At 40.4% G+C, this 121,013-nt stretch overlaps 2 protein-coding genes across 5 annotated transcripts; both read left to right on the forward strand.

Moving 5' to 3' along the window:
• The first annotated feature begins 8,270 nt into the window (after positions 1–8,270).
• On the forward strand, positions 8,271–67,815 carry HBS1L (HBS1 like translational GTPase). 3 transcript variants are annotated; one of them, XM_042479585.1, is made up of 18 exons: positions 8,271–8,461; positions 13,769–13,834; positions 14,520–14,654; positions 24,011–24,202; positions 24,835–25,359; positions 45,583–45,679; positions 51,455–51,711; positions 51,832–51,997; positions 52,951–53,068; positions 53,711–53,857; positions 54,757–54,831; positions 55,856–55,973; positions 56,090–56,158; positions 57,378–57,482; positions 58,357–58,447; positions 60,335–60,443; positions 60,876–60,976; positions 63,404–63,554. In XM_042479585.1, exons 1-18 carry the CDS (start codon positions 8,419–8,421, stop codon positions 63,552–63,554), a joined length of 2,565 nt encoding a protein of 854 aa, XP_042335519.1. In that variant the 5' UTR covers positions 8,271–8,418. The 3 variants fall into 3 exon arrangements, with proteins under 3 accessions (XP_042335519.1, XP_042335502.1, XP_042335511.1); XM_042479568.1 differs by lacking the exon at positions 24,835–25,359 and adding an exon at positions 67,161–67,815 and having other exon boundaries at positions 8,275–8,461; positions 45,571–45,679; positions 63,404–63,548; XM_042479577.1 differs by lacking the exon at positions 24,835–25,359 and having other exon boundaries at positions 8,275–8,461; positions 45,571–45,679.
• Positions 67,816–71,851: 4,036 nt separating this feature from the next.
• On the forward strand, positions 71,852–102,142 carry ALDH8A1 (aldehyde dehydrogenase 8 family member A1). Of its 2 annotated transcripts, none has more exons than XM_042479598.1 (7): positions 71,852–72,062; positions 85,024–85,171; positions 87,038–87,193; positions 90,362–90,511; positions 91,791–92,047; positions 95,247–95,408; positions 100,884–102,142. In XM_042479598.1, exons 1-7 carry the CDS (start codon positions 71,925–71,927, stop codon positions 101,337–101,339), a joined length of 1,467 nt encoding a protein of 488 aa, XP_042335532.1. In that variant the 5' UTR covers positions 71,852–71,924; the 3' UTR covers positions 101,340–102,142. The 2 variants fall into 2 exon arrangements, with proteins under 2 accessions (XP_042335532.1, XP_042335541.1); XM_042479607.1 differs by having other exon boundaries at positions 71,925–72,062; positions 85,028–85,171.
• Positions 102,143–121,013: the final 18,871 nt, after the last annotated feature.

The following is a 121,013-nucleotide window of genomic DNA, read 5'->3' on the forward strand; positions in this document are numbered from 1 at the left end:
CCTGCAGTTTCCCTTCATTTCCTCCTGCTCCTGGAACTTAAGATCCATTATTATTATTAGTATTATTATTATTATTATTATTATTAGTGTATGAGGCATTCTGGGGTGGCAGGAGGGGGATACAGGATGCAGAGATGGCATTAGCTTGCATTTTGGGTTGAAAATGGGGCCAAGGGCAGATCATAAACCTGCACTGACCCAATGCCCACAACACACCACACACCACACACACACAGGAGGTTTTAATTTGACAGAATCTGTGCATTCTGGCCCTGGCTCTTTAAAAAAAAGGAGGGGGGAAGCACTTTCCGATGCCCCAATGAGTGCAGCAAACTTCCTATTGATGATCGCGGAACTAAATTTGATTGACAGCCAGGCACCTTCATGTTAAAACCAATTTCTGCAAGAGGGAATTCGGGTTAAAATGCCCTGATTTGTAGTGGTCACTTGCTTCGGAGAGATTCGAGAGCCCCCCCCCCCCCGAATATGCCCAGTTCTCTCAAGGGCAAAAGTCCCAGTGGGAATGGGGTAGGACTAGAAATCCAGCTCCAACATTCCAGCATGCAATACACCTTTATATTCATTCCTGATATAAATCCACCATGCTGTCTTGCTCAAAATGTTGTGCAAAATGAAACAGTTCTGGCTGAAGGAAGACTGAAGGAAGACCTAAAACTGTGCCAGCTTTTGCCCAGAAGAACCCAGTGGTTCTCAAAGAGTGGGCCACAACCCCTGGGGAGCATGAGAGCTGTATTGTTGTTGTTGTTGTTATTATTATTATTATTTTATTTTCTTATATCATGCCTTTCACCCAATATGGGATTCAAGGTGGCAACAGTATAAAAACAATACAATTTAAAAACAATCTTTCCAAATTTTATGTGTAAAATTTACATGTACGTTGAGTTAAATATTGAATTTACTTAAATAAAACTGCTATAATTTGAACAATATTTCCTTATAAAACGTTAATATGATTGTACATGCTGTGCAAATGAAATATGCACACTAAATAAACAAATAGTTTTATTATATATATGTTGAGTTGGGGTAGGCAAAACATCCACATGTAGATGTAAAGGGGGCTCTCAAGGGTAAAAGTCTGAGTATCACTGTTATGCCATTCCAAGTAAAACAGCATTTCCGAAATTGACATTTTTTAAATGTTGTGGTGAATTTTTCATCCTTTGTGAGTAAAAAAGAATCCCAAATATTTTGACACAACAGAACAAAATACTGACGCCTTTTTCCTTGGCATCTGTCCTGAAGTGGGAGAAATCAAGAATTCCATCCCTACATGCAGTGACTATTGTAACTACAGCAGGGAAGCCAGTTGCATTGTTATGCATAATACATTCTGTAGAGATGATTTAGATAGAAGCCTGCTTAAATGAGATTTCCAGGAATCTTCACATTACCACATTCAGTTACAATCTTGGGACCTTAGCCTGAGCTACCTCAGATTGTTGCCTCACACTTTGGGAGTAATTGTAAAATAAAAACATGAAGGAAGAACAGTATTATCTACTCCAAGCACTTAGATAAGAGAAGCACTTCTTTGGTTTTGACATACTGCTTGGCCACAGAACTTAAAACGGCCAAGTCTACTAGCCACATATTAAGTATGGGGGTAAAAACTCACACACAATAACTGGTACAGAATGAAATGAGAGTGACTGTGACTATAGTAGATAACTTCTTTTTTTTTCTAAAAAGGAAATACACAAGCATTCCTGAAGCCTAGAGCATGGTGCAATTTATGGTGCAACCCTAGACATGGCTACTCGCAAATAAGCCCCACTGAAGGTGCATCTACACTGTAGAAATACAGTGGACCCTTGTTATACGCTGGGGTTTGGTTCCAAGATCCCCCGTGTATAACAAAATCTGTGTATGCCCAAATCCCCATTAAATTAATGGCATAGCAAATGGTGTCCCCTTATAAAAAAATGGAAAATCAGGTTTGATATTTGAAAATTATACTTTTTTTTTAATGTTTTCAAACTGGGGATGTTTGAATCCATGTAAAAAAAATCCATGTATAAGAAGGGCTGACTGTAATGTAGTTTAAAGAAAACTTGGCCACAGAACTTAAAATGGCTAAGTCCATTATATCACATATTAAGTCTGGGAAAAAATGCCACCTAATAGCTGGTGCAGAATGAATGTGTGTGTCTAGGCCTATAGTTGGCCCCTACATACGGTCAAAATAAAGCTGCTTTGGGTCACTTTTGAGTTATGTTGTTTAAATGACGCATGTGTCCTAAGAGCCCAGAAGCTGCGCTAAAGCTGTGTTTAGTCCTTAGGACTGGATCGTGGCTTTGGTGCGGCTCCGGATCTTAGGACGCATGCATCATTTAAACAGCCTACCTCCAAAGTGACCCAAAGCAGCTTTATTTTGGTCTGTCTGTATGATAACTTTTAACTTGCCATGGCTCCATCCTACAGCTCTGGGAGCTGTAATTTTCTGAGGCAGCAGCACACTTTGGAAGTGGTGGCTCAAGACCTTGCAAAACTACAGATCCCAAGATTTCAGAGGGTGGAGCGACGAGAGCACTTAAAGCGGCGTCAACTGCATTATTTAGAGTGCAGAGATGCTCTGGTTGAGTGAGATTTCTCTCAGGGTAAAGGTGTGTGGTCTGCAGAAACACTTAACAATATTAAAGACGTAGCAGGTGCCTCTCTCCTTTCCTTGTGAGGTGTTGAGAAAATGTCTCTGGGTCATATTGAAACTGGATACAGTCACACTTTTCGTGGTTGTATACAAGAGGGAATTTCAGCAGTTGCTGCTTCCTGACCAGCGACACCTGGGAGATTCACAACCGATAATGGTAGAGAGGTGACCGGAGTCCTCCTTTTCCAGGACACATCCTCCATTCAACCTTCTGTCCAGGAAGAATGCCAAAATGTCCTCCATTTGAAGCAAGACTACAGAAACATGATTTTTTAATGAGCGGTTTTAGCTCAGGGCGACCAGGTCCTCTTTTTTCCAAGACGTGTCCTCCATTTCAGCCTTGGCCCAGGAGGAACCCAGAAGGTGCATTTGAGCATGGTAAGAAGCACAAATTCATGTTTTTAGGTTTTATTTGGTCACGTCCCACATTGAGGTGCCTTGTCCTCCTTTGCGGTTATGACCCCAGTCACCCTGTGGCAGAGGTAATAATAATGTTGAGGGTCAGTGGGATGGTGGACTAAGACACTGGGAGACCTGGCTCAGCCATGAAAACCCACTGGGTGGCCCTGGGCAAGTCACACTCTCTCAGCCTCAGGGGAAGGCAAGGCCAAAAAACAAACCTCCTTGAAAAAACCTTGCCCAGAAAACCCTAGGATAGGTTCGCCTCAGGGTCGCCATGAGTCGTTAATGACTTGAAGGCACACAAAAAACGGCTGAGAAGCCACCTCCATTTTCCACTATGGCGACCCTAGGCACCTATCTGGACACTGCAGACTGCAGAAATAATCCAGTGTTCAGGGAATTCTGGGAACTGTAGTTTGTTGTGGCACCAGAGCTCTCTAACAGAGAAGGCTCAATGCCTCACAAATGTTCTCAAGCTGAATTGTTTCTGCAGTGTGTTCTTTGGCCCTGAGAAGACGAACCAAAGAAGAAGGGCTTTTGAGCACAAGGCGGCCGTCGCCCTCCTGGATGCTGATTGGCCGCCAATCCGTGACGACCCAGGGCCAGCACCAACAAACGAAGACCACGCCGGATGGACCGGGGCGGCAAGCGCCGCGGCTCCAAGCTGCCCTTAAAAACACACTGAAAGGGGAGGGGAGGAGTCGCGCATGCGCGCTCGTGGCCGACGCGGAAGGCCGAACGGCGCATGGCGGTTTGCTCGCGTGGGAGGAGAATGAGGTGTCACTAGGTAGGCCGAAAAACATGCGTCTCGTCCAATTGATTCAATGGGTCTACTTTAGTTGGAACTGACAGGTCACTGTCTCTCAGCCTCAGTGGAAGGCAATGGCAAACCTCCTCTGAAGAGAATGTAAGCAGGAGGAAAAGGGGCAGTTCAGTTCAGGTCAGAGGCAGGGCATGAACGGAGCTCGCATCAGGCACTCCCCCCCCCTTTTTTTTTTATATTGGCAAAAAATGTGCATGTTTTTCGCTTGAGGTAGATAGATAGATAGATAGATAGATAGATAGATAGATAGATAGATAGAATGTGGCTAGCTGCTTGTTCACTTTCCCTTTCATTTCCTCGCTTCCAGCAAAGAGGAAATGTTGCAAAGAGTACTTTGCAAAAAACTTTTTTTGCTTTGTGAATGAATGCTACAATTCAAATGTTACAATTGTTTCTCTTTCCAGTTTGGCAAATTGGTAAATTGATACATGCTTTTGCTACTGTCTCTAAGCAATTCAGGGGTAGCCAAAAGAATGCATGGCGTCGCATCCTTTTCTGACATTCCGAGGTGAGGAATTTATTATTACTATTATTATTATTACTAGTAGTAGTAGTAGTAGTAGTAGTAGTATATGAGGCATTCTGGGGTGGCAAGGAGGGGGGATACAGGATGCAGAGATGGCATTAGCTTGCATTTTGGGGTTGAAAATGGGGCCAAGGGCAGATCATAACCTGCACTGACCCAAATGCCCACAACACACACACACACACACACACACACACAGAGGAGGTTTTTAATTTGACAGAATCTGTACATTCTGGCACCTGGCTCTTTAAAAAAAAGGAGGGGGGAAGCACATTTCCGATGCCCCAATGAGTGCTGCAAACTTCACCCATGATGATCGCGGAACTAAATTTGATCGACAGCCAGGCACCTTCACGTTAAAACCAATTTCTGCAAGAGGGAATTTGGGTTAAAATGCCCCTGATTTGTAGTGAGCACTTGCTTATGGAGAGATTCGAGAGCCCCCCCCCCCGAATATGCCCCGTTCTCTCAAGGGCAAAAGTCCCAGTGGGAATGGGGTAGGACTAGAAATCCAGCTCCAACATTCCAGCATGCAATACACCTTTAATTATTCATTCCTGGTATAAAATCCACCCATTCCTGTGCTGTCTTGCTCAAAATGTTGTGCAAAATGAAACAGTTCTGGCTGAAGGAAGACCTAAAGGAAGACCTAAAACTGTGCAGCTTTTGCCCAGAAAGAACCCAGTGGTTCTCAAAGAGTGGGCCACAACCCCTGGGGAGCATGAGAGCTGTATTATTATTATTATTATTATTATTACTATTTTCTTTTATCACGCCTTTCCCCCAATATAGGGATTCAAGGTGGCAAACAAAGTATAAAACAATACAATTTAAAAACAATCTTTCCAAAAATTTTATGTGTAAAATTTACATGTACGTTGAGTTAAATATTGAATTTACTTAAATAAAACTGCTATAATTTGAACAATATTTCCTTATAAAACATTAAAATATGATTGTACGTGACTGTGCAAATGAAAATATGCACACTAAATAAACAAAATAGTTTTATTAATATAATATGTTGAGTGGGGGTAGGCAAAACATCCACATGTAGATGTAAAGGGGGCTCTCAAGGGTAAAAAGTCTGAGTACCACTGTTATGCCATTCCAAGTAAAACAGCATTTCCTGAAATTGCATTTTTTAAATGTTGTGGTGAATTTTCCATCCTTTGTGAGTAAAAAAGAATCCCAAATATTTTGACACAACAGAACAAAATACTGACGCCTTTTCCTTGGCATCTGTCCTGAAGTGGGAGAAATCAAAAATTTCCATCCCTACATGGCAGTGACTATTGTAACTACAGCAGGGAAGCCAGGTTGCATTTGTTATGCATAATACAATTCTGTAGAGATGATTTAGATAGAAGCCTGCTTAAATGAGATTTCCAGGTAATCTTCACATTACCACATTCAGTATACAATCTTGGGACCTTAGCCTGAGCTACCTCAGAATTGTTGCCTCACACTTTTGGGAGTAATTGTAAAATAAAAACATGAAGGAGGAACAGTATTATCTACTCCAAGCACTTAGATAAGAGAAGCACTTCTTTGGTTTTGACATACTGCTTGGCCACAGAACTTAAAACGGCCAAGTCTACTAGCCACATATTAAGTATGGGGTAAAAACTCACACACAATAACTGGTACAGAATGAAATGAGAGTGACTGTGACTATAGTAGATAACTTCTTTTTTTTTCTAAAAAGGAAATACACAAGCATTCCTGAAGCCTAGAGCATGGTGCAATTTATGGTGCAACCCTAGACATGGCTACTCGCAAATAAGCCCCACTGAAGGTGCATCTACACTGTAGAAATACAGTGGACCCTTGTTATACACTGGGGTTTGGTTCCAAGATCCCCCGTGTATAACAAAATCCATGTATGCTCAAGTCCCATTAAATATAATGACATAGCAAAATGGTGTCCCTTATAAAAAATGGAAAATCAAGGTTTGATATTTGAAAATTATACCTTTTTTGAATGTTTTCAAACTGGGGATGCTTGAATCCATGTATAAAAAAAATCCATGTATAAGAAGGGCTGACTGTAATGTAGTTTAAAGAAAACTTGGCCACAGAACTTAAAATGGCTAAGTCCATTATATCACATATTAAGTCTGGGAAAAAATGCCACCTAATAGCTGGTGCAGAATGAAATGTGTGTGTCTAGGCCTATAGTTGGCCCCATACATACAGGTCAAAATAAAGCTGCTTTGGGTCACTTTTGAGTTATGTTGTTTAAATGACGCATGTGTCCTAAGAGCCCAGAAGCTGCGCTAAAGCTGTGGTTTAGTCCTTAGGACTGGATCGTGGCTTTGGTGCGGCTTCCGGACTCTTAGGACGCATGCATCATTTAAACAGCCTACCTCCAAAGTGACCCAAAGCAGCTTTATTTTGGTCTGTCTGTATGATAACTTTTAACTGCCATGGCTCCATCCTACAGAATCCTGGGAGCTGTAATTTTCTGAGGCAGCAGCACACTTTGGAAGTGGTGGCTCAAGACCTTGCAAAACTACAGATCCCAAGATTTCAGAGGGTGGAGCGACGAGAGCACTTAAAGCGGCGTCAAACTGCATTATTTCTAGAGTGCAGAGATGCTCTTGGTTGAGTGAGAATTTCTCTCAGGGTAAAGGTGTGTAGGTCTGCAGAAACACTTAACAATATTAAAGACGTAGCAGGTGCCTCTCTCCTTTCCCTTGTGAGGTGTTGAGAAAATGTCTCTGGGTCATATTGAAACTGGATACAGTCACACTTTTCGTGGTTGTATACAAGAGGGAATTTCAGCAGTTGCTGCTTCCCTGACCAGCGACACCTGAGGAGATTCACAACCGATAATGGTAGAGAAGGTGACCGGAGGTCCTCCTTTTCCAGGACACATCCTCCATTCCAACCTTCTGTCCAGGAAGAATGCCAAAATGTCCTCCATTTGAAGCAAGACTACAGAACATGAATTTTTTAATGAGCGGTTTTAGCTCAGGGCGACCAGAGGTCCTCTTTTTTCCAAGACGCGTCCTCCATTCCAGCCTTTGGCCCAGGAGGAACCCAGAAGGTGCATTTGAGCATGAGTAAGAAGCACGAATTCATGTTTTTAGGTTTGATTTGGTCACGTCCCACATTTTGAGGTGCCTTGTCCTCCTTTGCGGTTATGACACCCAGTCACCCTGTGGCAGAGGTAATAATGGTAATGTGAGGGTCAGTGGGATGAGTGGACTAAGACATTGGGAGACCTGGCTCAGCCATGAAAACCCACTGGGTGGCCCTGGGCAAGTCACACTCTCTCAGCCTCAGGGGAAGGCAATGGCCAAAAAACAAACTCCCTTGAAAAAACCTTGCCCAGAAAACCCTAGGATAGGTTCGCCTCAGGGTCGCCATGAGTCGTTAATGACTTGAAGGCACACAAAAACGGCTGAGAAGCCACCTCCATTTTCCACTATGGCGACCCTAGGCACCTATCTGGACACTGCAGACTGCAGAAATAATCCAGTGTCAGGGAATTCTGGGAACTGTAGTTTGTTGTGGCACCAGAGCTCTCTAACAGAGAAGGCTCAATGCCTCACAAAGTGGTCTCAAGCTGAATTGTTTCTGCAGTGTGTTCTTTGGCCCTGAGAAGACGAACCAAAGAAGAAGGGCCTTTTGAGCACAAGGCGGCCGTCGCCCTCCTGGATGCTGATTGGCCGCCAATCCGTGACGTCACCCAGGGCCAGCACCAACAAACGAAGACCACGCCGGATTGGACCGGGGCGGCAAGCGCCGCGGCTCCAAGCTGCCCTTAAAAACACACTGAAAGTGGGAGGGGGAGGAGTCGCGCATGCGCGCTCGTGGCCGAACGAGGAAGAGCCGAACGGCGCATGCGCGGTTTGCCTCGCAGTGGGAGGAGAATGAGGTGTCACTAGGTAGGCCGAAAAACATGGCGTCTCGGGGACGCTCTGAGAAGCAACTCTTCGGGGCGTAAGAAGGCCCGGCCTCGTGCGTCGACCTCGGATCGTCATCATGGCCCGGCATAGGAACGTGCGTGGCTATAACTACGACGAAGGTATAGAGAGAGGGGGGGAGACAGAGAAAGGCTGCGTCCCTCTGCCCAGGCCCCTCTCCTCTCCCCTTCTGAAGGAGGAGGTCTCAGCAACAGCCTGGCAGCAGGGCCCCTTGGTGGGAGGGAGGGTCAGTGACGTCACTGGCACGCCTGGTGACGTCAGCAGTGCGGGGGAAGAACGAGGTTGGGTTGAGGGGAGGTGGGCGGGGCTCTCGAGGAAGAGAACCCCCTCAGAGCCCCTCCCCCCGGCCTTTGAGTGGCTCGCCTCAGAGGAGAGGAGAGGAGGGAGGGCCAGGCCAAGGGCATCCCAGGCCCTCCTTTCCCCAGGGCTCTCCTCCCTTTCAGCCTTCTGCCCAGGAGGAATAACAAAATGTCCTCCATTTGGAGCATGGCTGTGTGTGGTGTATCTTCAAGTTGTTTCAGACTTAGAGCAACCCTACAGTAACCCTATCATGGAGTTTTCTTGGCAAGATTGGTTGAGAGGAGGTTTGCCATCTCTGTTTCCCCTGAAGCTGAGAGTGTGTGACTCGCCCAAGGTTATCCAGTGGGTTTTCATGGCTGAGCAGGGAACTGAAGCTTAGTCTCCAGAGTCCTAGTCCAGCACTCAACACACTACACCATGCTGGCTCTCTTGATCATGACTAAGAAGCACGAATGTCAAGCTTTTATTTGGCCATGTTCTCCATTTTGCTTGAATGCCCTACGTTTTGTGTGCCTTGTCCTTTGCAGGTTAAGGCATCTGGTCACCCTGGTCCAGGTGGCTTTGGGATTTTGAACCCTACAGCTGGCTCTTGGCAGGGGTGCAGCTCTTTTAAAACTGAAGTGGTTCCCACACTTTGGTCTTCCAGAGGTTTCTGACCTCAGCTCCCAGAATTCCTGACCATTGGCCAAGCTGGCTAGGGCTTCTGGAAGCTGAAGTTTAAAATGTCTGGAAGACCAAAATTTGAGAACTACTGAACTACGCTGTAGAAATAATGCAGGCAGCATGGTGGAGTGATTTGAGTGTTGGACTATAGCTCTGGAGGAAGGCTATGGCAAACCCGCTTTGAAGAAAACCCCATGAACTTAGCGTTGCCATAAGTCAGAAATGACTTGAAGGCACACAACAACAACTATACTAAAAATAATGCCGTTTGATACTTTAAATACCATGGCTTTATCCTACAGAATCCTGGGATTTGTAGTTTGCTGAGGCACCTGCACTCTTTGGCCGATAAAGCCAAAGACCTTGTGAAACTACAAATCCCAAGATTCCATAGGATGGAGCTACACTACTCAGAGGACATTATGTTTATAGTGTAGATGCCATATGAAGAGTGCAAAGGTGACCTTAGGCAAGGCATAGTCTCTCAGCCTCAGAGGATGGCAATCCCCCCCCCCCCCCAAGAAACTTGCCAGGAAAACCCAGTACTGTAATAGGTTCACATTAGGGATGTCATAAGTTTAAAAAGACTTGAAGACCCACAACAACAGCAGAGATGCACCCTGGGGTGCTGAACTGTCTGATGATGGCTACTAAGACAAATAAAAACAACAACAACACAGCTCTGCTGTTGCTGCCACAAGGCAAAACTCTGGAAAGGAGGACAAGCAGAGGCTCTTAGCCAAACTAATGTGCCTCCATGACTAGAGATGGCATGCCTTTTTGTTGTTAGTGCTAGAATCGAAAAGGGTGTGGATGTTAGGTCAAGCCTGGCATCCCTGTAAACAGAGGCAGCTGGCTGAGTCATGTTGAAAGAAAGAGGAGGTATTAAAAGCCTGTCTGTAACTGGAGTGTATAAACCTAACAGCTCCAGATAATGTTTTAGGATTGTACATCAAGAGGTGATGTAAAAGCTTATCATTTTATTGGTGAGTGATGATTTGGTTCAAAGCTTATGAATTAAATGTTTCTGATAAAAGATATGGTTTTTAATAATGCTTACAAATATCGTTATGTTGCGCTTCCAGATCTGCGTTTAAAATATGGTATTCACATATCAGCTGGCTCACCGCTTCCACGGGTTTGCCTTCCGTGGACCTGGCTCCAGGTGGGGCTTCCTGCCCAAATATGAGCTGGCTTGACTTACCTGTAGCTACCTCCCCTATGATAACCTGTCCCTTTGGGCCATTGCTGCCTGTAGGCACAGGACCTGAGCTCATGTGGAAGGCAAGCCCCAATTGAAACAATGGAGTGCCACGGGAGCACACCTTATTGTACTGAATGGGATTTGAGCATATGCTCAATTCCCCTTAAATGGGCGGCTCCAGAATGAATCCCCCGTGTAAAGGGCGGGATGACTGTAGTTAGTTATCTGTTGTGCCTGCAGATGTTCTGCTTTAAAATACTGGAAGTAATTATTAAAAGTACTATAACTTCTCATTAATATGCTACTATATAAAAAGGTAGCATCATCTGATAGCTATGAGCAATGTTATCATTGGAAAACACTAAAAGCCAACAAGGATTTCTCAGAAAGAAGTCATGCCAGATTAATCCCTCTTTTTGGGGTGGGGGGATAATTACAAGCTTGGTAGATGAAGGGAAAGTGTGGACATAGCATATCTTGATTTCAGTAAGGCCTTTGACAAGGTCCGTCATATCTTTGCAAAAAAGATAGTAAAATGTGAGTTAGACAATGTAACTCTTAAATGGATTTGTAATTGGTTGACCCGCTGAACTCAAAGGGTGCTTAGCAATGGCTTCACTTCATCTTGGACAGAAGTGACCAGTGGGATATTACAGGGCTCTGTCCTGGGCCCAGCGCTATTCAACATCTTTATCAATGACTTGGATGATGGAATAGAGGGCATGCTTATCGAATTTGCCGGTGATACCAAATTAGGAGGGTTTGCTAATAGGGTTAGGCATTGATACCTAAATCATATTTTTCAAGCTACCATATAAGTAATAGTGAATGGAAGTTGCTAGTTACTCTTAGGCCTGAAACACTTTGGGAGAATGGCGTGCAAATGACACAAGCCCCCAGAGTGGCCAGAAGCCTCTCTGAGACTGCCGAAGGCGATCTGAATCCATCAGCAAAAGGAGCAGGTAAAAACTGCTGCTACCAGCAGCTCATTCGCTGTTGCAGCAGTTGCCAACTTTGAGAGTGGGCTGTTGCTGTGGTCCTGGGCCGATTGGGGCCCGATCGTGGCTGACGTGGCCAGAGGTTGCTCCTAGCCGCAGGTCTGCTTCACTCCTTAGACTCCAATTCTATACTTACTTAGAAATGTTCCCTTGACTTAGGATTCCTGACTAGACACATAGAGAATTGCACTTAGATTATATGAAACAAGTTATGACATCACAATCATTCCAAAAACTACTATTTGATCCCTTGCATTTATGATTATTATTTTTTAAATGTATGATTTTAAATCATGTGAGGACTGGCTTCTTAAAGAGTTGAAATTAGCAAATTGATATCCTTAAAACTCTCTATGATTCTATTTCAAAAAATTCTACAGCCAGTAAAAGAAGTAAAGTTGAGAGTAAGGCTGCAGAACTGTGAATCCTCAGAGAATGTCCCAGGAGAAGTAGGATTCTTCACAGTTGTCCCTTAGAAGGCAGAGACACAGATACGTTGGTCCATGGAAAGGGAGATCTTGCCTATAATTCTTCTCTCCCTGCCAAAACTTACATAGCAGTTCCTTTCTGGCAGGCTAAAAGGAGGCATGCTGGGAGAAGTTGTGTATTTGCAGGAGCTACCCCTCTCCTGGTGGTGAGGTATGTCTTCAGATTGGCTGATGAGTCCTGGAGGTAAATCAATTCCTCCCAATTGGTTTCAGTGGCCCCTTTCTTGCTTCTCTCCTCATACAGGTAGGACTTTGCATTTGTCAAAAGTTCCAGTGTTGGTACTCTGCAGAGGCAGATAGAATTGCCTTATTCATTATTTAAATATGAGCATCATTTTAATACTGGAACTTTAGCTCAGATTGTCCTCTTGAATTAGAATATGGTCTACTGTAAAGAATGGCCAGTACAGCATTATGAAGACAAAAATCTACACACAATCAAGTTTATATAGGAAGATTTTTCCAAGCCATGATCAAATAGTATACTTTGGTATCTAATGCTAGAGGAATGGAAATACAGTACTTCTTCCTGTCCTCCTCCTGCAGCCTTCTATGGTATAGCTCTCTTGAGTAACTATCTTAAGGTGCAGGTGGGGTATGATGAATTTGTGATTTTGCAGCCCTAACCTCCATGAATGTGCAGGGCCAAGTGTATTCCTTTAATCCTCTAAACCTAATGCTTACCACTCACACATAGATTTTCTTGCAAAAACACATTACTTCCAAATGTGTAGAAGCCATAGGATCCAGCAGTTGTACATCATCAATATCTGGCCTTATTTTGTAGAAACATTTGACCTTTGCTTGCCTTTGTCTAAAGTTGTGTTTAATTTTTGTATAATTTGGAAGTAATGTGTTTTTGCAAGGAAATCTATGTGTGAGTGGTGAGCATTAGGTTTAGAGGATTAAAGGAATACACTTGGCCCTGCACATTCACGGAAGTTAGGGGTGCAAAATCACGAATAACTCCCCTCTCCCCACCCCCCTGGAAGCCAGTTAAAGGGAAGGGTGGGCGGGAGAAGAGAAGCAGGTGTGCATGCTCCTCTTCTTCCCCCACCCTTCCACCCTTTTAAGTGGCTCCCCACCCCTTTCCTGGAAGGATGTCTGCCTGCCTTCCCAGGCATCCAGCCACCCAGGAAAAGGGCTGGGAAAGGGGATGGATTCATCCCTCCAAGTTCCTTTCCTGGGCAGATGGCTGCCTGCCTTGCCCAGGCACCCATCCGTCCAGGAAAGGGGAGGGGGTGGATGCGTTCCCTCACCTTTCCCGAGCAGTTCAGTACCTGGGGAAGGCAGCGATCTGATCAGGAAAGGGGCAGGGGTGGTGCATGCACCCTTCTTTTCCCCCAAGGGGAAAAACTCGGGAGGGAGGAGGAGGAGTGTGCGTGCATGGCGGCCTTGACCTCACAAATAATCAAAATTGTAAGTATCAAAGCTGCGAATGTGGAGGGCCAAGTGTAGTTGGAAGACACCTGATGTAGTTTCATCCTTGAGGAGGATGGAAGGCTGTGAAGTGGTGGGCCCTAAAGAAGTGATGAGTGAAAGAGTTCGTTGTTTTTAATGTTTCTTAAAGCATATTGTTTTAAACCAAAATATACCTAAGTACCCAGCTAGAAGAGCTTTTTAACCTTAGTGTATCTTATGCCTGGCTATAACAGTATTTTAAATAACACTGTTATATTACTTAATACCATAAGAGTGTGTTAAATAATTTAAAATTCCAGTTGTAAAAAGTTTAATTATGTTTTCCTTGTTTAGATTTTGAAGAAGATGATCTCTATGGACAGTCTGTAGAGGATGATTATTGCATTTCACCCTCAACAGGTTTGTCATATTTGACCATTATTGTTGTTTAGTATCCTATTTAACTCTGAGATGATGAATCTGGAAGCCTTCTACTTTGGTGCTATATAGATGTCTAGTGTAATAAACTGGCCTGTGTTAAAAAAAGTGTCAATGCAGTGTGGCATAGCAATGAGCAGGAGGAAGAATGGGGGCATGGTATAAAACCTTTTTCATGATGTGTTCTAATTCAGGCATAAATTCTAAAAGTAATTTGTTTAAGATTACTATTGGAATTCATGTCAAATTCCATCTTACTGCCTGAAGATCACTTCTATGCAGTTCATCAGCTTCTTTTTCCTAAGGAGTCATCTATTGAAAGTCTTTTTCTACAACTGTGGCCAGCTGTCTGTGCTTCATTTTTTTAAAAAAAAATCAAATTACATTTAATCCTAGTGAAAAACTCTAGAATTGGATCAGTTGTTTGCCCCTTGTATAATACCTAATTGTAATATGGATGGCAAAGTATAAGAAAAGCCAGATATGGGAATCAAAATTTCAGAACTGTCTTTTGTGAGTTGTTAGAATAACCTGCTGTGCTTCAGACTTTTAAAAATAATTATTTAGAACATTTTTGAATATGATTTATGTTTAAGAATATGAAGAGCATTTGGGAGTCGTAGGATAACTGAATACAAATGAATGTTATACTGTTGGTTTGTCATAGCTGCTCAGTTTATATATTCGAGACGGGATAATCCAGGAGGATATGCTGAGACGTTAGAAGAAGAAGAATATGGCTATGAAGATACAGAACATAGCAATTGTATTTCTAATCGCCCATTAACTGGAGTTGAAAAAGGTAACTACAGAAGCAGGATTCATTTAAAAATGTGTATGGAATGTATGTCTTATGTAATTTATTTTTTTAAATTAACATTTTATTAAGAGATTATACAAAAAACAGAACAATAAAAGATGGCTAAAACCCTACAGAATTTTACAATTATAAAATAAACATTCAAAGGTTTTAAAAGCATCACATATATATATAGTCCTATGCAATTTAAGTTGTTTGAAATAGATCGGACCATAGTGACCACTGGCAAGTTGGAGGGTGGACAATTATAAAATTTGTATTAACAAAATCAATAAAAGGAAGCCATTTTTCATAGAAGGGTTCTTGGTTTGGTTGATTTCATTTTATCTAATAACTTCTCCATTAGCCATTGGCCCCAGACTCTTTCCACCAGTTATCTAGGGACACAAGTCTTGTCATCCAAGATTTAGCCACTTCAAGTCAAGCCTCCATCAGAAGAAAAGTAATCAGCGTTTTGTGTCATACAAATTTATTGCCCTTGATGCAGATTGAAAGTAACAAAAGAGCTGGGCAGAAGTTGATTTTTTGTTTTGTAATTAAAACAATCTGTTTGAACACTTCATGCCAAAAGAAATTAATTTTGAGGCAGTTGATTCACATATAGTTATATGTCTATGGAACTGGGCATCCTCTCCAACATAAAGGGGACTTGGACTTTATCATCCGTGATCGTCTGATAGGAGTTATGTACCATTTGTGGACCAGCTTTAAAAAATTCTCTCTGGTCAGGGCTGATCTTGATTTCAATAAAGGAGATGACCAGATAGCAGCCTATTCAGATTCAGATATTAATACAGTGAGCCTGTGCCATAGGCGGGCTTGCTATAAGCAACCTCCAGCTTACGCGGAAGCTGCCAGGAGAATCAGCATATGGTGCGTGCGCATGGCCATGCAACATGCACAAGCCCCATTATATCTAATGGGGTTCAAGCATACACACTTTTTGCCTTATGCGGGGGGGGGGGGGGGAGGTTTCCGGAACAGATTCTCCGCATAAGGCAAGGGCAGACTATACAGTGGTACCTCGGGATACGAAATACCCAGGTTACGAAATTTTCGGGATACGAAAAAATCCCATAGGGAATTATTGTTCCGGGTTACGAATGTTTTTTCAGGTTACGAAAAAACTTTTGGTGCTTTTCGGCGCTATTTTACACGGAATCGCGGCTTTTCCCCATTAGCGCCTATGGCAATTCGGCTTACGAAGGCTTTTCGGGTTACGAAAGCGGCCGCGGAACGAATTAATTATGTAACCCGAGGCACCACGGTATTCAATTCACTTTCCCAGCTTACTGTATTTTGGTACTACTGGTGCCTTGATGTGTATCAATCAAGATATATTGGTATATACAAGAAACTGAACCCTTACCATTTCCAGAAGGATCACTGCATAGCATTTCGGAGGTGGTCATAGTTCTCAACATTTCCTCCTTTTGAAGTAAGCTAGAGGAGAATGTTATAATTTGATTGATACCATGAAATTAACAGTGGGTCTAGAATTGAGATCAAATCCTCAGTCGACCTGGGTTTACTATTTGTAAAAAGATCTTTAATTTGGTAAATTCCTCTTTCTTCCCAACCTTTATATTGCCAGATTTTATCTGGGAGGAAAAAGTTTGAATGGTATAAGAACGGACATACAAATAAATAAATAAATATAGGTGACAAGTCTGGAGAAACAATATATTTCCATTTATGCCAAACCTTAATGATGGTTTTGAATCATGGATTGCTTAAATCTCTAATCTCCTTTCCAGAAAGTTTCATTTGTAGAAATATGGCTTTGACTTGTAACCGATGCGGGTAACTTGCTATTAGAACAGTAGCATTAGAGGAATGGACACAGCTCAAATGAAAATATGTGTTAATGTTATCATATGAATAATTGGGGACTAGTCACAGCAGAGGTGAACAGATGGAGAGAGAGACTTGCTATTTTATTTATTTAAAGTATTTCTTTATTGCCTCCCAGCCTGCAAGAACTCCTGAGACAATGAACAAATTAAAACAAATTAAAACAATTCACAGGTAAAAACATTAAAAAAAACAAGTTAAAAGATTTTTTAAAAACTAAAAGTACTACTCCAAAAACAATCCTAGAATCCAGTGTTAAAACAGCAGTTTCAAACACTGAATGCCTTGCAGAACAGTACTAATTGGGCTGCCTGCCAGAAACTTGAAAGTGTCAGCCTAGCTTCCTTGTGTAGGAAGTTCCACAGCTGAGGTGGAGCTACAGAGAAATTTGTTACACCTACCAAATTAACTTCATGAGGTGTTGGGACACATAACTTGGCCTCCCCTGAAGATTTCAGATTTCTGGTAGGTTCATATGGGAAGAGATGGTCTTTCAGATATTCTGGCCCCAAGTCATTTAGGGCTTTGTAGGTCAACACCAGCACCTTGAATTGAGCTCAGAAGCAAATTGGAAGCCAGTTCAGTTCTTGCAAAACCAATGGTACATTGTCTCTAAAATGCACAGCTGACACCACTCTGTCTATTGTCTTTTGCACTTGCTGCAGCAGCTTCCGAACACTTTTCAAGAGCAGTCCCATGTAGAGTCCATTACATTAATCTAATGAGGAGATAAATAAGGCATGAATCCTTGTGTTCAGGATTTAGTTACTGTCTTCTCCAAGAAAGAGTGCAGCTCGCACACCAGCCAAAACTGGGCAGAGGCACTCCTGTTCTCCACAGTAATCTTGCTTTCCAGGAGAAGAGCTGAGTCCAAAGCACCCGAGCCTACAAACTTGATGTTTCAGATGGAGCGCCATCCCATCCAGAACAGACTGCCATCCTAATCCCAGATTGGTTTTCCTACTGACCAACAACACTTTTGTCTTGCCTGGATTAAACCTCAGTCTATTCACATTCAGTCCTTTACTGCTTCCAGACAACAACAACAACAACAATTTATTTATTTATTATTAATTACTTTAGCCCGCCTCTCCCTACGGATCGAGGCGGGTTACAAACGAAATAGTAAAAATATAAATACAGTAAATCATAAAATATTCAGTCCCCAACCCATCACCAACATAAAAAATCTCTGAAGATGCCAGCCACAGATGCTGGCGAAACGTCAGGAAGAAACTTTTCTGGAACATGGCCACATAGCCTGAAAACCCCCACAAAAAACTATAAAAAATAACACAGTCAGCCCTTCTTATATACTGATTTGTTATACACGGATTCAAGCATACGCGGTTTGAAAATGTTCCAAAAAAAGTATAAATTTCAATTATCAAACCTTGATTTTCCATTTTTTAAATAAGGGACACCATTTTGTTCAGCCATTATATTTAATGGGACTTGAGCATACACGGATTTTGTTATACACGGGGGATCTTGGAACCAAACACCAGCGTATAACAAGGGTCCACTGTATTTAGAAATTCAAGAAAAAACAATCAGATTACAAGTTCAAGTTAAAATTAATTTAAACAGTTAAAAGATAGGCAGATAGTAAAAACTATGGGCAGACGGGGTTATCTTTTATTTTGGGGGGCGGGGTCGGTCAGTCAGGGAAGGCCTGCCGGAAGAGATCTGTCTTGATGGTAATCTGATGGATCTCCTCCGGCAGGACATTCCACAGTTTTGGAGTGGCTGATGAAAAGGTCCTCTGGGAATCACCCTGGTTTTCTATGGCTGTAGTAGGTTCTGCCCAGAGGACCTGAGAGTGTGGGGGTTGATTTTATGGATGAAGGCACTTCTGCAAGTAAGCTGGACCCAAACCATGTAGGGCTTTAAAGGTAATAACCAACATCTTGTACCGCACCTGGAAGCTAATTGGCAGCCAGTGGAGAGATTTTAGGATAGATGTTATATGATCCGATCTGGATTTACCAGCGACCAACATGGATGCTGTATTTTGCACTAGTTGCAGCTTCTGAACTTGGCACAAGGGTAGCCCCATGTAAAGCGCATCACAGACAATGATGTAGTATTATTACAGCCTGCTTGATATCATTTGTAAAGAAGAGACAGATCTGGGTATCGTCATCATACTGATGACGCCCAACCCCAGCCTCTAGATGGCCTCTTCCAGGGGCTTCATGTAGATATTAAAAATGATATGGGACAGTATTGACCCCTGTGGCGCCCCACAGGCTATTGATCAAAAAGCTGAACAGGAGTCCCTCAGCATAATCCTCTAGAGATGTTCAACCAATAAAGAATGGAACCACTGCAAGGCAATATCCCCAAGCCCCATATCAGTCAAACGATCCAAAAGGATACCATGGTTGGTCGTAGCAAATACCACTGAAAGATCCAGGACGACCAACAGGGATGCACTCTGCTGTTCAACTCCCAGTGTAGGTCATCCACTAAGATGACCAAAGTGGTTTCTGTCCAGGCTGAACGCTGATTGGAATGGATCCAGGTAATCCATTTCATCCAGGAAAGCCTAGATTTGTGTTGCCACCACTTGCTCTAGAACAGTGGTCCCCAAACTTTTTCCAGCCACTACCCCATTTCCTCCTTGGCAACAAACCTAGCACCCCACCCCCACCCCCCATGTGTATTTCTTGATGTTAGGTCTACTGTTCTGCAAATTGACAACAGCCAATTTAGGTTGCTGATCTCTTCACACCCAATCATCTTGGGAGCAGCAACTGAGCAGCTGGCTGAGCAATGACTCAGAATCCTCTCACCTGTGCCAGCCTTGTGGCAAAGGGCGCCCTGGGCAAGAGGCTTTTTGGTTGCTCCTTGACTGAGTGATCTGTCGCTGTTCCCTTTGCACCCGATCACCCTGGGAACAGCGTATGAACAACTGGCAGACCAGCAACTGAGAAACCTCTCACCCATGCTGCCCTTCCAGTAAAGGCCAGCTCATGCAAGAGGTTTCTCGGTCACTGCTCAGCCAGGTGTTTGGTTGCTGCTCCCAAGGTAAACAGTTTCAAAGGGAGAAGCTTCTCTCTAGTAAGGAAGGATTCTCAAGCCTTCTTCATTGGTGTGAAGAGAGGCCTAGCTCGTGTGTGTGTGTGGGGGGGGGGGGGGGTTTACAGAGGCCACATATGGACTGGCATGAAAGGAAAGGGAGAGATTTTAATTACAGGATATTCTTCCCCATCCTTCCCCAGAGACATATCCTCCCCACAGAGCTTCCAGTGTCACCCTCCCCCCACCAACATTGCTTCTTCTATCTCCTCTCTCAGTTTGCCTGATGAAAGAAAGCAGGAGCAGCAGTGCAGCTCCAATCTGCCAACCAAGACTCAGCAAAGCTTAAGTAGGGTACCAAATTTGAAAGCTCTTTTTTTGCTGCCACTTCTTCCCTCCTACCACATCATCTAACTTGTTGGTTCAGTCAACTAGTCTGTCCAAAAATGATGCCATTCTGGATTATAGAAGCAATGCCTTGTGCCCAGCCTTGCAAATTTCCCAACCGCCACCACCACTACTAGTGAAAGTTGTGGCTAAGGAAGTGAGCTTGCATGTCAGGTGAAGGGTGGGAGACATCAGGCCACATAGTGCTCAGTGAGGCTATGTGCTGGTTTTAAGGGACTCTGAGAAGAGGTTTCATGCAACCCCCATCCCCACCACGGTACTAAAGGCTGCTAATTTCTCTTTCATACCAATACTCTGGCTGAAGGCCCCCTTGTCTCTCCCTTTCCCCTTCGCCGCCCCCTGGATCTTTCCACCACCACTCCTTTACGAATCACTGCTCTAGAATCTTACTTAGAAAGGTGAGATTAGTGATTGTCTAATAATTACTGGGGGAAGTGGCATCCAGGGAAGATTTTGTCAACAATGGTTTTACAATTACTTCTATTTGAGAAGTTGGAATATACTGTATATATTTGACTATAAGTCAACCTCATGTATAAGTCAAGGGCGAGTTTTGGGGCCAAAATTATGAATTTTGATATGATCCATGGATAAGTCGAGGATAAAATTTAGGGTATACAACAAAGCATCTAAAGGATGGAGCAAAACAAAACAATGTCAAAGAAGCTACATAATTTCAGCAGACATTACTCGTTGTGCTCACTCTTAAGGCTGGCTGGATGAGAGAGTTTGGTGTGTGTGTCAGTGCTTCCAGGACAGATTATTTATTTATTTAGGTATTTATATCCCGCCCTTCAGCCCTAATGGCTCTGAGGGCGGCTTACAATTATTATTTTTAATCAGACAGTTCCCTGCCCTCAGGCTTACAATCAAAAAGACACGAAACAAAAGGAGAAGGGAATGGTGGAGGGAAAGGGGATGAGGTCCAGTGGTTCTTCTCTCCCTCAGAGGCCTGGACCAAGGCAGATGGATTGGAGGGAGGGCTCTTCCTTCTTTCTTTTATATATACCCCTTTCATCAGGGGATGGCTCTTTCTTTTAAAAAGAGTTAAGATACAGCACTAAATTGATCCATAGATACGTCGACTCAGGTTTTTGGGTCAATTCTTTTACCTAAATTTCTAGACTTATACATGAGTATATGCAGTCATTCTTGTTCTAAGAAGCCACTTTGCCAGTCTTCCTTTGGCAGCTTTCATTAGCTAGACTGTACGTGCATCTAACAAGTGCTTGTCCTCACCTCTCCAAGAAACTTGTCCATATCATCATGTTGAACAAACTAGAATGCATCCATCAAAACTGGACGAGTATATACCTTAATTCCCTTCCCAGACCTATTCAACAGATCAACAAGGGCATCAATAGAATCACAAGCTCTAGGAGCTGGAAAATCCCCCAGAATACTCAGGAGTCCTTCTGAATCCATTAGTCTGGGGGTGGACTATTTTAATGGGTCCACTGTACCTGCGGAGGTTAGGAATCCCAGCAAATCTAATCCCTATCATGTACAGTGGACCCTTGTTATACACTGAGGTTTGGTTCCAAGATCCCCTGTGTATAACAAAATCCGTGTATGCTCAAGTCCCATTAAATATAATGACATAGCAAAATGGTGTCCCTTATAAAAAATGGAAAATCAAGGTTTGATATTTGAAATTTATACTTTTTTTGAACATTTTCAAACCGTGTATGCTTGAATCCATGTATAAAAAATCCGTGTATAAGAAGAGCCGACTGTACTGTCTGTCTATGACAACAGGGTTCATCATTCAGATCTGGAAGCTAATTGTATTGAGATAGAGGTCACAGAGATCAAGGGACTGATAAGTCCCTTTTTAGTTAGCCACATTAATATGGTTGCTAAAGGAGTTGTGATTTCAGTGGAATAAAAACACTAAAGCTGGTAAGTTTTTAGAAATACAAGTATAGGATGCCAGAGTCCCTAAAAGTGGGGGAAGCAGGCAAGCTTCTGCTTATGCATTAGGGCTTTCTCTCTTTTCTCATATGCAGTCCCCATCCTCCCTAAAAATCTGCTTTGGAGTTCTGCACAGTAAATTTTGATGAGGGTACAGGAAATTGTCTGTTTCCTGAGTCTGCTGTTGGAAACGGTTTTGTTTAGATTTCACCCACAGTCCTAGTACTCAAGAAGCTGTATACACAAGGCCCATACACAAATTCAGTTACTTTAACATTTGAGTGAGAAACAGGTGTGTGGTGCAGCCGCACCTTCCCCAGCAGCATGTGTGTTATGTAGCTTACTTCCAGCCATTTAGATACAGATACCTGGAACATAGGCTTATGCATGTACAGTTGTACACATGTTTTCTCCATGTAAGTTGGAGTCCTCATCTGGATCATATGGAGGCCTATGTGCATACAGAATGAAATAGGCTTCCATTCTACGGGTGTTTGTGCTACCCACACAGACACCTGGAGATGGGGCTGCCTCATGTGTATAACAGTCGAGGCAGGGCTACATGGTGTCATATTAGTGTAACTGGGTTTATAGATGTGAAAACAGTGCTAGAGTTAACATGCTGTTTCCAGACGTTTGTTCCTCCAGTAATGGCATGCCAGACAGATGTGAGCATGTTTGTGGGAAGGGAAATATCAAAGGGAAGTGATGCCTCTGGGAAGCAATACTTGCTCAGGATCCCAATCACTCACAAAGACTATATGGTAGAAGAATCAGAGCAGAATAAATCTGTAGTAACTGGTTCTGTAGTGTGTGCATTTGAAAATGAATACAGTGGTACCTCGGGATACGAAATACCCAGGTTACGAAATTTTCGGGATACGAAAAAATCCCATAGGGAATTATTGTTTCGGGTTACGAATGTTTTTTCGGGTTACGAAAAAACTTTTGGTGCTTTTTTCGGCTTTTTCGCACGGAATCGCGGCTTTTCCCCATTAGCGCCTATGGCAATTCGGCTTACGAAGGCTTTTCGGGTTACGAAAGCGGCCGCGTTACGAATTAATTTCGTAACCTGAGGCACCACTGTATGTAAGTTAAGCAAGAGTTAAAGAATGCCCTTTTTTGCATTTGTGTACAATCCCTCTGCATAGAATAGAATAAATAAAAAGACCCCGCCATAGCCTTGCCCAGTACCATGTTCAGTGTCTTCATTTGAAACAATGCATCATGCCTCTTTCTCAGAGGTGACTCTGAACTGATCTTGTTTTTAAACTTTTTCTCTTCAGATCTGCTCATATTTCACAGTGCTTTTGTACCATAGTTTCTTGGAGATGGTGATCTTTATATAAAAGCATTACATTTTAAGTTCCAGTAAACTATTTGCAATATTTAGAAAATCAAATTCTTGTAGTGAGCACACTTCTATTAACAATTCACTTAATGGTTGTAGTTGTAGTAATCATCTGCTAGGACTGGAGATCTGAAAAGATGCTGTTTATTGTACAAATTCACTTTAGTACAGTCGGCCCTTCTTATACATGGATTTTTTATACATGGATTTAAGCATACACGGTTTGAAAATGTTCCAAAAAAGTATAAATTTACCTTGATGTTCCATTTTTTATTAGGGACACCATTTTGCTATGTCATTATACTTAATGGGACTTGAGCATACACGGATTTTGTTATACACGGGGGATCTTGGAACCAAACCCCAGCGTATAACAAGGATCCACTGTATCTGTAAATGTTTTAAATGTACTATTAAGTGGTTCCATACTGACTTACCAAATTATGTTGAATTAGTTAATGCTGAATAAATGTGAAACTTTTTTGTTTCACATTTTTTGTAAATAAAGGTTAATAATAATAATAATAATAATAAGTTTTGACAGAATGCTGTTCATGTTGATAATAGCTATACTGGTAAATATTCATACTTTCACAAAAGTTTAAAAGCTGATATCGTTATAGTATTGCTTGGCAAAATAATAGTATAAATAGGCAGTGAAGAGGTAATATTCTTTCCTGAAAGAGAAATTAGAGAATCTCTTTTTAAATACTTAGAATACTTGCATGAATGTCCTTTCTCCAGTATAGTTACAGCTGGGTTTGTTTGTTTGTTTGTTTGTTTGAAGCTCAGCTTGAGTCATGCCTTGACCATATGAGAGAAGTGCTTGGAGAGTCTGTGGCAGAGAAGGTGATGGTGGATGCAGTGCTACAGAGTAAATTTGATGTACAGCAAGCTTTGGATTTTGTGCTTTCACAAGACAAACAGAATATGAAGACAAAAAATGAGGATACTGTGCTTACAGGAAAAGCAACAAAAGGTATATTTACATTTAATTTCCTTTGGTTTACTGTGTGCATATTTTCTTGTGGAGGTGGGGTGTATATAAACAATGGAGCATTTTTTTAAAAATCACCCTTTCTATCTATGAATCTGTTGAATAGATAAACAACTGTTCAATATATCTATCAAGCTATATATCCTCCGCTGATTGTATAGGATGCATGAGCTTCAGTTAAACTACCAGATACAACTGCTGCTTTCCACAATTATAATTGGCAGCAAATGATAGTCACCTTAGGGTTGTCATGTTAGAAATGACTTGAAGGCACATAAAAAAAACAACAAAATTATGTTAACTATGGTGAGCTAGATAAATGTAATTAAGGTAATCACAAGTGGGGGTTGAGTTATAAATTAGTCATTTCCAGTGTAGCTGAATTGATGAGGAAGCATGTACTGCAGAGTTATGGTAATTTAGCATAGTTATGAAACTGAACTAATGAGCCTATGATTTACTTCTATAAAATAGTTTTAATAGTTTGTTAATTAAATGCCTTTTCATGTTTTTTCTCTTGATTTTGCTGTTGCCTTTCCTGCCTTGACAAAATTGGAACTGCTTTTGCTATGGCCTTCCATTTATCTCGAAACTGCTGGCTTTTGTAAGGTAAGGCTTACTTTGCTCAGAAATATTTTCTGATGTTAACAACTTGACTAACATGGGGGAACACAATTCAGATTGTGCCAGCTCCTGCTTTGGTCCTGATGACCCCATAGTCGGTTCTGAATCTTTTTGTAACCCACGAGATCCAAGTGACGAAATTATCTTCAGACATAAATGTGTCAAAACACCTTCGGTCAAAAAGAAATTGTTAATGTCTTCTTGTAAGTCCTTGGGACAGCTTCCTCACCCATTGAGTGACAATAACACATATGATGAATCATTCAAGAAACAGGCATCACTCCCACTATCTGACAGTGGAACAGATTGGAAATCTTACAATGAATGTAGCTCATGCTTTAGTTCAGGGGTGAAATTACTGAAAGAAAATCCACCAGAAAAGGGTTCATGTAATCATTTGAAATGTGGAGGAGTTCATGACTTGAAGACCTTGCTGAGATTTAATGAAACAGGTGACTCACCAGATGCCCAAAACATTGATTTAATTGTTTTCCAGAAAAAATCTGATTATGATAGCAAAATCTGCTTTGATAATCCTCCTGGTTTAATAAGTGGTTTAGGGAATATGATGCTAGATAATAATATAAGTAACCTCACTGAAGAAACTGAATGTCTGGACATTATTCCTTCATTCCTTCAAAATAAGAGCTTTTTCCAGGGGCAGAAAATCAGCTCTGTGCAGCCTGATAGCTTAAAATTTTCATTGTCTGAAAGTCCATCACTGGCTGATCTCTTGCAGGAACACCAAGACAGTAATCCCAACAAAACCTTTACTTTGTCTGATCTTTGTAACCCATCATCTACAAACTTCACAGACATGGAATTAGGATATTCACCATTGTCCCAACTAGTCAGTCAATCTCAAGCTTCATCTGGAATGACAGAATTGTCAGGGTCTTTATCTTCCCTGACATTTTCCAGATCTTCTCCTGTTAAAGAGCTTGAGAGCCTATCACTTTCAGATTTAATTGCGAAGTCCATTGAAGTGGTTAAGCCTGAAACAAGCAACTCTTCTGAGCTTCATAGATCTAAAATAGTTCAACCAACAGTAGTGAATTCAGATATTGATCTAAGTGTTCTTATTAGAAAATCAGCATTAACATCAGAACCTACAGAAGTAAAATCAGGCACTCCGCTTCCAGAAACAGAAGCTTTATGTTCAACACATGGACAGCAAATTCATAGTGTTAAAGGTGGCAAGAAAAGCAAAAAGAGAATGAGATCACTTATGTTAGAAGGCACTGTTCCCAGGACAAAGGCCCTCTCTGCAAGACCTTCAGCCTTTGCTATAACTTTATGTCTTCATTATCCCTCAAAGAGATGTAAACGCCAAACTGTTACCCTCCATAAGGCTTTCTTATATAGCAGACAAATGCAAGAAGAAAAAATGAATGATGTTGGACCCTTATTAGCAATAACTCCATTTGACTTCAAATCACCATCTCCTGATGACATTGTGAAATCAGGCCAAAAGAAAGCCTTCACTAGATAACAGTGCAATGCACTAATAACCAATTTCGATCATTTTTTAACATTCAAAAATATTTTCTACATTGTGACTGTGGATTGCAGCTTGGAACAGATTTGTTACAAACAAAGATAATTATCAGTTTATATTAGTTAACTAATGTTGTAGTAAAGTTTTAAAGAGGTGCACTGAATTCCAGTTCTTTTATTGTTTTAGTCCCTAATTTGTAGATGTAAATACTGAATAATTCATCAGTTTTGGATTAATGTCTTTGATGGTGGATCTTTTGATTGACATGGAGAATATTTTTCCAGGAAGAGTGTGCTGGTTCTGTTGTAAAGATCAGTATTAATTTTTGGTTTCAAGCTTTAAAAATTACATTGAGGAACAATTTTTTTGAATATAATATTGCTGTGAATTACTTGTCCACAATGTAATATTTATATTTTAATTACTAATATATTTGTTTATTACGGTTGTCATAGCTGCCTTCTAAAGTGAGAAAGATTTTGTGTTTGTTTTAGCTGACATTTTCTTGGAAAATTTTCTTCATCAGTATGTTTTTCAGTGCATGTTAACACCCCACTCCAACAAAAAAATTTTTTGAAGCCAAACATGGTATACTATGCCATTTGTAAACCTGTGGTGGGACCATTAATACATATTCAGAAGCACAAGCTGTGAACCACTTCAAAATGATAGTTTCCTCCAAACATGTTGCTTATTCATGTTGGGTTATATTCAGTGTTGCAAGAGTGGAAGGCAATTTTATGAAATAGATGCTTCCTTTCTTCCCTGTGGCCCTTGTATCTCTGTAGAATCCTCTCCAGAAGTTTAGGTGAGCATTCCAGATATTATGGGCCAGATCTCATAATACTACAGCAGAATAGGGAAGTTGCTTTCAAAAAAGCATAGGGATCTTCCATGCCTCATTTAAGGTACCCAAATTCAGCATTTTCTACCTTTCATGGTAGGCCCAGAGACATAACTCACATTGTATGGTACATCTCCATGACCCTTTGGAGAGACTTCTAAGGGGGTGTTAAAGGGAAGATAATATTTTATATAAGCCTGTTTTTTTCAATACTGGATCCATTGTTTAGAATTACTTTTTATTCAGTCATGGTCACTTCAGGTTAAGCAGATCATGTATGCCTGTTCATATTTGTGTATGGCAGAGACCCACAGTTATTTCTGCCTTTCATATATATATATATATATATGTGTGTGTGTATTTTACATGTAATCAGAGCCATGTCTTTGTTGTGTGCACACAATTTAAAAAGTTAAAGTTAAACACAGTATTTTAAAAGTATTTGTAACATGTTTAATATGTGAACAGGTTAAAAAGAGTTCAGAGTAATATAAATACTGTTTCAATATTGTTTAAAACGGATCTTAGTTCTCTATAGAATTGTGGAGAAATGCAGTTAGGGAAAACAGTGCCTGATTTGGATTCCTCTCTAGTTTGACCATGTTTGAAAACATTCTGCCTCACTTTACCAAGCACAACCTTGCTTGCTGCTCAGCCACTTTCCATCTTCTAATAAACAAACAAACAAACCCAGTATCCTCAAACCATAGTTTCCCATTTTGTCCATAAAAAAAATCAGATTTTGTTTGTTTTCCCAATTGATAAAGGAGTGGATGGCTGCATGTATAAACAAAAGGCATGTTCATAACTTATTAAGCATGTACTGTATATAATCCTCTAAAACTCATTATGTTGTAGAAAACTTCTTTTGAGCGCCAGTGTGTTAAATCAAAATGTTGATAATATTTTTACATTTTCTTGATAGTTTCCACTTTCTGGTAATTTGTCATACATTTTTTTACAAAGAATTATGTGGCCATTTGTGAATTGTTACATTATCTATTCTCTTTTTAATATCGTCAGTGGGACTTATCCAGATCTGTCCATCTACCAGTAGAACAGACACCACTGGTGGAATGGATTTTCCCTTCAGCCTCACCCATTCCCCTGTGGAATACTGCAAGGCAAATTTGGGGATTTAAAGGGAAGGAGACACAAGGCAGATTCCATTTCATTGGCAGAAAACCATGAGTGGTGTTAACAATTCAGTCCTCATCTGATAAAATGCATTGCTTAGTTTTCTGTGAACATAAGCTTTATGCTAATTAAACAGGCAGCTATGGTTGATGATATATATGTACAGTGTATGTTCAGAAGAGATGTTTTAATACACTTTTTTAAAGCAGAAGAAAAAGAGATACCATGCCAAAATATTACTTATAGGTGGGTTTATTGTAAAAAAAACAAAACACAAAAACATTCCATTGCATTTGGGAGCAAATTATTTTCATTGTGATTTGACACTGATTGTCACAATTCAGAGAGCCTATTAAATATATATTTCTAAATAGTTTCTACATTTTTTTCTGATTATAACAAATCAATTTTACCATTTTCTCCTGTTCAGGGGATTATTTTCCCCTGTTAGTTTATAATTTCCTTGTAATGATCTCATGTAAGTATAGTTCCCCTACCCTCTCAAGGTTATAGCCTCATAGAAAACCTCTATGAATAAAGGAAAATATGTGGGATGATCTTGTTCTTAAATAGATTGCCTAATGCAGTGATGTGTGACAGACATGGTTTGGGCAGCTCTCCAGAGATAATTGTGATTAAGTATGTAGTAGACTACACCGTATCTTTAATCTATGGAATACCTTGTCAGTCCGATACTTAAATGGCCATTAAGTAATCTAAACACATTGTAAATAAAAATGGTGGTATGATGTAATTTTTAAAACATGGTGTAAGTGTATATATTTAGAATGCGAACAAAGTTTGACCAAAATTGAAAATATATTTTCTTAATTTTATGACTATTTTTGCTTGCTATAATTTTGGTAGTTGTTCAGATTTCAAAGATTTCTGATTGCTGTTAAATATTCTTCAGATACAAGGGACACAATCCATCTTCCAAGCACTGCTGCTTCCCTGGGAGGGGCTTGACCTATGACAGAGGTGGGAAACATAAGACTCTCCAGATATCCTTGGCTTGCAGTTCCCTCCCAGCCCTAGCCAGGATGAACAGTAAGGAGAGATGATGGGAGTAGCAGCCACACAATATCTGCAGGGCAACACATTTGCAGTATATGACAAAAGCTTAATGAATCCTTACTCTTCCTCCTAGTTGACTCGGGCATGTACAGATTCACTGTAGTACATTGACCATTAGTTAGCTGTGGAAAGTTGTCCCATCCCTACCTCATACTGACTCACTTGTCACCCTTTTCCCTAGCTGTACCTATAAATGAGTTTCAGCCCAGAAAGGTGGTAACTTGCAGGTCAGAGCACTGTAGATGGAAAAAAATAGTTGGTGTTTCTCTATGGATGGTGTGCACTGGTCTCTTACTGCAGATAATGACAAGCATGCTGCGGTTTATGCACACCAGAGTTGGGAGAGTGAGTTGCATCCTTGCAGAAATGGATTGTGTCTTTATATTTTCTTGATACCTGACTGATTTGAAGCCAGCCTGTTCTTTGCATGGCACAAACTGATGTGATAGGGTATACTTAAAAACTTCTCTAAACCATATTTGGGTGTCAGCTTTGGGTATGTTATATGTGCTGGTGAAAATACTCAGAATATTTTAAAATCTGGTTTGTACTAATATTTTCCATGATATATATTCATAATAAAATTGAAGATTTTTACACATGGCCCACACGGTCCTTTTTTGTGTCTTGCTCTGAAAATACATTTAGCTGCCTGATAGGACTTCCACTGATATATTGGTGATTCCAAAAACAGAATCATATACATTTAGTCCTAAAAGAATCTTCAAAATGAATTTTACTTTATCCTGAGCTTTTAATGGCGTATGTGTAGTTTTGTAATTTCAGCCTTAGTTATTCAGGTTTAGTCTGTTGGCAGACATAACTTTAAAAGAGATTATTGTCTGTCCCAGTTGGAAGTAGACCAATTTGTCAAGTTAAATTAAATATATTGGATTCTAATAACTGAAACGAAGTAACATTCCATTTTGTCAGAAGTATGTTTAAAATGTTGTATATTTTGATAAATAGGTTTTGTAGATCATTTTGAAGGGTGTGTTGGAACTGTATAATAGTTTGTATAGACGAAGTAATGCTTTTTTCTATCCATACATAAAGTGATATATTTTAAAAAAGAAAAAGTTGTTTAGAACTACTAAGGATTGATTCATCCATCACAAATTTCCTCATCTTCCTACAGCTTTATGGCACTGCCCTGCTCTGTTAGGATAAAATACAGGTAAAATAATTTATTGGGAGAAATTCTATTTCAGGGATGAAATCAACATTTCACTTCTAGTCTTATGGCTAAACTGAACATTGCACTAGTGGTTGCAGTGGGACTTTCCTTCCATTTCCACACTGCAGCTCTCTGTAACTGCTAAAAAATAAAACAACACAATAAAAACAGCCCAGGGATTTAATAGCTCTCCTGAGCCAGTATTGGTGGTGCGTGTAGTGATTTCAGTAGCAGTGAGTATATATAGGGGGAGAATACACCTTTTGGTTCCTCCTTATTCTGCCGATACACCAAAAGATATACACAGTTGGATCCTTCCCTTCGACACCCTTCTCACATTTCAAAGACATTTCTAAAATGCTGTGTTTTGCTACTAAAGCTGCAGTGGAATTGTCTTTTAAAAAATAGAATTCCATACCACATTAAAACAACTTCTCACTATTCTGTTCATGTTAAAAGCAGTTTAGGCATGTTAAATCTGTGAAATATTCTGTTGCTTGGACAGTACTATGTGGTCAGCATATGTGTTAATTTGCTTGTGCAAGGTGATCTTTTAAGTGATTTAATATTACAAATGCAGAGAAAAGAAGAGAAAATAGTGGAAGTATCCATGTGACTCTACACTTGTATGTCAGTATTGAGCGGTTTTCCTTCCTTTCTGTAGGACAGTGATATCTTCACTTCATTTTTCCTTTGGCCTGTCAACTTTTCCAACTTTCTTGATCATTTGCTTAGCATTGTTATAATCAACTTCACTTTTCATCAGTGCTTATTTGGGTTGCTATTGGTAAACTATATTGTTAACAGCATTTTTGAGCATTCATTTCAGACATTGGTCCTCATTAGAATACTTGATTGCCATACACTTAACATTGTTGAATGTTAAACTGCTGCATTAAATCTTAGGGAAAACTCAAAGGCAGTACAGTGGGCCCTTGGTATCTGCTGAGGTTTGGTCCCAAGACTCTTCATGGACACCAGAATCCATGGATACTCAAATCCCATTAGATAGAGTGGTGTAGTAAAATTGTGTCCCTTATATAAAATGTCAACAGGTTACCTTTCGGATTAAAAAAAATATGTATTTTTAAGCTGCGAATGGTTGAATCCGTGAATAAAACATCTGAATTCATATGCTCCTAAGCCATTTTGTCTTAAAGCACCTACTATTGGCCCTCCTGATATGAATAATAGAGAGACAAGTTGTGTTCTTGACACTGGTGCCAAGTGCCCTGTCTGACTCCATTTACTGCTTTGTTTTCATTAACATGGATATCTACAGGGGAGAAACTTGTACATGCATCTCCTCCTATTTCAGCTTCCTTGCTCAACTAGTAATGGCTGTGCAAAGGTGCCCCCCCCCTCCCTGCCCTGCTCAAATGCATATATCTGTAAGCCAGACCTAACACCAGTGTTGCTGCTAAGAATGTTTCTCCTCTCCTCATTATGTGTGTACATGCCCTTTCATGCAAGTGATGTGTGAATGGTGCTACTGTCTCATAATAGCCCTGACATGGTTTATGATATCATTGAGTCTACTATATTTCTCCATCTGGTAAGTTCTGCATATTTTGATCTTGGAACTGGACCACACTGAAATGATTGCAAAGTTGTATCTAGGAAAGGCATCCACAAAATCATAGAGCTAGAAGGGACCACAAGGTGATCCAGTCCAATTTCTAGCCAGTGTAGTAATCCAAAGCACTCCTGACAGATGGCTATCCAGTCACTGTTCAAAAGCCTCAAATGAAGGAGAGTCCACTGCTTTTCAAGCTAGTCTTCCACTGCTGAGCAGCTCTTACCATTAGGAAATTCTTTCTAATGTTTATGTGGAATCTACTTTGTTGGGGCAGATTCTGATCCCCAGTTGTAATCTAAACGATTGAGTGAATGGACACTGTCATGTAGGACCTACTCAGTAAACTTGGCAGCTGTGTATAGGGACAGTGGACTTGCTGCATGATGATGACCATCTATAAATAATAACAATAGTATAACAAATGTTACAGCAATGCTTAGAATACTTACCAGAAGATAATGTTTACATAGTGGCTGTAGTGTTTGTTTCATCTCTTGCAGGGCTTATCCTTTAAACTCAGGATATTGACTATGGAGGTTATCACACAGAATTTGGATGTGACTATCCCCAACAGGATAGACGTGCATTTAACTCTCAATGGTTCTTACTGCACTCTCCTGTGGTCAGGCTGTAGGCAGCCCATATGCAGCCCATACTTGTCCCGCAGCTTTTCAAGGATGGGATTTTCATGTTCTTGAAAAGCTACAGGATAAGCCCAGGTTGCATATGGGCTGTCTACAGCCTGACTACAGGAGAGTGCAGTAAGAGCCGCCATTGAGGGTTAAATGCGCATCTGTCCTGTCAGGGATAGTCAAGTCCAAGTCCTGTGTAATAATCGAAATATATCACAGTGCTGTTCATGTTAATATACATTATAAGTGGCTTATTGTAGACTGCAGTAATACAGAAAATGACATTGGGAGTAGAATTGTTTTTTGAGAATCTTTCTTTTCCTTTTTAAAAAGACAATTTCTAGCACTTATGGTCAGATAAATACACTTGAAAGTTTGTTTAAAATAACTGACAAAATCTTAGAAGCCAGAAGTGTGACTGAAATAGATTTCCAATAAGTGGCAGTTCTATGCCCTGTGTAGTCTGTGTAGTTCATTGTCCTGTATGACTAACAAAACTGTAATAAATTATGTAAATTATGTAAAATATTAAACATTGCAGATAATGAAAAATAAGAGTAATCATTTTGAATAACTGAAATAGGATGGAGAACTTGATATGCCAAGGTGTGGATCATTTGGTATTATTAGGTACATACAGCTCTAGTTAGCATGCCCAGTGGGTGTAATGGGTTTTAGACTTATAACAGAGTTGTTTTATTATAAGTGTGTTTCTGTTTACAGCACACTGCCTCACTGAAGGAATCATATAAATGAAAAATGATTCTTATTTTAAAAAGCTATAAATTCTAATGGTGTCTAAGAGAACTTCAGTAATTTTGGGTAGAGCAATAATAATATGCAGTGGTGAGCAGTACCTCTGGGTAAGGGTCTCTTGAGGAAAATTCGGTAGGAGTCACAGAATCTGTCATGATATAGCTATGTGTGGGCTTTAGAAAGGAAGTGGCTTATGTCAGAAGTAATGAGAAAATTTAAATGTTTTGAGATTGGCTTTGTGTACACCTACACTGGAAAAAATGACACTCCCAATACTTCCCCCCTAAGATGTGTTGTCTTAACAATCTTAAAGCGAGAACAGCGTACTTTTAAAGAATGCCACTTTTGTAAAAAAAAAAAAAAAAAGGCAGGGCAGATTGCTTTGATATGCATATTCACAGAAAATCAACAGTTGTGCTGCTGCAGTGTGTGGCTTAGTAATGGAATTATGCTTTATGTTTTCTTCTGCAGCTTCAGATTTTTCAAAAATTATTTTAAAAAACAAAATACCATTTTAAATTATCAGGATGACGAAGTTTTTTACGGGACAGTAGCAGATGTTCCTTTGCATTTTTGTCCCATCTCAGTGTGAGTAGGTCATAATATTCTGAAGCTGCAAAACAGAATAGCCTCCATTTTTTGATATAGGATTTTGTTATATGATTCTTGTAGAAGTTTGGAAGTGGTTGCAGTGGGTTTGCCATACGTGGACTCAAGGTCACATGGATGGCAAACCCCCATAGAATGAATGAGGTGCATACCCATGGCGCATACAAACAGGACTTGGGGTTCCACTTTTTTGCCTTACACAGAGGGGGGTGGAACAGATTTCCTGCATATGGCAAGGGCGGATTGCATTATTTTTTCTTCCCTCATGTTGGTAGGTTGTATGAGATTACTTTGTGTTAACCTCAGAGTTAACTGTGGGTGGGTAAGACATTGAGGGTGATCTCTGCAAGTCTAGTAAGTGGCTTTCCTTACTCAGCATGGAGCTCAACCTGACACCTTTAAATCCAGTATTATTGGAACTGCTGAATTTCATGCCTTGTACAGGGAGCAGAACCACAGTTCTCGGCATGAACTTTGTTGCTGATTAGCACTTAGTATGCATATTGTTAATTGTTACTGTATGTGCTTGCTTTTTTATTTGCTGCAGTCTTGTGAGTTGTAATACATACAGTGGGCTCTTGCTTTGTAGAGTCCGGACCCCCCTGCGTAAAGCAAAATTTGCATATGCTCGAGCCCCATTATATCCAATGGGGTTGCGCGTGCCGCGCAGCCACACACACCATTCACGAGCCCCATTGGATATAATGGGGCTTGTGCTCGCCGTGTGGCCCTGCACGCACACTGCGCATTCTCTGGTTTCTGAGGCAGCTTCAGTATATGCTGAAAGCCACCTACTGTATAAGGAGCCCACAAATGGCACAGGCTCACTGTACTTCATATCATTTGACAAAAGTCCTGGATTATCACTTTACTAATCTCTGAGAATACTTGATAGACTGTTATATTTCTGTTCTTAAATCCAGAAGGAAGATTAACTTTGAAAACTATCATATCTAACTTTTTTGGTAGAATTTTCTAAAATAAATATACAATGGACCCTTGTTATACGCTGGGGTTTGGTTCCAAGATCCCCCGTGGATAACAAAATCCGTGAATACTCAAGTCCCATTAAATACAATGACATAACATAATGGTGTCCCTTATAAAAATGGAAAATCAAGGTTTGATATTTGAAATTTATACTTTTTTTACCATTTTCAAACCGTGAATGCTTGAATCTGTGTATAAAAATCTGTGTATAAGAAGGGAGGACTGTAATATCAACAGTGGATATGAGAAAGTATTAAATTTCCTTTTATTTTCCAATGTAGAATTGGCCCTCAGTATCCGCGGGTTTGACATCCATGGATCCAAGCACCTGCTGATGGCAAACCTGCATTATCCCCAATGGCGGCAAGTACACAGGTCCATTCACCATTAGGGACTGCCCTGTTGTCTTGTGGTGGCACGTGCACTTGGTCATTCCACCATGAAGCTCCATTGTCCCCAATGGCTGCGTGGCCACATGCACGTGCTGCCACAGGACAATGGTGGCTGTCCCTAATTGTGGTGCAGATGCGTATATGCGCTGCCATTGGGGACAATGTGGGCTTGAGCATCCACGGATTTTGGTATCGGGTGGGTGTCCCGGAATGGATCCCCTGTGGATACAGAGGGCTGACTATAATTATATTTCTGCAAATAGCTTTTTCTAGAGATTTTTTGCAATACTTCCTATATTGAAAGATGTTTTACTGTATTGAGCTTTTCTTAGAGCTTTCCCTAGAGCTCAGAGTACCTTTGATCTTCTTGTTTACTATTAATTTGCTATATCGTCAATTTTACTATCAGGGAAGGTAGCTTTCCAGCCAGTTTAAAACTGGCTGTGGTTAAACCTATTCTTAAAAAGCCTTCCCTTGATCCCCTGGAGAAATTTAACTATCGGCCGGTATCTCTTCTTCCGTTTTTGGGCAAGGTGATCGAGAGGGCAGTTGCCAACCAACTTCAAGCAGTCTTGAATGACACCGATTATCTTGATCCATTTCAAACTGGCTTCAGGTCGGGATAGGGAGTCGAGACTGCCATGGTCGCCTTGGTCGATGATCTCCGTCTGTGTATCGACAGGGGAAGTGTGGCCCTGTTGGTGCTCTTGGGCCTCTTGGCGGTCTTTGATACCATCAAACATGGTATCCTTCTGGAACGCCTGAGAGGGTTAAGAATCGAGGGCACTGCTTTGCACTGGTTCTGGTCCTAATTCTCAGGTAGGTTCCAGAGGGTGTCGCTTGGGGACAGTTGTTTGGCCAAGAGGGAGCTCAAATCGGGCGTCCCTCAAGGTGCGATACTGTCTCCAATGCTGTTCAACATTTACATGAAGCTGCTGGGTGAGATCATCCAGAGACGTGGGGCGGGGTGTTATCAGTACGCTGATGACACCCAAATTTGCTTCTCCATGTCTCAGACTGTTTTGGTGACCAAGGATGGCATCTCCCATCTGAATGATTTCTGCAATTCACTCTACATGGGGCAACCCTCATGCCTCGTTCGGAAGCTGCAACTGGTCCAAAATATGGCAGCCAGATTGCTTACAGGGAGTTCGAAATTTGAACCTATTACACCTATCTTAAAATTCCTACACTGGCTGCCTATTAGCTTCCGGGCACAGTATAAGGTGTTGGTCATTACCTATAAAGTCCTACATGGCTTGGGTACAGCTTATCTGAGGGAACGCTTCCTCCCATACAATCCTTCCAGCACTCTCAGGTCCTCTGGGAAGAATCTCTTGCAGTCCAAGAAAATCAGACTGGTATTGACTTCCCAGAGGACGTTTTCTGTTGCCGCTCCAAAAGTCTGGAATGACCAGCCAGAAGCGATGCGCCATATAACATCTTTGGAGGCCTTTAAGAAGGCAATAAAAACGGATCTCTTCCAGCAGGCATTCCCAAATTGACTTCCTCGGAATGTTCACTCTCCAGTTGGGAATTATTGTTTTTAATGCTATTTTAAGGTGGGAGGGAGATAGGGAATTAGATTTTATATGTTTTGCTATGTTTTTACTTGTGGTTTGTTGTGTTCTATTTTTATTGTTCTTATGTTTGTTGTTACCTGCCTCGATCAAATACAGGGAGAGGCGGGATACAAATAAATATTATTATTATTGTTATTATTATTATTATTAATACCTCAACATTTATTTCCTTATGAATATTGAAAATGTTATGGATATAGAACTACAATAATTTTTGTATCAGATCAAATATATTCAGAATTTACACCAATTTTACTGATCAGCAATTTCAAAATTATTGCATGTACAGTATGTGTATTCTCTCAAGGTGGCTGCCATCTCTCTACCCAGATCTAAGCAAAAACTCTGAAACACTGAGAATGTTGGTTATTCTCAGTTGTATTTTTAAGTTCAAGCAGAAGTGTCCAGTGAATGAAACAGTTAATAGAGAAGAACCCTGTTATATTCAGATCTTGTCTTAAAACAGCAAAGGCCAAACTAAACTTCATTGTGAAAGAGGTTCAAAGAATATGTTTGTACAGAGGAGAGGGATGACCAAAGGCTGCTTCTTAATGTGTAGTTTCATATGCATCCGTGGATTCTGCATTCACAGATTTCACCAGCTACAGCTTGAAAATATCCAACTCCCTCCTCCACAAAAAGAATTATAAAAAACAAGGCTTGATTTTGACATTTTAGATGAGGGACACAATTTAACTATACCATTGTAGATAATGGAACTTGAGAATACATGGAATTTTATATCCACGGAAGGTCCTGGAACCAAACTGCAGAGGATAACAAGGGCCCACTGTATGAGAAAACATGCATTTAGTAATATGAAAAAGTACCTCATCCTGTGAGCAAAGCATGAAGTTGAACATAAAAATTGCTGTTGGTATCCAGAAGTATATACTGTGCTTTATCAGACATTGTGCATCAAGTATGAGGCACTTTTAATTAAAATCTCTTACGTGTGATGCTGATCTTGCTTAGTACAGGATGATCTTTTCTTTTCTGTGTAGCTTGTGTCTAGTGTCTAGGCCCTGTTAAGTAGTGTACAAACTCCACTTGTTGACTCATGCTTCATATTACATCATTTGCTCCAAGAGGCCATACATTTTTCTCTAAAACAGGAATCGGAATCACAAAGCTCTTCAGTTATTGTTAGGTTGCAGATCTCAGTACCCTTGTTAGCATATCCAATGGTGAAAGATGCTAGGAGCTGCAGTCAGAATCAAGAGAGTTGCATGATTCCCATCCCTGTTCTAAAGAATAGTGATATACCCAGATGTCTACGCAATTAAACAGCAACCAGCAAGTTCCACTGATTTTTGTAGGACTTACAGTACTTCTAAACAAGTTTATATAAATTTGTAGTCGCAATTCAGCACATTCAGTGTTTTAAACTAGTGGAGTTATATTTAATAGGACCCTTGGGGAAAAGTGGCAATTTATGTGCTAAACCTTGTAAACTTTATTTATTTACTCTCTGTAGATCTGTTGAAGTTCTGTGACCTAGCTCAAATATTCATTGTGCTGGTATTGCTGTGCAGTCAGTTGCCTTTGTAGTTCTCTGTATGGATAATGTGCAAAACGTTGCCACGGTTGGCTTGCATTCAGTTGATAATATTTAATATCACAGGAACTATTGAGGATTGCTAAACACTGTGTATAATCAACCTTAGTATTTTTCCAAATGAGATTCAATGCAGGTTTAGCAGTTTCACACTTCAATTTCAGATGTCTCTTTCTGTAAATGTGTTACTGCTAACACATTTAGACAGGAAAGAATGTGAAAGCATCTATTCAGTATTTTTAATGTTCTTTTTTCTTGGCACTGCTGTTATTGACAGTTTTGCATAGTAATCAAGGTTAAAATTGGATAACTACACTACAGAAAGGTAAATTGTGATTGCCATGTTACCTCTAAAGTGCAGTAGAAAAAATAAAATTACACTGCATTTCTGTGATAGTAGAGATTTTTTATCACTTATCACAACTACTTCCACATCCTGGGTTGTGCAGATTCGTTGCAGCCCAGACAAGAGAGGTTAGTGTAGGTCTCTCCCTTCCTGTAAGACCATGGTTTCACTTGTAGGTTATTGGTTTTCACACTTACAGCATATAGGAAATGTTTTCTTGATTTACTTGGTAAGGAACCCCTTAGCTGTTCCAGTGGTTTGAAGTTTTGTTGAGAAGAAAACAATGTCAGATTTTTATGCCTATTTTTTGGTTTTTTGTATTTGCAGAAGAACTGGGATGGAATTGTATAACTAGTTTTGGGGATAATTTTCTCTTTATTTGTTTTTACCTGTTGTTTGTACTTTTTTCTGTAAGATTAATTATACCAGCTCAGGACTTTCTTTGGGGGAACATTGGAGGGAAAAGGCAGGATATAATCCTATGCATCCTTAATATCTCCCCAAACACTCCCATCTCCACCACCACCAGCAAAACATCTGTGACTTCAGAACTTCCCTTGGTGGTTTTTTGGCAGTTTAAGCACTATCTCATCTAGAAGTCTCACTGTCTCCTAGCAGAGCAGTTCTTTCCCAGTTATTTTTTTTATTGGACAACTAAAAACAAACACACAAATTCATACTAATTTTCTATATGTAAAAACATACAGAAAAAATTCACACCTAGATACAATTTCCCCAAAGCCCCTAAACTCTGGAAACTATCTACAACAACTCTAACCTTAAAATAAAACAAAAACAACAAAAAAAACCCTAACACACACACAAATACACAAAATGGGGCAATGGCTTCCAGCATGCCTAACTATGGCTCTAATAGCTGCAGGTCATCTTCTATCTAGTTTTGCACACCTAAAAGGTGTATATGCTCAGCAGATTTTATTTTGAACAATTTCTGTGAAAACTTTAACTTCATTTACCTATACATAAGACAGTGTGTTTTCAAGTTTCCATGAGGTTTGTGTGTCTTCTTTTTTAGCAGTTTCAAATGTAGTAGCTTTATAGACTTTGATTTGCTGTTTAAAATTAGAACTTTTCATCATGTGAAGCTTGAGTCTTTTCAAAGTTGTCTGAATTATTAATGCAGTGTGGGTCCTTGGTATCCACTGGGGTTTGGTTCCAGGATTCCCTGTAGATACCAACATGTGGATGATGAAATCTCATTATATATAGTGGTGTAGAAAAATAGTTGGGGATGTGGTGGCTTAGTGGTTAAGACACCAATTTGGATGATTGGAAGATTGGTATCTTGGCAGTTTGAGGCCCAAGTGCTGCATGATGGGGTGAGCTCCTGTCACTAGTCCCAGCTTTTGCCAGCCTAAGAGTTTGAAATCATGTAAATGCAAGTTGTTAAATAAACAGTAGTTATTGGAAAGGTAACAGTGCTCGGTGCAGTTACGCTGGCCACATGACCACCAGAGTAGTCCTCAGACAACACTGGCTCTTCAGTTTAGTAACAAAGATGAACACTGCCCCCTACTGTTGGTTACAACCACACATTCATGTCAAGGGACTACCTTTACCTTTAGTAAAATGGTGTCCCTTATATAAAATGGCAAAATCAAGGTTTGCTTGTTGAAACTTTTTTGGGAGGGCAGGATATTTTCAAGCTGTGGATGGTTGAATCCATGGATATAGAATTGTGGGTACAGAGGGCCAACTATAGTAAACTGTCCATTCTTATTATCCCAAGAACAGAGACCTTACTACTAAGAAGAAAAATGTGTACTGAGTTGCAGCACTGCAGTTCACCTGCCCACTGAATTTGTATATAGTATAAAAAGGGAATATGAGTATAGTTTTCCTTAATGTTTTGGACTGAGTTAGATCTATATTAACTACATTTAAATGGCACATGCTGTTTGTATGCAAATTTGCTGTATTTGACAAGAGGCTTAGAGAGTGGAACTATAAATTCCCAATGATTGAGATGAATATAGCACTGGCTTCTTTCTACATCACTGTTTTAAGGTGCCTCTCATTTTTTTCCAAAAAGACAAAGGATGTTGGAGCCTGCAGAAATTCTCCAGGCACTTCAAAGAGACAGCTATTGAGAGAGTGAGCTCCTCACACCCGCCTTTGGTGTATTAGGTTGGGGCCTAGGCAGTTCTTGGTATTGTAGCTAGTAAATAAACAGTAGTGTTTTGTTATGTATGTTGCCCTGAGAACTTTTGGTATAAATCAGTTTGGGGAAGCAGTGTGTCCTTGATGATGGGATAAATCTACAGTGTGGATTAGTTATACAGATAACACCTGCATAGTGCTCACAGTTCAGGCATGTTACTGTACTTAGTATTGTTAAGTTAAATCAGTGACAGTTTGTTTTAAAGAGTGAAAGAATGTTTCTTCCTAGTAGAAAAAAAAAGCTGTACCTAAGTTTTCAGTTCTTGAGTTAGTGTTATTCCTTTTGGTAAAAGAATGTCTGAAAAGTAGCTGGAGACACATTGATTTAGGAGCAGGAAAACCTTATAGTTCTCAGGCTGCAGCTCACATCATCCCTAGCCAATGATGAGGCATGTTGGGAGTTCAGTAAAATGGAGGGCCACAGTTGTCCATGTTTGATGTAGAATAGCAGGTTTACAAGTGCTACAATGAGTTAGTTTAGTTGTGGATTTAGTTCACTGATAATAGACCACTCAATAGCACCATCCTCAGGTTACTAACATCCCATTTTGCTGCTTGATACGATTTCATTTCTGGAAACTTGACTAAGATGCAGTAAGAGTACCTGTTTACTACATGTTGTACTTTCAGTTTTACATACTCATAATGAACCAGAACTCAACAGAAATTCTATTAATTGTGTTGAACGTTACCTTGGACTACATAATCTTTCAGTTTAGGTTAACTGGTTAGTGGAGAAATGTTGTTGGGATATCCCACATTTAGTGCTGACATTGCTTTTTGCATGCCTATTTATGGTCAGAAAGCTTTGCACATTTCTGCAGAACATCTTCCTTGATTGCTACTGAAACACACGTTGGAGTCATTTAGCAAAATACGTTGAATAAGAACATACCACAAATATAGTTGTGGTTATTGTAGAATGTGAGAATCAAGTGAACAGACTTTCTATGGAAGTATACTGAACAAAAAGTAGTGTTTTCAAAAACTTTGATGGCATCCATTGGTGTGAGATGAAATTGAACCAGGACATTCCACCAGTCATGTGCAATCAAGATGCATTGGAATGAAGCCTACCATTGACCATCCTGGTTGGGAATTATGGGATGTGTATTGTGTAGCCCCTCACATTGGTTCAGCTGCATTTCATGCTACAGTGGGCCCTCCACATTTGCTCGGGTTATGAGCACAGGACCCCCATGAAAGTGGAAAACCTGCAAATAAAAATAATACTTTTTTAACCAGAGAGAACACCTCTAGGTTTTCCAGCACAACTCTATGGTGAATTTCCAGCAGAGTCGCACTGGAGGACCTAGATATTCCTAGAGAGAACATATTATTAATGAAATCCATGAATAATTAAATCTGCAAAAGTCAAAGCTACAAATGGGGAGGGATTAGTGTACTTTGATTCCTATTACTTTGGGTGTATTTGCCTGGGATCATCTGTTCCTTTCTGTGTTCCTTTAATTACATGTTCCTCTCATTGAATCCTCTTTGTTATGTAAGATAGAGCTTGGCTTATTTAGTTAATATCCCATTTTTCTCCCAAGGGACCCTGCAGGCTCGCAACATAAATCCTTGGAATAGGACTTACTTTTCACCTCATTGAATTACCTTTTATTGTGGGTGTTTCATTTTTCACAGAAGAATTTTATGCGCCTACTTGAAAGTTGCAATTGTACAAAGAAGCAAAAGAAATAAAATTCCGTGACCCAGGCAAAACAAGGCTCGAGGAAACCTTATATTCCTGCTATGGACAATATTTCATTTTTTGTACCTTCTTTATTTCCCTGTAATAAGCCAGGCAACATTATGTTTTGTTGACTGAATGGGGCAGAAACATTTGAGTAGTGAGTTCAGAGAACAGCACACTTCAGTACTTTCGTATGAGTTTGCACTTTACCTGGGGATGCTCCACAGAACCAAACCTAAGTTGCCCCCTCCTTTTCAGGTTACTTCAGGAAAAGTTAGAACCATTTTCTTGGGATCTAATCTAAGTTAATTGTGCTGTTATCTGTGTTAAATTCTGTTTTAAATTCTTTTACCAATTGAAGATTCACATAAAGCATTGATTACCCATATGAGATGCCTTCATGAGTGTGCAGTTTGCATGGTAATCACATAGTGTGACCCAGGTGGCTCTTGGTTGTTGTGGCTATTGAAATAATGAAAACTGCTACCAGTCTGAAACTGTGGTGGCCTCCTATTTGTAATGCATTCGTACATGTGGGTGCCTGCTTGAGGACACTGAACAGCTCATTTTGACAAGAAATTGCAGTGTGAGAACAATCTCTTAACCTTTGTAAAGAAGTAGTAGCAGCTGAAAGCAATAGGGCTTTTACTTGGAAATTCCCTTCTGTAACTAGGAAATAACCTCTTTCTAAATAACTCATTGTTCTTGCTTGCTGATTTGTTGAAAAACAACTTGCAGGGAGCTGAACGTCTCTCTGTGGCTACTGTAATTTGAGTGAATCCATGTCTAGTAATGTACACATGAATGATGATCCCAGTTAATGGGGAGGATAGGTGCCTTACTCTTGTCCTTCCATGACTGGTCCATCGAGCTCACTGTAATCAAGTTAGCTTGTTTAATCTGTTGTACTTTTAAAAATGTATGATGAGTATCAGTGACATGACTCTGAAGTGGATAGCGAGAATGCTGTTTCCACCATTGAACGGGCTAAAGTGAGGACCTGGCAGTATGTTCACCCCTCCAGGTCTGGAAAGAGGACAAATACTTGTCAGTACTTGCTCTTCCCCCCAGGGTGTCTATTACACCCCATATCAGAAGCTGACTGTATTACAGTGTGGCTTATGCTTAGTGTAGAGTGTCCCCTACCACAACAGCGGTTCCAGGACACTGAGGTCACATCCTTCTCTTTGTTGGTGTGTATGAGAGGGACATCAAAGGGAATTATTTGAATTTAGAAGGGCAAGCAACTTAGATCATATTCTTCCTGGCTGAGCATGGTGACACAGCTTGGCCCGTTTTAGATTAAATTGGAAAAAACAAGTCATGTGGGTAAGAAGGAGAAATTTAAAATAATGTCAAGACAGTTGTTGGGTGAATTGTTCAAACTAGTTACATGTACTCTCATTATCAATATTGTTTCCAGAATTTGAATTTTTAAAAAAGAAAATTGGGAAAATATGAAATTTGGAGTAGTATGAAAGCTAGAGATAAATTGACTATGGGGTGAAATTCAAGAAATATAGGTACTGTCACGGCCTATGCTTCAAACTAAATTACATTCCTTTCCCATTTGAAGGCATTGTTCCCTTTAAGAAGAGAGAGTTTGCTGGCTGTCTCCTGTCTGATTTCTGGATCACTGAATGGTAGCTAGCCTTTTTTGACAGTTGTAGATATTAGGAAATACACATATCCTAATGTTATCATAGTTGATACAAAAACACTTGGGACACCACCACAAAAAATTCACAGACCCAGAAACTTGAAAAGGAAAGCAAATATCTGGAAAGCTGGTCCATATTTCTTGACCTACGTATAGTAAGAAGCAAGTATGATCTAATCAGACAACTTAAATATATTTAAGGCTGTTGTTGTGTGCGTTCAAGTCATTTTGACTTACAGTGACTCTAAAGTGAGCCTGTCACAGGGTTTTCTGAGAGCTGTGTGACTTGGTGGGATTCCATGACTGAGCAAGGATTTGTCATTACCATTACCATCAGCACATACTCAGGAGCACATAGGGAGGCTGCAGGATGAAAAGAGGAGAAAGTCCTATTGGGCAAGTGGAAATTTCTTTGTGCAAAGGTGCATTGCATTCATTATTAGAATGTCATATCTCAACATAAAATGCTGTATGCTTTTGGCACATCCTGTCACAGAATGTATACGTGTACAGAAAACCATTCTTATTGTTGTATTTCAAATGACAGTTCTTCTGCTCTTCAAAATATACAGGATGACTAAGATTTTATAGCAGCAGCTCAGGTAGATTTTTACATTGTTGCAGAAATTGTCCCCCCCCTCAGATTTATTACTTTTATTGTTGTACAAGTCATACAACTTTTAGGAACTAATAGTTTGTTTTAAGGGTTCAAATACAGTTGCCCCTCCAAGATCTGCAGACTTGAAAATCTGCGGAGGGACAACAGCCATTAACCTCAATGGGGCGTGTTCCATGGCGCATGCCCTGCATGCACATGCCCCATTCAATCCTATGGGACTTGAATATGCACAAGATTTGGAACCCGCGGGGAGGGGGTTCCGGAATGGATCCTCCATGAGTTCCAAGGGGCAAGTGTGTTGCCAGTCTGTTCAGGAATACTGTTAACTACCCTAGGAATTCAAGCTGTTTACTCTGTGCCTATGCTATAAATGATATTTTTCGTCCTGCCAGGAAAAGCCCGAGAATCCCAGGCAACAAGGATTGAATCAGACATTGTGCCAAAAGTAACCAAAATGACTGTATCGGGAAGAAAACAAACTACTGGTTTTGAAGTTCCAGGGTAAGCCTTCATCCCTTTTAAGATATATGTACATCATTTCTTCTTCAAAATGGTGCACCTGTAGCATGATTTTTCTTTCAATCTTTTTTTAACAGAGATTTTGTTTAAACTACACCACAAAACTATGCAATACAGCTTCTTGTCTGACTCATAATTAATATCAGAAGATATCTTCCATTTGTGAGTTTAAGAAATCCTTTCACTCTGAGTAGCATACACAGAACATTTAAGCTGCTTCACTTTAAAACACCTGCTTCACATTGCTATCATTTCTGGAGGTTTGTTTAAAAATAGCTTTCAGAATGAATTGTTGCATTATATGCTGTTGGAAATGTAATCATTCAGGAGCGAAAAGCAGGGCAAGGCGAGGGGAACAGAATTTTTGACATCCAGCTGAAGGCCTGATTCTGCTGTTTCAGAACTGTTAATCCTCAGTATGTTGTAGTTGAAATTATTACCTTGCTCCTTACTTATATTGTAACAAAGTAAAAATGAAACCTAGAAAAAAATTAACTTCATACAGGGAGGTCTTGCTGTATGTCGTGTTACATTCCTGGACTCACAGTGTATTTTAAGACCGACAGAAATGGCGGGAGCTAGTGCCATATGGAATCATTGGAGGGATGTATTCCAACTGAGCTACAGTAGCCACAAAGTTAGCAATTTTACTCAATCTACTACCAGTTTTAAAGAGGGTTAAAGCATAAAACATCAGATCTCCCCTTTTCCAGACTAGAGAAGTGTGCAGGTGTCCTTCAGAGTTACAAGAAGAGGCAGGGATTGCTGTTTCCAAGATGGCTTGATTGGGGTGAATTGGCTTGCCATTAGATTACAGTTCCTTTTCAGAGAATGACACAGCCAGAGAACAACTGGCAAGAACTTTCTTGTTTTGCTGTGCCCTCTTCAGCAGGCTTCCCAAGTGGAGAAAGCACATATGGAGAGAGAGAGAACAGCACATCTATGCCTTCTGTAGCAGGTTCAGAGGGCACAACAAGAGAAAGGGTGGTTGTATCCTGAAATGAGTTTGCCAAATGCAGAAACCATACTCCAGTTGGTCATCCCTCACCTGAGGGAACAGGAAACAGAGGAAATCCCTTGATCACCAAAAGTCCAAGTTGCAGGTTTCTTCCCCTGCCAGACTCATGCCCCTGCAAGCAGGCAATGGAAAATCCTCCAAACAGTTTGAGCTCCCCTACCAGTAGGAACTTTTTGACAGAGCTGTTCAACAGTGGAACACACTCCCTCATAGAGTGGTGGAGTTTCCTTCTTTGGAGGTCTTTAAACAGAGGCTGGATGACCATCTGTTGGGGATGCTTTGATTGTGAATTCCTGCATGGCAAAGGGTTGAACTGGATGGCCATTGTGGTCTCTTCCAACTCTATGATTCTATGACCACTCTCCCTTCTAAGTAGGCAAAGGAAACTCCTTCTTTCCAGCAGTGCTGAAACTGTAGCTACTCTCTCCCACTCCCCCAACTTAGGCAAGTGAAAGAAAGGCAGTCCAGTTACCTTTGCTTAGTGCTCAAAACTCCATGTTAAAATTCCAAATGGCTTTGTTCTCTCACCTCACATTCCTAATTATCTCACCTCCCCCCCCCCCCATGCTTTCCTTCCTCACTCAACTATCCAGGTTGCTGGGAGAGCTGTATGTTGTGGGTGACACTTAGAGTTTGTTCATTCTTTCTTTCTGGAGAAATATAAATTTGAAATGTTGTAAACTGAGACAGTGCAAATTAAGACTCATCCATGTGACTGGAAACGGAATATTCCTGACAGTCCCAGATATACATGAATCATGGTGGCTTGGTTAGTGTGAACACCCCCCCCCCCCCCAATTTGACTGGTTAGAAATATTTAGGATCTCCAGAGAAAGGATATATTGAACAGGAAGTGAGAAATCCCACTCTCTCTCAGTTACAGATTCTATTTTATTTAACATCGTTGTTGAAACAGCAGTTTTAGAAAATCAAGAGGACATGGAAGGAGATGCAGCCCTTTTGAAACTGTTGGTTAACTTCGGATAAACTTTGGTGAGCCTCATTCACTGAGAGGCCACCAGTTACTAGATGTATAGTAAGGAAACAGTAAAGGGTATGTAGAAGAGTATTAAATTTGGAGACAGTGATGGTAAAGCAAATTTTTAAAAATATATTAATATATAATCTTGATTGATGTAACAGGGAGGTGATTTGACTGACATGACCTAGATATGTATGTTTTTAAGCCTTGTATTTATATGAACTGTGAGGTACTTTCCAACCCCAATAAGAATTTCAGAGTATAGCAGAGTAAGATTAGCATCAGGGCTGAGTCAAAATACATACCTCTTGTATTTTCTGACCATAATTTGAATTCTAAAGTCCTTGCAATGGAAGAAATTTCAGGCTCCACTGAGTGGGACCAACCTATAGACAGTGGTCCAAAGCACACTGCAAAAGTAATCCAGTTTGAGACTGCCTTAACTGCCCTGGTTCAGTGCTAGGGAATTCTGGAAACTGTAGTTTTGTGAGTCATTTTTCTTTTCTATCAAAGAGATCTGGTGTCACAATAAACTACAATTCTCAAGATTCCCTACCACTGAGCCAGGGCAGTTAGTGGTCTCAAACTGGATTAATTCTGAAGTGTGTTTGGACCAATGTGAGCTTGTCGTTGCTGCTTTACTGTATTGTGATTTGCAACACACACACACACACACAATATGGGACATTTTTATTATGTTGGCTAGGAGAAACAATTAAAAGATAAAGGTAAAGGTATTCCCTGTTGATAAGGTTGTCAAGTTGTGCCCAACCATAGGGGGCGGTGCTCATCTCCATTACTAAGCCAAAGGGCTAACATTGTCAGAGACTGCTCTGTGATCACGTGGCCAGCATAATTGCACAGAACGCTGTTTACTTTCCCACCGGAGTGGTACCCATTTGTCTACTTTAATTTGCATGCTTTCGAACTGCCAGGGTGGCAGAAGCTGGGACTAGTGATGGGAACTTGCCCCATCATGCAGCACCTTGAGTTGCCAACCGGCCAATCTTGCAATCAACAGTCAGCGTCTTAAACACTTCAGCCACACCATCCCCCTGGGAGAAACAATTACAGTAACAAAAAAACAGTAGCAGTGTGGGTTCATTTTGAACTAAAATATTATTCTGGGGAACTAAAATATTATAATAATAATAATAATAATAATAATAATAATAATAATAATAATAAATAATTTATGTGTATTTTCCTGCCTGCCCTGTGAATCGAGGTGGGATTACATCAATAAAGTAACACATTACAGACATAAAATACAATCAATAAAACACTGACTTTATTATTAGTTCAATAAAATAGCTAAAACTAGAAAATATACATCATAACCAGAAGTGAAGCATTTTATCTTAAAGATCTCCTATAAGAGGTCGGATGGATAAGCCCACCAGAAGAGATCCATCTTAAGTGCCTTCTTAAAGGCATCTAAGGTGGTGATAAGACTAGTCCATTCTAGTGCATAAATGAACACATTACAGTTTAATATGTTAAATTATCCTTGTTACAGTATTTTGAATCTTGCTCCAGATTTTTAAAAACTGAAGTTTTGAATAGCTGTTGCAGACACACTATTAACCTTGACTTATCCTTGATATCTGGGGAGAGAGAAAAGAACTGGCAGTGTTTACAGTCTAATTTGATAGTATTTTTTCCGTTTACACGCTTGTTAATTCATTTAGATTTCAAAATTGCTGCATATATTATCTTTTTACATCAAACTCAGCAGGCAGGATTATGAAGAATGATAAGACTGAAAGTCAGTCTATTTTAAGTTATATTAACAGATTAAATGCCAGTATTGATGTTCTAATACAGTATAATAGCCTTGTCATGAGTATATGTGGCCAGTGTAGGGTAGACGTTGCTTAAAAAATATTAGCCCCAACAGCTGAAGTTGATCAGTTGAAGGACAAATAGTTTGAACCAGTGATTTCCCAAGTGGGTGGTACACCCTCCCAGGGGTGATGGGAGGGCAGTTCTTCTGAGCAGTTGCCTGAGTAGCAACCAAGAGGCCTCTTGTTTGCACTGGCCTTTGCTGCAAGGCTTGCACAGGTGAGAGGCTTCTCAGTCACTGTTCAGTCAGCTGCTCAGTTGCTGCTACCAGGATGACAGGATGCAAGGGTAGCAGCAACTGAGCAGGCAATCAAACAGCAACCAAGAAGCTTCTCACCTGTGCTGGCCTTAGCTGCAAGGCTGGCACAAGCAATAAGCTTCTTGGTCACTGCTCAGCCAGCAAGGTGACCGAGTGCAAAGTGAGCAGCAACTGAGATTGGCTGTTTTGAATTTGCAATAGAAAAGATAAAGATCTTTCCTTGACAAGATTGTCTAGTCTTGTCTGTCTGTAAGGGATGGTGCTCATCTCCATTACTAAGCCGAGGAAGCCAGTATTGTCAGAGACCATTCTGTAGCCAGCATGACTGCTTGGAGAACAGTATACTTAATATCAAAAAATATGTGCGGGGGGGGGGGGGGTTGCTATGAGTGCTGCCCAAAAGGAAAGGGGGTGGTAGCCCGAAAAAGTTTGGGGACCACTGGTCTGAACTTATCAAGGTTGTATATATGTAACATTTTTTCCATTTAGGCATTTTTTAAAATTTAATGGTTGTCATAGTTTCAAGTACGTTTCATGTGAAAACATTCTTCTTTTTCATATAGGAGATTAAGTCACATCTTCTGTTTCTGGGAGGGGGGGCTTGCAGATGAAATGTGTAGTAATCAACTGCATAATGAATTTGTAGAAGATCATGGAAGTTTTTCTTAACTTCATTTACTCCATCAGTTGCATTAATGGTGACATTTATTGGCTAAAAAACGAGAATGGACAAATGGAATATCAGAAAGTAGACTATATAGAGGCCAATTTCCCAATCTTTCATCCTTCTAAAAAAACCATCCAGGTTTTAAACCCTTTTCCAGCCCATAGATCTCCTCATCCCACTGCTGTTCTTCCAGTCCACCTTCTCTCAATCTCCCACCCTTCCAAAAAAAGAAAAAGAAAAAAACCAGCAAGGAGGTCAGTGGGCTGGAAAGGGGTTTAAAGCCTGGCTGGCTGGACAAGAGATTGAGACACTGTGGATTGGGACAAACAGGAATGGGGTGAGGAGATCTATGGGCTAGAAAGGGGGTTAAAACCTGGTCATCTCTTTTGGAAGGCGAGGAGATTGAGAGGAGGTGGACTGGGATGAACAGGTGTGGGTGAGGAAATTGATGGGCTGGAAACAAGGAGAGGAGGAGGAAGGGGAGAGGTCAAGCTAGCTAAGCAACAACTACAAACCCGTAAATAGTCAGAACCATAATGTCAAACCTGTGAATGTGGAGGGTCAACTGTATACTTTTTTTGTCACAGTTAATATTACTTAATACTATCATCTCCGGCAAGCTGTTCAGTGAGTGTGTCTACTTGGCCATTTGTCAAGCGATAACTTAGGATAGTGTGGAGGTAACTGTTTAATAAGCCACATGTATGGCCATGCTAAATGGCAAATCTTACTACATTTTTGCATCTGTTCCAACATCTAGGACAGAGGAAAAGTACTATGATTCCTTTAGTTAGCAGGATAGTACAGATGACCACTTACAAAATAGATGCATTCACACTGTGTGTGAACCATTGTCTGAGGCCATCCAGTCACATATCATCTAATCTTTTATTTTGAAAGTTTAAGGGAAATGGAAGATTGAATTTCTTTGGGCCTATAATATTTGGGATTTTTGTTCTCTGAAATCCAATTTCTGCTTTCTCTAGCATGACTGTTGAAGAGAATGGTCATAACATTTTTCCGCCCCAAAAGGGATTCTCATCTGGAGATGCCAATGCCAATTTGGGAGCAGCTGAGATTCTATCTAAACCAGTTCTTCCACCCCAGACCATTCAGCCATTAGAAGAACCAATAGTGGCACCAACTCAAAAAAGATCTGGGAAAGCAAAACAGCAGATAGATGTGAAAGCTGAGTTGGAGAAGAGACAAGGTGGAAAGCATTTGCTTAACCTTGTAATAATAGGTAATGCTTTTTTTTTTTTTGAGTGAAAATGAAATGGCTATACATACAATTTCCACCTTTCCCCTCAATGTTTTGACCTGTAACAATGATAATATCAAATTTAATATTTCATATTCTTAGGACATGTTGATGCAGGGAAAAGTACTCTGATGGGCCATTTATTATATCTCCTGGGAAATGTGAACAAAAGAACTATGCACAAATATGAGCAGGAATCCAAGAAAGCTGGAAAAGCATCATTTGCTTATGCATGGGTCTTAGATGAAACAGGGGAAGAGAGAGAGAGGTAAGCAATGCTTCCTTCTTCATATGAATTAGTGATAGTAGTAAAGTATTTTTGTAGCGTAAAATGAACTAAGAGGGAATTAGATATTATATAGGTATATGGCCTGCCTTTCCAGTGGGCAAGCTACCCACAGTTTGGAATATCTGCAATTAGCCCCTCCCCATATAATTAGATAGTGGTGTGTGCATGGAGCCATGCCAATGCAAACATGTCCTTGGGGCTGTTTATAGACTTATATGGACTTGAGATTGCACAATATTTCATATTTGAGGGAGTGAGTGGGAACCAATTCCACACTGATATGGAGAACCGAATATAATAAAATGCTGTCAGTTTCAGAATCCTGAAATATCTTTCTCTAGTGAGAACATGTTTTCAGTTGTTGTAGGTAAGTGCTTTTTCAAACCTAACTCGTATAGGAGATATTTCCTGCATTGACTTGCTAAGGAACCCTTGTGTGCGCCAGAAATGTGAATAATATTTTTGCGAAGGTAAAAATGTCAGATTTTATGTCACTCTCTCTATATTTGTAGCAGAATTAGGATGGAATTGTTTTGCTAGTTTTATGAGATAAGGTAGACATGAGATGGTACTCCTTTTTGATGTAGTTACAACTCTTGGATGTGATCTGATATGTAGATAACAGTTCAGTGCATTCTTGTTCATCCTACCGTTCCACTGCTTTCTGTCAAATTGTATGCTTCTGTCTCAGCACATGCTGGATTTTTCTCAGTGTTACTGTCTACACTAACAGTGATAGCATTGTTCTGTATGCATGGTGGAAAAAAATCATGGTGGGAATTCCTTTATCAAAAAAGCCACAACAGTCATATACTCTGTTTTAGTCAAAAATGTGTGGATGACTTTTAACCCCTGTTCATCAGTGAATATATGTGGTTAAACTTTGGGAATGTTTATAAATTACAAATTGTATACTTTTGCTTTGTTTTTAGAGGAGTTACAATGGATGTAGGTATGACCAAATTTGAGACAAAAACAAAAGTTATTACATTAATGGACGCTCCTGGCCATAAAGACTTCATTCCAAATATGATCACAGGAGCTGCACAGGTAAATATTTTTTTATTAGTGAGTAGATAACCTACTGACCTGAATTTTGTAGTCCTTTTGCTGAGTCAAAATTTCCATCTTCTCCTCTAGTAGACTTGGATATGTTTATTATGAACATTGATTGGAAGAGACTATTCTTCAGATATCTCTATTTCGTGAGGCATGGTGAACCTATAACATAATTTTTCATTCTTCCAATGTAATAGTTTATTTATTGGATTTATATCCTCCCTTTCTCCCAGTGTGGGATAGTTGTAACTAGGATGTCCAGAATTCAAAGATATAGCCATGATAGTCTGTGATACCAGTGTGTAGAGAGATCTTGTAGCACTTTTGAGACTAACTGAAAGAAAAGTTGGCAGCATGAGCTTTCATAGACTTATGTCTACTTCCTCAGATGCATTTGAGGAAGTAGACTGTAGTCTACGAAAGCTCATGCTGCCAACTTCTTTCTTTCAGTTAGTCTCAAAGGCCCTGCAAGATCTCTATATAGGATATTCAGAGTGACTCAGATATTTTGCATATATTATATGGTAAGAGATAATAGATTTGTGGCCACATTCTTGATATGGTTGAGCTTTGTGCTATTTATGGTTTTACAATGCCTGTGAATACATTTTAACTACTATTCTTCTTCCTTAGGCTGATGTGGCAATATTAGTGGTAGATGCCAGCAGAGGGGAGTTTGAAGCAGGATTTGAGACTGGTGGACAAACACGAGAACATGGCCTGTTGGTTCGATCTCTTGGAGTAACACAATTGGCAGTTGCGGTTAATAAAATGGACCAGGTATTTTCCTTAATACAATGAGCCCGCGCCATACGTGGCTTCACTTCCATGGCTTTCAGCATATGCTGAAGCCACGGGAGAATCAAATTAATGGCGTGGCGCCATGTGCATGCGCCCCATTATTTTCGAGCATAAGCTGTTTTCTCCTTATGTGAGGGGGTCCAGAACCGATCTCCCTCGTAAGGGAAGGGAGCACTGTATTCCTTGTGTTTTTTCTTATAAACACACACATAGAAAGAATTTGCAGGTTCAGGTACTGCAAACTTTGTTTAAGAACTCCAACGTCCAAAACAAACTGCAGAAATAATCCAGTTTGAGACCCTTTTCAATGCCATAGTCAATGCTAGGGAATTCTGGGAACTGTAGTTTGTGAGACATTTAACTCTGTCAGAGAGCTCTGGTGCCACAATAAACTACAATTCCCAGGATTCCCTAGCACTGAACCAGGGCAATTAAAGTGGTCTCAAACTGGATTATTTCTGCAGTGTGTTTTGTCTAACATTTTGTTGCATCTTTAATAATTCCAGGTCTAGCATCCATTTTAAAACTGGAGAAAGTACATTTCTACTTGAATTAAGCCACTGTCTTCTGACACAAACTCTTATTAAGCACATCAGTTTACAGCCAGAGACATGCTAGATATGTAAAATCTATCCATAGGTTGCTAGAACTGAAGAAAATGTTGTCTTCTTTCCTAGTGAATATAAAAACTTCTGTTTTCAGTTTGTCCTTCTGTTCAGCTTTAGTCATCTTCTGGAATGTATCTCTGAACACCTCTGTTCTCAAATGTGGTGAAAATGTTCCCATACCTCCTAGAAGACATTTGTGGATATTGGTGAGTGTGTGTGTGTTCAGGTGCCCTCTTACTTTCTCAGCCGTGTCTTATGTTCCTATTATAGGTCAATTGGCAACAGGAAAGATTTCAGGAAATCGTCAATAAACTTGGGCAGTTCCTTAAGCAAGCTGGCTTTAAGGTAAAGAAATCAATATAATACACAGATTTTTGAGTTAATAGGCTAAAGTGTTCAGTGAACATCTGCAATGCTTCCATCACTAAATGTTCCTCATCCAGCAGACTTTGTGGCTGCTCCATTCTAAATGTATGATTAAATCATTCTAAATTAATGGTAGTGCTTACTGTTTTCTCTGACCATCTGCCAAAACAGGAGTCCAATGAAATTCCAGGTGATTTTTTGACTAAGGCATAATTTTTTATTATTGGCACTTAAACAGTTGTGAAAATAGTTTTCTGCTCTACACAGTGATAATCTTTGCTACTAACTTCTTAGAGCCAGCATGGTGTACGGATTTAATGTCTCCATAAATTGGAAGCACCTTGGAGGCACACAAGTAGAACAAGAAGAACTTGTTCCCAGGAATTTGAAAACTGGACAACAAAACTGAAATTAGAGACAACTAAATACAAGCTTTTGAGACAACTGAGACAACTTTTGATAGGAGGATAGGATAGTGGTGTTGGTCAAATAGTAGGAGGTGCCCTTACCACTGGTAAATAGACATCTGGGCTTATTGGATCTTGCTTTTTATGAATTGTTATGGGGAGCCTTTGACATTCTTCTTCACACCCCTCTGTGACAGAGTAAAGTCTGAATTACTCCTAGTGCTGAATTATTGAACAAAACAGCCTGTTGTTTATCTTCTCTGAATTTGTTGTTGTGGGGCTTCAAGTTGTTTCCAACTTGTGCCCAAGGTCACGCAAGACGTTTCCATGGCTGAGCAGGGATTTGAACTCTGGTCTCCAGAGTTCTAGTCCAGTGTTCAGACCACTCCTAATCCAATGCTCAGACCTTTGAGACCAGTGTGCCATTTAGTAATTTAGTAACTACTTAATCAGGTTTATGTTTTTTTGTTTTGTTTTTTTACAAATATTCCCTAAAGAAATCAGTAAATCTTAGTATGTGTTTCAAAAACTGAGAAATGGTACTAAAGAGTTGCTTACCCTTTTGCCTTTGCAAACTAAATTTTTCCCTCAAACAGGAATCAGATGTAGCCTATATCCCTACAAGTGGCCTTGGGGGAGAAAATCTTGTCACAAGAAGTCAGTCGAGTGAGCTGACCAAATGGTATGAAGGGAAATGCTTGCTAGAACAAATTGGTAGGTATATAGTTCTAACATCTCAGAACCATGTAAAAACACAGCAGCAGAGACAAATATGCTATATATCATAATATAAGGAAGCTAATGATGCATTTGCATTGATGTATTTACAGATTCTTTCAAGTCGCCTCAAAGATCAGTGGATAAACCATTCAGATTATGTGTATCAGATGTTTTTAAAGGTTAGTAATAAAGACTGCTCATTTTAAAATAATACTGGTTTCACATAGTATTTCATGAGCAATTTATTTTAAATATTTATTTAAAGCTCCTGTGACGTATTTTACTCAAATCTTCATTCTCAGCATTAATTGCCTTGAAATTACTACAGTGTGCCCGTGCCATGCGCGGGCGCGCCATACACGGCTTGAGCATATGCGCTCAAGCCGTGGGGCGCACACAGGGCGGAAGGGGCGGCGCATCCCATGCTGCCGTGCCGCCGTGCACAAGCCCCATTAGAAACGCGGATCCCCATGTAAGGCGAGGGCCCACTGTATTATGATAGAGTTTCAGTAGCATAGCATTCAGTATCTGTCATAACTCCTACTCAGTACCAGTGCAGATCTTAGAATCATGGGACTGTAGAATAATAGAGTTGGAAGAGACCCCAAGGACCATCCAGTCCAACCCCCTGCCATGCAGGAACTCACAATCAAAGCACCCCCATGAGATGGCTATCCAGCCTCTGTTTAAAAACCTCCAAAGAAGGAGACTCCATCACATTTCAAGGGAGTGTGTTCCACTGTTGAACAGCTGTTACTGTCAGGATGTTCCTCCTAATGTTTAGGTGGAATCTCTTCCTGTATAGAGCTGTATTGCTTACAACCTGTGCTATACCAGCACAGGACAAAATTTTCACCTATAATCCTTTTAAATTGGTTCTTACAAGTTTAAAGAGCACATTGATCTGAAATCCAGACACCTACTTTTTGTACTTACAGGAACATTTTTTAGATAATTTCACTGTCTGGCAAAGAGTAAAAAGTATACCATAAAGCAATATGTCTACAGACATACCAGGCCAGTAACACCTATACACATGTGGAAATTTTCTTCCACATGTGCTTGTAAAAAAGTATAGCATGTAAAGATTCTGGTGCTGGATTGGCAACCGCATTGTCCAGCACAGTTTTAACATGATAGAATAGGGATTGGTAGGGATAAGGGGAAGAAAAGAAAAGTGGGAAGGGCAAGAAGGAGAGAGGAGAGAAGAAATGAGTGTTTTAATGGCATCAAGCACAGACTTCTAGAATAAATGACCAGTTTTCATTATGATATAAGACTGATTGTGCAGGTATTCTCTTCTTATTGCAAATATATAGATTGGCTAGAGTTACTTCAAAACAAATAGCTGTTATGGTCTCTGTGTTTCATTTTCACAAACCAACATATTTATTCTAGATCAGGGCTCAGGATTTTGTGTGACTGGTAAAATTGATGCAGGCTACATCCAAGTTGGAGATCGACTTCTGGCAATGCCTCCTAATGAAACTTGCACTGTGAAAGGTACAAAATGCAGATTGATGTGTTTTCTGATAATGAACACACTATAAACACATACAGAATTTGCTAACCAAAACTAACAAATGTGAAAACTTTAATTGAAATTCTGTGATTCCTTTTACTGAACTATGAATTGTTTTCATAGGCAAGGTTTTTTTAAATCACTCTGATATGCTTGGATTAAAATATACTTAATGTAATGCAAAGAACGAGAGATTTGGCAAGCCAATAATTATGCTAATTGCTAGTGTTCAGTTATTTTGCAAACATAATTAGTATTGCTAGTGTAAATGTAGCATTTGCAGAATGCTATCAACTGTTTTTCAGTTTTTATTCTCAACAAGTGAAATCTTCTACATTCTAATGTGTACATATAATTTTGTATCAATTTTTCATGTAATCTTTCAAATGATTTAGATGTTTTCTGATACAGAGTTTAATGTAATATGTTCCTACAGTATGCATTTCTTTCATGATTACACTGAAAGCAAGCATTAACTCATTTATTGAAGAATGAAAGCAGGTACCATAAAAGCTTGTAAAAGGTTGCATACAGTAAGCAAAAGGAGTCTTGTCAAATTCTTAAGTACCGTAGTCATACTTTCCAAATGGTGACATCTATGCAGACAAGACATTCATATAGCTGGATGCTGTGACTTGGCAGAAAACTGAATAAGCAAAAAGTACTTTATATAATGGTGGTACCCAAACAGAAAATGTTTCTCTGAGGTTTTAGTCAACAGCTTTTACTATCACCTCATTCATACTGAAAACTGATGAGTAGTGGTTGATACAGCAGAATTGGCAAAGACAGAGCTGTTTGCAACTGTTAAACCAAGATAGTTCACTGTTTTGTTCTGGTTTTACTCATTTCCAGGAATTGCTCTACATGATGAACCAGTGGATTGGGCTGCAGCAGGAGATCACGTTAGTCTCACTTTGACTGGCATGGATATCATCAAAATCAAGTAAGTGCAGAGAAGAGTTTGTCTAAGCAACCGTTTATATTTAGCAAGAAGCATTTTAACTGTTGTGCTTGATAATCAGTGGTTTACCGGTTGAAGAGAGAAGGATGTAGCAGTTTAGCTACCTGGACCTTTAAAACCATAAAGTTACACATCACCTATCTTGTATTCAAAAGATTATATGAACTGACAGTGCTTTTGATCCTGATCAGACAATTACTTGTTTAATAAGAGATATTGAATCCTAATGCTTAGGAAAGGATAGGGAGAATGTCCAGATAGGCATACAATCAGTATACAAGATTGGTGTTGTTTCTTGTCTGTGTAATAATACCACTGAACTCAACATAATGTCAGTAACAGAGCATCTTTCATTTAGATTTCTGTAATGCACTCTACATGGAGCTACCTTTGTACCAAGTTTGGAAGCTTCAATTGGTGCAATAATGCACCAATTGAATGGCAGCCAGATTGGTCACTGGAACATCTAGGTCAGACCATATAACACCAGTATTAAAATCTCTTCACTGGCTACCAATTAGCTTCCAGGCACAGTACAAAGTGTTGGTTATTGCCTTTAAAGCCCAACATGGCTTGGGCCTGAGTTACTTGAGGGAACGCCTCTCCCTATACAATCCACCTCGCACTCTCAGAACAACTGGGAAGAATTAATTAGAGCATGTAAAGACCAGGTTAACAACAACTTCCTATAGAGCATTTACTGCCGTAGCTCCTAAATTATGGAATGGCTTGCTGGAGGAGATCCGTCTTGTTACCACCTTAGATGCCTTTAAGAAGGCACTTAAGACGGATCTCTTCTGGCAGGCCTATCCACCCAATCTGTTATAAGAAAGTTAGAAATACTCCACCTTCATTTGTGATGATACGTATTTTAGATGACAATTTTGGTTAATGTATTGTATTGGTAGTGGTCCTATTCTTTTATTGAGTGTATTTTATGTGATATTGTAGCCCTTAATCTTGTAATACTGTTTTTATTTTTGTAATCCCGCCTCGATCCACAGGGAGAGGCAGGAAATATAAATAAAAATTATTATTCTTATTCTTATTCTTATTCTTATTACATTGCCACTGCCAGAGAGCATCACACTACCAAAGCATCTAACTGAGATGGGAAGGCCAAAAATGTAGAACACAGCAGGACATAATAAAGAAATCCAAAAGGGAAGGTTAAGTTTAAACAGGAGAGGCTGTGTTGTTCTACAAATAGCTACTTTCTCTGTTTCTGTACATGTGTAGAAAAGTTACACAGAAGCCACAACCGGCACTCGCATTTAAGAACCCTGTCCCCACCCAAGACTCAACTCTAGCTTTTGCGGTTTATTCCTCAAGAGGTTTGGTGGAAATTACAACCAGCCTTGTGAAATTGTATTCCTCCTGATCTGTGGGATTAACCTCTAACCACACTTATTTTCCGAGTATTAACAGTAATTTTTAAACTATATTTGTACCACTGCAAGCTCAATTTCCTTTTAACCATAGTTTGTAATCCTCTAAGTATGAACTAGATTCATGATGGGAGTGATGCAATTTAATTAATTATTACATTAAAATTAAATTAAAATATTCACGTTCCATTAAGGATCACTCAAGATAGAAAACCATTAAAAATCTTAACTGCCACACAGACAAGCATATTTTAAGATTAAGAATAGGATTTTGCATGTATAGTTTTATTTTTCAAATAGACAGAATAATCTAAATCCACTTGTTAGTTCTAACTAAAGTAGATCTACTGCATCAGTGGAACTTAGTGTACAGTTGTATATAGTCTCTTTTCATTGTGCTGTATAATTCTGAGTTCTGTTTTAATTACATCAAAAAGTTATTGATACATGGTCTGATGCTATTCTACTGTGTTTCTTGCAGTGTTGGCTGTATATTTTGTTGTCCTAAGGAACCTATTAAAGCTTGCACACGATTCAGAGCCCGAGTCCTCATCTTTAATATTGAAATCCCTATCACCAAAGGATTCCCTGTGAGTGAGGCACTGTTTTTGTCTCGGAAAGGCCTTATGTGTTTACATTTTCTAGTTCGGGTCTTCACAATCATACTTCATTCAGCTGGATACTGTACATTTCCAACTATTCTGAATATGTCCTGAGGTAGGAAGGTAGAGATGATGAATGCTCTTTAAAAAGATAGCTGTACTTGTTACAGTGATCCTTGGGAGGTTCAGTTTAATGGATTAAGGTAGTAGCAAAAGCAGTACCTGAGGGCAGGAAAACAGGTAGACTGTGCCTCAGAAATAGATTCTGCTGCTAAACAATGCGATATTTGTATATGGTTTTAATGCAACATCTCATCTTATTTATGAAATGGATCAATAGCAGGATTTTTCCAGGACTTCTCCATTTTGTGACCTGTGCATGGTAGTTGCAAGAGTGTCAGTGTAAAACTATTGTTTCAGGTACTTCTTCATTTTCAAACTGTAAGTGAGCCTGCTACTATCCGAAAGTTATTGAGTGTTCTACACAAGAGTACAGGTGAAGTCACAAAAAAGAAGCCTAAGTAAGTATTCTTTGCTGTTTAATTTGTTCATTTTTGTTCTAAAAGTCTGCAAAAATTGAGATGCTATAGGTTCTGCTGTGATTTGTATCATAGAAATTGAGCAGAAATTGAGGAGAGATAATAGTGATAATACCTTGCAGACAGTTGCTCTTCATCATTAGGTATCAGAGTAATTGTGAAACTAGTTTAGGTGCCATTATCACATTGCAGAGGTTCTGAGCATATTTGAACTGTCTTTTCTGAGTCTTCAAGAGAGTTTCTTCCTGTGCTGCACAAGCATTCTCTCAGCTTCTGGGAAATTTTGTTTCAAACTTTGTGAGGCAGTACAGGGTTGGTTGGCCTTCTTCCTTAGAAGATTCTAGTTCTTTCAGTCTGTGAATTAGATTCTCCCTTGTAGGAGTGCAAAAATAGGTTTGAAGGGTACTATGTCTGGAAGTGATTATAATTAGAATCATAGGCGGGTTATAGACCGCCCATTTGGGGCGGTCTGCACCCGCCCCTTTCCCCGGTGTATCGGGGCCTCAGTGTGCAGAGCGGCAGCCGCTGAGGCCCTGATCCGCCGCTTTTCAGGCTGCGGGGAAGCAGCAAAACGCCGCTTCCCCGCAGCCTGAAAAGGGGTGTCCCTGGGGCTTCAAGCCCCAAGGACACCTCGCAGCGGCGGGGAGAAGAGAAAGGGGCCGCTTGGCCCCTTTCTCTTTTAGTCCACTGGGCGCAGCCATCTGAAGGCTGTGCCCAGCGGACTAAACCAGGAAGGAGCTCCAAAACGGAGCTCCCTCCTTGCTCCGTGTTCAGGGCACACTAAGCGCCCTGGCGCGGAGCCCGGACGTCACGTTCCACGCCCACCCCGTCTAGAGGCGGCGGGGCCGTGACATCCTCCTGGCGGCGTCTTATGAGAGCCGCCCCATTTAGTGCATGACGGCACGCATAGGGTTCCGCACCGCCCCCTTTGTAACCCTAGTGCGTGCCTGTCACGCACTAATAGTGCCTGTCTGTACCCGGCCATAGGATCTAGAGTTGGAAGAGACTGCATTATGTTTTCTTTAGTTGGAAACATGAAGAATACTCTAGATGAGGTTTACATTCCCCCTGAAAGACTGTATTTTTAGTTTTTGAGGTGCTTCTGGATCCATTGTTCCAAATGACAGTCCAGGTAGATGCAATGGCCAAGAGTATCAGCTTCTGCAGTTATACCAACTGTATACCTTTCTAGACTTGGAGGAACTAAAGATGGTAGTACATTGCATTCAAGGCTGGATGTCTGCAATGTGCTGTATGTTGGGTCACCTCTGTATCAAGTTCAGAAACTTGGTTCAAAACATGGCAGCCAAATTGATTACTGCCATATCTAAGAATGATCGTATTACACCAGTATTAAAATCAACTGGCTGCTAATGAGTTTCTGGGCAAACGTTGGCTGCTACCTTTAAAGCTCTGAAAGATTTGGCCCAAGTTACGTATCACTTTCTCTCATATAATCCACCCCGTATACTCATGTCCTCTAGGGGACATTTACTTCAGGACTAGGTTGTCATTTGTCACCCAGAGAACCTTTTCTTTGGCCACCCCCAGACTGTGTAATGAACTGCCAGAACAAATTCATCAGCTGGATGTCTGAATTTAAAACAGCGCTAAGACCAGTCTCTTCCAGGCCTGTCCAGATTATTTTTAAATTATAAATTTTCAAGTGTGAATTGATTGTTTTTAATATGCATTGGTTTTATATGCTTTTTAAAGTGATGATATAAGTTTTTAATAGGTGTTACACATTTTTAGCTGTTTGTTATATGTCCAGTTTTACACTTCTTACATTTGATTTTTCTGTTCAGGAATTGGTACATTTATGCAAACTGCACAACAACTTTTACTTTGAAAGTTGTGCAGTTTGCCTAAACACACAGATTATTGTACAGAAAAAGCCCTCCACATGTAATTTATCTCCACACACATTTTCTGTACAAAACCCAGACTTTTTGCACAGGGATTAGTGTATTTTGCACAAATCACACATTTTTCTGCCCCTGAAATTTTTTTTTTTTTTTTTTTGTGCAAGAAACTGCATGTATTTTTGCACAAATTAATGGTCCATGCAGAAAACTTAACATACCCATTGAGCGGGGGGAATTTTGCTGAAATTATTAATTCTTATGTGTGGGAATGAAATGAACATTTACATCCCTATTCTGTAGGCATTGAAAGCTAAATTGCACTGAATTATAGCAAAATTGATATAAACAGATTTGTCAATATTATACTTTTTAGGAAATGAAGGCAGCAATCTTTGTACATGTTGTACAGGAGGCATACACTAAATATTCAGCTTAAGACCTCTGTCTCCTCTCTCACATACACACATGCACATGACTTAGTTGCCCTTTCACAGTAGCACAATTCTGTGTGTATTTTTGATTTGTTTTTTTCTCCTTGTAGGTGTCTAACTAAAGGACAGAATGCTTTAATAGAACTGCAAACGCAAAGACCTGTTGCTCTGGAACTTTATAAAGACTTTAAGGAACTTGGAAGGTTCATGTTGCGTTATGGTGGATCCACTATAGCAGCAGGAGTTGTTGCCGAGGTATGAGATGCTTCCATAAGTATTTTTATAAATCCCAGTTATGAAATGTTGTGTTTATGTTTCAACAGCTTGTTTGTTTGTTTGCTTGCTTGTTTAAAAAAAAAACTCCACAAGTACAGACTACTAATAATGAACTAGTTCACTAGACTCTGGTTTTACCTTTTCTGATAATATTTTATCAAACATTTGAAATGAACTGTGGACACTTTTGGTCTTTCTTAAGGCAAGAATTTGTCAATGCCATTTTCTGTATATTGTCTTTCTGATTTGGCTTCAGGGTTTTACATTTTCCTGTTAAACTGATAATTTTCTGGTGGACCTTATTTGTTTGGCATGGCTTCTGCTTTGATTGGGGCTTGAATCTGTAGAAGTAGCTTGATTAGTGCAACACTCAAATGATTCAGTATCATTTTCCCACACGATTGTTTGTCTTGAAAATGAAGTGTCAGGTCATCCACTTCATGTAATACAGAAAATTACAAAAAGTAATTACCATATTTCAATTTTCCTAATCCACAACAAGCCACTTGAATGGAGTGTGTCTGAATCTGTATTGTAGGCTTCTTTAAGCATCTTAAAACATCAGTGTGGAGAAAGTTAAAGTGATGTTCGTACTTCAGAAGGAACTGTTGTGTAAAATAGATGTGGGTGAAAGGATATGGGTTTCGAGTGGCAGTTTTTCAAGTGGCAGGGTGACATGAGAGTTGTGTTCATGAATGAAGATAGTGTGGAACTGGATTCAGACCTGCTGGAATCTTTGACTTCAGCAGCATTTTAGCTAGCTGGAGAAATAGCTGCATGAAGTAGTGTGTCAGTGCACCAAAGTGCTTTGCTTAGCTAAGTGTTTAGTCAGATCCCTGTGCTTAAAAATTAATTAAGGGATGTGACCCTTTTATTCATTGTCCTGTTGCTATTACATGATTCAGAACTAATATAAGAACATTAGGAGAGTCTTGCTGGGTGAGACTAAAGAGCCAATCAGTTCAGCATCATGCGTCTAAACACTGACTGGCCGGATGCTTGAAGATATTGTCAATGCAACTGCTGGGGTCCAACAACCATTGTCAGCAACTCAAAGAAGTCCTGGGGTTAAATCAGACCTTTGTAGCAGAGCTAACAATTTAGAAGCTGAAGCGTGGCTCCAAAAGCCGTTGAGATAACAGCAACTGGATGTCTTCCAGGAACTGAAGCAATGCAGGAACCTTCGGGGACACTCAGCAAAGCGATGCAAGACTTCTACTGATAAACCACCAGAGAAGACAAAGTCTCCCGAAGTGCTCTTTATTCACAGTGCTATAATACAAATACAGACCTCTAAAACTCCAAACCATACCAAACCAACTCCTACTACAAACCCACAAACTATCACTTGCAACCCCTGGGTTTATATAGACTCCAGACCATGTGGTCTCCCAAACCCAATGAGTTCCTGTGTGTAACCATGTCATGTGTCCCCTGTGCAATCCAGCCAGGTGGTTTCATCATCCATGGCTACATGCACCTAGACACTAAAGTGTCCTTGAGCCAATGAGCATCAGCTGTGCTAATCAACCTTGTTCTTCTGCTGAATGCTCATGGCCAAACACATACACATCAAGCATTTCCCTGTGTGCTGTGTTTTAACCCTTCAAATCCCTGACAGATATGCCATGAAAGCTGCAACTTTCCCCTTACTGTCCCCATCCCAGTGCAGTTAGTATTCAGAGGACTACTGCTTCTGAACCCGCAGCTCCCACTTATGAACATGACTAATGGCAATTGGGAGACTTGCCCTCCATGAATAAATCTGTCAAAACAAACAAGATCAAATAAATAAAGAAACAAAACAAAATCTGGGAGTTGCACCTTTACTACATGTCCCACAATCCCCCTGAGGATGTTGGGGAGAGGTATTCAAGAAACTTGCATTCATTCATTCATTCATTCATTCTTTTATACCCTGCTCTTGTTCCAGAGCAGCTTACAAATTGTTAATTGGACAGTTCCTTGCTCTCAGGCTTACAGTAAAAAAAAAAGAAAAAAAAAGACATGACACAAAAGGAGAAGGGAATGGCAATGTGGAAGCTGAAAGTCCAGAAATGGGTTCTGGGCTATTAATCCTGTTTTAAAACAACATGAAGTCATCCATCATCATACTTTGTGGCAACAGTGTGACATGCATGTGTAAATGACTTAGCATCTTTTTTTCTGAATTTACTGCTTCCAAGATGTTGTATTACATAAGAGACATCTCTACCAACTGACTCAGCAACATCCATAATTTAACTAACCTGTACCTGCCTCAGCTTTCTTTTTTCTAAAACAAATGCCCCCCTAAAACTTAAGAGCTTTTTGGAAATAAATTGAAATCTCTTGCTATTTTACTTGTGCTTTCTTTAGCTTTGTAATGTTTTTAGATGAATTAGGGTGTCCAGAGTTCAACTTACTATTGTGAATTTGTGTTACTACAGTGTGCCCGTGCCATACAGTGCGCCCACATTATACACTGCTTTCAACATACGCTGAAAGCAGCGTTGCTTCTTCTGCCGCTGTGTGCTGTGCGCCGCCACTAGCACAAACCCTGTTACTTTCAATGGGGCTAAAGCATACTCGTTTTTTGTTTTACGTGGGAGGGAGGCCCGGAACGGATCCCCCGCGTAAAACAAGGGCGCACTATATATTGGCTGACATTGAAGACTTATTTTCTAATGAAGCTCACTGTCATAAATAATTTGGTGTCATCAACAAACTTAACCATCTTAGTTGTCACTCTAACTCTAGGTCCTTTGTGCATGAATTAAACAGAATTTGCTCACAAATTGTTACCTTTTACAAGCATATGAAACTATACTGAGGTAAACCATTGGTTTATCTAGTCCAATCAGTCACTTTATTTACTGGGACTCAGGGTGTATCCATACTGCAGAAATAAAGCAGTTTGACACCATTTTAACTGCCATGACTCTGCTGTGCAGAATCCTGAGATGTGTAGTTTGTTGAGGCACCAAAACACTCGGGCAGAGAAATCTAAATTGTAAAATTGCAAATCCCAGGATTCCACAGGATGGAGCCATGGCAGATAAAGTGATGACAAATTGCTTCATTGCTGCAGTGTGGAGGAGCAATCAGTCTTCAGAGTCCTCTCTGAGGTCTCAGGAAGAGAGGTCTTTGGAGCAAAAACATTTTATAAATCAATGATATACAAGCTTTCCTTCCCTCCCTCCCTCCTTTTTATTCTTTTCTATTTCCTTTTTGTAGCTTTTTCCATTTCTTTTACTCCTTACCTTTCTCTTCTAAAAATATTGTAACAAACAAATGTTATAGCTCTGTAGCGAGCAGAGAAGTCCCAGGTTGGGTGGCTTCGAAGGAGGTGACCACCTTTCCTTTCCTATCCAGAGTGACTTTGGACCCTAATCCCAATGAAGGCTGATAGGGGGCCCTAGGTTGAGGTGGAGTGGGACTCTTGGTGCACTAGTACCTCCCAACCTGCTAAGCATTTTGGAGGTGTGGGTGCATGGGTAAATGCTCCCTTGGTTCTGATTCTGGGTTGCAGGCTAGTAAATTTTGAGAATTAAACAAACAAAATGTGTGTATGCAATATCTTTTCAAATGGTGTTTTGTGTTTTATTTTAGATTAAAGAATGATAACTGTGCCAGGACTTCTACAATCCAGCCAAATGGGAATTTTTTTTTTTTTTGTTCAAATGCTTATTTGATGAATACATATCAGCTGAAGGAACAGACAGTTACATTTTTAAGAAGAAAAAAACACAAGATGGGGTGTTCTGAAAACACTTTGAAGCCCTTGTTGCTGCGGAACTGTATGCCAATGCAGAAATACTCATTGCACTTTCTCATTGCACAAGATCCACTATACCCCCTTCTAAAACTTCACCCCATCAGTAGCTCTAGCAGACTTCTTCCGAAAAGTTAATAAGAATGATGTATTAAAACATGATGAATCATCATGGGGAAAAAGTGTGTTACTTCCAGCCTTAAACCTTGTTTACAATTTTTCTGAGAGTTGCTTCTTTGCTATACATTATTAATTACATAAAATACTTCAATTGGGTTAAAATTGTTCTCAGTTTTATACAAATACATTTTGAAAGATCCCTGTTTCCTTCTCGTTCAGAAAACATTATGCAAAGCTGCATCTGGAAACTTAATTTCTTCCCTTCCCAATTTTATTTAAAAACTTGTTTGTGTAGACAGAATTTGTCAAATAACAGCTAATTTTATTTTTTAAATTGTAGAAGTATAATAAAATAGTGATCTGAGCATAACATTGGTTTCTGTTTATGGTGTCTTTCATAAATAAAAAAGTTTTGACTTGAAGGGAACGGCTGGTTACATGGGACTGAGAACTTGTCCTTCTCCCAGTATTGTGTGCACTTCAGTGGGTACCACCTGTATCTCAAGGTTATAAACACTTTATATATATTATGAATATTAACAGCTATTTCTTAATACTTTCCATTATGTGTATCATCTTCAAAAGTAAATATATAAGTTAAGTTGAGAGAGTTGATCCTTTGTTTATATGGAATCATGTAAAGTTAAGACTCCAGAAATAGCTTGAGTTCACAAACCTCCCCTTTTTTTCAGGCACTGTTGCTCATTGGTATTTAAAAGCCTTGGCATTTAAAATGTAAGAAAAATGTTGTCCTAATTCTAGATACTATGGATGTAGTCCCAGTGAAGGTTAGACACTCCTTGGTTCAGTTTACTTGTTTGCTTTTGAGATGAAAATATCCTCATCTGGTCACTACTTAGATATGCTGAGTATGAAATTTCATACACCATTGAGGAAATAGTGGTCAGAGGAAATAGCCATATTATGATCCATTTGAAGGATTACAAGTTATTTTCTATTGAAGAGATAATAAATTAACTGCATCCAGAATTTGTCCTTTGAGAAAACATATGGGAGCATTACATAATGCATGAAGAAGCAAAAGGAATGATAGGTGTATGCATTTCTTAGTGTGTGCAACAAGAATATGTGTAGTTGTTCACTTGGTTCACTTTTTAACCAAACACATGTTAACCACACACAGCTTTCTTTTCTAAAATGTGTTGGTATTAGTGGACTGTACTAATGGACTGATACCCTACTTGTAAAAGAGGAGGCTTGGGATGTCCTAAGTGGCTTGTCACTTGCTAGCAGTCTGAAGAAGTGGTGCGTTACTTATGCATATACTGATTGATTACACAGCTGTTTCCTTTCTAGAATATGACAAATACATTACACTATAAGCAATGTACATAGTAAACTTTAAAAAATACTTTAAAAAAACCCCAACAAACACGGTAAAGTGTTATATTACATGATATCCCTAGCTCGTATAAGTCTAGCTCAGAGATGGAAGGAGGATTCAATCCCGACGAAAGAAGACTGGTTAATGAAGCTGTATGAGGGTATAGAAATGGATAAACTCACCCAAAAGTTGAGGAACGATATGGAGGATAAATTTGTCGATGAATGGAGTAAGCTCATAACTTTTTTTGAATCTACATGGGGGAATATTGCCGTCCTCAATGTAAAATAAAACTCTGGATTTCCTTGTTGTAGGCAAACCTTGAGATTACAGATACGTGAACTAAGAAAGTACAAACATTCACTTATCTGACTGTATTAGAGAGGAAGCTTGGAAGGTTTTTTTTTTGGGGGGGGGGGGGGGGGGGGAGGGTTAGATAGGAGTAGAATTAGAAGAAACAAGAACTATCTAAGTAGATTGTGAACAAGAATATGACAAGAAGAATAGATAGAAGAAGAGATTGAGTTGAGTTAAGAAGATTATGTTGGATAAGTACTTTAGAAATAACCGATATTTGGTAACATAATTAGTATGATATGTACTCTCTGTTAAGACTAATTTCCATGTAATTTATTCTTCTTCCTATTCGTTTCAGAAGATGTTTCTTTTCTTTTTTCCATAGGTTTTTATTGAATGTATGTTTATTGTATTTTTAATAAAGATAAAATTTAAAAAAAACTACAATCAAAAAACCTAGCAAGATTTGTTGTTTATTGTGGCACCAGAGCTCTCCAACAGAGAAGGCTAAATGTCTCACAAATCTACAGTTCCAGAATTCCCTAGCATTGAGTCAGGGCCATTAAAGCGGTCTCAAGATGGATTATTTCTGCAGTGTGTTTTGGATCATAGTCTTCATTGCACTTCCTTTCTTAGACACCATCTGTTTTAAGAGGTACTGGTTCATGTTCCATCCCTTTGGGGACTAACAGAATTGGACACTGCTGTTTCATGAGAAATGAAGTATGATGATGTTACATGGTGATTCTGCACTCAGGTGTGTCAGCTGATTAAAAAGAGTACAATAATTTACGTACTCTTCTATTAATAATAATAATAATAATAATAATAATAATAATTAATAATAGGTTTTATTTATATACCGCCCAATCACTGGGAATCCGAGCGGTTTACAATAGAGGGGATAATAGACAGTTCCCTACCCACAGGCTTACAATCTAAAAGACACGACACAAAAGGAGAAGGGAATGCTGAGGGGGGGGAGGGAATCAGGTCCAGCATTCTTCTCTCCCTCTGAGGCCTGGACCAAGGCAGATGGACCGGAGGGAGGGCTCTTCTTCTTCAGGCTAACCTGATGGTACTGGGCCAGCCTTCTCTCTCCCTCAGAGGCTGAACGATGACAGTTAGGGAGGGAGGAGCCTCTTTCTTCAGGCTAGCCCCTGATGGAACTGGGCCAGCCTACTCTCTCCCTCAGAAGCCGAACGATGACAGTTAGGGAGGGAGGAGCCTCCTTCTTCAGGCCAGCCCCTGATGGTTCTGGGCCAGCCTTCTCTCTCCCTCAGAGGCCGAACGATGACAGTTAGGGAGGGAGGCAAACTTACCAGTGTGACATGACAAATGAAGCAAGAGGAAATAAAAGTAACGGGTTTAAATTGTTTGTTTGCACTACTTGGTTTTGAAACACTGAGCGATTAATGTAATGTACTGACAGAAAAAAAATGAAAGTCTAGTGCAGGGGTAGGCAACCTTTTTGAGCCGGGGGCCGGGTTGCTGTCCCTCAGACAACTGGGGGGCTGAAGCCAAAAAATAAATAATTAAATAATTTCTTTTTAAAATTAATTAAATAAATAAACCAGGATAAATATAGGACAAAATTTTCAAATGGAGGACACATAAAAAAATTTGCTGATTTTTTAAAAATGTTAATATAAATGCATGTTTCGGAGGCTTCTATAGACAATTGCCCCCTTGCCCGCCGCTTGTTCCCCTTGCCTGCTGCTTGCCCCCCTTGCCTGCCTCCTCCTGATAGGCCAAAGGCTCCGGCGGCAATCGGCGGCAGGACCAGGCGGGGGCCGGTCCCAAGGCCTTGCCGGGCCGCATCCGGCCCGCGGGCCGCAGGTTGCCTACCCCTGGTCTAGTGCTAGGCATTATAGCATTATGATTCCACTTGAACAGCCTTGGTTGCATCTCATGGAATTGTGAGGTTTGTGGTTTGGTGAAATACTAGCATTGTCTAGTAGAAAATCATAAACAACACTCCCTAAACTGCAAATTCCATAGGATGCCACCTTGAATTTAAAGTGGAATACAGTGCTGTCAACTGTGCAGTTTGAAAGGGCCCCAAATTGCTGGTGAGTCCAGAAACAAATTCTTCCAGGAATTATTGAAAGATGGAGTCCTTCAACACTGCACATTTATAGCAATATGATTCCATTTGAAGTACCCTGGCAACATTTTGTGGAATCATGTTGTTTTTAGTTTGGAATGACACTAGAGCTTTGAGAATTCTAAATGCCTAAAATAGCAATCATAGGATTTCATGAGACTTGACTTGAAAGTATCTTCCAAGGACTTGAGACTGGACTTGAGACTTGGAGTAAAAGCCCTTGTGCTTCCTTCTGCTAAGTCTTTTTGCTCATCTGTGGTGTCCTTTCTCTCTCTTAGGCCCCAGTTCTGCTCTTTTATGCAGCATGGACAGTCTGGCTTTATCTTTAATATTTTTAATAAAGAATTTTACATATTAATTATTTTATGTGAAATGCACTTATTTTACAGTGGCTGCAAAAAACAAAAGGCACACAGTGGTACTACCAAGAGAGACCAAAACATGCAATACAGTCGGGTCTCCAGTCCCCTTCCAAACAACCAGACCTCGGTAATTTCTATGGCCTTCCCCCATATCATCCTGGTCTTTGTGAAGTTAAAAATAATATGCTGAAAACTTTTATTCTAGGACTTCTGTTATCAGTTCGTTTGAACCAGGCTACAGCAATTTCCCACTTGAATCTGGTTAATGATATTTTTACAAGGAGGGGAGGAGTTCAAGCTCACACAGATAAGTCCGCGTTGTAAACTGGAAGCTTAAAGAGGACACTTAAGTGATGCAAACTGAGTGACAATGGACACTTTGCAGGCTCACTTGGTTTTGGAGAACTACATTGGCGGCCAGTTTGTTCCTTCCTCCTCCTATTTAGATTCTTATGACCCATCCACAGGAGAAGTATATTGTAAGGTGGCAGACAGTGGTCAAGAAGAGGTGAGTTCTTCAATAGATTTAAATTCAACTTCTGGCTCCACCCCCATGCCTACACAATGACTATAAAGAAATATTAGTTATTGTTTGCAATCAGTTTTAAATTTAATGTTTTGTTTTTTTAAAAGGGAAGGGAATTTTATCAGTCTATAAAATCACATGTTTTTTCTGCAGTGTAAGTAAGCAACTTTATCAGAAAGTCGGTGGCAATGGTTAATGTAATGGTCCTGGTGTGAAATTTTAAAATTTTAGATGCATGTTGTATTTTTCTACTAGATCTACAGTACTTTAGTGGAACATGTCTTCCTTCATCATCTCTCTTTACATACAGCTCCCAAATGGCTTGGAAAAGTTACTTTAGGAGCTTCCAGATTCTGGAAATTTTAGTCCAGATTGTAGTTTTTCCAGACTCTGTGGACTTGGGTCCATTGGCAAAGCAAAATGTAAAACTGGCCAGTAATTTAACCCATAATGAGCTGAGTTGTGTACCTAATTCCATAAACACATACTTAAAAGGAGTTTTTAAAAAAATCTCTGGTGTATAGGTTATGACTGCAGTTGCAAGTGTAATGTCACTGTCTAGATAGATTTTTGCAGTTCGAACTTTAAACTGTAGTATTGAACTTCAGTTGGTCAAATATTTGCTAAGCACAGATAATAGTGGTTGAAGTGTAACCACTGGCTTTGCTAAAGTTTAAACTTGCTCCTTGGAGACTTCCTGGGCTTAAAGTATGTTTCTGTATGTTAAAAAAAGTTGGTTGTATACTGGATACAGAGAAAGCATGTTTATAGTGTGTGAGTGCATGCTTAAGTCAACCCTGTGGTCAGTGGAACAGGTGTGAAGGGAAACTTAGAGCTTCTTGGCTAAAATATGTAGACAAAAACTGAATTTAGGTTATTTTACGTACTATTCCAATCATATACAGACATTCCTCAGCTAACAAAGGCTGCATTCAAACGGCAGAAATAATCCAGGTTGACAAACACGGCTCATTCCCACTTACATTTAAAACAATTTGGGATTCACCTTTGCTTCATGTTGGTAAAGCGATTCCAAAAGATCTGTCGTTCCCACTATGAAAGCAGATCTTTTCTGTAAGCAGATTTTTTCTGCTTCTTTTTTTGGCATGATTGTCATCCCCACTAGTTCGTGCCGCTTCAAAATGTATGTCGATCATCTGTGCGTCATCAGTGATGTAAGCGGCAGCCTGGGCGGCTCGGCTTGGAAACTATAGAATGTTTTTTTTAGGTTGATCGAAAAATCGGTGCATTGGTATTGCAACTGCAAGTAGGACAGGCATGGCAGGGGGGATAAAGACCCCCATGGGTCTCTTCTGGACCCCTGCCGTGCCTAGAACACCCGATCCAAGCATGGCAGGGGCCTGGAGGGGACCCGCGGGGGTCTTTCTCCCCTGCCGTGCCTGGATCACCCGATCCAAGCATGGCAGGGGCCTGGAAGGGACCCGTGGGGGTCTTTCTCCCTTGCCGTGCCTGGATCACCCAATCATAGAATCATAGAATCATAGAATCATAGAGTTGGAAGAGACCGCAAGGGCCATCCAGTCCAACCCCCTGCCATGCAGGAAATCCAGATCAAAGCATCGTCGACAGATGGCCATCCAGCCTCTGTTTGAAGACCTCCAAGGAGGGAGACTCCACTACACTCCGAGGAAGTGTGTTCCACTGTCGAACAGCCCTTACTGTCAGGAAATTCCTCCTAATGTTGAGGTGGAATCTCTTTTCCTGTAGCTTGCATCCATTGCTCCGGGTCCTAGTCTCTGGAGCAGCAGAAAACAAGTTTGCTCCCTCCTCAATATGACATCCCTTCAAGTATTTAAATAGGGCTATCATATCACCTCTTAACCTTCTCTTCTCCAGGCTAAACATCCCCAGCTCCCTGAGTCGTTCCTCATAGGGCAAGGTTTCCAGACCTTTCACCATTTTAGTCGCCCTCCTTTGGACACGCTCCAGTTTCTCAATGTCCTTTTTGAATTGTGGCGCCCAGAACTGGACACAATATTCCAGGTGGGGCCTGACCAGAGCAGAATATAGTGGCACTATTACTTCCCTGGATCTAGATACGATACTTCTTGATGCAGCCTAAAATCGCATTGGCCTTGTTAGCTGCCGCATCACACTGTTGACTCATGTTCAACTTGTGGTCTACTTGGACTCCTAGATCCCTTTCACATGTTGTCTCCTTAAGCCAGGTGTCTCCCATCCTATATCTGTGCATTTCATTTTTTCGCCCTAAGTGCAGTACCTTACATTTCTCCCTGTTGAAGTTCATTCTGTTAGCTCTGGCCCAGCTTTCTAGTCTATTCAGGTCATTTTGAATTTTGATCCTGTCCTCTGGAGTATTAGCTATTCCTCCTACTTTAGTGTCATCTGCAAATTTGATAAGTATTCCCCCAATTTTTTCCTCCAAGTCATTGATAAAGATGTTGAATAGCACTGGGCCCAGGACAGAGCCCTGTGGGACCCCACTGGTTACTTCTCTCCAGGATGAAAAGGTGCCATTGTTGAGCACCCTTTGGGTTCGGCCGGTCAACCAATTACAAATCCACTTAACAGTTGCCTTGTCCAGCCCACATTTTACAAGCTTGTTTGTGAGAATGTCATGGGGAACCCTGTCAAAGGCCTTACTGAAATCAAGATATACTATATCCACAGCATTCCCTTCATCTACCAAGCTGGTAATTTTATCAAAGAAAGAGATTAGATTTGTCTGGCATGACTTGTTTCTCTGAAACCCATGTTGACTTTTTGTGATTATGGCATTGCCTTCTAGATGTTCACAGACTCTCTGTTTAATGATCTGCTCCAGAATCTTTCCTAGTACTGATGTCAGACTAACTGGACGATAATTGTTGGGATCCTCTTTTTTCCCCTTTTTGAAGATGGGGACAACGTTTGCCCTCCGCCAGTCGGCTGGGATCTCTCCTGTTTTCCAGGAGTTTTCAAAGATTATTGCCAATGGCTCCGATATTACATTAGCCAGTTCTTTTAATACCCTTGGATGTAGCTCATCTGGTCCTGGAGACTTAAATTCATTTAGGTTAAACAGGTATTCCTGTACTATCTCTTTACTTATTTTGTGCTGAAATTCCCCTATTCTGTCCTCTGCTCCATTATCCTCAGATTGAGCACCCTTTGCCTTTTCTGAGAAGACTGAGGCAAAGAAAGTGTTGAGTAATTCTGCCTTTTCTCTGTCCTCTGTTAGCATTTTGCCATCTTCTCCACACAGTGGCCCTACCGTTTCCTTCTTCTTCCTTTTGCTGCGGACATATCCAAAAAAGCCCTTTTTGTTGTTCTTAACCTCTCTAGCAAGCCTGAGTTCATTCTGTGCTTTGGCTTTTCTTACCTTATCTCTACACTTGCTAGCTATTTGTTTGAATTCCTCTTTGGTGATTTCCTCATTTTTCCATTTCTTATACATGTTCCGTTTAAAATTTAGCTGAGTTGAAAGTTCCTTGGTCATCCATCCTGGGTTCTTGCGACATCTTGCAACCATGGCAGTGGCCTGGAGGGGACCCACGGGGGTCTTTGTCCCCTGCCGTGCCTGGATCACCTGATCCAAGCATGGCAGGGGCCTGGAGGGGACCCGCGGGGGTCTTTCTCCCCTGCCATGCCTGGATCACACGATCCAAGCATGGCAGGGGCCTGGAGGGGACCCACGGGGGTCTTTCTTCTTTGTGGTCTCTGCGAATCATACAAATGGGTTGTACTGCGTCTGCGCAGTGCCTTTCGGAAACTTCTAGAATCACTAGGCAAAGTACACTTTGCAACATATAGAAACTTTTTGGCGGTAGCTCCACCCATCCCTTATAAAGCTCCTGGTTTCCCGCTCTTTCTCCAGTTCCCTTTTTCCGCCACGTGTGTTGCCTTAGGGAACTTTGCTCTTTAGATCTCAGAATCACTATAGAACTGACCATTGGACTGTTTTTGACCATTCTCCCGTTTGACCCTTGGCTTGGCTTTTCTCTCGATACGTAATACTGATCTCGGACTTCCTTTGACTACTCTCTCGCCTTATCCTTCGGCTTGGCAATCTCCGTGACGCGTTACTGACCTTGGACTCTTTGACCACGATTCGTAAGTCGCTATGCCCCTGGTCCCCTTTAAGAAGTGCTCCGTTTGTGGGGGGGAAATTCCTGGCCAAGACCCGCATTCTGCCTGTCTTCTTTGCTTGGGAGAGACTCACATTCCAGCGGCCTGCGCCCTGTGCAAATCTCTCACCCCTCAAGCCAGAAAGAATCGGGAGACACGTTTGAAGGCCGCTATATATAACAAGGTCTTCACCGCAGGCGCGATGGCCTCCTCAGCCGCAAGAACCTCGTCTCCGGCGACTCCGGCGACCCTGCTGACCACTGTCGACTTGTCGACCCAGTCCCTCCCGACCGAGCCTGCACCTCATTCCATCTCGCCAGAGCCTGCGCCGACTCCTCATGAGAAGGAGATTGGGCCTGACAAACCCTCGGAAAAGGCTCCTTGTGCGTCCAAGAGGGATAAAAAGAAGAAGGCATCTGGTGCCAAGGATGGTCCCTCGTCTCAAATGGACTCGAGCTCCCAGAAGGGTTCTGCCTCGAGATCCTCATCCATGAAGGTCTCGGCCTCAACAGGCACTGCACCTTCGACTTCAAAGAGGACCCACACCCTCTCGCCCGAAAATCAGCATTCAGCTTCCAAAAGCCACCGAACCGACCGCCAAGAGCCTCACTCGGCTTCCAAGCTCAGAGACTCCTCTCGGGACCAGGACTGGGCGACTTCTGAGCGGGTGCATTCAGCCCCACGCCCCATGCCTAAGGGCCCTGCTAAGGACCTCGTGCGCCACACCGAGGCCCGTCAGTCCCTATCGACCTCAACGAGTCGTTCTCCAACCAAGAAGCAGCCTCTCCCGACGTTCCGTCATCTTGCGGAGGATACCATCGAACTTCTGCCCGACCCAGCCTCCCTGGCGAGTTTGCTCGACGACCGCCGCTCACCAACCCCGATGCCAAGAATGATTGTTCATCGAGCCCAAGTCCACCATGTTGCCTCCCCGTCTCCTCGACAAGAACCGGAGCCTGACTACTTTTATGATAGCGAGACTGACAGGTACTACATGGCTGTCTCCCACGAATCCATCAGGACACGTTTTGGCCTGCCTGTTGCTCCGCGACCACAAATGTCCACCAAATCGTCCGCACCCTCCAAGCCCCGGATCACCATCCCGGCAGCTCCCCAGAATGTCAACGTCGGGGCGGATCTTGACATTGTGGATCTACTGGAGTCAGATGAGGAAGGGTCACATCGCGCCCAGCACCGTTCACGACGTGACTCGGAATCTTCCCTCGAGATGGACTATCAGCCCTCGCACCAGGACTTTGTCTAGCCCGGTACAGTCTCTCCATCGGACGACGTCCGGACCTTCATAGCATTCAACCATAGCAGTTAAAGTGATGTCAAATGGATTATTTTTGCAGTATGGATGCAGCCTAAGAGTGCACTTGTGATGTTTGGAAGCCTTTCTTCATTACAAAGTAAATGCATTAAACACTACTAAATACATACTTGGAGAGATGTTGCTAGCAATAAATATTATTGAAAGAGTTGTAAGTGCTTCCTGCCTCTTCCCCTTGCAATGATCCTAGTGCATGATATTTTACAATCTAAAATACAAATAGAGGGATAAAAAAGAAACCAAAATGCAAATTTAAGTTGGACCCACACAGCAATAGTGTTAAGATATGTGCAGGTAAAGACCTTTGCTGATATTGTTGCTACTGAAGCCTTCATCATAAATGAGTGAGAAATTGTGTCACTCTTATGATAGCTTGGGAAGTAACTCATTAAAAAATCTAATGATTTCTAGCAAATATAACATGAGATACTTTTTGTGGTCTCTCTGCATCATACATATGGATTCTGCACCTGTATAGAGCGATTTTTAGTAGGATGCCCACTCCACCATAATTGCAAAGTGGGGTATTCAACATTTTTATCAATGACTTGGGCCCAATACAGATGACCAAAAGCACCATCCTGGGGCCAATTTTAGGGCTCCGGAGGGTTGGGCAGCCATATGCACCCAGCCCTTCTAGCGGAGCCCATACGCTATCTTGCTGGTGCCCCACCCACATGGGGCACACAACAATGATGCACGGGCGTCCATGCACCCAAACAGCACTTGCGGGAAGCAGTGGCATCAACGCGCATCATTAAGCAGCCTCTTTTTAGGGCACAAGGCACTGCTGCGCTGTGGGTTGGCACAGCGCCAATGAGGGGCAAAATTGAACACCATGGAGCTGCCCATCTGTATCATGCTTATCAAATTTGCAGATGACACCAAACTGAAAGATGTTGACAATCTGGAACGCATCTAGAGAATGACACTTAAAATGGTGAAAGGTCTGGAAACCATGCTTTATAGGAGCTGGATATGTTTGGTCTGGAGCAGAGAAGGTTCAGAAGTGATATGATAGCGATGTGTAAATATTTGAAGGGGTGTCATATTGAAGATGGAGCAAACTTTTTTTCTGCTGCTCCAGAGATTGGGACATGGAGCAATGGATTTAAACTACAGGAAAAAAGATACCACCTAGGAAGAACTTCCTGATTGTAAGAGCTGTTCAACAGTGAAATACACTGGGTCTGGTGGACTCTTCTTCTTTGCAGGTTTTTAAACATTCTAGATGGTCATCTGTTGGGAGAACTTTGTGTATTCCTGCATGACAGGGAGTTGACCTGGTTGGACTGGATGGCCCTTGGGGTCTCTTCCAACTCTATGACTCTACTGATTTTTCTTCTCTGCTATTACCATAGCAACATAATTGGGAGCATCCTCCATTTCGTTAGGCAGCATGAAAATGGGAGCTGAAGTCTCTCTGCTTGTTTTTCTTTATTTCCCAGTCATTCTTTCTGTTAGGCATTGTTCATTTCCTTGCATTCATTTTTGCCTTTAGTTGTTATCCAGTTGGGTGAAGGCTTCTGGGTTTTGAAGGCCTCTTTTATTAGGAAGTGTTCCAATGTGGGAGCAATAGCTGGTCAAAGATGTGTTTCTGCTGGAGGAGAATGTGAAAGAGAAGATGGTGCCTCATCATCAGCTGACTGGACTGGCAGTTGAAATTTCTTTCCGTATATGTCATGGGATAGCACTACCAACATTATACCTGAAGCAGCAAGAGGCCAGTTTAAGGGGTGTAACACGGGTTGTGGGAACTATCAGTGATATATTCAAATCTTTGACATCAAGCCTTAAGTTTCTACCTTCAAGTCTTGAGTCTCAGGTCCTTACAAGATGCAGTCAGCCCTGCTTATTCACAAATTCATTATCCATGGATTTAACCATCTATGGCTTGAAAATATTCAAAAAATATATAAATTCCAACACATAAACCATGACTTTGCCATTATATATAATGGACATCATTTTACTATACCTTTTATATAATGGGACCTGAGCATTCATGGGTTGTGGTATCCACAGGGGTGGGAACCCAACCCCAATGGATACCAAGGCACCACTGTACTTTCAAGTCAAGCCTTGAGTCTCAAGTCTGGGAGGCAACTTCAACAAGGGAAAAAGAAGGAGGCAGGTGTGTTCCTCACTCAGATGAGAAAAGCAAATGTGTTAAGCAATGGGCTTGAGATGGGGATTGAGGTCAGCCTATCCTCACTGCACATCAGGGAATCCTAACATTTTCCAAAAACTTTAAAAAGATCTGTCCACCTCAAGCCCATTGACTAATGCATTTGCTGTTCTCCAAGAAATGTGCCTGGCACTCTAGGATGGTCTTGCTTGAATTAAATGATGCTAGCAAGTTGGTTGCTAGAAATATACAAGTTGCAAGTTTAGTTGAATAAGTGTGTCATTCATTGCTGAGGTGAATCCAAGTTGAGTCATTGAAACGACTTGAGTCTGACAAATCTGGATCAATTCATTTGAGTCTACATCACTGGGAAATACACAGCTTGACCTACAAAACTGGGGAAGGAGTTCATGAAGAACAACTAGCAAGTCCATCACTTCTACCCTGAGCATCTGGCAAATGTTGGGGTCTGTTCTGTCCTTTTCTTTTTCATAGTGTTGTCAAATGTCCAGAAAAATGGTCTGTCTGAGGTTACAATTTTCAGGTAAATCTTGAAAAGGCCAAGATTTCTTCTCATGGAAGCAATGTGGATCTCAAGAGGAGTATCTCTTTTTGTTTTGTGAATGGAACTTAAATTTTATTTTCTGGAATACCCACATGGCCAGAAGGAGGATGAGCCGACCTGCATGAATTTCCCTTCAATATCACCAAACTGAGAGCAGCTACATCTTGACAAAATGCAAGCTTGTGATTAACATCACCATATTTTTTCTCCTATATGATTTTAACACTTTTGCCTGATGAAGAAGCCAGTGGAGCTTCAAGAGTTTGCAAGATGTATTTTGTACATTTTGGCTGGCCCAATAAAGGTATAAGTGTTTTGTGGATTTTGGATGTTATTGTACTCCTCTTCTGTAGTTTATTAAAAGGCACATACAGGCACTCACACAGAGAGATAGAATGGATTAGGAAAATATTTTTCACTAATCTTCATTTTAATATCACAAGTTGTCAGACTTGAGAATTTTATTTATTTCTTTATATCCTGCCTTCTTCCTATCATGGGATCCCAACTGGACTATAACAGGGTTAAAACAGAACACGACGAAAAATCTGAGGAACAAAAATTGAAGAAGAATTAAATTATCCACCATGTTAAAACATCTATATTTTAAAACAATATAAAATGTCTTTTAAAAGCATAAATGTAAAGATGAAAAAAATGCAACACACACTGAATCCTCCTCTCCCCATATCTTTTACATTTGATAGTAATGATGGGCACTGAGGACCCATTGGTTGGATTTCTCTGCCAGTGATAGCCAATGAGAATGGGGGAATTTATCACTTTGTGATCTTAATAAATGCATTGAGAAGAAGAGAATTCACCATGGGAAATGTTTTTGAAACAACCCATAGCACATATTAACCTGTAACCCAGCTTTTAGATGAATGGTAAGACAGGCCTAGAGAGCCAGCATGGTGTGGTGGTTTGAGCATTGGACTATGATTCTGGAGACTAGGGTGTGAATCCCTGCTAGACCATAGAAACCCACTGGGTGACCTTGGACAAGTCACACACTCTCAGCTTCAGAGGAAGGCAGATGCAACCCCCCTCCCCCTGAACAAATGTTGCCATGAAAGGTTTGTTTTCGGATTGCCACAAATTGGAAACAACTTGAAGGGACACAAAAAGAAGACAGGCATACTTTTCAAAACACACCATCCCTTTTGGTCATCAGTGTGTCTTATGCCAAACGAAGCAATATGTCACTTCTACTGCTTCTGGTAACTGCTTAGCTGTGTCTTCTTTTCCTGCTTCTTCCACTGCTGGAGAACTCCACAACAAGCCCAAGACAATTTGCTGGCTAAAGTAGTGCCACAACTAGTAACTTTAAAGAACTGTTAGACTGCTCCTGAAAAAAATCTTCCCTGGAGCCCCTGGATATGAAGAACTACAGGCCTGTATCCAATCTGCCACTTTTGAGCAAGGTTTTCGAGAGGGCTGTCGCCCTTCAACTCCAAGTCATCTTGGATAAAACCAATTATCGAGACCCATTTCAAACTGGCTTCAGGACGTGATATGGGGTGGAGACTGCCATGGTTGCTCTGGTTGACGATCTCTGTCTAGGCATTGACAGAGGAAGCGTGACCCCGTTGATGCTTCTAGACCTTTCAGCAGCCTTCGACACAATAGATCATGACATCCTCTTGGAACGCCTGGAGAATTAGGAATCGGTGGCACTGCACTCCAGTGGTTCCAGTCCTTCCAATCGGGTAGATTCCAGAGGGTGATGCTTGGGGACAGTCGCTCCTCGAAAACGAAGCTTAAATGTGGCATCCCTCAAGGCGCCATACTGTCCCCGATGCTATTCAACATTTATATGAAGCCGCTGGGAGAAATCATTCACAGACATGGGACAGAGTGCTATCAGTATGCTGACGACACCCAAATATATTTCTCCATGTCCTGATCAACAGCTATGACAACAGATGGTATTTTCCCCCTCAATCAGTGTCTTGAAGTGGTAATGGGCTGGATGAGGAAAAACAAACTCAAGCTGAATCCAGACAAAATGGAGGTACTTACAGTAGGGGCCCCCAAACCAGGTATAGGGTTGCAACTTCCAGTCCTAGATGGGGTCACACTCTCCACAAAGAACTGTGTTCACAGTCTGGGGGTGCTCCTAGATCCGTCACTTCACATGATGAACCAAGTGAATGCGTCGATCAGGAGCGCCTGTTATCAGCTTCGGCTGATATGCCAGCTGTGCCCTTTCCTGGAAGTAAAACACCTAGAAACTGTTGTACATTCACTGGTAACTTCACAACTTGATTTCTGTAATGCGCTCTACATGAGGCTACCCTTGTGCCTAGTCTGGAAACTTCAACTAGTGCAAAATATGGCAGCCAGGCTGGTCGCCGGTAAAACTTGGAGTGATCGAATAATACCTGTCCTAAAATCTCTTCACTGGCTGCCTATTAGTTTCTGGGCACAGTATAAGGTGTTGGTTATAATCTTTAAAGCCCTACATGGCTTGGGTCCAACCTATTTGAGGGATCACCTGCTCCCATATAATCTGCCCCACACCCTCAGGTCCTCTGGGAGGAATCTATTGCAGCCTTTAAAAACCAAACTAACTGCTACCTCCCAGAGGGCCTTCTCTGCAATTGCTCCCAAACTATGGAACGGCCTGCCGGGTGAGATCCATCAAATTGCCAGTTTAGACAGCTTTTAAAAAGCTGTCAAGATGGATCTCTTCCAGCAGGCCTTTCCTGAATAAAAGTGTCCGGCCACAGAATGACTTCCCCTCACATCATGTATTAGCCCACCGCTCTGTCCTTGTTATATTTTTTATTGTGTTTTTAATAGATATTTTAATCTCCAATTTTAATTGTAACATGTTTAATCCTGTTTTAAGGGGTGGGATTTGGGATATAATGTTGTAAATGTGGATATTTTAATGTGTTGTGAACCGCTTTGATTGTCTCGTCACAGAAAAGCGGGATAAAAATAAACTTTTTTAAATTTATTTATTTATTTATTTATTACTAAAATGCTGTCTAATTTTGTTCCTTTGTTTGCTCAGGGTTCTCCCAGCTACTCCTTAGGAATTTAAAGCAGCCTCCTGAAATAAAGGATAGCAGGAGAATTTTTCTCATAATTGCTTATCAAGACCATAAAGACCTCCTCCTGAGGCCCTCTTCCAGGTGTTCCTGCCAAATAGGGCAAACTGAGTGGCCACAAGGGAGAAAACCTTTTCAATGATGGACAGAACCTTGTTTGTGGAATGCCTTCGACAAACAATCTCGCCTGGCACTTGGATTTTGGTGTTTTTATTGCCAGATGAAAAACCTGTATATTTGCCTAAGAATCACAAAAAACAGTTTTAGTACATTTAGATGTTTGCCCCAGGTCATCAATTTATTTGAAATGTGGTGCTGGAGAAGAGTGCAGAGGATACTGTGGACAGCCAAAATGGCAAACAAATGGGTCCTTGAACAGATCATGACTGAAATCTCCTTGTAAACAAAGATGATGAAATTGAGGCTGTCATAATTTTGGCCACATCATGAGAAGGCATTAGAAAAGACAATAATGCTGGGAAATGAAGGAGGCAGTAGAAAGAGAGGAAGACTGCACATCAGATGGATAGATTCAGTCAGAGGCCAAGGGTCTGAATTTACAGGACCTAAGCAGAGCATGGTCTTGGAATTGTCTCATCTACAGGGTCTCTATGAATTGGGGTCGATTGGAGAACACTTAACAACAATAACAGTCCCTCCTCCTGTTTTTCATCTGAATTTTATTTTGTGATGCTTTGTCGTAGTTATTTTCTTGACATCGGCATTTTAGGGACCTGGTTAACTACACACTACTCAGAAAAACTGAGGCATTTGAAAAAAAGCAAATATCTAAACAGATAAAATAAGTAAAAGAATAAATGTAAAATGTCTTCAGGAAGCTTAGACATGAAGGTGCCTGAACAGCAAAGTAAAAGAACAACAGCTCCGCAATGCCACCTAGAGGAACTAATTAGGAGTATTAAAAATCCAAAATCAAAACTCTATTTTAGGATAATATCTTTATTAAATTATTTTAAAAACACATTATAGTGTTCAAGTTTGGGAGGAGTCATCAGATCCTCCCCACAACAAGATGTGTAAAATACAGGGGAGTAAGGGTGGGAAAAGCAGGGGGGGAGGCAAAGGCAAATTTACTCTTCAAATTATTCTGACACCATTCGTCGTAGATTGTAATGGAAAAGAGTATTCAGATGGGGATGTGTCAGAGGAGACTTACGTTTGGACACAGCAAGAATGGCCATTGCATTTGCTGAGAACAGATAAACAAGAGAAGCTTTGAGTCCTCTATCTTTACTGTGATTTTAAAGTCCAGCTGTGAACTACTGTATCTGGCTTGTCTGTATCCTGCTTGAAATTCATAGGCTCCTTGACACATGATCAGGGACTCCCTGAACCTTCTCTGTACAAACAAGTCTGGAGATGGTCTTAGATGTTGTACTAGGCAGAAAACATCAGTAAACTTGTAAAGTAATAAAATGGAAAAGAAGAGATCAAAGAATATATTATACAATGTCATCAGATTTGCTATAGTATTTATTGGAATAGGTTACTGTGAAACACTCAGCCAGCTGTGCTTGATTTCTGGTTTTGAAAAAGATATGCCTGTCTGTGAAAAGATCATGCACTAATGCTGCACATCATGCAACTGACTTTTAAATATGTCAGATATTGTTGTGGTTCATCAGGACAGTATAAATACATTCTACTTTTATAGAGATGTGTATTATTGTTATTGTTGTAACACATGCTCTAATTTACCTCTTGCAAATGCATCATGTAAAATGCATGTTTATCTCTACTCAAAGATAGAAGCTGCTGTCAAAGCTGCACAAAGTGCTTTCCCAGAATGGTCTTCCAAAAGTCCCCAGGAAAGATCAAAACTAATGAACAAGCTTGCAGATCTCATTGAAGAGGATCTGGAATCATTTGCACAAGCAGAATCCAAGGATCAAGGTAGATGCAAAACCCTATGTGGCTTATATTCACAGACAGTGTAGGCTGAGATGCCTAAAGAGATGAAACTGAAGTTAACTGACTAAAGCATTGTATCTTTAGCATTGATACTGAGGTCTAGAATGAATAGTGTTTGTGTTTGTGGTGGTAGGCAATTCAACATTAGGTTTACAATCACATATGTTGATTGCAATGATGTTTATCTTTTATTTTCCAGTGAATGGCCATTCTTATCTCACTACTTGCTTTTGAGTTTGCATATTCAGTGCAAAATATTTACATGCTGTGATGGCTTGTGGCTTCCAGGTTGATGGGTGGTGTGCCCAGCGTTAGCTGAACTTGAAAGGAACTATCAGAAGTGCTGAACATACTTAGGGTGTACAGTTCAGCACCTTGGAGAACTCCTTTCAGGACTGAATTAAAAGCCAGAATGAATCTGTCTCCTCGCTGACATAGAGTCTCCAGCCACCATTGGCCACATACTTCATGAAGTGAAAAGAATCAAGGGGAAGGGGGAAGTAGTCACTTCTTATCAGTGTGACATTAGATGTCCTTCTACTTGATCCACCTTCCGTGAAGTCCCTCCTTCTGAACATTCCCATAAAGGTGAGGACACTTGTGTCATTTGATAAAAAGTGAAATTTACTCAGCCAAAAATGTTCTCAGCAGTAGTGGTTTGCTGAAGGGGGACTGAAATCATTCACACCACCACACAGAAGGCATGTGTTGCCAACCTTCCAAGTTGCCAGCTGGTGTGGGTACACACCAAACTCCATACTCATTTACAAAATGGCTCCTCAGAATTACTCAGTACATTGGGTCTGTGGGGAGCTTCCATTCCCATTTGTTAGGGGAAGTATACTACATGCATAAGAGAAGGCAGTTATGAACAATATTTAGAAGGGACTTCAAACAAAATTGCTATTAACCCCTATGTGGCTGCTTCAATTGGGGTTACAAAATGGCTGCTCCAGACAAATGGGACAAAGGTCCAAAACACACTGCAGAAATAATCCCATTTGAGACCACTTTAACTGCCCTGTCTTAGTGCTAGGGAGTCCTAGGAATTATAGTTTATTGTAGCATCAGAGCTCTCTGACAGAGAAGGCTCAATGTCTCACAAAACTACAGTTCCCAGAATTCCCTAGCATTAAACCAGGGCAGTTAAAGTGGTCTTAAACTAGATTATTTCTGCAGTGTGTTTTGGACTTCCATAATGTTATTACTTCAACAAAATAATTCAGGGAGAGTGGATTAATTTGCAAGAGATGGAAGTACACGCACTAACTGGTCTATTTTAATTATTTTTTAAAAAATTAATCTTTATTATATTAAAAACCACATAAAGCACAAGCTACATATATACATAACATTACATTAAAATTATTTTAATTATGTAATCTTTGACATATATGAGATTTTTAAAAAGTGTACTCTAATCATATGCATTTCTTTGGCAGGGATGGTGTGCTGCCAGATGTGACCTGCTTGTCTGTATCTTTGCATGGGACTTTGGGGGGAGGGAGCAGGTACAGATTTCCAAATGTAACAAGAAGCTTGAAAGTTGAAGATACTACCCTTTTCTGCATTCACTTACAACTCTTTAATGCCTTCTCTTTTTGTATTGGCATTTCTTTTTGTTGCATTTTTTAAAACTTTATCTCCTTAATGAACATTTTAGGCTGTCTTCTCACCTCCTGCAAAAGCTGCCAAACATTTAGAATTTGCTTATTCATTCTTTGCCTCATGAAGTCAGTTCAGAAGTTTGTTTTTTTTTTAAAAAAATAAAAACTTATATGTATTAAAAGGACACCAATTACTAAGGCAAGTGTGTGACAATATGTGTTTAATATCTCTCTGTTTCAGGGAAAACGATAACATTTGCTAGAACAGTCGACATCCCCCGGGCAGTTTACAATTTTCGTTTCTTTTCATCATCCATCCTTCACCAAACAGCAGAGTGTACACAGATGGACCATATGGGTTGCATGCATTATAGTGAGAGAACACCGGTGGGAATTGGTAAGGTTTAAATTCCAAATAATGGAAATGTCAGTTTCTGACAAAAGTAATATCTTCTGTTCCTATATCACGTTCTGTGTAATGTAGCTCTAGTATATACTACAGCATGCCTTGGTATAATGGAGAATAATGGAGTGAACATGTTCTCTTCATTGTTTTTTCAGCCGAATGTCAGGAGCCCTTTCACACTACCCAGTTATAGTGGTACGATTCTATTTCAGCTGCCATCCTGTGGAATGCCAGGATCTGTAGTTTGGTGAGGCACTAGAACTCCCTGCTCTACTCCCCCTCCAAACTAGAAATCTCAGGTTTCCATAAGATGTTACCCTGAGAGTCAAAGTGGAATAGCTATAATTGTGTAGTGCCTGGAGAAAGGTGGTATAATAATAAATAGAGCATGAAAGATTGTAAAGTTAGAATGGAAAAGCCTGGGAATTGGCCTACTCTGAGGCCCCATTCTCACTCACGCATTTGCCCTGGATGGAACTGGGCAGTATATCACTAACAGGATATTGGTCATTATTTTTTGTTTGTACTGTCTTCATATCATAGATTAAACTGAAAGGAAGGGAGGGAGGATGAATTCATAACACTGAAGTAATTAGGATTTCGAGTCACTTCACTTATTCGTTGTCCATTTGAAATATAGGTAAACCATTTACAAAATTTATTATACAGTACTCTGTAAAGTGTGCTGCATTCAACATACCACTAGGTGTCACCATTTCTTACAGAGTAAAGATGATGGTGGTGAGAATGGCATCATACACAATTAGTAATGCTTTCAAAGAGGGGTCATTTATTCCAGGAAAATAGTGCTTTAATCTCTCTGCTGTCTGCGCTGCCAGCTCAGTTTCATTCATAAACCCACCCACCCACACACACACACACACACAGAGAGAGAGAGAGAGAGAGAGAGAGTCTAATCCTAGACTCTTCATTCAGTGGTTTTATAAGGTTCTTATTTTAGTTGTGCTCCATTTATTCCATGTAGGATTATTTTTGTTATTTTCTTTACACATTTGCCCTCAGTTTATTACTTTCTGTATGTTTGCCCACTCTCCTACCAATTGAGCAGGAGTGTATTGAACTGAAGAACAGCATTGCTGAAATTACTGTGAGTGTAAACTATTGCTATTTGAAAAGGATGGTGGCTTTGGAACACCTTTATTATTTATTTATTTATTTATTTACTTGTACCCCGTTCTTCAGCCAAGGCTATCAGAGGAGCTTACAAATTGTTAATTAGACATTTCCTTGCCCTCAGGATTACAATCTAAAGAGACAGGACACAAAAGGAGAAGGGAATGGCAGTGGGGAAGGGGAAAAGTCCAGCAGATCTTCTCTCTCTCTGATGCCTGGACCAGGGCAGATGGACTGGAGGGAGGGCCCTTCTTCTTACTCTGATTAGGACCGATTAGGGAAGGCATTGGCCTACCTTCTCTTCCCCTCAGAGGCCAGGATGGAGTTAGATGCCTTGTGGGGAGGCTCAGTTCCTTTAGGGAGGTCTGATAAACCTTGGCTTGGTTTAAAGTTAAGCAAACCTTTGGAACTGAGCAAACCTTCAGAATATACCATCAGAAGAGACCCAGTTTGAAAGTCTCAGGATGCCTGAATGATTATTTGGCTGGCTTTATTTTGATTAAGGATACAAATAATTGTGCTTCATGGCTAATGTTAATCTTTCAAGAGGTGAATGTCAGAATTAAAAGCTTAAGACAGGACCTTACAGTGGCAAACTATTTGTGCAACAGTCCATTTTGGAGTGGCTTGGAACTTTCCACACTTGGGCCAGCATGGCATAGTGGTTTGACTCTGGAGACAAGGATTTGATTCTCGTTTGTCCATGAAACCCACTGGGTGACCTTGAGCAAGTCACATGCTCTCAGCCTTAGGGGAAGGTAATGGCAAAGCTCCTCTGAACAAATCTTGCCAAGAAAGCCCCGTGATAGGGTCGCCTTAGGGTCGTCATAAGTAGAAAACAAAGGCATACAACACACACATGCAGATAGGCATCAGCAGCAGCCGAGGAGAAGGCAGCTGGGTCAGAGCCATGATAGAGGTGATTTTCCAAGATATTCCCGCAGAAGGGCCTTGCTTCTCTTCTCTTATTTATGTCTCACCTTTTTCCTGGCATGAGACCCATTCTTCACCACATTTACCTTCTTCATTTCCTGGCTGTTACTGCAAATTTTCCCTCCATATTTGACATAAGCTTCTGCCACTCTGCAAAAGTTAAGCAGTATAACACCACTTTAACTTCCATGGCTCAATGCTATGGAATTCTGAGATAGGTATCTTGGTGGGGCACCAGAGCTCTCTGGCAGGGAAGGCTAAATATCTCACAAAACTAAAAATCCCAGAATTCCATAGCATTGAACCATGGCAATTAGTAGTGTCAAACTGCTTTGTTTCTGCAGTGTGGACACAGCCATAATTACCCTAGTGGAGATATAGTAGCTCTGCCTTAGAAGTTAAAAGTAGATATAAGCATGGAAACCTTAGCTTTTTGATGCATGACCTGAATTTGTGTTAACCCAAGGTTTTTAGATCTGGGAATTGTTTATTGGTTATTTGAAAGAGATGCTATTTAAAGCACCCACTGTTTCCAGCAGAAGTCAAATGAAGAGATAATGAAGTACAGAAACATACGTTGGTGAGAACTTCCCCACCAAATATGACTTGTGAAAAAGATTTTTCCACATAAATCTTTTAAAGAATGCTTTGAATTATAACACAAGTCATGCATTATAAACAGTTTTAGACCTAAATTGTTTCTGTCACAGAAAAGAATATTCACATGGACAAACATTTCTGATGTAGGATAGCAGCTGCAATGGGTCTTTGGCCTAGATCTATTCACTCCAGATGAGTGAAAAGCTCTCATTAGTCTCATTAGATAGGATCACTCATTGAAGAATTTGTGCAAGTGTTGTGACCACCATCCTCCAAATCCAACTTCTGCTTGTGCAGCAAGGTGATGGGTTCCTTATTAAATGAACACCAAGAATGTCAAGCTTTTCACATGATTTGACACAATAGGACCTTAGGTCTTGCCTGGAGATAGCTCTCTGGCTGCCAAGAGAGTGTCAGCTTTTTCATAAGTGCATTGCCTCTGTTGGAGCAATTGTATTTATTTATTTAATCTTTATTTTTTGTCTTTTAAAGCTGGTTTAATTAGTCCATGGAACTTACCCCTTTACTTGTTGACCTGGAAAATTGCTCCAGCCATTGCATGTGGAAACACTATAATTGCTAAACCCAGTGAAATGACATCTGTCACTGCTTGGATGATGTGCAAACTTCTTAATAAAGCAGGTAATCCTGAAAAAGTGAGAAAATACATAGTGTAAAGATTATCATGCTTGTGAATTTAAACCAATCTGTTAAATGTCGTTATAAGAAGTAACACAATAGAAGGGAAATATTTCAGTGTATTTCCCCCCTTAATTTTATATCTGGATGGGAACTGTGACCCTCTAGATATTTATAGCCTATGACCCAGATATGTCCCCATCCATATGGAGAATGTGATAGAAATTATTGGAGCCTCAAGCTAAAAAACTACAGTTCTGCACTCCTTTTATTAAACGTATTATTATTATTATTATTAAACTTTATTTCTAAAGCGCTGTAATTATACACAGCGCTGTACAAAGTCGGTAAAATTAAAGAGAATATAAAAGCCTGCCCAAGGCGTACATTCTAAAATAATAACAATTAAAAGAGAAATAGATAAAATTACCATATAGAAAAGAAAAAACATTAAAAACATCAAATATCAATCAAATCACATCACATCAAATATTGTCAGACAGCCAGATGACAATCACAAATCCCCTGAGAACGCTTCCCTAAACAATATGGTTTTCAGCTCAGCCTTAAAGCTGGTTAGGGAAGTGATGAGCCGTGCATGCAGAGGAAGAAGGTTCCAGGAATGAGGGGCAGCAAGAGAGAAGGGACGGATCTGGTAGATACCCATTTTGATATCAGTCATAGCCCTTGCAGTGTATTATTGTTAGTAAAGGTTTATTCTTCATGTGTATACTGTATGTCAGAATTCAAAGACATAGACATGTTAGTCTGGAAAATCAGTACGCACCGGGATCCTGTAGTGCCTTTGAGACTAACCCAAAGAAAGAAGTTGGTCACATGAGCTTCCATAGACTTCAGCTTACTTCCTCACATGCTTCTGAGGGAGTAGGCTCAAGTCTACAAAAGCTCATGTTAACCATCCTCTTTCTTTCAGTTAGTTTAAAAGGTGCCACAAGATCCCTTTCCATACATGTGTATATGTGGTTCATCATGACAACCAACATTAACAAGAATTATAACCTGCTCTTATATGAAAGAACTTTATTCTAATAATAGTAGTCAAGTGTAACCAGAAGTAAGGAAAGAACATCACACACAAGCAGTGTTCTCTCTACTTATATAACCACTGGTGTTAACTACTTCACGGGAACATGTTTCCAAGTTTACAAAGGGAAGTAATCCCAACTGCTTTCAATGGGCCTTAGCATCTCATTATGTGTGTACAGGACTCTGCATCCTGAGTGTACTATATAAATATGTTTTGTGTGTCTGTTCTTATGAGGGTTTCCACCGGGTGTTGTAAATATTGTATTTGGGAGTGGTCCCAAAGCTGGAGATGCTCTCGTTTCTCATCCTGCGGTATCACTGATTTCCTTCACTGGAAGCACACTCACTGGTCAGCGCATCATTGAAAGGAGTGCTCCATATTGTAAGAAGCTCTCCTTGGAGCTTGGAGGCAAGAATCCAGCAATCATCTTTGAAGATGCCAATTTGGATGAATGTGTTCCTGCCACTGTAAGATCCAGCTTTGCTAATCAGGTATGGACAAGTGGGTGGACAAATCCCCTTTCTTTTACTCAGGAAGTTTGTTTCTCTGCTTGTGAAACTCAGAAGCATGCATACCTTCATAACTTAATTAAGCTCCATCAGTGGCTGAGGGAGTTATGGTGGTTGGTATGAACTGGATTCAAGACATCTATTCAAAATGGTGCTATTTCTGAATTAGTATTATGTCATTAATATTCCGTCTTACCACAATTAATGTAATGATAGTGAATGAGCAACCAACCTTATAGGTAAGCCACCATGTGATATCCTGATATATGGTGAGCCATAAATATTTAATAAATTTAATTCAAACAATTAATATCTATATTGTTAGATAGTTCTTTCTAAGATTTTTTCAGAGCATGATGTGTTTGGCATAATTTTTTCCCTAGTTTACAGTTATGATATGATGGTGAGGTACAGTCATGCATCATGCTAGCCACACATCAAGATGAGTGCCAAAATTAAAGCAGCTTTGTTGATCCACATGAATGTATCAGTTCTAGCAGTTTTCATCTCCATGATGTGTGCAGCTTTTGTACATGAAATAGATCTTAATTGTACATCCAGGTTTACACCACCACCACCACCACAAATACTACAGGAGTGTATCCACACTGCAGAAATAAAGCAGTTTGACTCCATTTTAACTGTCATGACTCTGTCCTGCAGAATCCTTGTATTTTTTGCTTGATGAGACACCAGAGCTCTCTGATAAACAAGGCTGAATATCCCACCAAATTGCAAATCCCAGGATTCCACAGGATAGAGCCATGACAGGTAAAGTGGTATCAGACTCCTTTATTTCTGCAGTGTCCAAGAGCTGTGGGATAGTTCACAATACTGTGTCATAAGTGGCAAACCCCAGAGCCAATGTGAGGATTGCAGCTAAGCTCCAAGGAAGTGGTGGCAAATGAGTTATCATCCCTGCCAGTCAAAATGGCTTGGTCCTGTTCCTGGCTCCACTATGCTACTGCTAGTTGTTAAACCAAGCAAAGGCATCCAATATACCAAAGAGGTTGAGTAGGCTTTCTTTGGAATTATGCAACTGGGCAGCCCCCACACAGAAAACTCTAGTGGTGCTTAGGTGTGCTTGGTGGTCAGAAGACCTATGTTTCTCTCTCTTTCTCCTACTCATCTTCTCTTTTTATCTTTCACACACAAACACATGGGGGTGGGGCATTAATTTTTTTCCCAGGGAACCTTAGTAATTATCAGCTACATGTACACACAGACGCATGCACACTATTCCCGAGTCTTTATAATTTCAAAACTTTTCAGCATCTCATGTCAGAGGTTTTGAAGCTTACAAAGGTGTAAGAACTGATATTGCCATTCTGTGAGAATGTTCTCTGTAGGCTGTGGATGTGTAGCATTCTTTTATTAAACAAAGGGTGATTAATTTATTTGTGCACTCCTGTGATATTTTGAAAATTACATGTTGATTTTATGCAGCATGAGTGAATTTTAATAGCACCTTCAACAAGTACACTGGATTGACAATGAACACCTTCATGTTGTAATCAGCTGGTGTGCTAAATAGAAGACTCCCCACATGCAGATGCTGTTAGTCATCTGGGATGCTAGATAATTTGAATGACGGGGATGGCACAGTTTTTCAGCTGGCTGGACATTACAAGCTGCTCAAACATGTATTCAAAGCTGACTAACTGAGAACTTCATTGGCAGTGCTTTTGAGCAATTATTCAGGAAATGCAGTGTCTGCATGTCACCCACATGGCAGCAGCACCAGCCAAAAGAGTCCAAAACCTCCAAATGGCACTGAAAAAAATAGAATTTTGATGAAAAGATAAATTTGCATATAAAATGCCTGACACATTTTGGGAACACTTTCTAAGGGGGCACAAACATAGAATTTTCCTCTTGAGACTCTCCTCTCCCAGATGGAAAAATTGTATCTTCAATATGGTTGTACCAAAATGTAATGAGGTTTTTAAAGAAAGGGGTTTTAAGAAGGTACTGCTTCTATCCACTTTTTATTATTTTTAATTGTATGTTTTAAATTGTTTTGGTAAATTGTATGTTTAACTGTGTTTTAATGGGTTTTGTTTTTTGCAGATACATGTGTTCTTTTTCATTTGTAAGCTACCTTGAGTCCTGATTTTGGGGGGAAAGCAGGTTATAAATAAAAGTAATGTGATGAACACAATGACAATTCATATAGTTCTAGATTCCAGGATCGTTGGAGAATTTTGCCTTTTGTTTTTGCTTCCTTGTGTCTGAAGCTGTCCTCCTCTTTCCTTTTCTTTAGCTGGTAAGGGGGCAGATGCTTACGATTTGTTCCAAATTTCTGTGTCACAAATGACAGAGCTCTTCAGCAGCCTGTCATATTCTTGGAACCTAAATTATTATAAGCCAAGGAACTGTGGGAGCACTGTCTTTTACGCAAGTGCTATGCTGCCTGGTACCTACTGTGCAATCATTTCATTTTTGTTTTTGCAGGAAAAAAGGGCTAAACAAACCATGGAACTTTGTTCCATGATTTATTTAATGACCTGTCTTAATGTAGCCATTGCTGCTCTGTCTTTTCCCCACTGACAAGAAGCCAAAGAGAAAATGCAAAACTTATTCTGTGTCCCCACTCCCTGGCTTGTGGTGCAGGGAAAGCCAGAAAAGTAATTGATACCATTTGAGACAACATGATAAACAAAACATGGAGGAGAAGAAGAAGAAGAATCTTTATTATGGTCATAGAGCAACACAAACACGGAGAAGGGTTCCATGGTTTGTTTAGCAGCTGCTACTGCTGTAAAAGGGAACTATTGGGTAGCACAGCCCACTACACTGGTCATAATAAAGCAAGGTTACTACAGTTCTCTAACTTATCATTATGTCTGAACACAATATACCAATATGCACATCCACCAATACACTTCTGGTTCAACATGTTCACCAGTGTACCTGTTTCAGACAGAGATCTCTGGCTGACTCAAATGTATCATGTGAATTACCTTATATTTCATCAACATCAAATGCCTTGCAGTGAATGTGTCAGACATTTTTATTGTGATCTACTGTGTTTGAGTTGGTGTGAAATGAAAATCTACAGAGCTTGACATGTGATAACTGTTACAATGTCTAGATCTCTTTGATTTTTTAAAAAAATTACAGTAGTACTAACCTATGAATGATTTCCCTGTCCTTCTCATCTATTTCTTTGCCCCATCAGGGTGAGATATGCCTGTGCACCAGCAGAATCTTTGTTCAGAGGAGCATTTACAAAGAATTTTTGAGAAGATTTGTGGAAGCTGTCAAAAAGTGGAGAGTTGGAAGTCCCTCAGATTCCACAGTTGACATGGGAGCACTGATAAGTAAAGAACATTTAGCAAAGGTAAACAAAAAGGAAATTATTTGGGGTCAAATCTTGCACTTAGTACATTCACCAGGACATGTTTTTCTTGGTGACTTGAGAAGCAAAATGATTAGAACCACCAAACTTTAAAACAGGACACTCAAGACAGCAGGAAGTTTATAGATAAAAGCTAGCATATATATAGTGGATAATATCAATGAAAAATGCAGAGATTTTGTACTCATTGAACATATAGACAAAATGCTTTTAAGCTTCATCAACCTAAATGATATGAAGATGTGTCATTTTAAAACAACAACAATTTGGACAAGTCCTTAGTTTCTTTTATCCCATTTGAGAAGAAAGTACTTCAGAACATGAGAGAGTGTTTTTCTTACATTGCTGTACTTCCAGAAGACTATGTGAACGTCCAAGGAGAAATTAATCACACACCAAAACAGGACTTCTTGCTAATCACAGGTGACTGGAATGCAAAAATAGAAATCAGAACAAAATCAAATATGATAGGAAAATTTGGCCTGGGTTCAAGAAATGAGGCAGGAAACAGACTGATGGAATTATGCAAGGCCAGTACCATATGTACTCAAATATAAGATGACCCCATGTATAAGTCAAGGGCAGGTTTGGGGGCTACAATTATGGATTTTGATATGACCTGAAGATAAGTCAAGGGTAAAACTTAGGGAAATGTAACAAAGGATCTAAAGAATGAAGCAAAGGAAAACAATGCCCAAAGAACTTGCAAAATTCCAGCAGACATAACTGTTTGTACTCATACTAAAGGCTGGATGGATGAGAGAATAGACTGGATTCAGTGCTTCCATAACAGATTACGCTCTTGTCTTTTACCAGGGATGGTTCCTTTTTTTTTTTTTTTTTAAAGTACAGTACTTACATTGACCCATGGATAAGTCGACCCTGATTTTTGGGGTCAATTTTTAGACTAAAATTTCTAGGCGTATACATGAGTATATACAGTTATTGTTCATTGCAAATGACCCATCCTTCAAGCAACCCATGAAGTGACAGCATACATGGACATTGCTAAATGGCCAATACAAAAATCAAATAGACTGCATAACTGAAAGCAAAAGATGTAGAAGCTCCATTCTCTCTGCAGAAATGAGGTCAGGAGCATATTGTGGCATAGACCATGAACTACTAATAGCAAAAGTTAGACTAAAGCTAAAGGAAAACATGAAACCAACCATCATGCTGAAATACAACCTGAAGAAAATCACTATAGAATTTAACAATATGGTGAAAAACAAATTTGTACTACAGTGGTACCCCGGGATACGAATTGATCGTGTTACGAAATTTCCGGGATACGAAAAAAATAGATAGGAAAAACCTGTTCCGGGTTACGATGTTTTTTTTGGGTTACGAATTTTTTTTTCGGCGCGAAATTCAAACCGCAAAGCGCGGCTAGCGGCTTTCCAGCGCTAGCCGCTAGCCTTTTCGGGTTGCGAAATTACTCGGGTTACGAACGGAGCCGCGGAACGAATTAATTTCGTAACCCGAGGGACTACTGTATTAAGCACAATTAACTAGGAGCTAGAGGAACTCTGAACTGAAGCCAGGCACATTTATTGAGGAGAAAAGCAGAAAGACACTGTCCATAACCAAAAAGAAAGATCAGTCTCAATGGATGACAGATGAATCTCTACAAGCAGTTAAGGACAGAAGACAAGCAAAAAAGAAAGGTGACAGAACCAAAACCCTGAATCAACTGTTCAACCATTCATATGCAGGGATACGGAGAACTACTGTAATAATCAATGCAGTGAAACAAAGAATACTGCTATTTTATAATCAGCAAGGGAAGACATTACACAACTGAGTAGAAATAAAAAAACAATGGAAACAATACACAGGAGAACTGTATAAAAGAGATGAAAGGATGACAGATTCATTTAAAGAAGAACCATATGAATATGAACCTTCCACTTTAAAAAGTGAAGTGAGAGCTGCATTCTGAGTACTTATTTCTTAGATTGTATGCCATAGGCAGGTTTACTCTTTTATATTTATAAAATATAACTAATAGAGCTTCTCCAAGCTATAGAGACAGAATCTACGCTAGTTCAAACTAAAACCTGTCAGTAAATATGGAAAACAAAACAATGGCCCACAGAGGGGAATGCTCAATATATATTTCATTCCCCAAGAAAGGGGACAAAAGGGATTGCAATAATCATAGGACCATTTCATTAATTTCCCACACAAGCAAAGTGATGCTCAAAATTCTATAACAAAGGCTCTTACTGTATCCTAGCTGGATTCAGGAAAGAAAGAGGCACTGAGAATCATATTGCAAACATATACTGGATAATGGAGCTTATCAAAGAATTCTAAAAGAAAATCAGCTTGGGCTTTATCGACTATAGCAAAGCCTTTGATTGTATAGATTACAAAAAGCTATGGATCACTCTGAAAGAAGTGGGTGGGCTACAACATTTGATTGTCCTGATGCATACCCTGAACTCAGGACAAAAGGCTACTGTTGAGACAGAATATGGAATGGTTTCCAATTGGCAAGGGGGTCAGGCAAGCCTGCATTTTATCACCCTATTTATTTATGTTGGGTGCAGAAAATATCATACATAAAACAGTATTAGATTCAGAAGAAAGAGGTGTGAAAATTGGAGGAAAAAACATCAACAATCTAAGATATGACAATGACATCATACTACTAGCATAAGAGAGCAAAGATCTGGAAGGATTATTGAAGAAAGTCAAGGCAGAAATTGTAATAGCAAGTTTGCAGCTGAACATTAAGAAAACAAAAATAATGACCACAAACAATTTGCATAACTTTAAAGTAGACAATGAAGACACTGAAATAGTTCTACGGATACTGTGAACTGCTAAAAAGACCTATAAACAGGTCCTACTGCAAATCAGGCCTGAACACTCCCTAGAAGCTAAGATGATTAAACTGAGGTTGTTGTACTTTAGCCGAATCATGAAAATAAATGACTTAATAGAAAATATGATAATTCTTGGGAATGTGGAGGGCAATAGGAAAGGAGATAAACTGCATGGCCCTGAGTCTGTAAGACCTAAGCAGGGAGGTTGAGGAGAATGTGTGACTTCAGATCTCATTCACAGGGTTGCCATGGGTTGAAGTCAGTATGAAAGTAGTTAACAAAAACTTCCACAGTCATCCTGAAGCAAGTGAAGTATAGGGCTTTGAACAGCTTCAAAACCCAGGGCTCCTTCTGGAATGAAACTCCGCAACTGTCAGAAATGCATGCCATTTTCATCATTCAGCTGATAGTAGAGTTTTCTTAGAAATGTTGAGGCTGAGGTGGACTAGATATCTACAGTACTTCAATAAAATTGTAAGGAGGCTGAGAATTCAGATGTTCTTACTTTAACGCTTTAAAAAAGTCTTGCTGCTCTCCAGAATTCCATAGCTACTTCTGACTTTCTGTGCTGTCCTGTGTCCTTTTCATAATACATAATTTTAGTCCTATGATTCCATTTTAACGGCCATGGCTGTATCCTATGGACTCCTGGGATTTCTAGTATGGTAAGGCACTAGAGCAGCTCTTGGGCTGAGAATTTTAAATACCCTTCACTGTCTACCCCAGGATTTAGGATGTTGCTATGATAGTTAAAGGGGACTCAAAATGCAGTAATTGTATAGGATGAAAGGATCTTCTGGAAGAGGACTGAGGCTTGCAGAATGTGCTGTACTGTCTATTTGTGTTATGTTTGTTTGTTTTTAACAGTTGTGTTTTCTAACTGGTTTTAATTTTTAGGATAATTTAATGATATTGTTGTGCTTGGAGTGTTTTTTCTTTATATCTTTTCTAGCTGTTGTAAGCCCCATTGAGTTGCAGACTGGGAAAGCTGTGGGAAATACTTATACAACAACAACATCACATCTTCAAGTTTCCTCTCAATCTTAGGCTGGGGGAGAAGAATTTTCTCTATAGTCCCTGAGAGCTGAACTTAAAAAAACAACAGCCACCAAACCTAACAGAGCTTCCTTAAAAATCCCCCCTAGTGACAAGTTTAAATTAGAAAAGTTGGGCCATATCCAATGTCACTTGAATAGATTTCCCCTTTCTCCTTGTCACTCCTCCACGTCCACCACCCATCTGCTCTTGGAGTCCTCCCAACCCTCTAAAGCAGATTTTGGGGATGAGGTGGGGAATACAATGAGCTACAAGGACTGGGGCATCCATTCTGCCAGCTTTGTCCATCCTGATAGCAGATGGACACAGTTGGAAGCAGCATGTTTCCTCTTGCAAGGTTGCATTTCATACATGTTAGTAAAGAGAGTACTGCAAACCACATCTGTAAGCATGAAACAAAAAGGAGACAGGCTCTATGCACTGAAAGATACTCATCTGTTTATTCCTTTCAAAAGCTTAATGTGTTTCAACTTGCATAAGAAAGGACCTTCTTCGGGGGCTAAAAACAGAACACAAATATAAATCTATTTAAAATATTTAAAAAGACAGGACAACACTAAATTAGCCATATCCTATTAAAAACATAAGATCACATTAATTTTCATATCAAAAACATATATACCACATGGATTCTAAAATTGAAATCCCCAGTGCCATCAGGTCTGAATTAAGATTTAGATTTACAGTCTTTAATATAAACACACTATAGAATGGTTATAGTAGAATATCATTAGTAAACTGAGTAATTGCTAGGATAGATTGCATCAGATATCCTGATGACAGATTTTAGCATATATTATTAGTTTTTCCTTTTTATCTGGAATATGTATAAATCTGTATGGAATATGTAAAAATACAATATATCTGTAATATGCATAAATAACAAAAACTGCAGACTCTGTTCTTTTAATACTTTATGGTCTGGCTTTTTGAAGAGTGTTGTTACAACTCCTAGGATTTATTGTTTAATCAACTTGTGTTTTAACTAAGGTCTTTTAAATTTATGTTTGTCTGTTAATTGTTGTTGTTTCCTGCCTCGGTAGGTGGGGAGAGGAAAGTGAGAAATAATAATAATAATAATAATAATAATAATAATAATAATAATTTGATATAATATGTTTTTGATATAAAAATAATGCAATCCTATGTATTTTAATGTGATATGATTAATTTAATGTTGTACTGTCTTTTTTAATATTTAAAATAGGTTTGTATTTGTCTTCTGCTTTTAGGCCCTTTCTTTAACAGGTTGAAATGTGTTGGGCTTTTTAAAGTAATAAACACTTGACTGTCTTTCAGATGGAACTTGTCTCCTTTTTGTTTTTTGCCTTTCATATATAATGATAGCACTAATGTGGGGGGAAAATCCCAAATAGCAGTATCAAATTTAGAGATGCCTAGGAATTTTCCACCACTGTGATACAGGAAATATCAACCATATCCTCATTATTTACAGAGTTGCTAGAAGTCCTGATTTAGTCCCGATTTCTTTGTAAACCAGTTATGAATAATGAGAAATTGCAGCTTTTTAAATATGTATTTTTGTTGTTGTTCTTCCCCTTAGGTAAAGAGCTACATTAAAAAAGCACAGGTAGAAGGGGCTAAGATCCTGTGTGGTGAAGGAATCGATGTCTTGGTGCTTCCTACAAGAAATCAGAATGGTTATTTCTTGCTTCCAACTGTTATTACTGAAATTGGTGATGACTCGTGTTGCATGCAGGATGAGATCTTTGGTCCTGTAACTTGTGTCACACCATTTGACACAGAGGATGAAGTGATTAAAAGAGCCAATGGAGTCCAGTATGGCCTGGCTGCCACTGTTTGGTCAAGCAATGTGGGGCGGGCTCATCGTGTAGCTAAGAAACTTCAATCAGGGTTGGTATGGACCAATTGCTGGCTTATCAGAGACCTCAATTTGCCCTTTGGGGGTATGAAAGCCTCTGGGATAGGCAGAGAGGGAGCAAAGGATTCCTATGAGTTTTTCACAGAGGTGAAAACTATTACTATAAAACACACTTAAATGTATTGATAGAAATAGTTGAGAAATACTTAAGTAATAAGAAATAAGCCAAGTAGGTACTACACAAAGCCACGGCTTGTTAATAAGTGTATATTCAAAAATATTCTTGTCACATGGTAATTTTTGTGCAAAAAGGTTTGCACTTCTTATGAGTCAGTGCCTTCTTTGGGTGACATTGAAGCCAAGTACATTTTCATGTGTCTTGGCCATTAAATCAGCATTTTACCTCTACTTCTATTACATTGGTATTAATATCTCCCACCCTCTCCATTATATATTTGAAGGAGATAATAGGAAGAATAAAATGTGTGCAAATACACCCTCACATATGCATACAACAAGGCCACTAATTTCAAGTTCCATTCCCATCGCAAACAGTATGTGAGGAAAATAACTTATTGTGACTCAGACTGGGACGTAGCCAAGGGGGGGGGGGTTTCTTGGGGTCTGGACCCCCCCTTCCATTAGAAAAATGAATGGTGTGTGCTGCTGCGCTGCTGCACCCAAGCCCCATTATAATGGTGGCACTTAGTCTGGACCCCCCCCCTTCCTAAAATCCTAGCTACGTCCCTGACTCAGATGTTTTACACAGCTTGTTGTAATGTTTGTCCATATGACTAGTAGAATGTTGTTCTTGTAAGCAAGAAGATTTGACTTGATGTTTTAACTCAGCAATGGCATTAATTTGTGACCTCTCAGTCTTTCTCTAACTAGTATAATATTGCTAAAGCACTTTTGCACTGTGACCATAATGCCAAAATAATAATAAAGAAGGCTCTTCTGTTGTTGAGTTTTAAATCCTTGCATGGGCTGGCCCCTCCTTATTTATCAAACCTTCTTTTTCCTCACCTTCCCACTCGTGCCCTCCGTTTTGGTAGTCAAGGTATGCTGTCTCAGCCTAGGATTTTCACTGCCCTGTCCCGGATTCATCCCTTTTCACTTGCTGCCCCTCATTCCTGGAACCTCCTTCCCCTATGAGAAGCACAGCTCATCACTTCTTTAACTAGTTTCAAAAATGAGTTGAAGACTATACTGTTCAGGGAAGCGTTCTCAGGCATTGCATCATTGTTATCTGATGTTATTTTAAATTGTTGTCTGCCCTATGTTATTGAATGTTAACATGAATTAATATGTATTTAATCATTTGTGTAGAATGTATGCCATAGGCAGATTTATTTTATCTGTTTTAATTGTATGTACAGCACTGTGTAAATTTACAGTGCTATATAAATAAAGAATAATAATAATGATAATAATGATAATAATGATGATGATAATGATAATGATAATGATAATAATAATAATAATAATAATAATAATAAGTCTCAGTGGAAACTGGTGAAAGTAAATTTCTGGAGTGTTGTGTGAGTCTAGATGTCACACGTGATCAATGGGAGGGCAAGGAGGAGGAACACAAGAGGTATTGCAAAAGAGTTTGGATACAAACCTGGGAATATGGTGATAAAATTAAAACAAAAGTAACGGGGAACTCTCAATGACTGTAGAGACAGGATGAACACCATTAGCAGAAAAGTTTCCCATGTGCCCCAGTCACCTGCTCCAGATGAGAACTGGAGGGGACCCTCTTGAGCAGATCATAGTTGGTGATAGTGAGGAATGGGGAAGGCAGTGGGGAAGAAAAGGAAAACAAATTCTTTTTAAAAATGTTTATTGAAGATACATATAAAAACACAAAAAGTAGAACAAATTTTGATATGTGAACAAATGTCAGCTCAGTCTATATTGGACAGATATGGTTTCAGACAAAATCTCCCCGTTATGTTCATATGAGGGCAGCAGAGATCTTCATTGGTTCAGTCCTCCTACTATGTTTAGTAAACCTAGATTTTTTTTCAGACAGGTATTTCTTCTGTGGTTTTCTTTTCTTTTCTTTTTTGATCATTAAAAAACCCATTACCCAAAAATAGCTTTTAAAAGGAGGGAATGAAGATTTAGGTGAAAACAACATTCTGTACTTGAGGCTCTAAAGCAGGGACAGATAATGTGTGGATGTTATTGGATTATAACTCCCATTCCCTTCACCATTGGCTATACCACGTAGTGTTGATTGGAGTTGCATTTCCCTACAGGAGGGGAGATGCTTTCTTCCCTCATCATCTACGCATTCTCTACACAGTCAACTTACTGATCATCATTCTGACCTCCTGCCTCCTGCAGATATCCTATACAACATCCTTTGTTTGGTGTAGTCTGATAGTTAACATTTCTTATTGCAGTTAAATAAGGGCAGGACATTCCGATAAATATTAATTACATATCCATTATGGTGGCTGAATGTTTCTATCAAGATCTAGTTAACATGAACCGATTCTTTCCTAGATGTTATTTCAGTATCTATTGCAATAAAGATGTGCTACATTCTTAGGGTTGCCATAAGTCAGGACTTCCAAACCGGGACAAATGTAGGACAACATTTTCAAATGTAGGACACATTTTAAATGGAGGATGTGCAAAAAAAATTGACTATTTTCTAAAAAATGTTAATATAAATGCATGTTTTCTTAGGCATCACAAAATGGGGACATTTTGGCATTACAGTGGTACCTCGGGATACGAAAACCCAGGTTTACGAAATTTTCGGGATACGAAAAAATCCCATAGGGAATTATTGTTTCGGGTTACGAATGTTTTTTCGGGTTACGAAAAAACTTTTGGTGCTTTTTTCGGCTTTTTCCGCACGGAATCGCGGCTTTTTCCCCATTAGCGCCTATGGCAATTCGGCTTACGAAGGCTTTTTCGGGTTACGAAAGCGGCCGCGGAACGAATTAATTTCGTAATCCGAGGCACCACTGTATTCCTAGACAGATGACAGAAATGTAATTCCCTTTCTGGCCAACCCCCCCTCCCCCATTCCAAAACCACACGAAGCACATTTGGGCATTTGCAACTGAGTCACACAGCTAGCTCTTTGCATGCTAATATAAATAATATTGATAATCATGGAAGGTCCCTTGCAAATTGACTCAGACAGCTAGGGTTTTACATAATAAACCACAACAACAATAATAATGATGATGATAATAATGGAAGTGTCCTTTGCAAACTGACTCACACTGAGGGAAGCCGAAAACGTTCCCCCCCTCCCCCGGCCCCTTTGGCCCTCTCCTCTGCTGCCGTCGGTCTGCCGCTGTTGTTGCTTTTGCTGCGCTGCTTAGCAGCTGCTGCCTGCTGCCTCAGTCCCCGCCAGCCCACATGGCCGCAGGAAGTAAACAGAGGAGAGCCCTCCTCTTCAGCTGGGTGGCCAATGGGGTCAGAGCCAATGGAACAGCCCCCCCCTCCCAGCAGTCACAGATGTTTATCACACTATGCTCTGAAAGAGGTACTATTCCAGTGTGACTCCTCTAGCTGCCCCTGTTGCATGCTGGGTTTGGCAGTTTTAAGGAGGGGTATTTAGAATTCGCAGCAGAGAAGTTCACTCCTTACCTGCCAATCCCAGCATGCAACAGGAGGCTGCTAGAGGAGTCCACTGGAATAGTAGCTCTTTAAGAGCATAGTGTGATAAACATCACAGACTCCTGAAGCAGAGAAAGGACTGTTCCGCTATTGGCCAGCCTGCCAGCCAACAGGAGGAGCTCCAGCCTCCGACAGAGCCCTAGGCAGCCAAGGCATGGTAACATAGGCCGGGGGCGGGGGCAGACCTGCGACAAATGCCAAACCGTGGCGTGACCGTGCAGAACGGTCCAAAAATGGGAAATTCACGCCCCCCACCGGGTTATGGCAACCCTATACGTTCCACTGGTCCAAGAGCCTCAAACTCTCCCCTAAACAATAAATCTGCAAATGGCCAAAGGTGCCCCTTGGGCTTTTTTCTGACAATAGTGTGGGGATTTTGGCCATTTAAGGTGAAACTGCCACTCTCTCCAGGAGTGTACATAGCCATTTAAACTTTTTTTTCAATGTAAAGAAGCCCCCTTGTGGGTGCAAAAAAGGGCAGGATTCCTAGTATTTTATAGTTTAAAAGGCTCTTTTACTTCGCTTCTCAATGGTCATGGGAGAATCTTACTTACAAGATTGTTGGGAGTCAAAGCAGGGTTTGGAAAATTACCCTTTGGAATACAGACACTTGAATTCTGCAGCCAGCATGACCCAGAGCTGGTTGGGGGAACCTGGGAGCTGTAGTCTTCAAAGCAACTTTTCCTAGCTTTGATTAAAAGGGATTAATTACACCAGACCTGTGAAAAGCAACCTCACAACACCCAGGATACTAGTTTTCCATTCCTGGGGTGATGGTATGCTTTTTTAAAAACCCTCTTTACTGCCAGCTGTCTTGTCTGGTGAAAGAAACCATGCAGCCTTCACGAGGATTTTGTTTAATCATTTTTATGTAAGTCTAAAGAGTCAGTACATCTGTTAATTCTTACAGATGGAAATCAACTCTGATCTGATTTATCCCACTGCTGCCAGTTGATTCCTCCCTGCCCCCAATCTAGAGAAACATGTCATCATATGGAGATTTTAACTGGCTGTGTCCAGGCTGAGATTTGTGGTATTTCTTTCAAAATGATGCAAGCTTTTTCTCCAAACTTGTGAATAAGCTACACATTCGCCACTTTGGAGCTGATATAAAGATGAATTGAAAGATATAGATGAAGAATGGCTTTGTGGGAAGGCAAAGGAGGCATGAAAAATGGAACACTTATGTTATTGTAATAGATCTATATTTATGACAGATATGGATACAAAGGTACTGATGTCAGCAGTCAGCACATCTTCACCAAGAATGCTGATCAATGCAAGATGCTCAGGTAGTATTAGATACAGCAGCATCTCTCTTTAACCAAATATAAGTTCCGACGGATTCTTTTCGAGTGATAGCAAAATAAAAATTTGTGAATATTGACATCCTAATCTAGAGATATCAAACTATGTATGAGTACAAGTCTCATCACATAGATTTCATGTGGATGAACAGCAAGAGCCACCTGTGGTGGTGGACAAAATGCCTTCAGCAAATTAATGGCATACATTGCACAGGTAGTTGTTAGTGGTGATACGTATCTTCAAGGTGAATCTACTTAGGGGTTAAGATTTGTTAGGGGTCAAGATTTATTGGCAAGATTTATTCAGAAGAGTTCTGCCATCATCTTCATCTGAGGCTGAGAGAATGTGGACACGCTCAAGATCAGGCAATAGGTTTCAATAGCTGAATGGGGATTAGTTGGTCTCTATGTGTTCTATAGTCCAGCACTCAAACCATTATACCAACCTGACTCCCACATTGCACAGGGGCAAGGTAGAACTGAACATTGGGGCAGCACCAAATGAGAAGGGATGGGCAGGAAGGATAGCATGCCTGCCCTAAGATCAGTTATCCTTCTTCCTGTCAAAGAATTAATGAGCTAGAAACCATCTTACTGGTCACCTAATTTATGTAACAGCCAATACAACATTCCTGATGTGTAGTCATTCAGTCTCAGAACCAAAGCCTCAAATCTTCAATCTTGGGAAGCAGCTGTGATGTTGAGGGCTGCCATTAAAGAAACCCACTCCTTGTGTTGATTGGTAGATTGGAGCATGACAGTGGGGGTCTTCCAATCCCATATTTGACTAGATCCACATGACTATCCCTGACTCCTACATTCTAAGCAGTTTTCATTTAGAGCTTTGAAAAGTTACTTTTGTGGATTATCACTCCCAAAACCTCCCAACCACAACTGTTTGTTAAGAATTCTGAGATTTGCAGTTCAACAATGCTAACTTTTCCAAGTATTGGTCTTCCAGAATTCCAAGTGAGTCAGGTGTGGTTGTGCAGTTTTCTGCTGCAGTCACAGCTCTGAGGATCCTGCTCCACATTACAGGTCTCAGGCTCAGTCCAACAGAATGAAATGCTAATACAAGCCCAAGCTTTTCATCTGAGACATGCACCTGTAGCCATCTGGCATCCATTTAACATTGTTTGTGTTAGTGTGGCAATCTTTTAAGTTCTGTATTCCTCTGTTTCCACTTCTATCTGGATTTCACTGAACCCTTGTGATACAGAGGACATAGAAGATGAAAGTCATTATCTACCCTAAGCTAGCATTTAATTCAGGGTGCCAATACAACTACAAACTGTGTGTATTATGTAACAGCAAGCATAGTGATAAAACTTCCTGGATTAATTTCAGTTTTTTTGAAGCCATACACAGGATAGTGACACTCTTGATTGTAACTTCCCCACCCTCCCCTCCTGCTATAAAATTCTTTATCTGCATGGAAACATTTATTGGAATGTATGAGGCTAAAAATACACTATTTGGTCAATTGGCAGTTTTCAGTTTGATTTAATAGCTTTTCCCTACCTTACTTGCAGACCTTGCCTTTAAACCTGGATTGGAGCTTTCGGAATACATTCTTAATCTTATATTTAGTTGCAAAAATATGCAATGGCCTTGTTCCCATTATGAAAACGTCTCGGTCCTGATTCGAGGTAAATGCCTCTAGTTTCCATTGGAATTCGATCTCGATCCCCACTGAATTGATTTGAATGGGAAAACCCAAAGGCAAATGCCAAAAGCGCAGGGTTTCCTGACACCACATTCTTTGCACTACTTTCCTGAGGAATCAATTCTGAACCGAGGCAAATAAGTGGGAACACCTGCTCAGAATCGATTCCTCCTGAGGGGAGGGGAAAATGGCAGAGAATTTTTGACATCTGCACCATTTCTCTTCCCCCCCTCATCAGTGCTGCCTTTTTGTATTTTTTAAAAATATTTTTGTAAAGATAGATTAAGTGATTGAGTGCTTTTGCAACTACTTGGCTTGGCAAGTAGTTGCAAAAATGATATAGTACAGTGGATATAGTACAGCGGACCCTTGATGTCCACTGGGGTTTGATATGAGGAATCCCATGGATACCAAAATCTGTGGATGCTCAAATCTCATTGCATACAGTGGCATTGTAAAATGGTGTCCCCTATATAAAATGACATTAGCAAGGTTTTCCTTTTGGAATTTACATTTTTTGAGTATTTTCAAGCTGTGGATGGTTGAATCTGTGGATAAAGAATCAGTGGATATGGAGGGCTGACAGTGTCATAATCTGCCAGGCTGGGGACTCAGAAGATGAGAGTTTGAGCCCCTAGTGGAGGGGGAACTTGAAGCTGAACCAGGTTCTAGCTCTGCCCTGCCAGCTCAAGCAAAGCCTGTTCGGTGTCAGGAAACTCAGCAGCCCAGTCTTCCACCAGCAGAGATTCCAAACACAGAAGATATGGACAAGCAGGACAATGAGGTATCTATCTTCAGCAACGGTCTGAAAGGGCATGCCTCCACCAGTCCAGGAGGCTTTATGAGAAACACTCAGCAATCAGGAAACACCTGTGATTAGGAACTGGGTAATATAAACAGGTGCAGGTCTCTGAGCTCCTTTGCTGAGATTATCTGATTTTCCTGGTGAAAGCATGTTTGTCTGACTCCCTTGGACTTTGTGGCCTGAAACCTTGCCTCTTGAAATACTGACTGACCTGGTCCCCCTGGACCTCAGAATTACCTTGCTAAACCTGCCTTTCTAGAACCCTGGATCCTTGGATTGTTTGACCTTTCTCTATTGGACATTATTTCTTGCATTTGTAAAGATCTCTAGTTTCGGTTATAAAGCTCTGCTATGCTGTTTTGAGTCATTATCAGCAGTCTTGCCAGCTTTCTTGGACAGATTGTATATATCTGCAAATGGGTCAGTGTTTGTTACATATAATTTTGATTTTTACCCCATGCCAAGTATGTGTGCAAACAAACTACACTGTCCAGGCTATTATATAAAATGAACTGAGCTTGGAGAAGGATTCCCCCCCCCCTTACTACAGCTCTCACAATTCTCCTAGCCAGCAAAAGCAGTGGTCATACTGGTTGGAGGTGCTAGGAGCTGTAATTTGATTCTGGACATTGTAGCTCCAAAAGCAACCTTTCCAGTCTCTGGATCTGAGATAACTGAGGCCCGTTACAGACGGGCATATAGTACGCGCAGAGCACGTACTAGGATTAGGAAGGGGCTTGACTTCTTCACGCTCCTAACCCTAATACGTGCTCTGCGCGTACAAAATGGTGGCACCCTATACAGACGGGGCCTGCCATGTTGACATCGCGGACGCGTAGCATCTGGACATTGTGCTGCGGAAATGACACAGCGAGTGTGCCATTGGCTGCTCGCTGCATCATTTCCGCGGCGCAAGAAGAAGCACCATTTTGGCGCTTCTTCTTGGCGGCGGCGGGAAGCCTCGCGGTTTGGCCACTGGGGCTTCTTGCTGCCACTAATGATGGCGCAGGCAGACCGCCGCTTTCCAGCAGTCTGTAACACGCCTATGAGTACATTCCCAGTCCTCATCAAGCCTTCCTTTCACATGATAGAAAATACTTTAAATAGATGACAACAGTTAACATCTCCAGTTTTATCTTAAAAAAATAATGTGTGTGTGTCGATCAAGGCAAGGACAAGAGTACATGGGGAGAAAGAGTGTAAAGTTTTCACCACTACCACAAAAACCATCTCTTAAAATTGCTATTTTCCCTGAAAGGGAAACTGTTATGATTTGGGTAGATAGACTCTTTGGTGATTGGGACAGGGAATTTTCATTGGATTCCTCCTCCTCCAAATACTCTAAAGGCACCAGATCCTGTCTGATCTTGGAAGCTAAGCAGGACCAGCCCTGGTTAGTATTTGTATGGGAGACAATCAATGAATACCTGCATATGAATATGCTGCAGACTATATTTCAGAGGGAGGAACTGCAAAACCACCTCTGAATATTCCTTGCCTAAGAAAATTCTATGAAATCCATGGGGCTTCCATAAGTCAACAGGTGACTTGAAATGTGCACACACCACACCATCCCTTTCAGTCTTGATTTGCCTTCTCCACAGATGTTATTTAAACAGGGGTGGGAGAGTCATGGATTTAACATATTATCTAGTATGGCCTTCGGTGAGGGCTTTTGGGAGCAGGATAGAGTGATGGTCATGGATATTTCACAGTCCTCTGAAATATTTACTATATCTTTTGCAGATGATTACTTTCATTTCAGTGAATTGGTGAACCTGCTCTTGTGTTTCCTGAATTTCAAAAAGCTATCCAAAGTGCTGAACTCTAACCCTAAAAGAGTTTAAGAACCCTGGGTAGTTCCTTTGAAGTCTGGATAATAATCATAACCATAGTCATTTCTTACTTGCCTCTCCCTGTAGATCAAGGCAGGGAATAACAATAAATAACATGAGACATCACATAATATCAGTTTAAAAAGAATATAGAACCAATACATATTAAAATCCAGGAATAAATACTTTAAAAACCACAATTTCAAAATAATCTGGATAGGCTTGCTAAAAGAGACTTAAACTCAGATAGCAGCTTGAGCTGAGGAATCTCTCCTGGAAGGTCATTGTATCATTCCATCATTATTGCCAGACTGACATGGAAGCCACCAGCTGTCAATGGAGTTGGAGGTGGAGTGGGAAGAAGCCACTACAGTACTGTGTGTCACACACAATAGTAGATGTCTTCTTCCTGAACAAAGTAGGTAATTGCCCATGAGCACTAAAAATTCTTGCCTGTAACTGATTTTCAGTCAGGATTCAGGCCTGGATTTGTCACAAAAACTGCCTGGGTTAACCTGTAGAATGCCTTGTGTTGGATGAGAGAGAATAGGAATGTGACCCTCCTGGTTCTTCTTAACCACTGAGTGGCTTCTGATACCATTGACTGCTTGGGATAACGGTGGTGGTGGTGGTGATGGTGTGTGTGTGCACGTGTGCACTGCTTTTTGTTTGTTTTCCTCCTGCTTGGATAGTCAACTCCTGCAGGCGATGCGTGGCGAGTATTGCTTGGTCCTGACAATTCTAGGGCTTGAGGCTTGGCTTACACTGTCCATGCTGTTAATGTCATTAACAATTAACATCTACATTAGTATGCCATTTAACAGTCTACATTAATGTTTCGGGGTGTGTTGTCATCCGGTTGCTGATCACACATAGCTCTCCTTTCATTTTCATCTCCAGCAGGTGTGAAGGCTGAATGTGTAGAGTTAGTAGCTGGCTGCAACCATGGGTTGAATGAGAGTGAATAAACTGAGGTTCAATCAAGATAAAACTGAACTACTGTTACTGAGTGTTTCTTTCCAGATGAGTGAGTGCTATTCCATTTGTTCTTATGGAGTTGCACTCTTCTTGAAGGAGTAGGTTCATAGCTCGTGCCTTCTTCGAGATCTACTACTGGAGTGCCTTAGAAACATAAGAAGCTTCTTCAAACTGAGGCAGAACATTGGTCAGTTGAGGCTAGCACTGACTACAAGCAGATCTCCAGGGTTTCAGACAGAATTCTTTCTTATCTCTTCTTGGAGATCCATGATAGTCCATTGTGGAATCCCATCCATCTGACCCTGCTTAGCTTATGAAACCAGACAAGATGAGATGTGTTCAGGATAGAAATAATGGGATTTCTGTTAATAATTAGGGTTGAGATAAAAGTTCCCATGGATTTCAACTCTTCTTGTGACTGAACTTTTATCCATTAATTCTAGTGACACCTGAGTGCAACTAACTTGCTCTGAATCCAAAATGCAATTTCCAATAGCACTTTGTTTTTGTGGTTATATTAACAAGTGCTCAGAGGAAAGGTAGCATCTCTACTGTTACATTTCTGGTTCTCATGGAATAAAATTAGGTTGCTTCAGAACAGTTTTGCAATCCATAATTAAATTTCTTCAACTAATAATTTTCAGCACTGTTTTGTCTCCATGTGTGGCGTGGGAAGTGTCTGCCTCGTTTCATTTAAGTGGGTCCCAGGGATTCTCAAACATACTAAGTCATCTCTGAGCCACAGGAGTCAATTTTAGCTTTCCTGTTTATAGTAGATTATAAAAGATATTCATGTTCACATGGTCAAAGACAGGTGCAGGACATTAATTTGGAATGGTACATCACACACATATTTAAAAGAGGAGGTATTCAAAGACATCTTGAGAACCGAGAAGTTTGAAATCTTCTAAGACACAGTTTGTGGCAAGACCTAGGGAAGGGCTACTCGATATGACCAATCTTTCTACTGTCCTTTGGTGTGAAAGGATGTGCCAGGTACTGTACATGATGGTTGCTCTGTTTGACACATCCGGCTGTTCCTCCTCCTGAATCCAAGGGTCCTTTTGTTACAGGACACAGCTGTAGGTACCACAAAGCTGTCCCAAACCCCAAAACTAACTGGCTCTCTATTGGTGTGCTGGCAGATATTATGTTCTGTATTGAACTAAGATTCAGCTGAGTGAGTCAGTGCCTGCCTCTGGAAGGGACACACCATCTTGTCCTTTACCTTAGGCAGGACAATGTCTTGAGTTGACCTGACATCTTGGTGGCATGTGACTGGTTTATGATATGGATAGGGGAAGCCAAAATAAGAGTTTAACACAATGCCTGCCTACCCCATTTCTCAGTTCTTTTATAGAAGTTTCCTCCTACACTGTCACATTTGTGTCCCAGCAGAAAAATGGCTCCAAACTTTGGGTCCTCAGATGTTGTTCGACACCATCTCCCAGCCAGCATGCCCAAAGATTCTCTGAGTTAAGGGCAACAGCATCCATGAAGCCAAATATGGGGACCTTTAGAGTGTTCTTTTATTATCACCATTCACTGACAGTTGAATGGCTAGGGAAATTTTGACCCCAGAACAGGCCCACCCAAGACTAATCTGGGGCAGAACCCCTTTCCCCCAGATGATTAGGCGAAACTGACCACCAGACTCCTATATAGCTGATCCTCCTAAGTAGTTATCAATCAGAGGTGTACTAAATGGTCAAGCACCCACAGTATACATACACCTCCCCCCCCACACACACACCTATTGGACTAGGGCTGTTTCAAAAATAACAAAGGATACCTGTAATCTATCCCAGGCAGATTTATTTGGGAGTAAGCTACACTGAACACATGGAGGGGATTTCTAATTAAGGGCCTTCATATTTAAGGGTGACTGAAGGACAATGAGTAGGAGCAGTAATTTCCCCTTCCCTTGACTGTGCCTGTTCTTGATTCTGTACACCTCAAGCCTGCTAGATATACATTTCTGTTTTTCTCCTGTGAGTATTAAGTGTGAAATGCTTTATCTTATAAAATATCTCCAATGAACTAGTGAGTGGAGAGTGGGATGTAATGGGACACTTTATAGCCACTTCTGCATTTACGTAAAAGGTTCTTACATATTTCCCCTTTTGCTTCATATATTAACTGTATTTTAAAATTTACTCTATTTCACATTTCATATATTATTTTCTTGTTGCTTTCATGGTAGTCAGATTGTTTCCTGCTATAGTTGGTTGTTATTGCTGTTATTTTAATGCTATGTATTTTTCTCATTTGGAGCAGATGGCAATGGCTACTCAGTGTAACCGAATTGTAATATTATTTAAATAACCATATACTTTTACTAATTAGAAACCAGCCAGTAAGAAAATGAATTTGTTCATGTTCTCTTATAAAACACAGGAGGGAACTGAGAGCACACAGGAATACATATGTCAGGCATATGTGAAGTATTTGCTCTCCTATTTGCATGAATTATTGCATTTTATATTCATTATTTAAGACCATTAATCTATTTACCATTCTTAATGTTGCTTGTCTAGTAATTGCCTCTTGATATGTACTATATGGTAAGATCCTGGTTATGTTTCTGTTTCTGTACAGTTTCTCAGCAAGCTATGTAATGCTCGAAAGAGAAAGCCTGGCTTGTTGCCCTAAAGACACGTAATCAGCTTATATTGCGAAACCATGCTTTCAGAGCACATTTTATTGTGAGGCAAGCAGAACAGCTAATCCAGTATTTGTGTGGGATGTCTTCTCATATCACGAACTGTGAATATTATTTCTTCAATGAGGAAATTTTGCTCCATGTATCATTCATGCAGTTCTGAGACAGAATGGGAAAAGATAATAGTATTCTCTTTATGTAAAATGCCAAATGATGGTCAGGAAATGACTTATTTTTCTATGCAATGTCCAAGTGTCTTGTAATCCATTGCACTACCTATGTAGGAGCAGAACACAGGTAGTATGGTGTAATGGTGTGAGGGCTGAGCAAGGGCTCCAGGAGACCAGATTGGCCACGGAGACCTACCAGGTAACCTTGGGCAAGTCATACTCACTCAGCTTCAAAGAAAAGCAAAGGAAAACCTACTCTTAATATATCTTGCTAAGAAAACCCCATGATAGGGTTGCCATAAGTCAAAAATGACTTGAAGGCACACAAAAACAATATTTGCATAAGAAGGTTCTGGTTATGTTAGTCAAAGCTGAGGAGATCTTAGGGCAGGGCTGGCCCAGAATATTTTGTTGACTGAGGCAAAGGGCAAGATGGTACCCTCATCTCCAGTCCATGAAATAAGGTTCAACTGTTGGACAAGCAGTTGAACCTTATTTCAACATGAGTAGTGGAATAAATTTCTCCATCACACTGAAGGGCAGGTTCACATAGTAGGTACAGGATATGTCATATAGAATATTCAGTTCCATCGTATAAGAAAAAGAGGTGTGTCTGGGAGAAGAGGTGGGAGCTCTGGGGTAAGTGTTGCTGCTCCCGTGTCTTCCTCTGGCTTTTGGTGAGGGTGCCCCTGCTTTAGGCTGTATGAGAAATAAAAGCCACTGCCTGATTCTTCCTCTTCACGGAGTTTCACCTCTTTTTCATTCATAGAAAACAGATTTGCTATTCTGTTCCTACTGACAAAGAAGAAGTCTTGATTTCTTCAAAAATATACTTTGATTTCTTCAAAATATCCCTTTTATGGAAAGGTTGTGTAGTAGAGGGCTGCATATGGCTAAACATGCCTTTATTACAGGGATGGAAAAAGTGGAACCCATCAGATTTTCTTGATCTGCAGGTTCCATCAGCCCTGAGTAGCATAGCCAATGATCATGTGAACTGCAATCTAACAACATCTTGTGGGCCACAATTTGCTCTGCTCATAATAATAATAATAATAATAATAATAATAATAATAATAATAATAATATTTATTTGTATACCGCCCTCTGGCAAACCAATCCGGGCGGTTAACAACAGTAAAATATAAAATATGACAATTAAAAACACTTTATCCCTTCCCCCTTAAGACAGTATTAAACAGTATAACATATTAAAAAACACAATATCAAGCATAAAAACAGCAGTTAAAACTAAAAACCCTGATATCCCTCTGTTGATCCTCAACCATCACTAAGATGGGGCCACGGGAGGAATGAGGGAATCAGGGAACCTGGGAACCTGTGTTTCAGTATGGAACAGATCTTTACAAACATTCCGTTAGTTGCCTTTGAATAGTCTGTGTATCACTGTTTAAATAGTCTCTCAGCCTCTAGGAAACACCAGTAGCCTATTTGATGGTTTGGCCAGATCTCCGGGCTTGACCTTATTGAGAACTACAGATAAAGAACAGCCATTTGGTGTAGTGGTTTGAGTGTTGACCAGGACTCTGGAGTCTAGGGTTCAAATCCTGACTAGGCCATGGAAACTTACTGGGCAAGTCACACCCCCTCAGCTTCAGAGGCAGGCAATGGTAAATCCTCTCTGAACAAATCTTCCCAAGAAAATCCTGTGACAACTTAAGGTTGCAAAAACTCAGAAATGACTTGAAGGAACATGACAACAAACAACATAAGACCCAGAAATAAGGAGAGAGTGGCTGTCCACTATCCCATCACATACCCGTTGGTCTGTCTCGTATTTTTCATATTGTCTTTGGTGGGAAGACTAATGATATAATTCCAACTTGCCTCTTTCCAACTAATGTAAGTTTTTATATGAGAAGTCAGCAGAAAAAGTCTAGTGATTCATAATTAAAAAGCTAGAAGGGGAGATAGCAAACTGGTAACAACATGTCACAAATGGTTTAATAACTAACTCTGGAATTAAAGGCTGAGAACATTAAAAATTATTCCACAGATACTTCAAAGAAGCTCTGAGGCAAGAACCCTACAGTTAACCCCAAGACACATGCTAGTTTAGGAAGCTAGCAAATGGTGCCAAGGTAAAATGTGGTTCAGTCAAACTTATTGGGTACAGACAATGGTGCGTTACAGACCACCGAGAAGCGGCGGTCTGCCGCTGGTTGCAGCGTCCAGGAACCGCAGCAGCCAAACGGTGCGGTTCCCGGACATTGCCAAGAAGGAGCACAAAAATCATACTCCTTCTTGCGGCCCCAGAAGAGACGCCATGAGGTGCTAGTTGCGCACTCACAGTGTCACTTCTGCCGCGCGACGTGCGGATGCACAGCATCCGCTACATCAAAATGGCGGTGGCCATGTGGAACGGCCGCCACCATTTGTTACGGATTCTGTCCATAATATGAGTAGGGGCGTCTAGAAGAGACACCCCTTTTTCAAACTGGGACGTCCTGAGGACGTCTGAAATGGCGGTCTGTAAACCGCCAGTTATCGGTGACTCTGACATAAGTACAAATACAAAGTGAAATCAAAGAACAGTATCATAACACACAGGCACCACAAAAAGATAAGAAAATGGGAGTAAGAAAAGCATTCATCAGCAAAACCATCTTATAATGCTAGCTAAGCAAGCACCTGCCACACAAGGTAAAAAGCCAAAGTCCTGCTGTCTGTGGGTTAAAGAAAAACCGGGATGATACATATCCAAACTTTACTTTGTGTGATAGAAAGGAAACTATTAGTAACAATAATTTCAGAGACTGTCAAGAAGCAAAACCTCCCAGTATTGCCAGAGGGAGGGATAGATGTTCACGAGAATACAATCATACATCAAGGATTTAAAGAAAGAATAAAAATTAGAGTTGTCCTAACCAGAAAGCTCCACAGGCCTGAATTGTTAGATCTGTTAAGAGGGGCTATTGTAGTGATGAAAAGACATGTATTGTTTGTAACTCTGCTTATTTTTGTTGCTCTATGATTGAGATCTTGTATGCATGGCCCATTTCTTCCCAATTCTGCATTGTCTTGTTCAGACGATGCACATCCCAAACCCTGATTCTTGTGTAAGCAGTCCAGAAAATGTCCAGCACCTTCTGCACCAGAACCAGGGTAGTACAGTCTTAAAATGCATTAAACTAAAATACCCCTTGTTCCAGATCTTCTGTTCTTGCAATGTGGCAGCTGTCTGCACAGGCATCCCGTTGGGCTCTCTGGTGGATCCATTGCCACCACAGGTTGCTCGTTCTAAAGTCAGAACGAGGGACCAGCCTTGTACTCTTTGCTGGGTGCCCCATTCTGACCTCAGAAGCAAGCGATCTGTGGTGGAGATGGAATAGAGGCCAAGGCAACAGGGGCAGCTCGGGGCAGCTGTGAGGCCAGGATACTCCAGGCTGCTGTCTTTACAATTCACTGTTGAATTCGGGTTTACATTGCAAAATATTTTATAGTAAAAATATAATTAAGTGTGGTCTCAAGAATGATCCCAATTTAAACATAATTTATTGCATGTCCATATTCTGGTATAGAATTCATGGTATGTTTTTGGGAGAGTCCAACCTGCTAAGTTAAACATACAGTTTAAGTCTGGCAAAGCAGAATGGAGAACCCACAATAAGAACCCATCTACACGACAGGTGTATAGGACTATGATTCCACTTTAATTGCCATGTTCCATCCTCTGGGATTCTAGATTTGGCAGTTTAGGGAGAAACATTTAGAATTCTTAGTGATAGTGCTTCACTTTCTCACAAAGCTACAAGCCTCAGGATTCTGTAGAATGAAGCCATGGCAATTAACGTAGAAAAATTGCGCAAACATTGTGTAGTGTGAATGGACCCTAAGACATACAAGTTTGGCTCACCAAGTACCATCTGCTGCCCCATTAGGTCTCTCTGTTAGAGCTTGGAAAAATTACTTTTGGGACTACAGCTCCCATAACCAGGCCGAGGCCATGCTGGCTGTGGGAGTCTGGGAATTTTAGTCCAAATAGTGACTTTTCTAAGCCCTGACATCTGTGCCCCACCAAAGCTTTACTACATTGCATCTTATTTTTGCTTAGTTCTCCATTATATTTCTATACTATTGGTATATATTTTTCCTGATTCTTGGGTTTGCTATTTTTACTCTATTTGCAGTCCTCTGTGCAAAACATTTTATCTATTTGCTGTTAAAATTAGCCTTGTCATATTCCTTTAATTAAAATATAAAATCATATTGCCTTTTGTTCATAATATCAGGGCAAACAAGCATTCTTCCTTTCCATGTTCACCACGTCAGCTTCCCCGAAATATCTCTGAAAGGTTTACATAGTTTGCCTAACTTTGGGACTGATAAGGGAGCTGCACCTTTTCCTCAGAATGTATTCCTTCCCACTTACCACAGCATAACCCTCAGAAAGGACCTGCTCACGAACTGTTAGATTTTGGTGTCATGTGGAAAAGCAAAAGATCTCTGCTCCATACACACTCAATAAACTCTCTTTCACCTTCTTTCAAATACAGCAGGAATGAAAAATGTGCAGGATTTTTATTTTAAAAAAATCTGTCCCCTGACTGTGAACTCTGTCACTGTAGAATTCAGAGTCATAGCACTATGTTAGTTTGGAATAATAGTAAGCAAAGGGATCTTGTAGTAACTTTGAGACTAACCCAGTAAAATATGTTGTAACATAAGCTTTTGTAGTTTTGGTCTATGCTACAATGTCTTTTGTTCTGTTTCAAAGGTGCTACAAGATCCCTCTGTCACTGTAGTATGTGACAGAAATTATAGAAATTATTCTGTGAATGGGGAAAAAAGTGGAAGATCATATTTTTGGCAGTTTCTTCCTTATACTTTGTGTGTGGTTTGCTGAATCCAAGTCCTTCTATAGCTGAATGTTGGTGCTGGTGTTAAATATGATTGAATATGTATCTCTGCCCCACATACCCAATGCTATATAATTCAGTTGTGGAAGGAATTCAAATAGATTTGTCAGTCACCAAAATTTTGATATAGAATGAATAGATCAAAGAGGAGTCTTTTTCCTCTGAAGAGCACTGAAGACACAATAATCTGGTAAAATAGGAAGAGGAATTGTCACTCTTAAATCTCCATCCTGATTGCTGTATTTTTAATTATTCCTTCTTGCCTGAGAGTAGCCCCAAATATAAGACTGTATGAAAAGTAACTTCATAACTGCTTTAAAAAGGATGAAAGCTACTGAATATTCAGGATGATTTGCTTAGGTACTCAGAAATCCTAAAGTGACAGTGTTTTAATCAAAGGGAAAGTCTGATCTTCCATTGTGCTGTCCTTTGGATATCAGATACTTCCTTCCCGTCTGCCTCTTGCCCTACCTATTCTTGGAACAGTGAGAGTCATGGATATTTCCTGCTGGTCACGCTGAGGCTGGGAAGGGATCCTCCTGGATTCCTGGAGGGGAAGCCTGGCTGGGGCAGAATGGTTAGATAGAAACCTCCTCCCAAGGTTTGTCCCCAGTGGAAGGTGAACAAATGACATGAGTAAATTTGGGTGGCCTGTGCCAAACTACACACTTTTGACCACTGGATATGGAGTTTCACTGTGTCATTGTGAGAGTTGTTTGCATCTTCCTCTGGTTAGTGCATGTGCTTCCTAGAAAACTACCAGGTGTGGCAGTGGCTAGTTTTCAAAACTCTTTATGAGCTTCTAAATATAGGTTAGAGAGGGTGATTCAAATGGTACTGGTGACTGATCTGGCAGGAGCAACTGCAGCTTGTTCTTGTCCCTCCCTTGCTTTATTCTAAATATGAAGGTATGTACATTTTTCACTGTGCAAAGTGTTTTTCAGTCCCCATGGGAGCCCTGCAAAACCCACAGCTGTAATTTTAGTTTTAAAACCAAAGAACAGTAATTGAAAGAGAATATGTACAATGAAATGTTGCAGTGTGTGCAGACACACCAACATTTCACAGATGAAAATTGGGACACACGGCCAAGCAATTGGGACACATGGTCCAGATGGCAAAAGTTATTACAGAAGAATAACACACAAGCTAGGAGAGGAGAGTAGGAAAATGTGCAGAGGGCTTATGCCCATGGTAGTCTTGCTGTAAGATTGCCCCTTCTAGGTTAACTGAGCATGTTAAAATCCCTTTGCATTTTACCCCAGATGCAGTGGCCACATGATTCCCATTGGTATCAATTTGATATTGACATGGAGGAGGGGTGCAGGGGGCTAGACCTTGGGATAACACTTTCCTTTAAAGATCATTTTCATGTGTCTTTGCTCAATATGTGTATACATATATGCATTTCAGATTCTCATCTCCCACAGAAGACGGAGGGACAGTATCTGCAGAGTTAGATGTGGAAGAAAGACAAGTTAAGCCTGCAGTAACTTCCCACTGAGTTGCTGGGCGATGTGGGGAAAATCAATGGGTAGTGTCAGCTAGATGATCTTTGGGTTCACCTGTCCTACTCAAGAGCAGGAGCCAGGCCGTTATACACGATATGAGAAATAAACATCTTTTGCCACTTCTGGAGACATGTCTACACAAAAAACATTCAAGATATGAGATAGCACCTGAATAGGCATCAGTCGGGAATGGTGAGGATGAGTGAAATTTGCTCAAGCCTCAGCCAGTACAAAGAAAATGACATGTACAAGGTGGGAAGCTGAATCCACTTTGGTCTTCCTCCCTTCATTCCAGGAAGAAGGAGTGAAGCTTTTGGATCCACACTCAGTCAGTGCCAAGTAGAATTGGTCATCAAGACAGAGGATGTCCCTTTGTACTTTCCTCA

The sequence above is a fragment of the Sceloporus undulatus genome, chromosome 1 (genome assembly GCF_019175285.1).
Source record: "Sceloporus undulatus isolate JIND9_A2432 ecotype Alabama chromosome 1, SceUnd_v1.1, whole genome shotgun sequence".
Lineage (NCBI taxonomy): Eukaryota > Metazoa > Chordata > Lepidosauria > Squamata > Phrynosomatidae > Sceloporus > Sceloporus undulatus.

Excerpts from the sequence above, each read along its gene's own strand:
- ALDH8A1 (XM_042479598.1), top strand. The coding sequence starts at position 71,925 with ATGGACACTTTGCAGGCTCACTTGGTTTTGGAGAACTACATTGGCGGC. Across the intron at positions 72,063-85,023 it reads CAGACAGTGGTCAAGAAGAG|ATAGAAGCTGCTGTCAAAGC; the intron begins GTGAGTTCTTCA and ends CTCTACTCAAAG. Across the intron at positions 90,512-91,790 it reads CAAACTTCTTAATAAAGCAG|GGTTTCCACCGGGTGTTGTA; the intron begins GTAATCCTGAAA and ends TGTTCTTATGAG.
- HBS1L (XM_042479585.1), top strand. The coding sequence starts at position 8,419 with ATGGCCCGGCATAGGAACGTGCGTGGCTATAACTACGACGAAG. Across the intron at positions 51,998-52,950 it reads ACAGGGGAAGAGAGAGAGAG|AGGAGTTACAATGGATGTAG; the intron begins GTAAGCAATGCT and ends CTTTGTTTTTAG. Across the intron at positions 55,974-56,089 it reads ATGCTTGCTAGAACAAATTG|ATTCTTTCAAGTCGCCTCAA; the intron begins GTAGGTATATAG and ends ATGTATTTACAG.